Source organism: Schistocerca gregaria, chromosome 4, assembly GCF_023897955.1.
Source record: "Schistocerca gregaria isolate iqSchGreg1 chromosome 4, iqSchGreg1.2, whole genome shotgun sequence".
Taxonomy (NCBI): domain Eukaryota; kingdom Metazoa; phylum Arthropoda; class Insecta; order Orthoptera; family Acrididae; genus Schistocerca; species Schistocerca gregaria.
Genome location: NC_064923.1, coordinates 393,927,989 through 394,072,167, shown reverse-complemented (window position 1 = coordinate 394,072,167; position 144,179 = coordinate 393,927,989). Strand labels below are relative to the sequence as shown.

The 144,179-nt window shown below is 41.5% G+C and overlaps 1 protein-coding gene across 1 annotated transcript; it reads right to left on the bottom strand.

Annotated features, from left to right (window-relative positions):
- Nucleotides 1-26,052: 26,052 nt before the first annotated feature.
- Nucleotides 26,053-102,941, bottom strand: LOC126267741 (uncharacterized). The gene is made up of 4 exons (XM_049973043.1): nt 102,858-102,941; nt 75,047-75,234; nt 66,470-66,605; nt 26,053-26,378 (listed from the first exon to the last, which is right to left on the bottom strand). The coding sequence occupies exons 1-4, from the start codon at nt 102,939-102,941 to the stop codon at nt 26,241-26,243; spliced, it is 546 nt and encodes a 181-aa protein (XP_049829000.1). The 3' UTR covers nt 26,053-26,240.
- Nucleotides 102,942-144,179: the final 41,238 nt, after the last annotated feature.

Genomic DNA, 144,179 nt, shown 5'->3' with positions numbered 1-144,179 from the left:
GCGTGACAGTTTCACATTATGAGAAAGTCCTAGTAGAATCGTGTCGTGGCCGGGTAAAATCGAAGAGAGTATGCAACAAATTCTTTTCTGCTTACTATGGTCCAGTACGGGTGCGACACATTGCCCAGAATAGCTCTGTGGAGTTAGAAAGTATGAAATCAAGTGAATCCTTAGGAGCAATCCATGTAAGCCACCTAAAGGCATTCTTAGAATAATGTGTGTAGAAGGAAGAAATTGTAAAAATAGAGTTTGTAAATATTAGAATAGAGCAGAAAGTAATTTACAAATTCACAAAGAAGAAAAGGGAAGCTTAGTGTCAAAGCAATCGTTCAAATAATCTCTTTCAAGAAAGCATTGGAATAAGCAAAGGGTTCATTTGTAGCAAAACATATCTGAGAACGAAGCGGGAATGTCCTGTACAAGAAGCGGAAACAGAACCCAAAAATCAACAAGTGGACACGTTTCCACCGTCATGATAATCAGGCTCATAACTTACACTGCCAAGAAAATGTTTGGTGGATAAACTGGAGCAATGTACGACGCATTAGACATCAGGTGGAATGGTGTGTAACAGCGCCACATGTTAAAGAGATAGATTCATAATAAATTTTCGTTGTGACGATGTCTTCAAAGAGAGGTGTCAGAATGCATTGTGCACCTGAAAATTCCGTGTTCGCAACGGAGGGAAATGTTTGTCGACCTTAATGGTTGACAAATTGTGGGTTTGGTGTTTTGTGGCCATGTCAGTCCGACTTGTTTATTTGTCTGGTTCGTTGTCCCTGTCAGGCTAACATAGAAGGCCAAATTATGTAGATGAAGAGGGCTCATTACAGGTGTAAGATAATATTTTGTGTTGTTTGTAGAGAGGCTCGGCACATTATGAGCGCTGAAGCAGAGGCTATTAAAGGGATGGGACGATCGTCAAATGGAGCTGGAGAATATTTAGAGCTGGAAAATGTTTATTAAGTTGCAAACCGAAAAGCTGTACTGGGTGGAGAAATTTATGTAGGGCTTTGTCACAGTTGTTTTATGAAAAATAAGTGTCCTACCACTAATGATCAGCCAAATACCATCAGATGTACAAAAGGGGAATACAAAAAAGTTGCAGTGGAATAAGAAATAATAATGAAAAACAGAAGATGGCGCCAGCCAACTGAGGACAACGGGTGCAGCAGCGTCCTCAAAATCAGCAGCGGACATTAATAAAAGGTAGTTAGATAACGTATCTTAGTAATTTCAACTAACTATAGCGGTGTGGACAGCAGGACGCATACACTACTTAACTAGTGAAACACGTAGTAACTATACATTTGGATGCTTGCTGTCCAAGCACTAAAAGCCCTAAACCACAGTAACACTAATATGTGTGAAAACCATGCCGCAAAAAAATATTCAGTCGAATATTTTTAAAATTTGTGGCTAAAGCATTTTAAGAACATTGTTTTTTATTATTGTTGCAAAGAATTTTTAATTCAAACGGATTAACCAGAAACAGTATTTAATGTCCAAATGTATTATTGCAAAGAATTTTAACTCAAAATCATAAACCAGAAACAATCTTAATATCAAAATTTACGTAGTTCCTTTTTATTGCAACGAATTTCAATTTTAATTCAAAATTAGAATTTATTTTTCAATTGTAAATGTGATATATGTAAATGTAGAAGAAGATGTTGTAACACGCTCACAAAGTGTAGATTAAGACTCGATGTACAGTTTGTGCAGATAACTGTCGTCCGGATGCTGAGTGTTGACAGGGCGCAGCAGATTCGCCACATGGAGGACTTGTGGATAGGCAACCGCGTGGGCCACTGGCATGCCGTCGCTAACAGGACTACAGGCAAGCATCTGGGCCCAGGTTCAGACGCAAACGGAGATGGAGGAGGCAGCCGAAGAGCAGCCTTCAACAGATCCTGCAGGAACGGCTGACAGGTGTGGCAGCACGGTGCGTCTACGCGCTAAGGGTGAGGAAGCGGACGCCTGTGGGAGGTCGCTGAACCGGCCGAGGAATCGACACTACGGTATGTAGGGGGAGAGACGCACTGATCTCTGTGCTAATCTGCAAGTAACACGGTACCTCAGATGCACAAGTCTTACTTCTCTTCGTGCCACACTACCCAGGGCACCAACCCACTTGCCGTCTGCACCAGCCACATCAGGAGGGATTATCAGTTCATTAATCGTACTGGTTGATATTGGACAGCTTCACAGAAACAACTATAGAACTGCATCCTTTTTAAAAGTAATTTCTGCACTGGCTAGGGTAGTGAAAGAGGCTGAGGAAGCGACGGAATTGAGGCAGATTGGGGCGAGCATGGAGGTCTGCTCAGAGCCTGAAGAGCAGAATTTTTACAGCCAGTCACTGAGTCGTCCTTTGGAGCAGACCAGCGATCGCTGGCTTCCGTTATTAAGGGAGCGTGTGAAAGTTAAAAGGAGGCAGTAAAGAGCCATCTAACAATAATCGCCTACAGTTTATCCATCCTGTCGGAATGTGTCTCCTCTCACCAAACAGACGCACGAGAGGCAATGGTTGAGAATGTTTCCCATGCAGAACGCGGTTGTCTGTTTCCAGGAGTCCCTGTGATGGCTAAGCCCTTTGGGTGGACGTTATTTGTAGCTGTTCGAGAAGCTTCTCCAAAATTTTTGTACGAACAACTCAGGTTTGCCAGTGCTTTCATGTCTAGAAAGAGCGAGAGGAAATCAAGTTGAGCCGCCCGCTGTGGCCGAGGGGTTCTAGGAGCTTCAGTCCGGAACCGCGCTGCTGCTACGGTTGCAGGTTCGAATCTTGCCTCGGGCTTGGATGTGTGTGATGTCCTTAGGTTAGTTAGGTTTAACTAGTTCTAAGTCTATAGGACCGATGACGTTAGATGTTAAGTCCCATAGTGCTCAGAGCCATGTGAACTATTTGAAATCAAGTTGTAACGAAGACTGTTATTGGCTAAGTCAGGTCTCCACATTAATGAAGCGAGGTTTGCTACTATCGAGGCAGAAGATATCGAGGAGCATCTGGTGGGTGTCCAGCAGACACACATCGCTGGAGAGCGTATTATTTGTTTGGGACATTGCTGTAAACGCGTTCAATGATCACTCTCAAACCCATAGTGCTCAGAGCCATGTGAACTATTTGAAATCAAGTTGTAACGAAGACTGTTATTGGCTAAGTCAGGTCTCCACATTAATGAAGCGAGGTTTGCTAATATCGAGGCAGAAGATATCGAGGAGCATCTGGTGGGTGTCCAGCAGACACACATCGCTGGAGAGCGTATTATTTGTTTGGGACATTGCTGTAAACGCGTTCAATGATCACTCTCAAACTTAATCTGGTCGACTGCGGCACTTGAAGCAGAATCATTTTGTTCCTCTGTGATCTGAGGGGAAAATCTGTGCTTCTCCGTGAAGCCTTAGGCTTTCTGAAGCGCTCACTTACGACTACTCACTTGAGTGATTTGTCTGCCCCTGGCAAGTCTGCAAGCAGCTATCTTGACTCGTGGACTCTGTACTTGAGTAACTTCGAATAGCGCATGGTTTGAGGCGCCTTGCCACGGTTCGTGCGGCTTCCACTGATCGGAAGTTCGAGTGATCCCTCGGGCACGGGCGTGTGGGCTGAAGTTAGCGTAAGTTAGTTTCAATTAGATTAAGTAGGGTGTAAGCCCAAGGACCTTTGACCTCAGCAGTTTTGTCCGATAGGAACTTACAACAAATTTCCAAATTTCTAACTTCGAATGTAGGAACTTGCGAACACTGCCACACACCCCCTGTATAATTAAATTCACATTTTCACAACACGCTTCATCTCCACGCTGGCCGCAGGCTTCCGCAAATCAACGCAGCAGACATGCTCTCCATTCGACAACTCTTGGAGATATATACACCACGCCTTAAGGAATAGGGAAACGTAATGATAAACGTATTCAGATCCACTAGATTGTTCTCTGAGCTCTCTGTTGTCAGCGCCAGGGAAGGTGTAGCGGTGGAGGTTTTTACTAACAAAAAATCTGGACAGTATCAACCATTTAAATGTTCCCGTCCGTCTGAGGGAGTTTTGGATTCTGAGGCGAGATGTTTGGACAGAAGAAAGGTGTTTCGCCACTCTTTTAAACGTAGCGTAAGCAGTAGATTTAATTCAATGTTGTAATGGTACAGATTCTGTTTCGCAATTTCCTTGATTCTATGTAATAATTATCTTTATAGCATCCTGCAATTCTTACTTAACTAGAATTTGTCTTTACCTCACTAATTCAAAGTAGGTTATTTAAGAACATTAATCAATTACAATCAGTTAAATAATTTTTGTGTAAAGTCTGAGGTAGGCTAACTACAGCAGGGCTAGCCAGACACATCAAAATAACCACGACCCAACCAGTGTTACACAGCAAATATACAAATTCCAGTATATGCCTAAAATAAAATTATCTCATCTTGACAGGAGAGTAAACCACTAAAAATATAACTACGTCCTCATGGTAATACAGAGTCATACAGGTGTGTTACATCAAGAATTGTCGCATGTGTCTGAGTTGACGGCAGGCTACATACTACCGAATATCATTTCTGCCAATACAGTAACACAGACGAGTGCTACCAGATGGCTGCAGTCTCATAAATAATTATAAATATTGGGTTTTTAACAATGTATATGTACATGTAACAGTATATAAGAGAATACAATGTGAATAATTTATATGAAATGGAAAATATAATAGGTAAAAAAATTTCATCAATTTGTAAGATCGGAAACCTTTTTTTCAAATAAGGCAGTTTAAAATGGTTCAAATGGCTCTGAGCACTATGGGACTCAACTGCTGTGGTCATCAGTCCCCTAGAACTTAGAACTACTTAAACCTAACTAACCTAAGGACATCACACACATCCATGCCCGAGGCAGGATTCGAACCTGCGACCGTAGCAGTCGCACGGGTCCGGACTGCGCGCCTAGAACCGCGAGACCACCACGGCCGGCTAAGGCAGTTTACAGTAAACATTTGTTAAAGGTTGATTGAACCACGTAAAGTGGGCCTCAATATAAAAAAAAACTATAAACTATAAGAATCGTTCACTTTATAAGACAGAAACAAGTCAGTGTGTATAGGTTTGCGGTACACACTGTCCCAAATGTGCCATCAGCCTTCCTCTTAACTAATACCTCCAGGAATAGGAGGTATCCATCCTTCTCCAGTTCCATTGTGAATGTTATATTCGGATAGCGTAAACTCAGATGTTCCAGGAAATCATCTAGCTTCTCCCTGCCATGAGGTCAAATGACAAAGGTATCATACACACTTGCAAGCCAACAGCGACCACCATCCGACACAGAAGGACAGAGTACTCAAAACTCTAATGAACAGAGTACGTAATCTGTCAGACCCCGACATTTTGGCGATGGAAATAGAACCTTAACAGCCGGTGTTCAGCAAGAATGGATTATCATCTAGAGACATCCAGAAGGCACTTCGACCTACCACTCAACCACAGGATCCAGAAGAAGAACCAGAAGTTACGCAGAGGGTGGCATACTTACCATATTCTGGACCAATCTCTGCTAACATCAGCAAAATTCTCATGAAATATTACATCAAGAGCGTATTTTGCCCACCCACTAAGATTGGGACAGGGTTGGGGAGTATAAAGGATGACCTGGGTTTACAGAAGCCAGACATTTACAACATACCATACGAGTGTGGGATGTCATACATCGCTCAGACCACCAGGATTGTGGACATCAGGTGAAAAGAACACCAGAGCCACACCAGAATCAGACAGGCAACCAAATTAGCCATAGCAGAACGCTATCTAGAGCTCAGTCACTTGATGAACTAAAATGAGACCAAGAATGTCACAGAGACCCATAAATTTGGGACAGTGTCATAAAAGAGTCCACCGAGATCAATATCACGGAGAATCTCATTAACCATGACATTGGATACCAGCTCAGCAAGGCCAGGGATCCGGCTATTGAACTTCTGAAAACACAACGCAAAACACATTGCGGTTTCAACAGAAACAGCGGTGGGGACCGAGAAAATAGCCAGTAGACAGAGCACCAGATACTGCAGATTTGTCGTGACACTCCTGAGATGACGACCACAACCCTAGAGGACGGCTAAATCGGGCGCGGACGTCGCCCGGAAAACCAACGATCAGAGGGAGCCATAGGAGACGCGCTTGGCCGGCACCGACCGTGAACGAAACTTTCGATGCTGTGCGGACCAGTTACGAAACGCCCAGCAAGAAACAGAAGTGGAGGTCAAGGAAACAGTCAGGATATAGAACACCAGACACTACAGATGACGACCGCGACCCCAGAGAGTGGCCAAGCCGGGCGCGGACGGCTGCGGGAACACCAGCGACCAGAGCCATGGGGGCCGCGTCTGGCTGGCGCGGATCGCGGAGGGAAGACCCGATCCGGCGCGGACAGACTAGGGAGCGCCCAGCACCTTATATGCACAAAAACTGGACTCGATCCACCCAAGGATTAGTAAGTCGGGTAGCACCTGAAGAAGACAGCAGGCTACACCTTCGAAATATCGTGCGATAACGACGCGAACATCCGGCAGAAGTCTCGCTTTTCAAATGTCAAAATATCCCTGGGAAAGCCTTAAGAATTACAGGAACATTGCTGAGAAGAGTAGACCAAAGTGAAGAATTCTAAAAAGAGGAAACAGCATTACCGGATCCAAGGCTCTGTAATCGCCAACTGCATACTCATAAACGATTAGTAAGTCGTTTGAGGTTCATCAATGTTGACCACTGGACTCATGGCTTTCGCCATGGTTTATGTGATACTGCTTTTCACTATTACCTGAATTAGTGTTTATCACTTGAGTTTTCACGAGGTATATATATTGTGTTCAGCACAGTCCCTTAATATGACTGTCTCTTGTTCGTACCCGTCAACACTTGTCTCACATCTTTTCTTTTCTAACGCTGATCTTATGGCCTGAATTACACAATGAAATAGCTCTCTATTCTCGTCAACCAGTGTCATGTTATCTTAGACTGGACATACCTGCTTCACTTTCTTTGTATTCTCTATATTCTTGCCCTTGTATAATCGTTACCCTCATTATTTTCGAATGTACTTCGGTTTAAAAATTCATCGTTCCAGGGCTCTAGCTTTGGATTGCCAAGTCGATCAAGGTGTGTGCATTGAGTACTACTACTCTGGAGTGCAAGACGTTGCCCCTTTAAGAATTTATAATGGTTCTACTCTTTTTCTGATCAACCAGGGTCCTTGATTCATCCTTCTTACCTGTACTTACAGCCCGTAGGTCGCCGTCAGATAAAATAATTACCCCATTTTTGTCATCACAACTACGCTCCACTTCTTTTAAATGTATTCTCTCTTTATATCCCATATTGAAGTCTGTTTTCCTGAGTCGCTTTGGTCTTTTCCTTTGCGGTAGACTTAGGCACCCGTGGTCTAGGGGTAGCGTTTTTGATTAGTAGCAAAAACATCCTCGGTCCAAGGCTATAATTTCGAAAAAAAAATCATCAGAAATGACGGGCGAAGTCTTCCGGCATAAGTAGTCACCCTCATTCTGCCTACGGCCTTGCCCAATAGGCTGGAGCAGGGTTGAGCGAACTCTCTTGCTTCTAGGGTGGGAAACTCCCCATAAAATTCGGAATAATCAGCAATGGTCAACTGCATGAGGTTGCAGAAACTAATGAAAATCATTGCGTTAAAGATACATAGCGTGTATCCACAGGGCATGAGGCCTGTAATTGAAAAAGTGTCTTTATCTCTCCATTGGCATAACATTCCGGACTAGTCCTCCACTTGGATCTCCGCAAGGGGACTGCCAATGGGGAAGTGACCATGAGAAAAACATTGAATAACCTGCGAAAGGACACATTTCCACGCGTCAGAAGTTTGAACGTGATAGGAAAGCTAGAAAATCTGAAAAGGGAAATACTAAGGCTCAATCCAGATATAGTGGGTGTCAGTGAAGTGAAACGGAAAGAAGACAATGCTCTCTAGGGTCAGACGAGTATAGGGTAATATCAACAGTAGTGAAAAATGTTATAACGGGAGTAGGATACGTAACGAATAGGAAGGTTGGACGGAAAGTGTGTTACTGTGAACAGTTCAGTGACAGGGTTGTTCACATCAGGATCGACAGCAAACCAACACCGATAACAACAGTTCGGGTATACTAGCCGACGTGCCAAGCAGAAGATGTAGAGACAAAGAAAGTTTATGAGGATACTGAAGCGGTAATTCAATACGTAAAGGGATATGAAAATCTAATAGTCATGGGGGAGTGGGATGGAATTGTACAGGAAGGAGTTGGGAAAAGGACTATGGGAGAACATGGGCCTGGTATTATAAATGAGAGAGGAGAAAGATTAATTGAATTGTGAAGTAAATTTCAGATGGTTGTTGCGAATACAGTGTTCAAGTATCACAAAAGGAGGAGGTATACTTCGAAACGGCCGGTCAGTCTGAGGTTCCGAATCGGATATTGGATTGTGAGGCATACCGGGGGGCAGATATACTTTCACATCACAATTTAGTAATGGTGAAGAGTAGGCTGAAGTTTAACAGTCTAATCAAGAAGAATCGATGTGGAAAGAAGTGGGATACGGAAGTACTAAGGAAAGAAGAGGTACGTTTGAAGTTCTCTCAGGCTATAGATACTGTAATAATGATTAGCGCAGTAGGCAGTTCAGTTGAAGAGGAATGACATATCTAAAAAGGGCAATCTCGAAAGCTGGAGAGAGAATCGACAAAAGAAGCTACTAAGACATAAGGGGTAAAAGAATAAGTACTTCAGTTGATTGACAAAAGAACGAAATGTTCTGGGAAATTCAGGAATACATAAATATAAGTCACTCAAGAATGAAATAGATAGGAAGTGCAAGGAAGCTAAGGCGAAGTGACTGCCTGAAAACTGTGAATAAATCGAAAAAGAAATGTTATCGGAAGGACTGACTCAGCAAATAGAAAATTCAAACAACCGTCGGTGAAATTAAAAGCAAGAGCGATAACATTAAGAGAGGAGTGGGAATTGTACTGTTAGATGCAGAGGAGAGAGCGGGTAGGTGGAAGGCGTACACTGACGACCTCTATGAAAGAGATGATGAAGTAATGAAGAAGAAACAGGAGACGATATGGAAGAGATAGGGGGTCCGGTGTTACAATCAGAATTTACAAGAGCAATGGTAGACTAAAAACCAACTAAGGCAGAAGGCATATATAACATTTCATCGGAATTTTTAAAATTATTGGGGACCATATGAGACTGACGGTATACCATCACACTTTCGCAAAAACAACGTCCACACGATTCCCAAGGCCGCAAGGGTGACAAGTGCGAGGATTACTGCTCAATCAACTTAACAGTTCATGCATCCAAGTTACTGACAAAAATGGTATACGGAAGAACGGAAAATAAAATTGAAGATCTGTGAGGTAACGATCAGTTTGGCGTTAGGAAAGGTAAGGACACCAGAGTGGCAGTTCTGACATTGCTGTTGACAATGCAAACTCAGAAGAAAAATCAAGATACTTTCACAGGATTTATCACCTGGAGATAGCGTTCGAATATGTCAAATTGCGCAACAGGTTCGAAATCATTAGAAACATAGGGGTAAGCAATAGGGAAAGACGGGTAATACACAATATGTGTAATAACAAAGAGGGAACAATAAGAGTGGAAGACCAAGAACGAAGAGCAGGGATTAAAAAGTATGTAAGACAAGGATGTGGTCTTTCTCCCATATAATTCAGTTTATATGCGGAAGGAGCAATGACAGAAACAAAAGAGAGATTCAAGACTGGTTTTAAAATTCAAGGTGAAAGGATATTGATGTTGAGATTCGATGATGACATTACTATCCTCAGTGAAAATGACGAAGAATTACAGAATATCTGTTGAATAGAGTGAGTAGTCTAGTGTGTACAGAATATGGCTTGAGAGTAAGGGGACGAAAGGAATGAGAAGTAGCAGAAATAAGAACAGCGAGAAACTTTTTGCTATAATTGGTGGTCACCAAGAAGATGCAGTTAAGGAATTCTGCTACCTAGACAGCAAAATAACTCATGATAGATGGAGTAGAGAAGACATAAAAAGCAGACTAGCACTGGCAAAAAGTCCTGGCCAAGAGAAGTCTATTAATATTAAACATAGGTCTTAATTTGAGGAGAAAATTTCTGAGAATGTGCGTTTGGAACACAACATAGTACTACGGTGAGACATGGACTTTGGGAAAACCACAGCAGAAGAGACTCGAAGCTTTTGAGTTTTGGTGCTACAAAAGAATGTTTAAAATTGGGTGGACTGATAACGTAAGTACTGAGGAGGTTCTCTGCAAAATAGGCGAGGAAAGGAGTATATGGAAAACACTGAGAAAAAGAAGGGACAGGATAATAGCATATCTGTTAAGATATCAACAAATAATTTCCATTGTAGAAGAAGGAGAGAGGAAGACTGAGATATGGATAGACCCAGCAAACAATTGAGTATGTAGGCTCACGTGCTCCTCTGAGATAACATGGTTGGCACAAGAGAAGAACTCGTGGTGGGCTCTTTCCAAACAGTCAGAAGACTAATGGCAAAAAAAAGCAGTCTGTGCCAACGATTACGATACGTTTTTAAATCAATAATTTTATATAACCCCTTGCTCTGTTTAGTTCTTGGTGTGGATACTTCTCTTACATTAGGATGAGCAAAATCAATGACTTCGAATGGACCCTGACATACTTGGCAAAAATTTTTAATCTCTGCATTGTTCTTTGATGACTTGCAGCAACTTTTAACTAGCACCAAACGAAACTAAGCCAGTCTCTTTTCTTTCTGATTCCTTAATTTACTCTTTCCTGCCTTGGCTTTTATGCGCTGTAATGCCAAACCTCTTACTTCATTTACTGTTGAATTCTGGTATAGTGGAAAGAATAATAACTCAATTTTGTTGTTTCTTAGCTGCTTACCTGTTAGCAGTACTCCTGTTGTCGACTATGGTAATTCATTCATTATCTCTTCGATAATGTTAATGTGACTCTTTGAACAATAAGTTCGGCGCAGCCTCTTTACCTCCCTCATTATACTTCCTGAAGGTTTCAAGGACGGGTAAAATTCCGAAATGTAGATAAGTATTACGTCCAGATTCTCCAATGTCGCTTTCCATCTTTGACAGTGAAATTATGATACGTTACCTAATATTATGTATGTTCGTTTACATACATTGTTCGAATTGTCATTCCTATTCTTGTTTGCTAATGCTCTCCCATATATATAGGGTGAGTAACCTAACATTACCGCTGGATATATTTCGTAAACCACATCAAATACTGACGAATCGATTCCACAGACCGGACGTGAGGAGAGGGGCTAGTGTAACTGATTAATAGAACCATAAAAAAAATGCACGGAAGTATGTTTTTTAACACAAACCTACGTTTTTTAAATGGAACCATGTTAGTTTTGTTAGCACATCTGAACATATAAACAAATACGTAATCAGTGCCGTTTGTATCATTGTAAAATGTTAATTACATCCGGAGATATTGTAACCTAAAGTTGACGCTTGAAACCTCCGACGTTCAGTTGCGTGTGGTAACAAACATGGGCCACGGTCGGCGAGCAGCATCTGCAGGGACAGCTGCAACATACATCGCGTTTCTACAGAATGATCTGCCAACTTTGCTCGAAAATGTCCCACTGGAAACGCGTCGACGTATGTGGTATCAGCATGATGGTGCACCTGCACATTCCGCAATTAACACTTGACTGACCCTTGACAGGATGTTCGACGGGCGTTAAATTGGCCACCCCGTTCTCCTGATCTTACACCTCTGGACTTCTTTCCGTGGGGTACGTTAAAGGAGAATGTGTACCGTGATGTGCCTACAACCCCAGAGGATATGAAACAACGTATTGTGGCAGCCTGTGTCGACATTACACCAGATGTACTGCGACATGTACGACATTCATTACGGCCTAGATTGCAATTGTGTGCAGCAAATGATGGCCACCACATTGAACATCTATTGGCCTGACATGTCGGGACACACTCTATTCCACTCCGTAATTGAAAACGGAAACCACATGTGTACGTGTATCTCACTCCTCATGTTAATGTACATGTGCGTCAGTGAAAAAGACCAATAAAAGGTGTTAGTATGTGGACGTAAGGTGCTGTTCCAGTCTCTTCTGTACCTAAGGTCCATCACCGTTCCCTTTGGATCCCTAGGTAATTCGGTGCTCTCCGACACACACGATGGAACAGCGGAGGAGTGGTACTTAAGCGTCAACTTTAGGTTACAATATCTCCGGATGTAATTAACATTTTACAATGCAACAAACGGCACTGATTACGTATTTGTTTATATGTTCAGATGTGCTAACAAAACTAACGCGGTTCCATTTTAAAAACGTAGGTTTGTGTTAAAAAACATACTTCCGTGCATTTTTTTAATGGTTTGTATTAAACAGTTACACTACCCCCTCACCTCACTTTCGGTCTGTGGAATCGGTTGGTTAGTATTTGATGTGGTTTACGAAATATATCCAGCGGTAACGTTAGGTGACTCACCCTATATATATATATATATATATATATATATTCACGTTATACCTTCGGCAGTGACCTGTTTAAGTCAACAGCAATTTTATTCATAACTCCATTCAGAATAATAGGATAAAGGCCTCCTTTTTGATTGTAGCATTATGTAATTGTAGGCGAGCTAATCGGTCACCCAGTACTGCTAAGAGATGAATTTGTTGCATGGCTGAGAGCTAGGAGGAGCAGCTAGTTGACCATTTCCGGCCAGCCAGGTGCAACTGCGTCGCTAGAAGTGGATAAATCCCGGAGCCGGGAATTTGGACGGCCTTTGTACAGAATATTCTCCAGTAAACGACGGAGTGTCAATAATCTTAAAGAACGCCAAGTTACAGCTCTTTGACATTAGACGATAATTCACATCAAATATTGATGCAAATCTGAATACATTTGCGATTTCAGAAAAATGAAGTGCATCCAGTGATGAAACAACATTCCAATATGTATAAAACAACAGAAGTTAAACTTTCACAGTGAATAAGCATTTACACAATGAATCTCTGTATTAAGAACTTTTAAACGCTTCATGCATTTTCAACAAATCATATCCGAGACGATACAACAGCACTATAGCTATCATCCCTGAAAGCTACGTAATTATATATTATTTATTTATTTACAGTTTATTATATGTCTCTTTCACTATGCAAATGTCTGTCAGAACATCGCATTCTTCACATTTACACAGCAAATGAATGCAGCATGAATAACTCATATTTTGTCACACTTAAGTTTTTAATTAGGGAACACTTCGCTATTTTGTCAGTAACTTTATTTAAATGTTGATTGCAACTGCTATTTAAAAACTGTGCTAATTTAAAAGAGGTTAACTGCCTGTGTTAGTGACACCTTCTTTGTAAAATAATGCCAAAAGGCACTTCTGACAAGCACAACTAAATAATTATTTAAGCTACATTTACGACAATTCGTTGTCATTTATCGTGAGCGCACTTGCGCAACAATGCTAACATATTTTTTTATTAACCAACTATTACTTAATAGTTACTGTACATTTTCTGAATGTAATCGAATGTTTATAACAGTTATTTTATTTAAATATTGTCATATTTTAGATAACTAAAATGTATCTTTAAAATTTATTTGTCTTCTCCCTTGTGTGGCCAGGAAACTTTTCAATTACTTGAGGCAGTATCTGTCCACAGAACAAAATGCCCTTATGTACTAAATAATATTTTCTTAGTTTAATTCCTTCTTGTCCTCCCACTGTTGTTCCAAAAATTGAGTGTTTCGTCAGAATTTTGCTCACTATGCATGCTTTGACTGATCTTTTTGAAGTGGTCCTCATATTCCTTTCTACATTCGTCAGTCCAAACCCAAACCACATTTTTCCTAGTTAATTCTAACGATGTATTCGCTTTTAATGCTTTATCTTTCTCAGACTGCACATAGGCCACAGAAACCCTTTAGTTGTATTGTGTTCATGGTCTCAGGGAAGTCCCAAATAGTGTCCATTTTCTTCAGCTCTAAGTCTTATCTGTGATGCTGCTATGTCCTAAGAATTTAATTTCTTGTTTGCCAGTCGTTAACGTCTCAAAATTTGCTGTAATCCCTTTTTTGTATATGATGATAATACTTTTTCTAGGACTTGGATCTATTGGCTCAAGCTCTTTGTGGGACTTAGTATATTGTCTATATACACAGACACCTTTTTCAACAATTTTTCACCCTGCACTTGGTCTAGCATGCAAATAAAAACTGAATTCGATGTCTTAGGCCAAATGCTAATACCTCGAATTGCTATCCTCTCCCTTGGTATTTAGAAAAAAGGCTTGTACCTTGAGCTTGTTTGTTTTTAGATCATCATAGCAGACTAAATAATTGTATTTTTGATGAGCTTATTTAACCATTTCTTTACTTGTCTTATTTCCTGTCAAATAAACCATAAGTTACTGTTATTGTTTTATGCCTTGTAGCATTTCTGTATTGTTAATCTCTGTTACCATATTGCTAATGCCGGTTACAAAGTTATGTTCATTTCTGATTAATTGATTGATTGATATTGTAGTCATGAAAATAAAGAGGGAATCTTAATTTACCATCCACCTGTGACGTATAAAAATTTTCGGTGTCTACAGTGTCACGTCTTTCAGTGTCACACAAATTTTTATTTTTAAAGGGGATCACTTAAGACTATTTCCATGGGTTTGCCCCTCAAATATCTCCCTCATATCACAAAATTGCCGTCTGATGTAGTACAAACTGAAAAAATAAATTCCTTTTAAAGCACAGTTTCCTATATAATTTATATTCAAAACCTTACACCTGTGTCACAGAACAAATCCTACATCGAGAATACTTAACACAAGTTTAAGGGAAGAAATGCTTCCGATAATTATTACAGTATTTAAAGAACATCAAAATATGAACAGGCTCAAACGAACAAACAGTACATGAGACTATGTTAATATGCAAAAGTGAAATGCCAAAATGAGCACTTCTCAATTGGAAGTGCATCAAAACAATCAGAATGGCTGAAAGAGAGCACAATAACATTAACCATAAACGAATAAGAGCTAATCACATAAAAGAATAGGCAAAAATGAGATGCCAACAAAATGAGAGCTGGCCGAACTCCGTCGGCACTTATATGCTGTTGCGCTCGTGGGGGCACTTCGTGGCCCGTACGCAACACGCGCGCCGGCATCTAGCGGCCCGTAAGCAAGTTGTGCGATTGCTGTCGCAGTTGGACCCTTAATCTATGATGTTACACACCCTAATGCTGGTTTTGGAGGTAATCTGATTATGTTCTTATGAAATTTCAACTAAATCATCTGCTGAAGGTGATACAAATGTTTCACTTACTCGTCCCTTTCATAGAAATTTCTCAATTGAGTCTACAGAATTTACGGAAACAATCTTGCCCACAAATGTTTTTTTTTTTTTTCAAATTTCATCAGAACCCATGGTCCAGAATATAATGGTTTAATGCTTCCTGAGAGTCTTTGTCTACATCAAATGAAATATCATCAGCTTCAATTTCTTCTGCCTAGATTTTCAATATGAAGATATTTCAGACTCATTGTCACTAACATCACATAAATCAATTGAACTACATTCACTGTCTGATGTACAGTCATCTATAATTTGCTTCTTAGTATTCCTTCTTTCTGATGTTAAAGCTACTTTGTCCACTATTTGTTTTAAATTGTTGAAGGGCATTGCGACATTGTGCCTATTAAAACTTGTTGAATGAGCTTGGCTCATTCCTTGAGGTGTCTTAGGTTTAGTCCTTCGTGGGATTCCATGAAGCCTACATAGAATTATTTCCAGTTTCTCCATTTTTTTGCTAGACGGAAGCATGTTTTATTCTGTGATGTACCAAAGAGAAATTTCACTTTTCTTAACTCACCTTAACACAGTCCACAATGAATTTTGAAGGCTGTTATGAAGTAGTCAGTCAATTCATTTTCTTCCCTAGGACTAAATATCCATTTGACTACAGAATTTTTGTAAGAAGTATATATTAGAATTTTCTTCAGTATGACTGTAGAGTGGTTCTTGAAAGATCGAAATCTTTCACTGCATTACTCACTGCTAGTTCAGCTTTCACAACAGCTGCAGCTTCTGTAGGAGTTTCCAAAGAAATTGGTTTTTTAACCGTCTTGGTCCTTGGCATTTATCAAAATCAACAATGCATTTATTGTAAGAGACTTAAGTATCTATTAATGAATTGTACCTTTCACCATGATTACAGTACAATGCCACCAATTGTCTCAAGGTACAATTTTGCTCCAATTTAATAAAAGGTTAACATAACATAAAGTAATAAAATGGTGGCAAAATTCAAAGCATGGTACTTAAGATAAATGTCTATTGTAATTATTTACCATTTAGGTTTAATTTTATTTCTGCATATACAGCTCGAATAATACTGACTCAAAGCAGAAAACTTGCTTTGGTGACAAAAACAACGATATTTGTAGGAAATTGGAAGAGCTGACCCTTACTCCTGTAACAAGAGCTGGCTATACTCATATCACAATAGGAACCCTTTGGTGTGCAAAAGACTTAAGGTGGGGACTAAAATCCAGAGATACAAGAGTCACTGTACTATCGTATTTCTCTGACAATACTGGGCAATCTACTTTCACGTACAGCGTCTGACATGTACAGGAATATACGTAATAGATGTAGGAGTAAGGTCATGAACGCATGGTTGACGACATATGGAGGCTTTAATCTGGCCATGAGTCGTGCACGGATAGCTAAATTGTAAGGCGACCGTTCGTGATAAGCGGGAAATCCGGGTTCACGTCCCGGTCCGGCACAAATTTCCACTGTCGTCATTCCACTCTACAGCTGCTGCTTTTTCTTATTCGGAATTGTGAATTCATGTAATGTATTTCATAACGGCTGTAGTCGCCGCAGAGCCTGTTCCTTTAGAGGTGTATGCATGTCCAAAGGAACTTTGTGTCGTAATCAGAATAACACAGAGCCTGCAATATCACCGTACTTCTTTGTCTACCATCAGTATATTTTACAGGACTGTCAGACAGTTGTAACAGTTGGTGACTACCTTAAATCATTTTGTAAACATACCCAACTGGTCTTCATTATTTACTGTTGATATATCTGTTCAAATGGTAACACATTACTGGGTTTTAAAAAAGACATTTCTTTGCCTGTTTCTTTTACATACCATTACCTCCCTGACAGTGTCTCCCTCTACTCTGTCTCCATTTGTGGATACTGTGATTGGTCTGACATGTACTACCTCTGTGTTTCCAGGACTAGTCAATACACTTTTATTACTTGTGTTAGTCTCCAAGTCAACACACACCTCTTGACAACTTTATGCATCTACAGTTTCCTTACATTTTGATTCACTACTTACTGTTGCAGAGGTTACTAACTGGTTTACCATCGTTTCCTGACAACTATTCTCAGTGCTCTGATTGTGTACCACATTCTGGCTCATCACTCTATCAACCTTCACCCTTTCTGCAGCAGCAGTTTGTTATGTTTGTGCTCATTAGCTGACAACTATGTTCAATTCTCTCATTATATACTACATCATATTTAATCAGTATTCCAGAATTTTCAATCTCAACTGGAGTGGTCTCTGATTCATCGACATTTACCACATGAGATCTATACTCTATGTTCTCAGAGCTTGGCTGGTCACTACCTTCAAGACTATTCCTATTCCCTAACTTCTCAGTAAAATCAATAATATTGCTCTTCATCTCTCCCTGTTCTTTAATATTCTCATTTTGTCTGTTAAAGTCCTCATCCACTACTTCCCTAATCTTTTCATTACACTCTTCAGTCCTATTAATAACAAAAATACTCTCATCTTTCCCATTACAGTCCTCATCTTCTAATTACCTGTCTTCCATATTACACTCTTCAATATCAATAATAACTATATTTTCTTCACTCCAACTAATAATATTACCTTCTCGCACATTATTACTCTCATCTTGATTTTGGTTACTCTGTGTAACCTGCCTTTTACAAGTTAGTACCCTTGTACTTCTTGCTCTAAGCCTCCTAATCAAATTACCTCCGTTCTGTTTCATTTCTTCATTAATCTCTCTATCTTACAGAACACTCTCCAGTAATATCTTTAATTATCATACTAAACCTCTGCCTCCGTCTGGCAATATCTTGCCTTAACTCACCTTCTAGTACCGACATCTTTCCTTTAACTTGTAACATTATTTCACCTTCAGTTAACTTTGCATACATGCCTCGACTTATTAGCCACATTCCATGAGTGTGTGTCCGTGTCTTTGTATGTGTGTGTGTGTGTGTGTGTGTGTGTGTGTGTGTGTTTGTGTTTGTGTCAATTTCTGAGGGACAAAATTGCTGAGGTCATCGGTCCCTAGACTTCCACACTACTTACACTAACTTAAAACTAACTTATGGTAATAACAACACACACACACACCCATGCCCGAGAGAGGACTCGAACCTCCGGCGGGAGGGAACGCGCAATCCGTGAGTGGTGTCTCAAACGGCGCGGTCACTCCGCGTGGCGTTCCATGAGTACGTTCTGAAACCTATGCCAGGACTGAGTGCCTTCCATCTATGATTCAGCAGTGTTACCTATGGTGGCAAGAATATTTTGACTACTATCGTACTCCTTTATCAGAGTCTCTCCAATATTTTTCTAATGCACTGTATTTATTGTGTTGGTTGGAATGTTTTCTGTGTCAACAAACATGTTGACAAGGATGCAGGATAGAAATCAGTGTAAGTTACACATTCTCAGGGTAGTGAACACATTCTTGTAGCTGTTTCTCCCTCGCGATAACTGTACTTAAATTCTAAATTGTGAATAGTTAGCCATATAGGTGGAGGAGAATAATCATATTGTTGTAGCCACTCTCTTGGGTGAATCATTTTACCAACATTTAGGAAAATTTTAAACTTCCTAGCAGGAAGAAAATGCTTGTAACCAAGTCCATCATTCTTGTCTGTACAGGAATTTTCTGTCTCACGAGAAGTTGCTTCCCAACTATCGCGTATCCGGAAAGTATTACATTAGTCAATGACTTTTCCCACTTTCAGTGAGTCTCCTTGTTCATCATAGTGTCCAAAACGAATCTCCCCCATTTCAGGAGTCACCTGGTTGAGTTTCTTTTCAATATGAGAAAGCTGTCCGTGATATTTCTTAACGTATTATTTATGTTGCTAGTTCACTGTCATTTGACCTTGTTTAAAACGTTGGAACGATTTAATTTCCTCACAATCGGTAAAAGGAACTATATGAATATCGTCAGAATTTTAATAAGAATTGATGGACAGTTGTCCCATGCTTAAAGTTCCTCTACTTCTTTTCTAACGAAGCTCAAATGTTTTTTTATCCTTTTCGATTGTAGTTCGAATGTTGATAATTCTTTCATACGTCTATTTTACTCATTTCCTAGTTGTTTCAGCTACGAAATTTCAACTGTCTCTGAGTATTCAAGTCCAAATTCTATTTTCTTTATCTCAGACTTAAAATCTTCACGTGACCTCTTTCAAAATTTGCTTTGATAACTCATTAAAGATAACCAAAATTTGATCTCTATTTTTTTTATTATTCTCTTCTAATGTCCTATCGTTATCCTCTTCTAAGCTCTTAACAGTTATCTCTTCCTGGGTTTTAAAACTGTCTCTCTGACTTCTACCACAGTTTTCTCCAAACCTCTTAGAATTCTCTTCCTGCTTTTGACTACTTTCTTCAACCTCTTATTTAAGCTCATTTGTATTCTCTTCTTGCTTTTTGATGCTTCCGTCCATTTTTATTCAATTCTGACAGTAAGCTTAGCATGTCATCCCTGTTCCCAGTTGTAGGATTACTATTTAAAGAGGAAGGGGTTGCATAAATCTGTGTAAGTTGTGAAGAATCCTTCCCCCCAAGTTCCACGTTCTTACTAAAAGATGGAGAAGCTGTGTCAGTTTTCATTTTTGTCATAATGCAGTTCATTAATCTTCAATTGCTGAGCCAGAGTATTGTAACAGATTACATCTTACAGAATTATTCCCAAGGATAGACTGTCCTACATCATTCTGATGTTCGTCTATAAATGCTGAAAGGCTGTTTCTTTCATCATGCCTTCCTCCCTTGAATTACTAATCTGGGAAGGCCTCTCTTCACTCATCTTTTCAATATATAATAATTCTATGGAAGCAGCTTTCTCAATACCACCAACACCTAATGTGGATCTACTAGTTCTTGACATGGTAACTCAAATGAATAAGAAACAACGAATGAAAATCGCAAATATTCTAACACATTAGTGAATTCTATACCAAATAATTACAGAAACTGCACAAAAATATGCAGCATGCAACACTTCTGCTACTAATAATGCAATAAAATAAGCAAAAAAGTCAAAGTGCATCAATAACCTTTCATTGTGAATGCAGTGTCAGAGAAGAGCTTTTCATCTAACTACAAAAACAAGAACTAGCAGTAAGAGCAGAGAGGTCGACTGTTGAAATTTTCTTCGCTTTTGCATGTTAATTGGAAACTGTGTGAGAAAACCTCTCGGTTGCAAACCGAAAGCAAGTACTTTTGAATTATGATCTAGAATAGACTTAGCCACTCTACTTTCGAACACGGCAGTGTGAATTAATTTCGATGCGTGTGATACCAGTTAATCTAAACTGAAACTGTCCATCTCCAAATGGGACTTAATATAAAGAACGGTTATAGGCTATTTACAATTTGTACAGAAACCAGATGGCAGTTATAAGAGTCGAGGGGCATGAAAGGGAAGCAGTGGTTGGGAAGGGAGTGAGACAGAGTTGTAGCCTATCCCCGATGTTATTCAATCTGTATATTGAGCAAGCAGTAAAGGAAACCAAAGAAAAATTCGGAGTAGGCATTAAAATCCATGGAGAAGAAATAAAAACCTTTGAGGTTCGCCGATGACATTGTAATTCTGTCAGAGACAGCAAAGGACTTGGAAGAGCAGTTGAACGGAATGGACAATGTCTTGAAAGGAGGATATACGATGAACATCAACAAAAGCAAAACGGGGATAATGGAATGTAGTCGAATTAAGTAGGCTGATGCTGAGGGAATTAGATAGGAAATGAGACACTTAAAGTAGTAAAGGAGTTTTGCTATTTGGGGAGCAAAATAACTGATGATGGTCGAAGTAGAGAGGATATAAAATGTAGACCGGCAATGGCAAGGAAAGCGTTTCTGAAGAAGAGAAATTTGTTAACATCGAGTATAGATTTAAGTGTCAGGAAGTCGTTTCTGAAAGTATTCGTATGGAGTGTAGCCATGAATGGAGGTGAAACATGGACGATAAATAGTATCGACAAGAAGAGAATAGAAGCTTTCGAAATGTGGTGCTACAGAAGAATGCTGAAGATTAGATGGGTAGATCACATAACTAATGAGGAGGTATTGAATAGAATAGAGAAGAGGAGTTTGTGGCACAACTTGACAAGAAGAAGGGACAGGTTGGTAGGGCGTGTTCTGAGGCATCAAGGGATCACAAATTTAGCATTGGAGGGCAGTGTGGAGGGTAAAAATCGTAGAGGTAGACTAAGAGATGAATACACTAAGCAGATTCAGAAGGATGTAAGGATGTATGTTGCAGTAAGTACTGGGAGATGAAGAAGCTTGCACAGGGTAGAGTAGCATGAAGAGCTGCATCAAACCAGTCTCAGGACTGAAGACCACAACAACAACAACAACATCGGTAACATCGGTAATGCTCAGAATGGTTTTGTCACGAAACAATCACACGCACTGCTTAACTGTTACTTAATGAAAACTGTGCACTGTTAGAAATGCGTGTGCTGTATTAATATGAAAACTTTGCAAATACAAACTGTTCCAAAAGTCGTCTCAGATGTTCGATTAGGCCCTACCACAGGTTCTTACCTTTTCAATGCATAAGTCAGTTCTACTCAGTCAACATACTGGAAGAATATGAAGTGGCAAACTGATTCAACCTGAAATAAAACACTGTCCGGCAAACTGCCTTATCTTACTTTATTCTAAGCTGCTTTAGTACATTAAACTTCTGTAATCTTTTTTAAAAGTGCAGTTCACCGTCCACCCAATGGTGCAAATTTAACCAGATTTAATTTTCATTTAACAGGAAGGATTAGCTTCAGTGAAATATTTGTAAATGAATAAAAGGATATTTTGTAACTAGATTACATCCTTTTAATGACATGGAAGTGACTCATACTAACATGAACCACAACGTTTCCTCAGCAGCATTGACATACACAATAAAAATTACTTTTACACACAATATTCAAATTACGTAAGATTTACTCTTTGCTTTCCTAATTAAATACACTACTGGCCATTAAAGTTACTACACCACGAAGATGACGTGCTACAGACGCGAAATTTAACCGACAGGGAGAAGATGCTGTGATATGCAAATGTTTAGCTTTTTAGAGCATTCACACAACGTTCGCGCCGGTGGTGACACCTACAACGTTCAGACATGAGGAAAGTTTCCAACCGATTTCTCATACACAAACAGCGGTTGACCGCCGTTGCCTGGTGAAAAGTTGTTGTGATGCCTCGTATAAGAAGGAGAAATGCCTGCCATCACGTTTCCCAATTTGATAAAGGACGGATTGTAGCCTATCGCGATTGCGGTTTATCGTATCGCGACATTGCTGCTCGCGTTGGTCGAGACCCAATGACTGTTAGCAAAATATGGAATAGGTGGGTTCAGGAGGGTAATATGGAACGCCGTGCTGGATCTCAACGGCCTCGTATCACTAGCAGTCGTGATGACAGGCATCTTATCCGCATGGCTGTTCAAAATGGCTCTGAGCACTATGGGACTTAAAATCTGTGGTCATCAGTCCCCTAGAACTTAGAACTACTTAAACCTAACTAACCTAAGGACATCACATACATCCATGCCCGAGGCAGGATTCGAACCTGCGACGGTAGCAGTCGCGCGGTTCCTCACTGGGCGCCTAGAACCGCTAGACCACCGCGGCCGGCTTCCGCATAGCTGTAATGGATCGTACAGCCACGTCTCGATCCCTAAGTCAACATATGGAGACGTTTGCAAGACAGCAACCATCTGCACGATGCACGAACAGTTCGACGACGTTTGCAGCAGCATGCACTATAAGCTCGGAGACCACGGCTGCGGTTACCCTCGACGCTGCATCACATACAGGAGCGCCTGCAATGGTGTACTCAACGACGAACCTGGGTCGACGAATGGCAAAATGTCATTTTTTCGGATGAATGCAGGTTCTGTTTACAGCACCATGATGGTCGCATCCGTGTTTGGCGACATCGCGGTGAACGCACATTGGAAGCGTATATTTACTGGCGTATCACCCAGTGTGATGTATGGGGTGCCATTGGTTACACGACTCGGTCACCTCTTGTTCGTATTGACGGCACTTTGAACAGTGGACGTTATATTTCAGATGTGTTATGACCCGTGGCTCTACGCTTCATTGGATCCCTGCAAAACCCTACATTTCAGGAGGACAATGCACGACGGCATGTTGCAGTTCCTGTACGGGGCTTTCTAGATACAGAAAATTTTCGACTGCTGCCCTGGCCAGCACATTCTCCAGATCTCTCACCAACTGAAAACGTCTGGTCAATGGTGGGCGAGCAACTGGCTCGTCACAATACGCCAGTCACTACTCTTGATGAACTGTGGTATCGTGTTGAAGCTGCATGAACAGCTGTACCTGTACACGCCATCCAAGCTCTGTTTGACTCAATGCCTAGGCACTGCTACGGTCGAAGGTTCGAATCCTGCCTCGAGCATGGATGTGTGTGATGTCCTTAGGTTACTTAGGTTTAAGTAGTTCTAAGTTCTGGGGGACTGATGACCACAGATGTTAAGTCCCATAGTGCTCAGAGCCAATGCCTAGGCGTATCAAGGCCGTTATTACGGCCAGAGGTGGTTGTTTTGGGTACTGATTTCTCAGGATCTATGCACCCAAATTGTGTAAAAATGTAATCACATGTCAGTCAGTTCTAGTATAATATATTTGTCCAGTGAACACCCGTTTATCATCTGCTTTTCTTCTTGGCGTAGCAATTATAATGGCCACTAGTGTAGTTTTAAGTAACAGGTGCGGAGAAAGATAATTCGTATGCTGAACGCATAACTGACAATTCACTCTGAATACTAACACTACATATTATTAAACGCAATTAAATCTTTACTCTTGAAGAATTACTCATCTAGTGCTTGCAGCAAATAACACTTAATGAAAATTATCTTTTTTCTAGCTAGCCGTCTCTTTATAAAATCCTCTTACGAATGCTCACTTAACTTTAATCCGCAATTACACATCAGGTAGCTTCTCAAATTAAATTCATCCTTTGTGCTGTACGCCCGCCATCCAAGCTCCTGAATTCTGGAGGAGGGCGGTTCGAACCCACGTCCGGCCGTCGTGATTTAGGTTTTCCGTGATTTGCATAAATCGCTCTAGGCAATTGCCGGGGTGGTTCTTTCAAAAGGGCACGGCCGATTTCCTTACCAAACCTCGACCTAATCCGACCGTGTGCTCCGCTCTAATGATCCCGATGTCGACGGGACGTTAAACCCAATCTTCCTTCCTTCTTTGAACCTCCTTGCTCTGCCATGACTCAGTACTCTCTCTCTCTCTCTGTAACTGACTCACACACACGCCCAAGTTCTACTCAATAATAAAACTTCTGGTAGTCAAAGAATAAGTAACACTCGTGTGTTCTGGCTTGCAAAAATGATGCTGTTTGCAAAGAAGTCAAAGAACCAGCTATGATTCGCGATAGATACAGCTTTCAGGTTGGCTCCTATACGAACGTCCAGGAGAAACGCCGAGTGGGGCAGTAGCACCAAGCATCGGGCAGTGAGACACAGACTGGGTGGACTTGGTATGGATTTTTACGTTTGTGCCGAAAGCTGGACTACCGAAACTTTTTACTAACGGGCTGCATTAGACCATATCATATCCTTCGACGTTTGTCGGACGTCGCTTATAAAACTGAGGATTATGACCCTTCATGACGGGGACAAAAGCTGAGAGAAGTCATCCATGTCCTCTATATGAAGCCCTACTACAGTACAGAAGCGCACATCGACAGATGCGGGTTCAATGAAACGTGAAGGCCACTCGATGACTACAAAGCTTCGGCGGAATGGACTAGCTTCGAAGCTCATCATAGTGAAGACGATGTAATGAAACGACCAGAACGTAAGGATCCGCCAGCGCCGCCATACAGAGGACCACTGACAAGATCTAGGTCGCTAGTGCTGTCATCGGCTGCAATGGGTACTTCTGAAATGGTGGGTTGCTGTCTCTGCAGGACTAGAAGCAATGTAGCGGCCTTTTACCACGTTAAATATCTACATTTTCGTACTGTGTACTTCTTTACAACTGACCTGTCCATATAATTGAACAAAAATGTCAAACGATGAGAAAATATTGCCGCAAGCTGTGCCGCAGCCAGCCTGGCATAGTATTCAGCATCGGTAGTTGGAGTGCTGAGGTTTACCAGTTCAAATCCGACCACCAGACATTATTTAGTATTTACCATTTCACGAAGTGTATTGAAATATTTTACTTTGCTAATGTATGTATATTCTGAAATTTTTAATGTTGTATGAAAATCGGCGTTCTGGAACTTTCGATGTTGTATAAATAGCTATTTCTCAATCCTGGAAGTAAGTTCAGTTCTCAACGTGCGTTGATGTTCTTAACAAACGTGCTTTCAGTTCTGACTGTACATCTTTGACGATCCTAGTTTCGGATTTGGACTTGAGTGTGGACACAACGTATCGATATTTTTATTAACTTACACCATATTCTTACTAAACGCTTCTGTGGAATACTTTTCTTTTTGGTCAAAGTTGCATTGGGTCAGAAACATTATTTCATAAAACAGTACTGAGAGGCAATTTGCATCGTATTGTAGCATTCGAAACTGCTGGTTAACACATTTAGGCAGATTACTGACTCCAATTGTATGGGCACCTTGTAATTGCAGGCAATGCTTTTCGATAAAAATAATTATTCATAGCCATGTTTAAAACACTTTTTAATTTACCTCCACACATTGTGTTCCAAGATAAGTTAATAATCTAACACAGTTTCATTACTGTAGGACCTATATCACCAAAATCTTTAGACATTTCTCGTTACGAAGACAGCCGTCACTGACTGCTCGGGCCATAACAAAGCAGGCTCGGTTTGGAGGAGCCAGCGCCACTTCACACGGCTGACAGCGACTGCCAGCCACACCTCTCCGCTGGCAGGAGGAGAAGGCACAGCGCCACCACGAATAGACGCAGCGACATCAACGCCATTGCTCCTGAGGAACCCGTGGACTCCTCACGCAGTTCCAATCCCTGAAATAATATTTCGAAACTTGATTGGGTCCACCTTCAAATTCTCACTTAGTAGACAACAAAGCTGGTCATATAGCGAAACAAATGCAGCTGTTTTCACAAGTTAACTCAAAAGCAGAAAAATTTAGTAATAAAAAATACTGAATTTCACAATATTCACACAATGTGAAGAACACAGAAAATGATCTAGATGAAAGGTGAACTCAAAGCTTCGAACAAAACATAGTTGTGTTCACACTTGGGATATGTTTCAACTGAGAAACGCTTATCTGTCAATTTGACACAGTGCAAATGGCGAGTGCCGTGAGGGAGTCTTATTAGTATGCGCAGAGACCCAGACCATTTGGCTATAGTGATGTGTGGTGTTAATGATGATGGCTATGAGCTATGCAAACATTGAGTACTAATCTTCTTGCGAGTGTTTTTCCAAATCTCAACACGCATATCTCTATTACCACTGCGTACCCCTAGTTTTTAAATAATTTCCGAATAAAATGCTCAAGTCTACAACCACAACAGACACACTCCACAAGCCAATGAGCATTGGACGGCGGTGCGTACTCTTTTCTGCTCCTATTTATCACATTTTGTGTCCCACGCGCAAGTGCAACGCGGGGAAAAGATAGCTCACATGCCCTTCTGCGAACTCAAGTCAGCATTATACTCTCCTTATGATCCTTTCGCGACGTAAACTTTGAAGGCAGTGGAATCATTCTACTGTTTGTCAGAAATATCGGTTCTTTAACCTTCCAAAACAGCCATGGGGGTATTTTCCGTCTTTGCAAATAAATGAAAGGCAGTTTGTATTTTGCCATACGCGTTTCACTTATTTTATTTATAAAGCATTTTCAGTGATCGGTAACACACGTTTCTTTCTTTCTACAGGATGTTTCTTCTTTTTGCTGAAGACATTGAAATATCTCGATAATTACTCTTTGTATAAAAAAAATTATAATTCAATTTGTTTGACATCCCTTGATGCCACATTCGACCCGCAACCCCACCCAGTGCGTTGGTGGGGGCGACAGGGGGAGAGCAACTTTGAAATCTTCAATGGGAACCCCCGATTATTATTGCAGATTACGATTCTACGGCAAAATCTAGGTACTTTACTTTTTTTAAGTATTTTCTTCGTTTAACCACAGATGGCACTGTAATTGGAGGAACAGAAACGGGAACACAATCGTAATTTACGACAAGCTACTCAATGGGTCTCGAATATCCAATGACACGTGAGGACGCACCTACACGCTGCGAGGGTAACACAGGCAAGTATTTCGTATTTTCAACGTTTCACTCCTGAGAAATATCGAACAGTGGATTACATGACGCCCCACTATGGCCGCGTAACGAACTACGACGTATCGTAACAGACAGGACACAGCGACCGGAGCTTGTGTGTGGTGCAGACGTAGAGCAGATAGCGGCTCCAAACATTACAATGCTTGCGCAGTGTTTATTGCCTGCACACCTGCCTATCACTTGGAGAATAGACGTGGCAGTGTACGATGACTGTCGCAATCATGAAGAAACTTGGCGAATGTGTTGGTCCCAGATAGGAGAGTAAAGGCTATGGATAAAATCAGACCTTGCACTTCCTTCTCGACTACTCCCCCTCTCCTCTCACCCCTTCATCCCATCTCCCTCTCTATTACACACCCCCACCCTCTGTCTCACCTCTGTCTCACCACCTTGCACTTCCTTCTCGACTACTCCCCCTCTCCTATCACCCCTTCATCCCATCTCCCTCTCTGTTACACACCCCCACCCTCTGTCTCACCACTGTCTTCCTCTCCCCTATACCCTTCTCCCCACCCACCCCTGTTCTATTTAGTTTCTTGCAAACAGGCCAATCAGCGACCTTCTAAGTCGACTGCTCTACAGTAAACACCCATATTTACTCTCTAGGTCACAGCTCAGTACTTTACTTCCATGTCAGGTCCTCCAATCACACTTCTCAACTCCTCTCTAACTTACAACCTCTTTCATTTAAATTATTTGAAATGGACCAACCATACAAGTTCCTTTGGCAAGGATGGATGGACATGACATCATTATCGGCCAACAGTCATGATATTTGTGGAATTTCTGCATGTCATCGGACACATTTGCACCTTCGCTAACAGTAATTTATTTTCCGTACCCTGAGGAGACTAAAATAGTAAAAGTTTATACTAACAGCAGTTTGAGACGATGTTGTTGTCTTATTTTTGATGAGTTTTTGTTTTACATATAGCTATGGTAAGCTGTACGCACATAGGTGTATGTATATTAAGCTTTCTTGCTTCGCAAACTGATGGTAGCTTCATTTTCAGTTTCTGATATTTAGGGAAATACAGCTTTGAAGTTACAGTCATTTCCATAGCTAAATCAGTAATCTATTTCGGATGGTGAAAGTGGTGCCATATTTGAAAGGAAGTCTAGGATATTTGTCAGTAAAATGTAAAACAGTTCGTTTAGTTAGTATATACTACAATTTTGCGTTATTAAGTCACTACATTCCAAGTAAAACATATTGAATTTTGATAATTGTGTTATCTGTGACTTGGAAAACATGTGTGTAACGCAAATAATGTTCAGGCAACGGTCGGTACAGATATCGAACTCCCATCACCTGAAATTTTTAGTAGTTTTCCAAGATCGGTACACACCATCAACTGTAATTTAAGGGAGCAGATGATAATACACAATGTTCTACACTAGAATAACACAATTGGCGCTGCTGACTGGATGATACAGCTTTTTATTAGTTTAATTTTTGGGTCTAGTTGAGGAAATTTTCCTCTGGGATGGCTAACATTTATTCTTATCTACATGATCAACCTAACTGAGTTAGCAACAGATCAATAATGGCTGAAATATTAACAATATTAATAACGAGTTGAATCACAGACCTACAAGTTATAGAACACCCTCCTCTAACTCCACAATAAGAGTAACAGTTTGAAATTGCACAAAAAGTGTAATTAATATCAGTTAGGCCCAAAGTACACTCAGTCGTTTGGTAGCTCTCGTAACTGCAGCTGTGCATCGAGGTACACCATTTCGTTTGTAAGTTGTCACAGCTTTTTATAAGAGGAAACTTATTCTAAAATTCCTCTGTGCACTTTAGCTTATACTCCTATATTTCGTGTGTGTTTGTGTAGTCATCAGGCACTGTTCGCATTTTATTAACCATCTACAGCATCTTTCTGCCGTCTTTATTACCAATGGGACTGGTATGTTCCGATTAAAATTGAGTTGCTGAACTTTCGCTCACATCCCCATGCAGTGCTGGCTTCGGTCATGCAGTTTGTGACTGTAGCCAATGGAGATCACTGTAGGGGACCAGACGTGGGGATCTGAGGATCGTCCAGCACGTCCCACTTGTCCCCCAATCGGTCCACTACTTTGGTCGCCCCGGGTACTGCCCACACCAAGGATGACCGCTCGTCGGTGGTCAAGTGGAAGGTCATTCCACTATAAGCAGTGAAAGATTTTCTGGGGGACCATTTGGTGGGCTACCCTGGTTTGTCTGATGAACAGGTTTCGGGCGCTGTCTGTGGCTGACCAATATCATAAGCCAGGTGCAGTCGCTCGCCCTGTTCCAGAGGGAGCCTCTCGGTCCGCAAGTTTTGAGCACTCACTGAGGGGGGCTCCAATGTTTGGCGCATAATGAGGCCCCTTAGGGATATGGATTTCAAGGAGGGGAAGGAATGCAGTGTGCTCTGTGTGCATACCAGGAGGAATGTGGAATGGATGCTTCCTAGCTTCACGAACAGCATTTGGTGCAGCTCATGATGATACTAACGATGTGTGCCACTTTGGATCGGAAGAGATTCCCTCTGGTTTTGGGTGGTTAGCTGAAGTGCTTAAGAGTACCAGTCTTCAGAATGAGATTTTCACTCTGCAGCGGAGTGTGCGCTGATATGAAACTTCCTGGCAGATTAAAACTTTGTGGCCGACCGAGACTCGAACTCGGGACCTTTGCCTTTCGCGGGCAAGTGCTCTACCATCTGAGCTACCGAAGCACGACTCACGCCCGGTACTCACAGCGCACACTCCGCTGCAGAGTGAACATCTCATTCTGGAAACATGCCCCAGGCTGTAGCTAAGCCATGTCTCCGCTATATCCTTTCTTTCAGGAGTGCTAGTTCTGCAAGGTACGCAGAAGAGCTTCTGCAAAGTTTGGAAAGTAGGAGACGAGATACTGGCAGCAGTAAAGCTGTGAGTACCGGGCGTGAGTCGTGCTTCGGTAGCTCAGATGGTACAGTTCCGCTTGGGGCGCGACAGCGACCGGACGTGTCGGTACTTCCGCGTAGTTGTAGCGCCGCAAGCCGTGTTTATAATAATTCTTGGATTGTGACCTGTGATATTCTCAGTGTTTCTTCACTACCGTCGTATACAAGCTTCTTAATTTACTCACAGCGGTCCCGACCGCTCATAAAGTGCAGTTATGGCTCCCAGTGTACCTCGTAAGAACACCCTGTGTTTTGCATTTGAGAAATCTTCCAGAAATGTGCAACCGAGTTCTCTAGAAATCCATGACTGGATAGTAGATATTATTGGCATCACATTCGATCAGGTCCACACAGCATATTATGACATGGCGGAATACTGTTTCTTTGTGAAGTTTTTAGACCAGATACAACTGAAGAAAATTTTGGTGAACACTGGTGGGAAAGCAGAGTTCCGACATCGTGATCAGTCGGTAAGTACAGTTTCAATAGCTAACGCTGACATTGAGCATAAACAAGTGCGAGTGTTCAATTTGCCACCCGAGGTTGAGAGACATCCGACAGATTAGAAACAAAAAATGGTCGAGCCGTCACAAACTCAATTGTTATAGTGGGGTTCGTTCAGTTGACATGGCCGTTAAAGTCAATATCCCATCCTATATAATGGTTTGTGGTTATAAGGCTCATGTCATTTACGAGGGGCAAGTAGGCACTTGTTTTATCTGTAACACGAGTGGCCATTTACGAGAGGATTGCCCACGGCGAGTTGTCGCACTTCGAAACAATCTGCAACAACGACAGAGATTAACATTGGCTGATGTCCTAACTCAAAATCAGACGCCTTCTGTGACTGACTCCCAACCGAGTGCATCTGTGTCAGAGGACAACGATCTCGGTAACAGCACCTTCCCACCCTTGCCTCAGAAACCCGTGGCCAGTCACCCCTTAGTCACCGGTGTTGCATTATCTGTCGGTAACAAACGACGACGTACTATAAGTGACGCTAGTGGTTCCGGCGACCAGGTAGTAAAAAATCAAACCGATGACTCGGAGCCATGGGCCCCCACACAGGACACGCATGTGTCGGGTGGCTCAGTTACGACCCGCCAAATTCCTATTCATCCGCCCGATGTAGAAACTGTCAATACGAGTGCAGCCGAGTGATTACAGCAATCCGTTCCGATGCCGCTTGCCGACTCGCCGCAGGTGGCCAACACACAAGAGGCGGCAGTCAGTCTACTGCAACTCGTAAACACGGCGCATGAAGCACGCGGTGCAGAGCATGACATAAACAGCCACCACCTCGAAACTGCTTCCAAACAACACGAGGAACCGGACAGCTGTATACAAACAGCCAGTACGGCTCCAAACAAACACAGTGGGCCTACTGAAGCCGCATCTTCGGACTTGCCGTCACCCGTTCCGAAGCAAGGACATTCACATATTGCTTACAGCCATGACTCGCCGATTCCGCCGTCTTCAATGACACTTCGGACGACTTTGCGACGGCAAAATAAAGTTAAACCAAAGGACTCTGTGGCTGGAAGTAACTCAAAAAGTAAAGTCAGCGCGAAAACTGGTACAAAACCTGCGGATGTAGGTTCGAAGTCCGGCGGTGAGATGGACTGGGCTTCCTACGCTTCCCATCACCCACAAGTATCGGACGATCATGAGTCAAGCTTATAAGTTTTTGTCCCTGAACATAAATAGAGTTAGCACAGATTTAAAATTAGCAATGCTACGGCAGTTTATCTATGAGTCCGAAGCTGATATAGTTCTGTTACAGGAAGTCTCCATTTTAAGTTTTCATGTATCAGGATTTGCAACAATCGTAAACACCGTGGCGGACGGGGGTACAGGTACGGCCATTCTATCACGAGACGGAATCCCAGTGAGCAATATCGAAATGTTGGACTCCGGTAGAGGCATAGCTTGCCAAATTTTTGACGTCACCCTCGTCAATATCTATGCTCCATCAGGAACGACCTTAAAATCAGAAAGAGCTAACTTCTTCAAACAAGACATCATATACTTGCTACGCCGCAACCCAACCCAGTTGATAATTAGTGGTGATTTCAACTGTGTGATCCACAGGAAATACCAATCGCCAAACTTTAATTACTGTAGGGAACTACATGATCTGGTGCGTCACCTGCAGCTGAAGAATGCGTGGGAACTCAAATTTCCTACCCTGGTAAGGTACACGTTCCTGACCACCACCGCCTGTAGCCGTCTAGACCGTTTGTACATCTATGAGAACATTTGCCAACATGTTCTGGACGCCGATGTCATTCCGGCTAGCTTCTCCGACCATTGCGCCCTCTGTGTCGCGATAAATCTGGCCAAACAGCATACTAAATGGCATAGGATTCCGTGGAGCCTAAATGTTTCTATTCTCGCCGATGCCTTGCTACAAGAAGTCATCTCCACGACATGGGCGGACTGTCTCAAGCAATGCTGCAGATATCCGAGCAAGATAGCCTGGTGGAATGCTGTGGTCAAACGGAAAATGTGATTATCCTTAAGAAACTACAGTTGGCAACGGGCGCAAGATGTCAAACGCACGATTAATTTTTACCAAACAGTTTTGCGAGAGTTGTATGCGACTACGACACCAACCAACACACAGCTGACGACCATCAAACAAATAAAGGCGAAGCTTATAGGCATAAAGCGAACGCAGCTCGAAGGACTGAAGATCAGATCTAAAGCAAAATCGCTTCACGAGGACGAACTTGCATCGTTGTATCACCTCATAAAACATTGTGCCCATCGCAAGCGAGCTTTTATCGGGGAGCTGGACACAGATGATGGACTCCGTTTGACCCGACAGAGTGCAGTTTACCGGTACTTCACGGATCTGTACTCGCAATGCGATACATATGGTGATGACGGCGGCGATATCGTGAGTGCTCTGCCCACCGTAGTCACGTTTGCGGACAACTCGGCGGTCGTACACGATTTTGCTCCAGACGAAGTCCTTGAACTGATTTCTGGCTCGCCATCGAATAAATCCCCTGGCCCTGATGGTTTGCCACGGGAATTTTATGTGCGCTTCTGGCCCATAATCGGACACGCATTTACAGATGTTCTCAATGAAGTGATGCGAGGGAGTGACGTGCCGGCCGAAATGAAGGAAGGAAGGCCGACTTGTATTGATACCAAAAAGCAAACACCGAAAAACCTTAGATAACTTCCGACCTATTACTTTACTTAATTTTGATTACAAAACCTTCGCCAGAGCACTCAACAGCAGATTGTCTCCGTTAATGAAGCAAGTGATTCACAACCATCAATCATGCATCCCTGGTCGCACTATTATGACGCCCCTTTCGCAATATAGAGATGTAATAGCCATAGCGTCAGTCACTAACGTGAATCTCGCATTGCTGTTTATCGACTTTTGCAAGGCTTTTGATCGCGTCCGCCACGAGTACGTCCTACAGCTAGTGCAGCGTCGCGGTTTCGAGCAACGGGTTATAAATGTCGTGCAACATTTCGTCACGGGCATTACAACCAGAATCAGCGTAAATGGACAGCTTACTCAACCCATCGAGGTCCAAAGAGGAGTACCGCAGGGGAGCCCTCTCTCCATGATGTTATTTGTTTTGTCGCTCGAGCCGCTCTTACTCTCTATTCATGACAAACTTGCAGGCCTTTCGATCGCCGGGACGTCCTTCGTGGTTCGTGCTTACGCCGACGACGTCGGAGTGTTACTGCGCGACGACGGAGATATATCAACCCTCCAGACAGCAGTAGACGAGTACTGTCGTGCTTTCGGTGCTAAAATCAACGCCGGTAAATGCACCTTCTTCAACATTCGAGGATTCGACGCAGTAAATATACCTTGGGCGAAGCGTGTCGAAACCCACACCACTCTGGGGATGATCATAGACAAATGCCCGCTAAAAATGAATGCAAAAAATTGGAAGCAGGTCACCAATAAAATGCAAGGTGCCATCTATGAAAACAATTGGCGGTCCGTTAACATACTCCAACGCATACGACTCCTCAGCAGTTATATATTCAGTAAAGCTTTCTATATGGCCCAACTATTTCCAGTCCCCAAGATGCAGGCCAAACACGTGATGAAACTCTCTAATAGATTTATCTGGCAAGGGCATCTATTCAAAGTGAAATACACCTTGCTGACGTCTTCCAGACAGGCCGGCGGACTAAACATGCCTGACATTAACTGAAAGTGTACTGCTTTATATATTAAACGAATCACCCATTTGTTGGACAAGGAACCTCTCAGCGTAACCAGTTGGCTCTTCCGAACCTTACAACCCACCGATATGCATCCACCCATTGATGTAGGTAAAATACATTACAAATTACGACATGTCAAGCAGTTTTTTCTTGAAGTAAGTTATATTGATGGACATTATTTAACGCTGGATTTACCGACGACGCGCCTGTTATTAAAAAGATGGACATTTCCTATAGTCCGCAATCCCATTGAACTTAAATACCCGAGTGTTCATTGGAAGGCAGTTTGGGACAACGTAAGTTTACCTGTCCACACTGCTGAAGTGGCGTCCACGTGGTATAGAGTGGTAAACGATGTTATACCCACTAACGAAAGGTTGCGTAGAATCGGTTTAAGTGACAGTGATAAATGCGTCCGCTGTGGTTTAGTCGACACCTTACGCCATCGCTTCACTTGTGGCGGTCATCTCACTAACTGTAAATGGGTGCAGCAGAGACTGGGCCTGATTACCCGCAGCAGCCCAGCCAGCCACTGCACCGACATCCTGCTCTGGCCGGACACGAAACATTTTCCCTCCACCAATAACAACACCGTGAAGTGGATGTTAGGACAGTTTGTGACATATATCATCATCCACAATAGTGAAGATAATCTCATTAGTTTCGAGGCTTACATGAGAACAGCACGCTGGAAGATGAAACGTTGCCCAAATTTCAGGAAGATGTTTGTTAACATGTTAGACATGATTTTTGAAAAACAAGGCGTAGGGTAATTCTCGATGCCGGTAAGCACACAAATCACATGCAAGACTATGTAGCGAACAAAATACACGACGAATAAGGGGTTATACCAGATCCTAGGACTACTCCCGACTTCTCATTGGTGTTATAAACTTCATTATGACGTTTTCATTAATTTATGTTCCTGTGCATCTCTTGTTATCCGTTTGTGTGCTCCAAATGACTTTGAGCTTTGGACGGTTATGAATAAAAAAAAGAAAAAAAAAGATTTAAAAAAGCGTGTTCGGTCAGAGGGTTAGCTACCCTCTATAATAAAAAAAAAGATGGTAGAGCACTTGCCCGAGAAAGGCAAAGGTCCCGAGTTCGAGTCTCGGTCGGGCACACAGTTTTAATCTGCCAGGAAGTTTCACATCAGCGCACACTCCGCTGCAGAGTGAAAATCTCATTCTGGAAACATCCCCCAGGCTGTGGCTAAGCCATGCCTCCACTGTATCCTCTCTTTCAGGAGTGCTAGTTCTGCAAGGTTCGCAGAAGAGCTTCTGTAAAGTTTGGAAGGTAGGAGACGAGGTACCGGCAGAAGTGAATCTGTGAGTACCGTGCGTGAGTCGTGCTTCGGTAGCTGAGATAGTAGAGCACTTGCTCGCGAAAGGCAAAGGTCCCGAGTTCGAGTCTCGGTCGGGCACACAATTTTAATCTGCCAGGAAGTTTCAGTACCAGTCTTGCTTGCGAGATGAAGGCAGAACTCCCCATCACCGTTTACAGAGCCGAGTGTAGAGTCTCAATCAGAACCGGAATAAATTAATAATGTGGTCCTTGTACTGATCCCCCATTCGGATGATACAATTTCCTAACATTTCAAAGCAAACGTGAGTCTCGTTTCAAATAGGTACTCCACTCATACAACTCCCATCATGAGTAACTTAAAAGTAGAGCTCCTCGGTGTAACAAAGCAGCTTAAATCACTTAATAAAGACAAGGCCTCCGCTCCAGATTGTATACCAGTCACGTTCCTCCAGAGTATGCTGAAACAATAGCTCCATATTTAGCAGTTATATACAACCGCTCGGTCACAGAAAGATCCATACCTAAAGATTGGAAAATTGCTGAAGTCACCAATACTCAAGAGAGGAAATCGGAGTAATCCACTGAATTACAGGCCCGAATCACTAACGTCAATATGCATTACAATTTTGGAACAAATACTGCGTTCGCACAGAATGAATTACTTCGAAGAAAACAATTTTTTGACAAATAGTCGCCACGGATTCAGAAAATATCGTTCTTGTGGACCACTACTACTTCTTTATTCTCACGAAGTAATAAATGCTATCGACAGGGGATGTCAAACTGATGCTGTACTTAGGATTTTGACAACATTCCTCGCAAGTAACATTTAATCAAATTGCGTGCCTATGGAGTATCGTCTTATCTGTGTGACTGGATTCGTGATTTCCTGTCAGAAATGTCACTTCGTAGTCATTGACGAAAGTCATCGAGTAAAACAAAAGTAAGATCTGCGTTTCCCAAGGAAGAATTATAGGTCCTTTGCTGTTCCTGATCTACATAAATTATTTAGAAGACAATCTGACCAGCTTTTTGAAATTGTTTGCAGATGAGGCTCTCATTTACCATGGTGTAAAGTCATTAGATGAACAAAACCATTCCAAAATGACTTAAATAAGATATGAGTATGGTGCGCAAAGTGTCACTTGACTGTAAATAATGAAAAGTGTGAAGACATACGCATGAGTACTAAAAGAAACCAGCTAAATTTCGGGTACATGAAAACTCGCACAAACATGAAGAATGTTAATTCAACTAAATATTTAAGGATCACAGTCGTCAATAACTTAAATTGGAACGATTACGTAGACAATGTTATGGGAAAAGCAAACCAAAGAATGTGATTTATCGGTAGAATACGTAGAAAATGCAACAGATCTCCGAAAGAAACTGCCTACCATACACTTCTCCATCCTCTCCTGGAGTATTTCTGCGTGGTATGGGATCCTCATCAAATAGGATCGACGGAGGGCATCGGGAAAATCCAAAGAAGGGCAGCTCGTTTTCTACTATCGCGAAACAGAGGAGAGAGTGCCGCGGATACGATACGCGAAATGGGGTGAGAACTTCCCATGGAATATCAAACACCCACTTTCCTCTCGGAACGCGAAAATATTTAATTGGCACCCTCCTAAACGTGAGAAAATTGTCATCATAACAAAATAAGAGAAATCAGAGTTCGCACGAAAATATTTAAATGTTCATTTCGCCTGCACACTTTTCGAGAGTGGAGCGGGAGAAAAATAGCTTCAAGGTGGTTCGATATTCCCTCTACGAGACCCTTAATTGTGAACTGCAGACGAGTGTAACTCCAAATGTACGTGGAGACAGTGTTTGCGCAGCAATAAACGACATAGTGTAACTGAGGCGGAATAAGGGGAACCAGCCTGCATTCGCCGAGGCAGATGGAAAACCGCTTTAAGAACTATCCACAGGTTGGACGGCACACCGGATCCCGACACTGATCCGCCGGGCAGATACTGTGGTACAAGATTTATTAGTGTAGATATAACCGTAAGGAGTGACTCTCAACCGATACACAAAGCTAAGTTAGGAGCACAGGTATCTTATATAATGAAATTAAATGTTCAAATGTGTGTGAATTCCTAAGGGACCAAACTGCTGAGGTCAGCGGTCCCTAGACTTACACACTACTTAAACTATCTTATGCTAAGAACAGCACACACACACCCATGCCTGAGGGAGGACTCGAACCTCCGGCGGGAGGGGCCGCGCATCAGTGATAAGGCGAATAATGAAATTAGGCAACATTATGTTGAACTGAGTAAAAAGCTGCACATTTTGCTCCTGCAAATGACAACTTACCTAACAGTTCTACAATGCTGTAGCACACGATACATAAAGCAGAATATAATATTGTGACCTGTGTGTGTATTGTGTATTGAACTGGGGACCTAGAAACGACGGAGAGGTCGTCCCGCCGAAGCCCTCAGTGGTTCACAACCCCACAACAGGCCACAGCAGACCACCCACACCACCGCCGCTCCACATCGAACCCAGGATTATTGTGCGGTTTGGCCTCCAGTTCCTCCCCCCCCCCCCCCCTCTCTCGGGAACGCCTTATAATACCAGACGAGTGTAACTCCAAATGTACGTGGAGACAGTGTTTGCGCAGCAGTAGCCGACATAGTGTAACTGAGGCGGGATAAGGGGAACCAGCCTGCATTCGCCGAGGCAGATGGAAAACCGCTTTAAGAACTATCCACAGGTTGGACGGCACACCGGACCTCGACACTGATCCGCCGGGCGGATACTGTGGTACAAGATTTATTAGTGTACAAAGGCCTAAGTGTCTTCAGGGCTGCAGGCAATGGCCGGGAGCAAGGGCACATGCCGCGAACGAGTGGTGACGCCTTGTCAGCGAGTCGCGACGTCGTCGCTGCAGGTCTGTGGCATGACTGTGTGCTGGGCTGCCGGCGACGGCAGGCCGAGGAATTCATTGCCCTCCCCTCCACGGTGACCCAATACGACTTCCACCTCAATGCTCTTGAATGCAGTCCGTCGTGTGCTCAGTTGGAGACTGCCAACAACGTCCCGCCGACTAGTCCCTGCTCAGCCACCATGGATCGACTGAGATGCTCAACAGTCGGTCAGGATTGCGCGAGGACGCTCATCACTTGGCCACTGTGAAGATGGCAGCTTACGGATCATCTAAGATGACCCAGTGATGGAGAAGGACTGGTCACCACCAGTCTTCTCATCTATGAAGACTCAATAGGTAGCAACGACAGACCGTGTGTGTAGTATGCATCAGATTGACTGCCTCTCTCTGTTGAAGCCAGCAAGCAAGTAGCAGGCTGGCCATTGTGTTATCTGCTTGTCATGGTTTCACTGAAACTCAACCGATTGTCATTCTCTATGGTTCTAGTAAAGTGGACAGAATGGCAGCACTGTAAAATATGTCCTTGAGCTCTAACAGACTCTCTATTTCATGGGTCATGTAAGCGCCTATGATGTGGTTGTTCTGAGTGTATAAATACATTTGTCCTTACTTATCAGACCTGTCAGCGCTCCTTGCCTTGATATGGTAAATCAGTAATAATTCTAGGTCACTAATCTCGGTTCTGTCTACGTTGGATGTTGTGGTGACATTCGAGTGGTGAAGTTGCATAGTGTTACCACACAGTCCCTTTTTAAGTAACACAGAAGAAGCTGCGTTTCTGTCTGCCCCATCCTGTGATCTGTTCCACTGGCGGTTTGTCTTGTTGAGATACTGATGGGCACATAAGCCCAGCACTAATTTACTTTGTTCTGATCTTGGCTTGGTAAATTTTCAACAACATTTTAAGCCTCCACAGTAAAATTTTTCTGAGGCGCAACACTCCATCGCTGTTTTAAAAAAAAATGTTTTAAGTTTTGCCAATATTTATTTTCTACATTAATTTCACAAATCTAATTTAATAACTGTACATGTTGAAAAACTTTGTTGCTTACAGGAGCTGACTTTTATAGACTGTTTCCCAATCATAAGCTGTTTCCCAATTCTATAATATCATCCTGAAGTTTTAGCTTGCTGAGGCCTTTTTACCGTTGCACTTCATTATCCTAATTTTCCTTTCTTACAAGCCACACTAATTTACAGTTTCCTTATTTTACATTTCTCGGTTTATGCTAGTTAACCACTCGACGGCGAACCACATTTCTAAATCGGTTCTCCTGGTATTCCTGAATGTGTTCCAACATCTACCCCACGGAAATTTTGTCCAGCTGAGTTGCCACCAGTTTGTCTAAGGAATGTAGGAGGGTCGTTCAGCAAGTTAAGAACGTTTTGTTTTGACACGTGATCGTGTCGCCCAACAGCCGCCGCTGAAGGGCCACTGACCTTGGTACTCATCAGCCTCAGTTTGTTGGAAGCAACGATCCAATACAATTGCTTACTGCTTAGCTGTGATACTTTAAAATGCGTGATAAAACTGAATACTCCACCAAGTGTGAGGTGTGCAGTGTTATCCCCTTTTTAAACGCACAAAATGTCGGACCCGTCGAATCTATAGTGAAATAACTGAGGTTTACGGTAATACGATGAACGAAGCGTTGTTCGGAAGTTGTGTATCATGTTTAGCAGCGAACAGAAGAATGTTTACGACGAAGATCACTCAGCCCAAACCTCACTGGTGATATAAAGCAAGGATTGAAACAAAAATCCAAGAAGATAGGTGTTTCACACTGCACTCATTCTTTCAAGATATTTCAAGAAATATGTTGTACAAGATTGTTAGTGCAGACCTGGACTATAAAAAGCGTGTGCCAGGTGGACTCCTCGAATTTTGTCAGATGAACACAAAACCAAATGAATAGAGTTGCATTGACATTCCTCGGCGGCTATGAAAGGAATGGTGACGCAGTTTTGAATCACATTGCTACTGGTGATGAGACTCGGATAAAACATTTCACACCAGAAACAAAGTGAAGATCAATGGAGTGGTATCATGCGAAATCCCCAACAAAAGAGAAAAATCAAAACAAATTTTGAGCATGAGAAATATTGTGGCTACAGTGTTTTGCTCATCCACAACATGTCTAGAGGTGAGACCATAAATACAGCAACCTACTGTCAGACGCTTCAACGACTTTGTAGCGCCATTAAAAAAAAAGCAAAGCGGGATGCTAAGCAGTGGACTCGCCATCCTTCACTTGCTTCAGCTGTTTCACCTGAAAATGTTTCAACTTCAACCATACAGATTGGACTTAGCCCCAAGTCATTATCACAAATTGAAAGATTTTTTGAGGACGTGCAACGGAAGTGATGATGAACCAAAGAAGACGTTATACAGCGGTTCAACAACTTGGCGGCAATTGAGTATGCAATAGACATAGAAAGCTTGTAAAGCGGTACGACAAGTGCCTAACTATGAAAACGGTGATGACATAGGAAAGTAACTTGGGTCTCAAATTGCATTTAAAATACAGTTTCGTTTAATTACACCAAATAAAAGCTTCTGGAAAAAGAAACGTGTTTTACTTTCTGAACGTCCCTCGTACGAGACCAGGATTCGGGGTGTGGCTAAGGTAAGTTAGACTTTGCGTTGGCAGTATTTATAATTGTACTTGAGTACAGTCATACTCGTGAGTGCAGCTGGGAGGCGAAATTTCGTCTCGGCTCAAGCCGTGCCATTCAACAACCTGCCAATGCCACATAACTCGAATTCTATGATCCCCTGAGGTTTTCCTTCCATATAGTAGCTCATAATTACAGATTCCTGTTCAAAGACTGAGTATATCCAATGTGATCCTATCTTTTGAAAATAATCTGTGCCAATATTTCTTTCTGACATTCTGTTTCCTTTGTGTTCCATAGAAGCAGTTGCATCTCACATGTCTGTGGGTCAGTCTGCACTTCTCTGTTGAAGAAATGGTGATATTTAAAGTGTAACGTGGATACTGTGCGTTCATACCTACTACTGGTATTCGAACTAACAAGTATAAATTTGCTCTATCCGTATTTACTACCACATATGCTATGTGGTAAAATGTTGCTAAGTTTTTCTGCTGCACGTCGTAACTCTGCAGGAAATTCTTTTTTTCCTAGTTGTAACCCTATCAAGAACGGCTGTTGTGGCAGTAATACTGAGCTAAATTATACGTTTACCTCGTAGCAGAGTGCTTCCTTTAATGACCCATTCTCAATTCTTGTATCATTGAATCGATCTGCTAAGTGTCTGGCTACTGCTAATTTGCTGTCCAGTAAGGTCAGTCGTTTTTGTATTTCTCCTAAATCATTGTTCACTGTTTTCATTGTATTCGAGTTATATATGGCTAACTCCACAGTTAACTCGTGTACCTTCTTTGTGTTGTTCAGAACGCCTTGCTATAAATTCGACAGTTGAATCGTAATCCTTCCTAATATAGCTCTGGTAGTATCTGCCATGTCTGCACTTGACTAAGCATGTTATTCAACTCCTGAAATTTACATTCTCTGCTTTTCCAAAACTGTTGTTAAGATTTTCCTCCTCCATCTAGCTAGCCTCTTTTTCTATGAGCTCTTTTCCTTTTAACTAACATCTGTGGTACAACGTCAGCAATTTGCATCAGTTGACCTCTCATTTTACCATATGACAACATCAGTTCCTGGTATTCACCATGGACCTCGCTGAGAATTTTCTACGCTGTGCTTCCTTATGTAACTCAATGAATGCTTCCTATAACCTGTGAACTTTGTTTCTTATCTCCCACACGTCAATGATTAACGTCAACGTCAATTGATGACTCGTCAGGAACACATCTAGTTGTCGAGAAAATAACACATCTGCCTCCAGTCGCAGAATGTGAAACGCACCGTTGATTCGGTGCACGAACATCAGGATTATCACGATGCATCCAGTTGTTAATGGTGGTTCGCCACTAACGAAAGGAAGTTATGTCATCACCTCTCTCCTCCAAAAACAATTGTATTCACTAAAACGACTAAGAAATACACATAATTACTATAGAACTACAACAACCCACAGTACAAATTCAGAAAACTCTTGACATGAACAAAATAACTCGTAGACTAACACAACCAAACATGCATATTACTGTTTGTCGTGTGAGCTCAATGCCTAGAGTAAACTATGCATTTTCTGGTTGTCTGCTAGGGTACGCTTTTGAACCTTTCTAGTCATTTGCGCGCCCCCTTAATCCGTCGTCAGAAGTTGTGGTAATGCATCCTCCATTCCTATAAAGAGTTTGACTATTCGCTTGGACAATAGACGTTTTAATCGGAAATTAGACGTAACGTTTATTGGAGAAGTCTTCTTGATGGCATCCTGATACATAGTGAAGAGTTTTTTCAGCTTTCCCTTAGACATGTGTCGGTTGGTTTGTCAGGCCCATTGTCCCACACGATAGTGCAGTAGTTTTGCATGTTGTGCTGAGTGTTCTTGTTGCTACAAAGCTATACAGGGTGTTTCAAAAATGACTGGTATATTTGAAACGGCAATACAAACTAAACGAGCAGCGATAGAAATACACCGTTTGTTGCAATATGCTTGGGACAACAGCACATTTTCAGGCAGACAAACTTTCGAAATTACAATAGTTACAATTGTCAACTACAGATGGCGCTGCGGTCTGGGAAACTCTATAGTACGATATTTTCCACATATCCACCATGCTTAGCAATAATATGGCGTAGTCTCTTAATGAAATTACCCGAAACCTTTGACAACGTGTCTGGCGGAATGGCTTCACGTGCAGATGAGATGTACTGCTTCAGCTGTTCAATTGTTTCTGGATTCTGGCGGTACACCTGGTCTTTCAAGTGTCCCCACAGAAAGAAGTCACAGGGGTTCATGTCTGGCGAATAGGGAGGCCAATCCACGCCGCCTCCTGTATGTTTCGGATAGCCCGAAGCAATCACACGATCATCGAAATATTCATTCAGGAAATTAAAGACGTCGGCCGTGCGATGTGGCGGGGTACCATCTTGCATAAACCACGAGGTGTTCGCAGTGTTGTCTAAGGCAGTTTGTACCGCCACAAATTCATGAAGAATGTCCAGATAGCGTGATGCAGTAATCGTTTCGGATCTGAAAAATGGGCCAATGATTCCTTTGGAAGAAATGGCGGCCCAGACCAGTACTTTTTGAGGATGCAGGGACGATGGGACTGCAACATGGGGCTTTTCGGTTCCCCACATGCGTCAGTTCTATTTATTGACGAAGCCGTCCAGGTAAAAATAAGCTTCGTCAGTAAACCAAATGCTGCCCACATGCATATCGCCGTCATCAATCCTGGGCACTATATCGTTAGCGAATGTCTCTCGTGCAGCAATGGTAGCGGCGCTGAGGGGTTGCCGTGTTTGAATTTTGTATGGATAGAGGTGTAAACTCTGGGGCATGAGACGATACGTGGACGTTGGCGTCATTTGGACCACAGCTGCAACACGGCGAACGGAAACCCGAGGCCGCTGTTGGATCACCTGCTGCACTAGCTGCGCTTTGCCCTTTGTGGTTGCCGTACGCGGTCGCCCTACCTTTCCAGCACGTTCATCCGTCACGTTCCCAGTCCGTTGAAAATTTTCAAACAGATCCTTTATTGTATCGCTTTTCGGTCCTTTGCTTACATTAAACCTCCGTTGAAAACTTCGTCTTGTTGCTATAACACTGTGTTCTAGGCGGTGGAATTCCAACACTAGAAAAATCCTCTGTTCTAAGGAATAAACCATGTTGTCCACAGCACACTTGCACGTTGTGAACAGCACACGCTTACAGCAGAAAGACGACGTACAGAATGGTGCACCCACAGACTGCGTTGTGTTCTATATCTTTCACATCGCTTGCAGCGACATCTGTTGAAAATTGTAACTACTGTAGTTTCGAAAGTTTGTCCGCCTGAAAATGTACTGTTGTCCCAAGCATATTGCAACAAACGGTGTATTTCTATCGCTGCTCGTTTAGTTTTTATTGCCGTTTCAAATATACCGGTCATTTTTGAAACACCCTATATTTTCCGTTGATCGTGACTGGGCCAAATATCTCATGAAATAAGAGTAAACGAGAAAACTACAAAGAATGAAACTTGTCTAACTTGAAGGGGGAAATCAGATGGCGCTATGGTTGGCCCTCTAGATGGCGCTGCCATTGGTCAAACGGATATCAACTGCGTTTTTTTTATGGGAACCTCCATTTTTAATACATATTCGTGTAGTACGTAAAGAAATATGAATGTTTTAGTTGGACCACTTTCTTCGCTTTCTGATAGATGGTGCTGTAATAGTCACGAATATATGGCTCACAATTTTAGACGAACAGTTGGTAACAGGTATGTTTTTTAAATTAAAATACAGAACCTAAGTACGTTTGGACATTTTATTTCGGTTATTCCAATGTGATACATGTACCTTTGTGAACTTATCAATTCTGAGAACGCATGCTGTTACAGTGTGATTACCTGTAAATACCACATTAATGCAATAAATGCTCAAAATAATGTCCGTCAACCTCAATGCATTTGGCAATATGTGTAACGACATTCCTCTCAACAGCGAGTAGTTCGCTTTCCTTAATGTTCAGACATGCAATGACAATGTGCTTATGCATGTTGTCAGGCATTGTCAGTGGACCACGATAACAAATATCCTTCAACTTTCCACACAGAAAGAAATCCACGGACGTGAGATCCGGTGAACGTGTGGGCCATGGGATGGTGGTCTGACGACCAGTCCACCTGTCATGAAATATGCTATTCAATACTGCTTCAACTGCATGCGAGCTATGTGCCGGACATCCATCATATTGGGAGTACATCGCCATTCTGTCATGCAGTGAAACATCTTGTAGTTGCATCGGTTGAACATTATGTAGGAAATCAGTATACAATGCACCTTTTAGATTGCCATCGATAAAATGGGGGCCATTAATCATTCCTCCCATAATGCCGCACCATGCATTAACCCGCTAAAGTCGCTGATGTTCCACTTGTCGCAGCCATCGTGATTTCCCGTTGCCCAATAGTGCATATTATGCCGGTTTACATTACCGCTGTTGGTGAATGATGCTTTGTCGCTAAATAGAACATGTGCAAAAAATCTGTCATCGTCCCATAATTTCTCTTGTGCCCAGTGGCAGAACTGCACACAACGTTCGAAGTCTTCACCATGCAATTCCTGGTGCATAGAAATATGGTATGGGTGCAATCGATGTTGATGTAGCATTCTCAACACCGACATTTTTAAGGTTCCCGATTCTCGGGCAATTTGTCTGCTACTGATGTGCGGATTAGCTGCGACAGCAGCTAAAACACCTTCTTGAGCATCATCATTTGTTGCAGGTCGTGGTTGACGTTCCACATGTGGCTGCACACTTATTGTTTCTTTAAAAAACGTAACTATCCGGCGAAAGGTCTGGACACTTGGATGATGTCGTCCAGGATACCGAGCAACATACATAGCACACACCCGTTGGGCATTTTGATCAAAATAGCCGTACATCAACACGATATCGACCTTTTCTGCAATTGGTAAACGGTCCGTTTTGAGATGGGTAATGCATCGCAAAGCAAATCACATCCGTTCTGGCGGAATGTTACATGATACCATGGACTTATACATTTGTGACTGTTACAGCGTCATCTATCACAGAGCCAAAAAAGTGGTATAACTAAAACATTCATATTTCTTTACATACTACACGAATATGTAATAAAACTGCGGATTCCTATTTTTTAAAAAAACGCAGTTGATACCTGTTTGACCTATGGAAGCGCCATCGAGCAGGCCATCTTGTTTCCCCCTTCGCTCTAGATGAGTTTTGTTCTTTGTAGTTTTTTCTTTTTATTTCGTGAGATATTTGGCCCAGTCACTATCTTTGACCCACCCTATATATATATATATATATATATATATATATATATATATATATATATATATATATATATATATATATATATATATTTGGAAATTTATTAACTGATTCACCAACTGGTCTTAATTTTGGTATCATGACAGCAAATGGGGACTGCATTTTTCCATCATATTCCACCTTAAAAGGTGAGAGACCAGTACGAGTAAGCTGTTCAGACTTATATCTGCAAACTATATATTGCAAATATTACACCACTTTGTATGACTGATGTTAATATAAAAACTCAACGTTTTAGACATTTTCCTATGCTCTTGTTCTGTTCTGTGATTAATCTTTGAATATAAGAGGTCTATACGTAATTTCCAGATACAAACTATATGACAGAACTGTTTCATGAAGACTGACGCAAAATTTGTGTACTGATATGTGACTATGGTATCAGATACCCCAAATTCAAGTATCTAATCGTTAACTGAAACCTTGGCTAGTGTAGTAGCATGCTGATTTACTAAAAGGTCCTACAGTATCAAGTACAATCATCTGAAAAGGTTTAAACTCTTATGGTAGTCTTTGCACAAGGCACCAGTTGCACAGTCCTTTACATACTGCTCAAAATCACATTTTCTTGTTTGCCACCAAAATTTCCCTGGTACATGTCTGTCTGTTGATCAGTGTCCTCCATGAACACACAACACATGGTCATGCACTGCCACACAACTTTGTCCTTGAATTTTGTCAGAAGCATTATCTGTCATCCCCATTTCTTCATTGTGAAGAGAAAGCCCTAATGCATCATGACCTGCAGTTGTAACCTGAATACCTGACAGTCTCTGTCAGCCATTTGTGCTCCCCACTACTTCATTAAACTTTTGCCCAATGCATTTAGCACTGCAACTTTCTTACTTATCGTATCACCACTACTGTGCTGTTTACCCAGTTTTTGCACAACTTCATAATCAAATTTGCTGAATCTGAGTACTGAGCCTCGAGGTGACAGCCAATTCTGATACCAATTTTATGATCTACATTCTTGGGTCACATTGAGATCAGGAGGTAGAGCATAGAGTGACGGTGATTGATAGAGTGTACAAAGGTATAAGTGTCCTCAGAGCTGCAGTCGGTGATCAGACACAAGGGCACATACCACCAAAGAGTGTTGATAGCTTCTCAGCTAGTCATGACCAGAGATCAGTGCCATGACTGTGTGCTGGGCTAGAGGTGGTGTCAGGGCAAGGAACGCACTGCCAATCCATATGTTTAGAAGTGACCTATGGCTCCTATCTCAGAGCTCCCGTAGACAGCACGTCATTTGCTCAGGTGGAGACTGCCAACTGGGGTCCAGATGTCAGTTGTGAATACTAGGCCCTGGTCAATCACCACGGATCGACCAAGACTGCATCAGATCCTCATCAGGCAGCCAGGACGCTGCATGAACATGCCTTGATTGTTTGGTGGGAAGAAGGTAGCTTGCTGATCATTCACAATGACCCAGCAGTGGAGGAGGGTTGGCTACTTACCAGTCTTCACATCCACGATGATTCAGTAGGCAGCAACAACAGACCACAGCTATGGTATGCATCAGGTTGGCTGCCTTTCGCTGTTGAAGTCAGGAAGCAAGTAAGAGGTTGATCATCACTGATCATCTTGTCATGGTTTCACAGAAACTGAAGAGACTATTTCTCTCTCTGGTTCCAGCAACTAGGACAGACTTGCAGCATGGCAGAATGTGGCCTTAAATGTTGAAAGCCTCTCCATTTAAAGGGCGAAGTCTGCACATATGATGCAGTGGTTCTGTGTGTATGAGTGCATTTGTTATCATTTATCTGTCCCATCAGCATTCCTTGCCTTGCCATGGTAATTCGGCAAAAATTCTGGGTCACTCAGCTTGGTTCTTTCATGTGTGAATTTAACGTTATAGTGGCACTCGAGCAGTAAAGTTACATATTGTTACCACACATCCGTTGTTAAGTAGCACAGCAGTGCTTGTGTTTCTTTCTGTCCTGTTCAATATGGACAACGCAAAATATTTTTATGCAGATACCTATTTCTGCTTCGAAGGTTGTTCATGAGACCAACTGAACTAACAAGAACACAGACTAAAAATTTAGATATTTTAAGATTTGTTTTCCACATCAAAGGCAAGAAGTTAAAACATGCAACACACTTTATGTCAGATCATATAAAACCTCAGAATAAATATTAATGCCTTGATTTAGACAGTAAATTTGCATGTTTGCTAAGTCATGAGACTACAAACTTTAAACGCTAAAGTATTATCAAGACGGTTTGTTCAGCAACATATTTCAAGCATACTTTTGTTTGCAGTAAACAGTCTACAACAACCAACTACAAATGTGAAAGAAAGAAATATCTGCTCATAGTCAACCAGCGCTAACATTCAGTGGTAACAGCGAAACCGAAGCAAAGCCCAGTGTTCTGGATCACGATAAAACTGAGACTGAAACTACACATTACTAGCTAGGACTGGGAGATACAGCCTTCATAAAGTCTGGTGGTCATATGCAAGAAATTTTAAAGAAATGTAGCTCATCAAAAAATCAGTACGTTTCCATACTTGGTGGAATGAATTATGTTTACATAAACAAACTAACATGGTGACGTGAAACTTTGAGAGACATGGCGAGTAAAGCGATAAATTAAATAAATATATTGATTAGCAACCCTCATAGAAGTGATCTAGTAGAATTTAGTACGTAAAAATTTAGAATGCTGTATCCACAGAAATATCTGGTGGTCAACTGCAAATGCATTTTTCCTAGGTATTCCGAATCCCCTCTAATTGCTGCGGTTGCCCATTATTTCTTTTCTCTTCATTCTGTGGAGAAGTGAGCATTCAAAATGCATCAGTGTTATTGACAAAACATCTTGGCAAAATAATCTGGTTTTAACGTGCAAAGAAGTTTCACTCCAGCACACATTCTGCTGTAGAGTGAAAACTCTTTCAGGGGTATTGCTCATGTATGCAAGTCATTTTACATATTGTGTTAAATTTTGATTTGTTTCATGTGAAACACAATTAAAAATAAAATGACGTTATTTTCATTAGAAAATTAAAATTCAATATTTATTTGTTGACAAAAAATAAAATTTAAATAGAAGTAAAAAAATCTGAAAAGGAGGTTAAAACCTGAGCCCGCTATTCACTCCCTTACAGGTACCTGTTTAAATTTTGTAAATTGTTAACAGGGTCCGAAAATTATTTCACTTTTAGTAACAAATTATCGTATTGCGAATTGTTTTGCACTTAACAGGGCTTGCAATTTACCTTATTTTAGAGTTCAATTTTTAGAGTTTTTTTAAAAATTGTATCGTACTGTTTTAGTGAACTAATGCCGGGGAACAGACTTTCAAACTATATTTAAAAAGTACATAAAGGTAATCGAACAGGAGCAGTCCAAAAGGTCACCTTGTCAGATAAAAGGTCACATATACGCTGCCAGGCGACAAATCGATACAAGTTGCTGTCGGACCAGAGTTTAAACTCATGCAGAGTTTGAAACAAATCCGACAGTAACTCAAATACACTGTAGTCAATTTCAGATCTACCGACTACAACTGTTATTTCAGGTTTGAAGATCGCCTTATAAGCCGAAAACTGGTTAATGCAATAAATTAATCCTGCAGAACGCAAGCAATACAGGGCTATTCTAAAAGTGGGCCCGTTCTCAAAAATTCGTACGTATTCAAGTACAAACCCAAAATGAACGAGCTTTATACCAATGAAAAGAGGAAGTTTCAAACTTTTCACAGGGCAGCGGCAGGCGGGTTTCAGAAGGAAGCTGTTTACGTCCCGCCTCTACCAACCACTCTGAACGATCTGCTGGAACCGGATCGCTAATGTCGTGCACTCAGTAACAGCAGATACGGTTTCGCGTGTGTGGGACGAGTTTGGCACCACGTCGATGTTTGTCGTGCAGCTAACGGTGGCCACATTGAACATTTATAACATGTATCACTTTTCTAATTATTACCTAATTATTAAAAACTAATTAATTAGAAACTATTACAAAATATTAAATTTATTAAACTGATACCAAACATTATGAAAAGAAATTTTGAAACTTTCTCTTTTCATTGGTATAAAGCTTATTCATTTTGGGTTTGTACTTGAATAAATACGGAGTTCTGACAATGGGTCCATCATTTATAATACGCCTGTAATGTTGTTCTACCAAGAACCGACGAATCAGTTAACATGATACACGTAAAATGTGCCACCACAACACAATTTGTCCTTGTTTTACAATAGACCACTGAGACAAAAACCAAATTAAGCACTACACGTTGGGTTTAACAGTGTTTCCAACTGAAAATTACAGCAAAATACGGCACCATAAATTCAAGAGGAACATCTGCCGCTGCAAATGGAGCCACTGAAGTCGCAAGACATACTTCGGTAAGGAAACAACATGTGTTCGTGACAACATGAGTTCGAAGTTGCATCCTTATGAGCTTGATGTTGTTGATTGCGAAATTCGTTAGTGAATGAGTGTTCTTATTCATGATATATTTTAGCTACCACACAAGAAAGTAGTTATGATTACTAATGAGAGTGGGCATCTGACCCCAAATTGCAAACAGAAGTTTTTCCATCGAGTAATTAACAGATAGAACCTGGTCGTTTGATCAAATTGAAAAAAAATGCTTGAGAAAGGTTTTAAATATGTTCCTTCCCATTTTCCATCAGAAAAACAATGGGATGTTATGAAAGTAGACATAGAATATACTGTAACTAAAGGCAATACTTCAAAACATTTAGTTGTTCATGCTCTAAAGAAAGAAACAAAATTTGAGTGTAACACCCCAGATGCTATTGATTTTGACTCTCTTGTGACCCTTAAAAAGAAATTACCTCAGCATGATATCAATGCATGAAATCAGACAAAAGCAATAGTACTGCACCTTCAAACAAACATGTTAATGCAGACGAAGTTAATGATTTCCTGAGTCCTACACGGTTAAAGGTCCTCCCTAAGGACTCTACTAAATTATCCAAATATAAAATTAAATGTATAACCGATTCAGGCAAAAACAAATTTTCTGATTTTCAATCAAGCTACTAAATAGCATGAAATCATGCATCCTAGAATGTACAGGTTTCCTAAATTACATCAACAATGTGTACCTATGTGTCCAGTTGTATCATTATTCAATGCTCCTTCTTATAAACTTGCCAGTAAGTTGGGCAAAGGCAAAGGTAAAGATAAATTCAAATCAAAACATGAGATTTTAAAATCAGTGGACCTATTAAATAAGATGAAAGATCTACTTGTCTCGCACAGTGATAAATTAGTATCCTTTGATGTCTGCAGTTTATTTTCCAACTTATCAGTAGGGGTATGCGTTGATATTCTCATACAGTTGATGTACAGGTCCAATGTCAATCCTGTGGAACGCAATGATTTGAGACTGGCCACTCGGACATGCCTAGCATAAAATTATTTTCACATTTGAGGGACTCTTTATAAATACTTTGATGCCTTAGCTATGGATTCCCCTCTTAATCCACTTTTGACTGAAATATTCATGGACCATTCTGAACAACACTTTTTGAAAAAAGAATCTTTGAATGCAAACATTAAATACTGATTCAGATAAGAAGCTGATGGGCTGTGTTTGTATACTGGCACTACAAGAAAGCTCAACAGATTTTTTCGGAACTTAAATAGTGAAAGAAATATTCAGTTCACTATGGAAATTGGCAACAAATCCATAAACTTCCTAAATCTCACCACTGATATAAGTGCACACACACACTGTTTCAAATTTTTTTAGAAAAACTACAACTACAGGCACAGTAATTCCTTCATACACACAACACCCAGTAACACACAGACAAACAGCATCCCACTTATTGGTACACCATCTCATATCTGTTTTCATGACCAAACATACACTAAAATTTACTCCATCAACTGAAAGCTTCAGTCCTGTCCTGATTAACTACATCTTGCATGGAAACAAAACTGAAAATTACACACATCCTCTATACTCCATTTGCTACCCCTTCCACTGTCAGCAGGAAGTGGTGTACAATCACAGATTGTATCAAAACCACTGAAATCCTACAATTATAGGATTTCATTCTATATGAAGAACACCACAGCCATGAGTATTTTCAACAGCAATGATAAGACTCAGTTACTAGACAACAGTGGGGTACACAAAATTACCTGTTCTGATAGCAGTAAGTTTTTTATTGATCAGTCATGCAGTCATGGCAACTAGGCTCACTGAACATGAACACATTGTTAAATTAATCATGTCGAACACAAGCCATGTAGTGTTTTTCATTTATTATTGTATTTATCTTTCTCTTCTCTTATGGTTTTTAAATTTCTTTTGTATTGTGCTATTTGAAGGATTGGCAAAGAAAGGGCTAACTCATAAGAGCATATTTTGCTTTACTGTATGTTACATATTTGGCAAAATTCAAAGACAAGGTCAGAAATACAAAAACACTAAGCACTTTTCATAAGAGACAGATCTTTATAGTAGTACATAAGGATCTACTTGTTGCCAGCATGTGGTGCATTCTAAAACATGAAAGATATCTTGATCAGACCAATCGTTGCTAAACTGAGAGTCACCACTTTCTTCTTGTGACTCTTTCATCTGTCTTCCATGTGCTTTGAATATATTACCAGTTTCGTACGTTAGGTGGCAGTCATTCTTCTTCAGTTGCTATATCAACTATGTTTATCATACAGATAAGAAAAACTGTTATCAGTCCCAGGAGAACGTTAGCTCAAGTAGGGCAAAACTCTAAATTAGTAAAAAATGCTATTTTACGTCAGTCAGACACACCAATAACACATATATAATGCAGAACATTATGAATGATAATCTGCTGCGTAAAATGGTGGACCAGCCGGTGTGGCCAAGCGGTTCTAGGCGCTTCAGTCCGGAACCGCGCTGCTGCTACGGTCGCAGGTTCGAATCCTGCCTCGGGCATGGATGTGTGTGATGTACTTAGGTTAGATACGTTTAAGTAGTTCTAAGTTCTAGGGGACTGATGGCCTCAGATGTTAAGTCTCATAGTGGTCAGAGCAATTTGAACCTAAAATGGTGGTTGATGGGGAGAATCATTCTGAAACATTTTTAAAAACCACGTGATGGGAGTTTGATTTTTGTACCCACGTTTTCTAGAACATTATTTGCAATAACACGTGTTTCCCAAATCACATCAAAATATACACTCCTGGAAATGGAAAAAAGAACACATTGACACCGGTGTGTCAGACCCACCATACTTGCTCCGGACACTGCGAGAGGGCTGTACAAGCAATGATCACACGCACGGCACAGCAGACACACCAGGAACCGCGGTGTTGGCCGTCGAATGGCGCTAGCTGCGCAGCATTTCTCCACCGCCGCCGTCAGTGTCAGCCAGTTTGCCGTGGCATACGGAACTCCATCTCAGTCTTTAACACTGGTAGCATGCCGCGACAGCATGGACGTGAACCGTATGTGCAGTTGACGGACTTTGAGCGAGGGCGTATAGTGGGCAAGCGGGAGGCCGGGTGGACGTACCGCCGAATTGCTCAACACGTGCGGCGTGAGGTCTCCACAGTACATCCATGTTGTCGCCAGTGGTCGGCGGAAGGTGCACGTGCCCGTCGACCTGGGACCGGACCGCAGCGACGCACGGATGCACGCCAAGACTGTAGGATCCTACGCAGTGCCGTAGGGGACCGCACCGCCACTTCCCAGCAAATTAGGGACATTGTTGCTCCTGGGGTATCGGCGAGGACCATTCGCAACCGTCTCCATGAAGCTGGGCTACAGTCCCGAACACCGTTAGGCCGTCTTCCGCTCACGCCCCAACATCGTGCAGCCCGCCTCCAGTAGCGTCGCGACAGGCGTGAATGGAGGGACGAATGGAGACGTGTCGTCTTCAGCGATGAGAGTCGCTTCTGCCCTGGTGCCAATGATGGTCGTATGCGTGTTTGGCGCCGTGCAGGTGAGCGCCACAATCAGGACTGCATACGACCGAGGCACACAGGGCCAACACCCGGCATCAGGGTGTGTGGAGCGATCTCCTACACTGGCCGTACACCTCTGGTGATCGTCGAGGGGACACTGAATAGTGCACGGTACATCCAAACCGTCATCGAACCCATCGTTCTACCATTCCTAGACCGGCAAGGGAACTTGCTGTTCCAACAGGACAATGCACGTCCGCATGTATCCCGTGCCACCCAACGTGCTCTAGAAGGTGTAAGTCAACCACCCTGGCCAGCAAGATCTCCGGATCTGTCCCCCATTGAGCATGTTTGGGACTGGAAGAAGCGTCGTCTCACGCGGTCTGCACGTCCAGCACGAACGCTGGTCCAACTGAGGCGCCAGGTGGAAATGGCATGGCAAGCCGTTCCACAGGACTACATCCAGCATCTCTACGATCGTCTCCATGTGAGAATAGCAGCCTGCATTGCTGCGAAAGGTGGATATACACTGTACTAGTGCCGACATTGTGCATGCTCTGTTGCATGTGTCTATGTGCCTGTGGTTCTGTCAGTGTGATCATGTGATATATCTGACCCCAGGAATGTGTCAATAAAGTTTCCCCTTCCTGTGACAATGAATTCACGGTGTTCTTATTTCAATTTCCAGGAGTGTATTTATCGGCCATGTTACACATCCAAACATGGGTACACCCCATACAAATACTTTCAGAAAAGACTTCCTGACACTTAAATCTATGCTCAATGTTAAAAAACGTCTCTTCTTCGAAATGCTTTTCTTGCCTTACCCAGTCTTTATTTTATGTACTCTCTACTTCGACCATCATCAGTTATTTTGCTCCCCAAATAGCAAATTTATCTGCTACTTTAAGTGTCTCATTTCCTAATCTAATCCCATCAGCATCACCTGATTTAATTCAACTACATTCCATTATCCTCGTTTTGCTTTTGTTGGTGTACATCTTATATCCTTCTTTCGAGACACTGTCCATTCCGTTCAGCTGCTCATCCAAGTCCTTTGCTGTCTCCGACAGAATTACAATGTCATGGGCAATCCTCAAAGTTTTTATTTCTTCTCCTTGTAGTTTAATTCCTACTCCGAACTTTCCTTTTGTTTCCTTTATTGCTTGCTCAATATACAATTGAATAACATCAGAGATAGGCTACAACCCTGTCTCACTCCCTTCCCAACCACTGCTTCCCTTTCATGCCCTTCGACTCTGATAACTGCCAGTTGGTTTCTCTACAAATTGTAAATAGCCTTTCGCTCTCTGTCTTTCACCCGTGCCACCTTCAGAATTTGAAAGAGAGTATTCCAGTCAACATTGTCAAAAGCTTTCTCTAAGTCTACAAATGCTAGAAACATAGGTTTGTCTTTCCTTAGCCTATCTCCTACGATAAGTCGTAGGGTCAATACTGCCTCACGTGTTCCAACATTTCTACGGATCCGAACTGATCTTCCCCAAGACCGATTTCTACCAGTTTTTCCATTCGTCTGAAAAAAATTCGTGCCAGATTTTTGCAGCAGTGGCTTACTAAGCTGATAGTTCGGTAATTTTCGCACCTGTCAACAGGCGGCCGGTGTGGCCGAGCAGTTCTAGGCGCTTCAGTCTGCAACCGCGCGCCCACTACAGTCGCATGTTCGAATCCTGCCTCGGGCATGGATGTGTGTGATGTCCTTAGGTTCGTTAGGTTTAAGTAGTTCTAAGTTCTAGGGGACTGATGACCTCAGATGTTAAGTCCCATAGTGCTCAGAGCCATTTGAACCATTTTGAACACCTGTCAACGCCTGCTTTCTTTGAGATTGGAATTGTTATATTCTTCTTGAAGACTGAGGGTATTTCGCCTGTCTCGTACATCTTGCTCACTAGATGGTAGAGTTTTGTCAGGACTGGCTCTCCCAAGGCTGTCAGCAGTTCTAATGGAATTTTGTCTACTCCCGGTGCCTTGTTTCGACTCAGGTCTTTCAGTGCTCTGTCAAACTCTTCACGCAGTATCGTATCTCCCATTTCATCTTCATCTACATCCATTTCCATAATATTGTCCTCAAGTACCTCGCATATGTATAGACACTCTATGTACTCCTTCCACCTTTCTGCTTTCGCTTCTTTGCTTAGAACTGAGTTTCCATCTGAGCTCTTGATATTCATACAAGTGGCTCTCTTTCCTCCAAAGGTCTGTTTAATTTTCCTGTAGGCAGTGTCTATCTTACCCCTAGTGAGATAAGCCTCTACATCCTTAGATTTGTCCTCTAGCCATGTCTGCTTAGCCATTTCGCACTTCCTGTCGATCTCATTTTTGAGACGTTTGTATTCCTTTTTGCCTGCTTCATTTACTTCATTTTTTTTTCTCCTTTCATAAATTAAACTCAATATTTATTCTGTTACCCAAGAATTTCTACTAGCCCTCGTCTTTTTACCTACTTGATCCTCTGCTGCCTTCACTACATCATCCCTCACAGCTATCCATTCTTCTTCTACTGCATTCCTTTTCCCTGTTCCTGTGAGTCGTTACCAAATGACCTCCTGAAACTCTCTGCAACCTCTGGTTCTTTCAGTTTATCCAGGTCCCATCTTCTTAAAATGCCACCTTTTTGCAGTTTCTTCAGTTTTATTCTGCTGTTTATAACCAATAAATTGTAGTCAATGTCCGCATTTGCCCATGGACATGTCTTACAATATAAAACCTGGTTCCTAAGCCTCTGTCTTACCATTACATAATCTATCTGAAACCTTCCAGTGTCTGCAGACCTCTTCCATGTATACAACCTTCTTTCATGATTCTTCAACCGAGTGTTAGTTATAATTAAGTTATGCTTGTGCAAAATTCGCCAGGCGGCTTCCTCTTTCATTCCTTAGCCCCATTCCATTTTCACATATTACTTTTCCTACTATAAAATTACAGTCCCCTGTAATTGTATCTTTTATCTCATCTACGGAGCTAGTTGGTATATAAACTTGTACTTCAGTGGTAGGTGCGGGCTTCGTGTTTATCTTGGCTACAATAATGCGTTCACAATGCTGTTCAAAGTAGCTGACCGATGCTCCTACTTTTTCATTCATTATTAAACCTACTCCTGCATTATCCCTATTTGATTTTGTATTTATAACCCTGTATTCATCTGACCAGAAGTCTTGTTCCTCTTGCCATCGAACTTCATTAATTCCAACTAAATCTACCTTTAACTGATCCATTTCCCTATTTAAATTTTCTAACCTCCTTGCCCGATTAATGGCTCTCACATTCCACGTTCCGATCCGTAGAACATCAGTTTTATTTCTCCCGATAACGACATCCTCCTGAGTAGTCCCCGCCCGGAGATTCGAAGGGGGGACTATTTCACCTCCGGAATATTTTACCGAAGAGGAGGCCGTCACCATGAAACCATGCAGTAAAGCTGCATGCTCTCGGGAAAAATTACGGCTGAAGTTTCCCCTTGCTTTGAGCCGTTCGCAGTACCAGCACAGTAAGGCCATTTTGGTTAGTGTTGCAAAGCCTGATTAGTCAATCATCCAGACTGTTGCCCCTGCAACTACTGAAAAGGCTGCTGCCCCTCTTCAGGAACCACATGTTCGTCTGGCCTCTCAACAGATACCCTTCCGTTGTGGTTGCACCTACGGTACGGCTATCTGTATCGTAGAGGCGCACAAGCCTCCCCACCAACGGCAAGGTCCATCGGTGATGGGGAGGGACTTTTGCCTTACTTGCATAAGAATGTTTTTACAGTGACGCAGTACAAAAATCACTTTATCCCTCCCATCCCGCCCCTTGCGGCCTGCCACGCCAGGCCACCTTCCAAGCCTTGCAGGTGCATGAACGTTACCTGGCAAGCCACCCTTCTTCCGGCAGAATAGGCAACACAGCAATTACCTGGAGCCTGACAAACAGCTGTGGCTGTCCAACTCCTAACCCCTATTACTCTTCTTAGTCTTCCTGGTGCATGAAAACCCAACTACTTTTGGCGATGGAGCAAATAGGAGGGTCTTTCAACAAGTAATGGAACACTTTTTTTCTGAAGGATGTTGGTTTGAATCAGAATTCAAATACACTATATTACTCTCTGCTACAAAATCCTGTTTTTATATGTAATAACCGTTCAATCAGACAGCCTTTCGCCACCGTATAGGAAGGCCCTGTATGCCCTCATGGTACCGCTCTACTGGTCGACCTCGAATTAATGTCTCTTTGCAGCAGTAACCTCCCCATTATCCAAGTACTGTCTCCGAGAAGTGCGTTCTTCATTGGGTCAAAGAGATGGAAGTCGGAAGATATGAGATCCTGGCTGTAGGGTAGATGAGGAAGAACATTCCAATGAAGTTTTGTGAGCTTCTCTCGGATAAAGACGTCGTCATGGAGCAGGTTTAAATTTTTTGTGGCGATGAACACGCTGACTTCGTTTTTTCAATTTCCTGAGGGTAGTTCAATATACTTTAGTTGATCGGTTCACCATGAGAGACGACAACAAATAGAGTAGCCAACGGAAGCGTCCAGTTGTTAAGCGGGGTGTTTCATTGTGACCCATCGATCATCTCGAATGAGAGTGTCCGCACGTTCCAACGACGCTGCAGGAGTCACAGCTGTGGGAAGCTGGCCAGCGCACGGGAGATCGGACAGCTTTGCGTGATCTTGTTTAGATGATGACAAACTTCTCGCCCAACACCTCACCTTCCTTTTGTTCACTACCAGTTCTCCGTAGACACTGTGCAAGAGCCTATGGATATCTGCGACGCTGTGGTGTTCCACCAAAAGAAATTCTCTGACGCTCTCTGCTTGAAACGCGTCTCCGTTACAGACGGCAATTAAAAGGCTACGTATAGCGCTGCGGAACTTCGTGAAATTATGGAGGCTGAAGCAGGAATATCCCACAATGTACACACCAAATTCGGCATTTTTTCAAGCGAAACTGGACGAGAAAATCATGTGTTGCAATAGTTACCGAACGCACCTCGTGTGTCTGACACCGTGCACATTTTCCGCAGTTTGCATCACTTCTAGACAAGAAGATGTGATGCCCTATCCATCCTCGTAATAGGAATCTCTCTGACTGTCCTCTTCCAAACAAACGAAATAGAAAAGTGTTGGGCCTAGAGAGGCGTTGAGAAATGTGACCGGACAGGTTTCTATGGAAGTAAAATACTGAGCTGTGAGTGAGAGAGCTGAATATGTATGTTTACTGTAGCGCGGTTGGCTTAGAAGCTCTCTATTTGGCTTATTTCTAAGAATTTAAGTAGAAAATTGAGGGGGGAGGAGGGAAGGGAGAAGGAGAATGGTGAAATGGCGGGAAGGCACCCATATCCTGATGGGAAATGAGGAGAGAATGGGAGGATCGGATGGAAGGAGAGGATGAAGAGGAATCGAAGAAGTTCAAGACTAAATTTTATTCAAAGTCGCCATTACTCTCCTACCTACTCAATGCCGCATTTTTTTCCAACAATCGATGACCTTCGTTGCAGAAGTCTGCATTAATGCTGTTCAGGAATCGTTCCACCACAAAAATCACCTTGTCGTCATTGTGGGAATGCCTGCCATGCAGATGTTTCTTCATTTCAGGAAAGAGGAGGCAGGCGCTAGAGAACCTCCCATACGACTGTCACGAGAGCTCAGTGACATGCATCTGTGACGATTTGTCTCTTACGACCACAATCTGGCAGCAGCACACCCTGGCAGGCCCAAAACAGGGACACTTCTACAACATTCAGCGCTGGGTTGGTTTAAGTGGTTTAAGTGTATGGTAACATTGACACAGTGGTTAGTTGGCACGATGCTTCAATTATGGAAAAACAAATCTGATTGACGAAGAACAAAGAGCCAATCCATCCCTCTGTGAAGACCGTGAATCACAAGAGAAGTACAGGCCCTGTGGCTCGAACACCAGAACATCGCAATTGAGGCGACGATGAAAAAAGTGTCAGTCAACGATGGATTAGTTTTCAAGGAGGTGGTTCATGCTCCTCGACAACACCTCAGGTTGTTCTGCACAGGACAGTGTCCACATACGTACTACTTCTATTGGGTATCACTTTTTGTTCGTTTTAATGTGTCTTTTTCCTGAAAACGACCAATAGGAGATCGAAACCAGTTACGGCAGTGTGAAATGCTCATGTGTTTGTACCCTATAAAACGCAAACAATGAAAGATCACTCTCAATCACTTAGCCCTCAAGAAGAATATGAAGGACCACAGAATAACAGGTTTTGCATAGTTCAGTAAAATTTTGAAGCCTTCCCCTGGTAATGCATGAGCTGAGCAAAGTAGATCAGAAGGCCCCAGCCTGGCGGAATACTAATAAGCAAAGACTACAAATGTTGCATGCAATATGGCCACCAAACAGTGTTCATTGTTACGAACTGTAAGAGCTGAGTGTCCAAGGCGCCAATAATTTCTACGCAAAAGGGAGTAAGAAAGCTTAAGTCAGGTACAAGAACAACTAGATAGTACACTGATTGCCGAAAATACATCTGCCATTTCCCCTGAAAGATGAGTTGAGATATCTGTCGGCTCCAACCAGGGCGACCAGAGCAGCTGACCAAACAAGAAAAGCAGACCAAGTGATATCATTGCTTCCTCACAGTAGCAAAGCACATGGGCCAGTCTGAGTAAATATTATTCCTGTTCCAATGGAGAGATGTACCCAGTATGCCCCCATCCAGCCTGGAATTTGTATCTGTGATGGCCTATAAATGCTCATCTAGCCATCCACAATCTTTGATGGAGCAGCGATTCCCACCTGGAAGACGTAATGACCGTGAGCTGCAGCGCCACCACCTGTGCCTAGACTGATGGGAAACTGTGGGCGCCATCAAGGAGTCGGCTTTCTGGCGGCCTAACCTGTGAGTACAGGGGCAGACCATCATCTGTCATTGTGGAGGATACAGATGTCGCCACATGCTTTCTGTATGTGTGGGTAGCCTTCGATGCTACCTGCCATTCTCCTCTCGGCTGGCCACAGCGTGACTCCTTACGACTTCACACACTTTTAGGGAGCTTGTGGTACCTCTCCTGCCCGCACTTAAGATACTATCATGCGTGCCCTGATCACCCACTATCTGGAGCTGGTAGCAGCTGTGGTTGGAGTGAACGATGCCGCCTGCACAGCGTGGCCTCTTGCCCTGTGACATCTCAGACAGCAGACGCCACTGCTCCTGCTACTGCCGTGGGTCGAGACTGTATCCTGCACACTGGTGTCGGCGCATTCCTGCCGTGGAGCACGGCACTCGTGTTCCGCGGTCTGGGAATCAAGACAACTCTGTGTCTCTGTGTGATAAATATTTATTTCATTAATGATGTGCCACTGCCGTTTTGGGCGTTTGCCAGGGTATCACACACTGAGTCACTGTTCACTCATGTACAGGGGTGATCGTCCATCTAGATCTTGGTCCATCTAGATCTTGACCTCCATCATCCAACATAGCATCTGACCCCTGGGCATTACTGTATGCTATTTTTTTCTGTCAAAATTAACTCATATGTTCTATTCTCCAGTAATACAAAACCGTGACTTCTTCTTTTCGTTGATACAGAAATCATTATCTGGTAGCCATCTTCATGTGACTTTCGAGATGACTGTTGTCTGAACAGCCAGAATGCAGATTTCTATAACCAAGGTGTCGTACTGAATTGTAAACATGGATAGAAGGACAAACACTATTACCAGGTTTCATAGTCCCAGAAAGACTTTTTTTTCATGGCTCCTCTTGTATAATGAGATATTCCCATCGACAACCAGACACATACACAGAAGCAACCGTAAATTTTCAGAAAACTTCAGCTCGCTGGTACATAAATTGTTTCCGCAATCATAATGAAAGCCTTGGAGCAGACTGTAATCATCCGGCAACAGACTGGATTAATTACAATCTTATTAATGCTGAGCTTGAAAAGACATCGTGTGAAATAATTCAGAATAGTTTCTCTGAAAATTTATCTTGAAAATGTAATAATTAAAATTGCAACGGCATGTAAACGGCACATGACAAACGTCAAATTGCCATGATGTGTACTACATGCTTGGTTATTCAAATGATTATTATGAGAGCTGAAACTTTAATAGTATCAACTACTTATTTACAGCTCACACAAAATAGACACGTGTTTCAAAGTTTTACTGACCTTCAAAGTAGTCACCAGCATTGTGTATAACGCGTTGGCAGTGATGTGAAAGTCGTAGGATACTCTTAGCAGTGCCAGTTGTGTTGACAGCTCGAGCGGCGCGGTCTATTGCCCGAAGAATTTGTAGCAATTCTGAAGTGAATGCCGTGAGTTGTTCCCTTCAGTTGAGAAATCGAGTTGAACTTATGAGGGCTTAAGTCAATGGAGTGCAGTAGGTGGTATAACACTTAGCAGCCTCATCAGTCAAACAAATCAGTAACAGCTTGCACTGTACGTGCACTGTACGATCAACTTACAGACAGAAGTGATCACACTTTCTGCACGACCTGACCATCATTTTGCAGGACAATGCTCAAGCACGTACAGTCCAAGCTGTTACTGATTTGTCTGACTGATGGGGCTGCTATGTAGGATATCAGCTGCCTTGTGCAACACGCACCTAGGGACAGAGAGTTTTTTCTCTTGACCGAGCAGGCTCGTACAACCACGTCACGTACATTAAGTCGGAAACCCTAGTATTACAACAAAGTAGGTAGGAGTAACGCCATCTACATTCTGTGTATAAGAAAGGGATACGCAGTAGATTTCTCATTCAGAAATCGCATTTGAATGGGGGTACTTTGTTATCGTATCGTGTTATACCTACTGTGAGAAGGAGAGGCGTCTGCCACCACGTATCGGGTTTGACAGAAGCGGAATCGTGATTGCCATGCAAATACGGATCGATGGCTTCAGGACAGCCACACTCAAAGCCATGTAGGATATCAGCTGCCTTGCGCAACAAGCACCTAGGGACAGAGAGTTTATTCTCTGGACCGAGCAGGCTCGAACAACCACGTCACGTACAGTAAGTTGGAAAAGGGGCCTGTTTGCAGTGAGTCAAAACTCGATACTGGCACTGCGACCCCAAGTGGTGCCACCATAGAAAACACTGGACGCAGGAGTAACACCAAGTCGTCTATTTAGGTGAGTCGGGAGTGTTCGTAAATGGAGGCTCCGAGGAGAAAGAATGTGGTCAGGCAGCATCCGTCAGCGTCATAAGCTTCTAACATCTTGAGTCGATGGTATGTGGAGCCACTGGACATTCCTAGACTTGTAAAACTAACGTAGACTGTCATAAGTAAGCGTTGACTACGATAGGTTTCCTTGTAGCTTTGTTCAGTTAAGGTCGTACCTGCGTTACCTGTATGTTAGGTGTGTTACATACCGGTCGGGCGTTACTTCATAATGATCGCTTTCTTTATGAATGCGATCAGTGTCTTATTAGATTCCCCTAAAAACCAGAAGTGGTGAACCGTCTAGAAACCGAAAGAATATGTAAAGGGCCAGGAAACCTACAGAATATTTTTGTTGTACATACGTACCTGTGGTGTCACCGCCAGACACCACACTTGCTAGGTGGTAGCCTTTAAATCGGCCGCGGTCCGTTAGTATACGTCAGACCCGCGTGTCGCCACTATCAGTGATTGCAGACCGAGCGCCGCCACACGGCAAGTCTAGTCTAGAGAGACTCCCTAGCACTCGCCCCAGTTGTACAGCCGACTTTGCTAGCTACGGTTCACTGTCTACATACGCTCTCATTCGCAGAGACGACAGTTTAGCATAGCTTTCAGCTACGTCATATTCAGTAACTATGAATGTATTCTGAACAGATAATATTGTGAATCATGACCCGTCAAGAGCGACGTTCATCATTAATGGATTAAAGTTAAGTATCAAACAAATTACGTCCGCTTTCTGAATTCTAATTCCTTGCCATGTTCCAGACCTCACGACAGTATAGTCCTTCCCTCCTCACGCCAGCCTGCGTGAGCTAAAACGCGTGCCTTTCGGCATCAACTAGTAACACGGTGTTGGCTCTTCTACCAACACAACAGTATAAACTTGAAACTGTCAGTATTTAATTCATGTTTTATTCAGCATTGTTGATTTGTAACATGAATAAGAGGGGTGTTGTTGCAAAAATAAAGAAAACTATACCTATTTATCATATACCGCTAGAAAACGCAATTTCTTCAACAATAAGGTAAAATAAAAAAAAACACAAAACAAAAATATCTCACTCACAGCTTCACTACTTCGTCTAACTTACAGAAAACACGTTTCTGTTATTCAAAAATACCTTTTGCCTGTATCAGTAGTAATGGGAAACCATTGACTTTGATCATGATGAAATACATTTTACTGAAATGAAAAGAACGACAATAATTGTATACATATATTTTTGATGCTCGTGCATGTAACCTGTGCTTGCATCAAAAGTATTTGCTTGGTTACATAAATGCGCAGAAGTTACGTTATCAAATAAGTTTAATTACTGATAAAATGCTATTTATATTTTGTAAGGATACAAACTATACAGTGGTCTAACACTGACTTGATGTACGTTTCTAATTATATGCAAAACAACCAAACAAACAAAAAGCAAAGGGAAGTCGTCGGCTCCCAGTTTCTATCTTACACAAACATTTATATGCCCAACCCTACCAACGCTGCCAGTGCTACAGGTAATCCTACCATTTACAGTGTCGTTTATGTAGTGTACCAAAACTACCAAACAGTGGTTTTGGTAGACCGCAACTCTAGGTACACCATATCACGACCACCTCTGGTTTGTCAAGTTGGTAATTTGTTCAAATGGTTCAAATGGCTCTGATCACTGTGCGACTTACTTCGGAGGTCATCAGTCTCTAGAACTTAAAACTAATTAAACTTAACTAACCTAAGGACATCACACATATCCATGCCCGAGGCAGGATTCGAACCTGCGACCGTAGCGGTCGCTCGGTTCCAGACTGTAGCGCCTAGAACCACACGGCCACTCCGGCCGGCTTGGTAATTTGTACAGCAGCCACTACATTCCTGACGTTATAATGCTGATGGCTGTGCCCTGTCTGCGAGGACTCCGTTACGTAATCTTTCGACAACATAATGCAAACCGCGTGTTCCCCAACCTGTCCTCACCTACGCTGATACAGGTAGTGTTCGACTGTAGCTGTGGCCAGCATGTTAAAAACTTGTGGTCATAAAATATTGAGGAAGTGGCGCGCCACCACTCGCCACCACTATGGTTGATGATCTCTGGTGTAATGTGAAGCAGCCTGGAGTGACTTAACATTATTTATCGTCCGGACTACGTTCGACTCGATACACGGACGCGTTAGAACCACTGCCGTTGCCAAAGGGGACAGGTTTGCACCCTGTATATCCCAAATTGTCTACAAATTTAATGATGCATTTCCTACCATCTTGTCATTTCCCATTCTTGCTGATGTTGCAGTTTTAATGATCATGAATGTACACGATTAAACGCGAAAATCTATCTCTCTGCTTATAAGAAAAGAATAGTGAAGCAACCAACAATACTGACGATGGCTAGAATACGAAGTAACGGAGGGATAGGAGTAACGTCAGGCTAGTGTTGTGAAGCTTGTAACTGGATAATAATTGCGACGCACCTGTTTCCACACCTGGTTCCCCTTCACTGCACGGTTCCCGCTCTGGACACTGTTCCCATACACTGTACTGTTTCCGAGGTAAGGTTTCCAGTATTCGTAGATCCTCGCGTCTGCGATGTTTTCCAGTAGCCATTCCCTGCAACAAAAGCAAAATGTTTGTGTCTGTTATTTTAAACTTTAAGAGAGTGTGTTGGTAAATGTTAGTGGATCTTGAGTCATGTGTACTACCAGGTCTCATTAAACACACTTAAACGTGTTTCATAATTCGTCGAATGCTTTGAGGCGATTCTTTCATGTCTTCTTTTTTTCGACTCATGGAAGGCATCAATAATAGAGAACAGTGGAAGAGAGCATTGTAGCGGATCCCCCATGCTATTCAACCTATGCACAGAGCACGCAGTAAAGAATACCAAGGAGAAATTTGGAAAGAGAATTAAAGTACACGGAGAAGTAATAAATACTTAAGTTAAGCTTATCCTGTATGGATACTGTAGAACATATGACAGTGTGTTACAGAAGACTGCAGAGTGTCACTTATAAAACAACTGTTTTTTTCTATAAATTAGTTTTCGACTCTTTTCAAGCACAGTAAGGTATCCATTTTTGTAGCGTGATGCTAGGTACTGGCGTTGCTACAAGACGACAAAAAAACGCTTTAATATATCGCCAGGAGTGTTATAAGGCAACATTATCGACATAACATTCCATATAGATTTCATTCATGGTGATACATTAAGGGGTTTACTATCTTCTTGCAAGGAACTAAAAATAAATATGTAACTTCTATATGCCGCATCTGAAGATGAATCTGAACAGGCTTCGAAAATAATTACTCAAAATAAACAAATATTTCATATGTGGTTGATAGAAGAAAAACATTTTCTTGTCGCAAAGCAACTAAGGACAATATGTACACACATTTTAAGAACTTAATCACGTCTTGTCAAGCAGTTCCACTTGGTCTCCAGTATCACTTCAAGAAGATTCATCTCAATCTGTATAAAACTGTTGAAACCGTCTGATTTAATAACCATTGTAAATGTAATGATCTTACGCCAAAGTGCATTACAGTACAAACTTTTCAACGAGTGTGGTGTCACTGTCCAATGCCCCCAACTCCGCACAGTCGTTGAACTTCCTTATGTCAGTGTCAACATCTTTTTTTGTTCCAGTTTCATAAACCCAATGTCGGGCGACAGTTTCTGTACTTCACCAGGGATGTCGTTGCAATATAATTCTAAATTACACCGTAGGAAATACTGCAACCAATGACAAGTGTTTCTGAAACGATTCTATTGTACCATTATTAGTTTCTAGTGTGACCCCACCGTCAGATGCTAACGTTGAACTTATTTGCAAGTTTTATATTTGTGTCCTAAATTTTAACAAAGCTTTCGTGAGTGCATAGTTCACAAGAGGTTTTACGTTTCCGTCCTAAAATACAACAAAGTTTTTGCGATTATTATTATTATTTATTATTTTTGTTTTATGGCCTTCACTGGACCACTCTAATCAAAAGGAGTACACAGTTTGTTGTTATTCAATAATACAACATAGTTCAATAATAATTCAATAAGACAACTCAACTGTGCAGTGGTTATAAGGGATTATTATAATTTATTATTATATGAAGAGAGTTTTGCTCTTCTGTCTGCCCAATACTTCTTCATTCTTTCACGTATTTTCTTTCTTTCTTCCTCTGCGATCACTCTTCCCGTAGCCCTTTTATGGATCTTCGTTTATATCCCGATTTGTCAGTCCTCTAGTTTTCTCTGTATTGTTTTTTAAGCATCTACTGTAATTTGGAGTTCTCTTATACCTTTCTTAATATCTGTGATCGATTTAATGTTGCTCTTATTTTTTCACAATTTTTCTCTTATTCCCTTACTAATTCTGTTTTCTGAGATTCTCAGCACATTATTCAAGAATAAGATACGCTTCTTCCTAATTGTGCTCATTACTTATTCTATTTTCTTGTAAACTGTTTTACTTGAAGCTGTTCTCGAAAACCCATTTACTCGATATTGTTTAATTATACATTTCCTAATTATTTTTCTATATTTAGTATTTTGTCAGTTTCTGCTTCACGGATTGTTTTGAAGATGGTTTCATCTGCGTAAATTATTTCTGGTTATGTTACTGTTTTATGACATTTGAACTTTGCACCTCTGAGTAGGCTTCTTTTTGTTGTATGTGATTTTGATGATAGAATTTGTTTTTTTTTTTTAGTTTTTATTCTATTTTTCCATGATGGTTTCTCGCTAAGTTCCAATTTCACCTAAATATTTAAATTCACCAACAATTTTGATTTATTGTTCTCCTATTATAATTTTGTTTGCAAATGGTGGGTCGGTTCGCATAACCCCTTATTTTTCAAGTGATATTCCGATGCCAATTTCCTGTACTATTTCCTGTAGTGATCTGACTTCTTGCCTGGTTTCTCGAACATCGTCGGCTAGGAGACCAAGCTCATCAGCAAAACCCAAGCAGTTTCAACTTATATTATTTTTAACACTTCCAGATCTTATGTTCTTTGGGCTATCCTTGTACCATTCTCTCATTATGTATTCCTGGGCACAGTTGAACAGTAATGGAGATAATCAGTCACCTTGTCTTAAGCCTGTTTCTACAAGGAATGGCTCAGACATTTCTCCTCTAAACTTAACATTCGATTTGATGTTGATCAGAGTAAGTCCTATTAATTTAATTACTTATGGATTGAGTCCCTATGCCCTTAAAATTTTTAATACTGAAGGTCTATGGGGGCAGTTAAAAGCCTTCTCGAAATCTAAAAATGTTATTGCGAGAGATTTGTTCTGTTTCATGCAGTATGCCACAATCAGTTTGAAATTAATGATCTGCTGCACACAGCTTCTCCAAGATCTGAAACCTCGCTGGTATTCTCCTAACTCCTCTTCTAGCTGCTCCTTGATTTTTCCAAATAGGATGTTGGATAAAATCTTGTATGTGCAGTCTAGGAGACAGATTCCTCTGTAGTTGTCTGGATTACTCTTATCCCCCCCTCTTCTGTAGTGGGTGTATGATGGCCATGGTACAGTGTTCAGGGATTGTTCTTTTATCCAATCTTTTATTAGAGCCTTGTGTGAGAAGGTGTTGACTGTGTCACATGAATATTTCCACGTTTCAACAAAAACCTGACCTTCTCAATGTTCCTTAAAGTTTTTTTGTCCTCTGAGGGCTCTTTTCGTTTCTTGGAAAGTTGGGGGGAATAATTTTTTGGTTCGGTTTTGATTGGGTTCTTTACGTCGATTTGTAAGAGTTTTTTGGGTTCTTCCAATTCAAAAGTTTATTAAATGCTTTTGCCGCGATTTCAGTATTTTCTTTGTTACTGTGTGCTATTCTTCCATCTTTATCGTTCATTAGTAGTGTAGAGGGCTCATGCCGTTCTAGTTCTTTCCCAAAGATTTTGTAGTAGTTTCCAGAATTAGTCTTGTGGTAATTATGTTCTACAGGGTTTATCATGACTTTATAGAATCCTCTCTTAATTCTCCTAATGTTCTGTGTAAATTTTTTCTCTTAATTTTTGAGATAGATATCATTTTCTTCTGTTTTGTCTGTTTGAAACTTTAACCATACTCGGTGTCTTTCTTCATGGAAATTGTCACATTCTGGCATCCACGATGTATGCTTTCTTCGTCGGTACAAGGGAGCTAAATTCTGAGCTTCTTTTTTAAGACAAGCTAGCAAGTCTTCTACATCATCTGCTATTTTAATGGTTTGTGTTATCTACTGGCATTTGTCTTTCAAATGGCTGATGTTGGTCATACCTTCTTCTTGTTTTATTATTTTCTTCGTTATTTTCCTTTAATGGAGTGAATTTGATTTTAATTTTAAGTACATAGTAGTCTGAGCCTGTGTCTACTCCTCTCAACACTTTAACATTGTATATTTCCATAAGAAAACTTTTGTCTATACAGACATGGTTTAACAGCCACTCCCCTGCCTCCAGTCTGGGTGTTTCCATGTTTTAAGTTTACTTGGCTTCCTTTCGAAGTAAGCTGTTAACTTTGAGTTTCTATCTGGTATCATCTTCATGATTGTTCAAAATATTTTGAAGTAAGGTGTCAGGAAGACAATCTAAAATACAGTGTTTGAAACGCTAATATCCGAGAATGTTGTCAGCTTCTACTTAACCCTACCATATTTTCCCCGGGAAAATACAGGGACCCCTCAAAAAATGTGATAAACTAATCAGCAGTTTCTTAAATATTGTAACATGTGTGGGCCTCAGTATGTAAAACCCGACTCTACTTAAATTTCTTGTAGAAATTACAGGAAAGTATCAAGTCAACCCTCCATTATTGTAATTAATGTGAAAGCTCTGTGGTTTTATATTAAACTTCTTAACTATGTTTTTTTTTTCTTCAACAAAAGGTGGACGTTACGGATATGAAAGTAGCTAGGATGATTGCAGTTACTAGTAGATGGGAGCAATGGCAGGAGGGTGTCCACAATGAGGAAATAAAAGAAAAACTGTGAATGAACTCTATAGATGTAGCAGTCAGGGCGAACAGGCTTAGATGGTGGGGTCATGTTACATGCATGGGAGAAGCAAGGTTACCCAAGAGACTCATGGGTTCAGCAGTAGAGGGTAGGAGGAGTCGGGGCAGACCAAGGAGAAGGTACCTGGATTCGGTTAAGAATGATTTTAAAGTAATAGGTTTAACATCAGAAGAGGCACCAATGCTAGCACTGAATAGGGGATCATGGAGGAATTTTATAAGAGGGCTATGCTCCAGACTGAACGTTGAAAGGCATAATCAGTCTTAAATGATGATGATGATGATGATGATGAACGAAAGGTTATTTTTATTTTATGTTGCAACAAAAGGTGCATTTGGGTGTCAACAAAACGGCAATGTTCACACAAATGACAACACATCAGATGCCAACAAGACTATTTAAACTTTGTAGTCTGTCTTCTCTGCCCACAGAAACCTCTAAAATGTTATAAGAAGAAGTAGGATAAGAGTCGATCCAGCACACCTCATTGCAAAAAATTATTTGCTTTTTCAATTAGAGAGATAGTGTCAAGAATATTCAGAACATATTTGTGTACCAGCTAAAATTCCGGCGATGCGGGAGACAAGCCAAAATATGGACTGTCCCGTTTTCTTTACGAGACGAATTCCAGCTGGCAGGTGTGCTTCTACGGTTCACTGACAACAGAGAAACAGGCGACAACGAAATTAAATTATTCTGCATTGTCGTTCTTCCATAGCACAGTCACGTCAAGTAATCCTAGTTGGTCAGTTCATCGCTCCGTGTTTAAAGGATGATTACTTTGGGCGCCGGTTGATCATTAAAAATTCACACCATTCAGAACACCTATTGTCAACTGATCTCTGTTTGGGATTGTTGCCCCCCCCCCTTGCGACCACAAAGTTGTGACACTGTAATTGCCTGACGAAGTGTTGTCTTGCCTATGTGGGCAGATGATTCACTGATTAAAAACAGTAATTGCACCTACGCTGAAATAAATTTTGCAGTACGAGTAATGATCAAAACATTTTTATTAATGTTGTGTATGTCAGTTTCTTTCCACCTACTATGATGTACCACTACAGTATTAATTTAATTTCACATTCTTTGCCACGAATAAGTACTGCATTTGAAAATAACCGTTTCTCTACTGTGTATGTATGAATCTGTAATACTTGCGTGTCAAAATTTATACTACTGCAGCTGATCGGTATGCGTCGTGCATGCCTGTGTCTTCAGTGCTGGTATACACACAATAAAATATTCGCCGTCTCATATCCTTTAACGACACAGTGGCCGCACCACTTACCATTCTGCCCCTGAGGTAAGCGGCAATGTGGTTTATAGTCGAATTAACATACGTCAATTCAAATTAGGCACAGCTTAAAGTATTACTGTCTTTATATGGGTTTTTGTTTCTTACCCAGCAGGAGAACTGCTCTTTTAAGATACTGTTTACATTTGCTGACATTTTTGGATTTGGCTGTTAGTTTCGTTACAGGTCATCTGATCGCTAGAATCGCCTTGACCAAAGAAGACAAAATAAATATTCCAGAATTCGAATCAAGAACAGCTGCCAACATGAGTAACATAGAAGTAGATATCCGTGGAGAAGAGAAGCATCTTAAATCATTTAATAAATGCAAGTCTTCCGGTCCAGACTGTAAACCAATCAGGTTCCTTTCAGAACATGCTGATGCAATAGCTCCATACTTAACCATCATATGCAGCCTCTCGCTCGACGAAAGATCCATACCCAGAGACTGGAAAGTTGCACAGATCCCACCAATATTCAAGAAAAGCAATAGAAGTAGTCAACTAAATTACATGCCCATGTCATTAACGTCGATATGCAGCAGGATTCTGGAACATAATTTGTGTTCGAACATTCTGAATTACCTCGGGGAGAACGGTCTATTGACACCCTGTCAACACGGATTTAGAAAATATCATTCTTGTGAAACACAACTAGCTCTTTATTCAGACAAAGTGTTGAGTGCTATTGAAAAGGGATTTCAAATTTATTCCGTATTTCCGGATTTCCAAAAGGCTTTTGAGACCGTACCCCCACATGCGGTTTGTAATCAAACTGCGTGCTTATGGAATATCGCCTCAGTTATGCGACTGGATTCGTGATTTCCTGTCAGAGAGGTCACAGTTCACAGTAACTGGCGGAAAATCATCGAGTAAAACATCAGTAAGACCTGGCGTTCCCCAACAATCTGAGCAGCCGCCTTAGGTTGTTTGCAGGTGATGCTGTCGTTTATCGTCCAGTTGAGTCATCAGAAGATTTAACAAATTACAAAACTATTTAGAAAACACATCCGTATGGTACGAAAATTGCCAATGGACCATAAATAATGAAAAGTGTGAAGTCATCCACATGAGTGCTAAAAGGAATCCGTTAATCTTCGATTACACGATAAATCAGTCCTTAGGCAGTAAATTCAACTAAATACCTAGAAATTACAATTACGAACAACTTAAATTGAAAAGAACACATAGAAATTGTTGTGGGGAAGGCTAACCAAAATTGCGTTTTAATGACACGGCACTTAGAAATTGTAACGGATCTACTAAAAAGACTACCTACACTAAGCTTGTTCGTCTTCTTTTAGAATACTGCTGCGCGATGTGGGATCCTTACCAGATAGGACTGACGGGGCACATCGAAAAAATTCAAAGAAGGGCAGCACATTTTGTATTAACGCGAAATAGGAGAGATAGTGTCACTGAAATGATTCAGGATTTGCCGGTAGCTGTGGAGGAGCGGTTCTAGGCGCTTCAGTCCGGAACGGTGTTGCTGCTACGGTTGCAGCTTCGAATCCTGCCTCGGTCATGGATGTGTGTGACGTCCTTATGTTAGTTAGGATTAAGTAGTTCTAAGTCTAGGGGACTGATGACCTCAGATGTTAGGTCCCTTAGTGCCTAGAGCCATTTGAACCATTTGATACAGGATTTGGGGTGGATATCATTAAAACAAAGGCGTTTTTCGTTGCGGTGGAATCTTCTCACGACATTTTCATCGCCAACTATCTCCTCCAAATGTGAAAATATTTTCACGGCGCGAACCTACATCGGGAGAAACGATCGCTATAATAAAATAAGGGAAATCAGAGCTCGCGCGAAAATAGAGAATTATTGCGAAGATGGTTCGATAAATCCTCTGCCAAGCACTTACATGTAATTTGCAGAGTAGCCATGTAGATGTAGAAGTGCCTCTGGTAATCATACGGTTCGCAAGGTTTTGTAGTTGCCTGTCACCGGTAACATGAATTTCAACCTGTTATCATCATGACCACCATGGAATAAAGAAGGAAGAATCGCTTAGGCTTTTCCTCAAGGCTACGGGAATCTTTCTGAACTTCGGTGTACAGAAGTGCTTCATTTTTCCAGTCATGTAAAGAAGAGCTGCTGCATACTATATATTAATATAAATATGGAGCTTTTGGGTCCTGTCAGGATACTCGACATGGTTCTGAATAAAATAAACAATTTTCAATCTGAAACTTCCTGGCGAATTACAAATGTGTGCCGCACCGAGACTCGAACTGGGGACCTTTGCCTTTCACGGAGAAGTGCTCTACCAACTGAGCTACCCAAGCACGACTCACGCTCCGTCCTCACAGCTTTACTTCTGCCAGTACCTCGTTTCCTACCTTTCAAACTTTACAGAAGCTCTCCTGCGAACCTTGCAGAACTAGCACTCCTGAAAGAAAGGATATTGCGGAGACATGGCTTAGCCACAGCCTGGGGGATGTTTCTAGAATGAAATTTTCACTCTACAGCGGAGTGTGCGCTGATATGAAACTTTCTGGCAGATTAAAACTGTGTGCCGGACCGAGACTCGAGTCACTTTGTCATCACCAACACAGTGCAGAACGTCAGAGCTGAGAGAACTGAGAATGGAACACAAGGGAAAACTGAAAGTTGCCTACACATCTTCACTTCAGGTAAATATACGTATTTTACTTGGACAGATAGCTGCAGAGTTAAACTAAATGTTTGTGGGTGGTTGTGGTTCAGGTGTTAGAGTGGCAAGGTACAAGAGCGCCGCCCAGGCTGCGTCTTCACCTGTAGTAACCCACGAAGGTGTACATGCTGGCGCCAGTCGGCACTCCGCAGGTGGGGTCCATGACGCGCTCGGGCGGCTCCGTCACCCTCGCTGCCGGCACCTTGCCTTTGACCACTGCCATCAGCACGAAGCCCAGCAGCGGGTAATTTGCTATGACTGCACCGCCTTCGTCGCCCCTACAAACTCCCTGCAAATGTGGACAGTTCATTAGTACGCCATGCCGTTTCGTGTCTTCTCGTACAACGGGGCTCGTCAAGTCCCCATACCCCACTTAACGTTGTACAGCTGAGAAAATAAACAGCTACACTAAGTGATCAAAAGTATCCGGATACCTGGCTGAAAATGACTTAAAAGTGCGTGGCGCCCTCCAACGGTAATGCTTGAATTCAGTATGGTGCTGGCCTTTATGACAGCTTCCACTCTAGCAGGCATACGTTCAATTAGGTGTTGGAAGGTTTCTTGGGGAATGGCAGCCCATTCTTCACGGAGTGCTGCACTGGTGTGCTCGGTGAGGCCTGGCACGAAGTCGGAACTCCAAAACATCCCAAAGCTGTTCTCTAGAATTCAGCTCAGGACTCTGCCAGTCCATTACAGGGATGTTATTTTCGTGTAACTACTCCGCTACAGGCCATGTATTATGAACAGGTGCTCGATCGTGTTAAAAGATGCAGTCGCCATGCCCGAATCGCTCTTCAACAGTAAGAAGAAAGAAAGTGCTTAAAACATCGATGTAGGCCTGTGCTGTGATAGTGTCACGCAAAACAACAAGGGGTGCAAGCCCCATCCATGAAAAACACGATCCCACCATAACACCACCGCCTCCGAATTTTACTGCTGGCACTACACACTCTGGCAGATGACATTCACCGGGCATTCGCCATAACCACACTGTGCCGTCGGATCGCGACTTTGGTACCGTGATTTGTCACTCCACACAACGTTTTTCCACTGTTCAATCGTCCACTGTTTACGCTCGTTACACCAAGCGGGGCGTCGTTTGGCGTTTACCGGCGTGATGTGTGGCTTATGAGCAGCAATTCGACCATGAAATCCAAGTTTTCTCACCTCCTGCCTAACTGTCATAGCACTTGCACTGGATCCTGATGCAGTTTGGAATTCCTGTGTGTTGGTCTGGGTAGATGTCTGCCTATTACACATTACGACCCTTTTCAACTTTAGGCGGTCTCTTGTCAGTGAACAGTAAGCTTTTGTGCTGTACGTGTCCCGTCACGTTTCCAGTTCACAATCACATCGGAAACAGTGGACCTAGGGATGTTTAGGAGTGTTTAAATCTCGCGTACAGACGTGTGATGCAAGTGACACCCAATCACCTGACCACGTTCGAAGTCCGTGAGTTCCGCGGAGCGCCCCATTCTACTCTCTCGCGATGTCTATTGGCTACTGATGTCGCTGATATGGAATACCTGGCAGGAGGTGGCAGCACAATGCACCTAATATGAAAAACGTTGGTTTTTGGGGGTGTTCGGATACTTTTGATCAGATAGTGTATTTTACTGTTATCCTTGGACGTGTTGCAAACATGTTTGACACTTCCGTGTGAAGACAAGGGACTCGTTGATCATGTGTGGCTACAGAGGGACTTTGTTGTTCAGATTGTAAGGTTTTTCATGTTATGAACCATTGTAAATAGTTCACCTTTACTGTACTGGGGCGAAGATGCATGAGCATGAGTAGTGGATAAGATTCTTGACTCTGTGTTTAATGTAATCTATGGTATGCCTGCTCGCCAGTCAGTTGCTCAGCGCTAGGACGTTTTTATTAGAGGCATAGTAGCGAGTTTTAGACAGCAAAATCTGATATCTGTTAATCTGGGAGAAATTACCTCGAATACTTCATTATACATATTAAACCTTTGCTTGACTAGTATGGATAGAGAACGTCCTTTGAGGAATCTTTCAATGTAACCAATGCATCCACAAGAAATTGTTTAATATTTCAGGACATCCATTGAAGATGCCTTGTATCTCACCTACACTCTTCTGAGTAAACAAGATAAATAAAAAATGTAATGTGTAACAAGCAAAAGACGTTTATTTTTTAAACTCCTGTAACTTAATGAAATGTTTGTTTGTCACAACTACTAATTGAAGAAAATCATTGACTTTTAGATAGCCAATAATATTCGTGATCAGTGTTAATTTGATCTCTTTGTTTTCATTATGTCATAAATAACTCAGTTGGTTTAAATGTCTGTGATTTTTGTAATGAGTGAATTTCGTAATTGCTAGAGTTCTCTCATGTTGTACAGTCTGTTTTGACGGTAATCAGAGATTAATTTTTCAAGAACGCTTTTCGTTAATGTAAAACCGTCCTCCATTATTCTCACTAAGTTTAAAATATTACGTCATTTGTGCATTTCCTTCAATATTCAGTGTAAATTAACCTGCATACTGTGTACAACACCTGAAAATTCTGACTACGTATTGTTCGCTCACAAGATCTATCCTGAAAGAAAAGTAACTTACTTCTCGCTCGGCATGCTGTATTATGTCTGATGAACTGAAGTTCACAAAAACAAATTGAAATTAACAAATGCACTCGCTACTAAATTTTTCTTTGCTTGTCAGAAGTAATCTATAGCTAAATGTTACCTAACTTTCATAACGTACTTCTGTGTTGAGTTTCAGTTAAACAATTCTCAATTAGTATTTTCATCATTTCTAATTTGGCATTTCACTAAGATTAAAATTTTGTTTCGCGACACTGTTCACAAGCACAATGCAGGGCCAAAGACTGGTCAGTATCGGTCATCAATTGAAAACGATATCTTCAGATAACGTTACACGAGGAGAAAGTTTTCTGAAAAAGGATATTCAGTGTTTCATTCATAGATAAATTACATAGAAAGCTTGCAAGATGTGAGAAGATAGATGAACAATTTCCGGATCGCTGGACTGGATGTGATTCAGCGACATTTTGAGTCCTATAGCATTGGTAACTATGATACCCGAATTCTTCCACACTAGACAACTCATTATGAGGAATAGTCAAATACCATGTGACTCAACTCCGCTAGAAAACTGCTAAAGAATTCCGCGAAAGTGTTAATGAAACTTTCCACGCATAATTCCTGAGAAGCTCTGCAAAATGTCAAGGAAGGCATTGAGACGCATAGTTCTCTATGCAAGGCACGATGGTGGATATTTAAGCAACTAACGCAGCTGGAAGCTTGAGAAAATTTTATTAGTTTATCGCACCATAAAACCACCCATTGATTTCTCTTGTTCACTATGTGGAGTCATTTACAAAAGGTTTTCAAAATAATGGGAACGTCTGTGTTCCACAACATCTGTTATAGTGAAGGTTGCTGGACTGAAATGTTGTAAACAATGAATTACATTTTCGTCGACGCAACTGGGTAGACATACCGTATGTAAAACGGAAGGTGTCTGAAAGACAACGGGTCAGTACTACTTCAGTGCCGTTCACTGAGGTTACTCTATTTCACGTTAGTACTGTGTTATGAAGATGATAGGTCTGTCTGGGCGCAAGTCTTGGAAGCAATAAGTACCCATACTAAAAGGATAAGAGATTAAGAAAAACTTGGACTAGAGTAAAAAATAAAATACTTTCCTAACAATTCTTACGTGCAGTTACACAACCTCACACGCACACACACACACACACACACACACACACACACACACACACACACACATACGCGCGCGTGCACACGCACCACACACACGTGGTAAAGTATCGTGACTGTTCCACTGCACATTTTCCCACGTAGGTGATCGCAAATGAGAAGAGGTAATAATACGTAATATATACTAAAGTGTTATAATGTGACATAATTAACTTGTAACCAATAGTTAATGAATATATATACTGCTTTCTGTTTCATGTCCAGTGCACGAGGAACACAACTTCCCGATGCGAGTGTCTTCACAGTAACCGCCGCGTTTGCTGACGCTGGTTACCGTCACAGCATTAACGACAGCCAGCAATTGCTAGATGCTAACAATCAGTGCTGCAGGCCTCTGAATTCAATGTACTCTAGTAAAGAGAAACAGGTTTGTATTGCAATCTCAAGAAATATTGCAATGAGAATATTGTAACACATTATATACCGAGTTCAAGTTCTTTCACTTCCTTGTTAGTAAATCCTGAGGGAAAATATTCTGTTTATTGCTTCAAAGAAGCCAGTTATACCTGTGAACAAATGAATAAAGGAAATATACTTCTATTATTAATTACAACCCCATTTACTAAAAAATAAAAATATTTATTAACAATTACTGGCATAGTGGGAAAATTTTATAATTATTCAATTACTGAAAAATCGGAAAACTGTTTAGTTCTGGAAGCTTTCAAAAGATATTGGAGTAAGTGGGCAGATGTAAATGACCATTGTTTCGTATACTACCACGATGTAGAACTCTGACCACTAAACATAGAACTTCAGGGTGCCTGTATATTCCTGCTGTCTGCATCATCTGGCATATTATAGTTAGGCACTATACGTCTCTACGTAATTTCTGATTATGAAACTTACATCAATTGTAGTAATGGTGCCCGAAGCATAAATCTATTATCTAAGCACCATATCACGGTTAACGTCCTCAGAAGTTGTCCATATAAGGTACGAATTTTACAATTTCTCAAGTGAATTTGTTCATGCGAATGGTTATAGAGAATTTAGTGCTCCAGAAATATCCCGTGTTCTTTGGACCTTTACTGTACATATCCTGCAAGAAACCAACAGTAATTTGCAATATTATTTCCGAAAGCCTTTGTCATCACTTTGTTTGTGTATTTCCGTTGTTGAAATAGATTACGTTTAGTAGCCGGAAGTAAAGAAAGCCTTCCTTATGTCTCGATACTTAATCTTCTGTTTAGAGAAATACGTGGTCTCATTTGCAGTATGCTGGTAGGCAATGTGCCAATTCCAATATCAACTAGTGTATGTAAAAATGAATTTCGCTTTAAACTTTTTTAATGTCAGTTTACTCGCATATTTAATTTGTTCCTGTTTAGGACATTCATAACTATATCACCATTACAGGCATATGTAATGATGTTCACCTTTCTTTGAGAGCTTTGGACGACAATAGAATTCATGACTGTCATTGTCTGGACCACGCTAGAGTTTTGAAATAATACAGTAGCACAACTGTTATAGCTCTTGCACTACTTTTGAAACAGTTTATTTTATTCTTCCCCAAAGATCTGGAACATCTAATGTAATAAGCTCATTTGGGCGCAGAAACGGAAGGTATTTTCCCTTGGCGGCCATGCAGTACACTGCGCAACATAGTTAAATGGTCACTTTTCTGCAACCCAGTATTCGCCTCCCACTGCAACGCAGAAATTTGAAGTGTGGCTCAAAGGTGGCACTAACGTCCTGTGCAAATAGTGCGTCACCCTCGGGCTCACTAATTCTTCAAACAGAGTGTCGACACATGCGAGAAAAGGACAGAGTTCAGAAGTTCATGTGATGTGTAAGGTGGGTCAGCGATATCACACTGCCGCCAAACTTTGCCATAATTCTGCCAGCGTGGAAACTATGACTTGTCATACAATGGAAAAGTCGTCATACCTTCTCTAACCCACATTCACGCCTCCTCTCGACGCCTCTGCGATGGAGGTCAGAACAGCGACCCCCACCGTTGAAATCACGCGGTTTTCTTACGAATGGCCGAGGAAAATGTTTCAGACACATTGCCGCTCAAAATCGACTGGAAAAGGCCTCAGGAGGTGTAATAATGGGCGTCAATCGAAGGACCTCTTCCCCTGGGGCCTTAATTCCCACACATTTCGCGGTCGAAAACGACGGTTACCAGTGTGATGAGGAACAGGACGGCGTTCTTGACAACATTCGATACTGCTGACATCCGCCAGACGATTCTACTCTTCTTTAATGACGTCTTTAGAGTGTAGCACGACCGCAGTTTTTGCTCTGACATACATAGTGGAAATTGTAGGGTTCGTTCAAAACCATTCGACGATTTCGGAGCGTGGACGGAAGCAGCGTAGAGTGTTCATATTTTTTAGGTCCTCCTGTTTTGCGCCTTCCTGTGGCGTAATCACGTGGAGTTTCATAACCTCACAGGAAATATGAGAACAAAAAGTCTGCATTGTAAAGTAAATTTTTTAAAATAATCTTATCGAAACATTCCAATCCGTGTAATTTGTTTCATTTGACACTGTTTGCAATGTGAAACTGGAGGTTCTACCTGCACTCATGCTCATAAATTAAGGATAATGCTGATACATGGTGAAACAACGCTCTGGTGGGCGGTTTGAGGGGTTTAAATCACCTCGGGGTATGACCATGCGGTGCATTTGACCTGCGGTCGTCGCACGGTGGAAGTCCACATACGCAGAGTTGTGTTGGTGCATGTCAGAGTACGGTGCAGCGAGTAAGTGTGCAGACGTTATCGGACGTGCTAATGGTGACTGTGTGTTGAAACTGCCTCAAAGAATACATATTGATGACCTTATCAGGGGTGGAATTCTAGGGCGACTGGAGGCTGGTCAAACACAGCAGGTCGTAGCACGGGCTCTCCGTGTGCCACAAAGTGTGATCTCAAGATTATGGCAACGATTCCAGCAGACAGGAAACGTGTCCAGGCGCTACAGTGCAGGACGTCCTCAGTGTACAACACTACAAGAAGTCCGTTACCTCACCATCAGTGCCCGTAGACGGCCACGGAGTACCGAAGGTAGCCACTGGAACAGTTGTCTCCAGACACACAGTCTATAGACGACTGAACAGACGCGGTTTATTCGCCCGGAGACCTGCAAGGTGCATTCGACTGACCCCTGGTCACAGGAGAGCTCGTAAAGCCTGCTGTCAAGAAGACAATACATTGTCATTAGAACAGTGGTTCCAGGTTATGTTCACAGACGATTCCAGGTATAGTCTGAACAGTGACTCTCGCTGGGTTTTCATCTGGCGTGAACCAGGAACCAGATACCAACCCCTTAATGTCCTTGAAAGAGACCTGTATGGAGGTCGTGGTTTGATGGTGTGGGGTGGGATTACGATTGGTGCACGTTTACCCCTGCATGTCCTTCACAGAGGAACTGTAAAATGTCAGGTGTATCGGGACGTCATTTTCCACCAGTATGTCCGCCTTTTCAGGGGTGCAGTGGGTCCCACCTTCCTCATGATGGATGATAACGCACTGCTCCACCGAGGTAACATCGTGGAGGAGTACCTTGAAACAGAAGGTATCAGGTGAATGGAGTGGCCCGCCTGTTATCCATACCTAAACCCCGTCGAGCACGTCTGGGATGCTCTCAGTCGACGTATCGCTGTAGTCTTCAAACCCCTACGACACTTGAGGAGCTCCGACAGGCACTGGTGCAAGAATGGGAGGCTGTACCCCAGCAGCTGCTCGACCACCTGATTCAGAGTATGCCAACCCGTTGTGCGGCCTGTGTACGTGTGCATGGTTATCATATCCCATACTGATGTCGGGATACATGCGCAGGAAACAGTGGCGTTTTGTAGGGCTGTTTTCTCAACTTATCACCAATACCGTGGACTTACAGATCTGTGTCGTGTGTGTTCCCTATGTGCCTATGCTATTAGCGCCAGTTTTGTATAGTGCTACGTTGTGTGGCACCAACTTCTGCAATTATCCTTAATTTATGAGCATGAATGTAGTTGAAGAAACTATCGCAGAATCTTCGTACTGGAAAGGTTTCAGACCTCTTTGTAGTAACTCACTAAGCCCACATGCTGGCCCATCATTGACATTTTCAAAGGAAAAGAGTCTTTCAAGAGGTTTCTTCCGCTCAACATACCTCCGTAGAATGGCAAACTGACTTCTGCAGGTCAGTAACTGTTGTTTCGTCTGGCTGCGCAGAAATAAAAGTGGCAGCATTAATGCCTCTGATCAGTTCTTCAGTGTAAATTCTTCAATGAAAACTTCATAAATACTCTCCAAGAGTTCGTTTTGTATAATGTGTGGCGTATTTTTGCAGACGAATGTCTACAGCTGTTTAAGCGGTGATCTAACATATTCTCAAGATTTTCTGGAAGAGATAACAAATGTAAGAGATTCTCACTGCGAGCGCTTAGTGCTAACTCATGAGTTCCACAAAATGTTGGAAGTCTAGTGCACTATTTAATATGTGATCATTCTTCACAACTAATTCATTATGTTACTGAATTAACATTTTCTAATCTGAGCCAATATGAGTAGCAGTGTTAATGGTGTCAAACATTTTGTGTTTGCGAGCAGTGTCTACTATCCTCATGCTTCTTAATTATTTCACTTAAATGCCTTAGATCCTTTGGGCTGACCGTTGTCCACAATCATTCACCGCCAAATAACACACAACAGAAGTAATATAACTTGTGTTTCTCTTGACTCACTGTTAGACACGACTTTTTGCAGAACCATGTACAGCAGAAAGTTCTTTCTGTTGAGCTGAAACAGCATGATATCTTTTGATTGGTGAGCGCCTAATCGCTTGATTTCTAGCTTCTGTTCCATACTTAATAATTTAAAGAGCGTTTTTGGCAAACTACCTACTTTATTCATTTTAAAATTTCTGTAAGAGCACCCCAGTTTCAATCACACAGCTCCAGAATATTGAACGCTACTGAGAGATACCCCATTTGCTTTGCTTGCAACATTTCCCATTGATGAATAGCATAAGGTGGGGGGGGGGGGGGGGGCAGTATGCAGTAATACAACGACTACAGTTAGGTGCATATAGTGATGCGAGGGAAAATTCGGATAATGAGCCCAACTCAGCTGGGCGCAAAAATTGTGTAGATGTGCGAACTGATGAGCCAGGAGAGTAGTAACGTGACAGAGACAGCAGGGGTCGCTGGATGCGCGGAAAGGTAATCCACTGGCCACGCCTGTGGTGGCTTTAGCCTATGGTATGGCGAGGGGCAGGTGGAGAAAGGGAAACAGCTTGGTCATGCATGTCACTACGACTGCAGTTTTCGGAACTGAGGGTGTGGTGGAAGTATGAGCGATCTGATACTGACCTTCAGTATTGGATAAATAGGGTGGGGAAAGGAAAACAAGTCCGTCGCTGTGGAAGAATGTGCTTAGGGGAGAAAGAGGGAGAGGAGTAGGGGCAAGACTGCCCCAGCTACTGGCAGCTCAGGCAACAGAGTAGTGGCAACTATGCCTAATAAACTTCGCTCTCTATCATTCGTGCTACACCACACTATAACACTAAAAATACACAAAATAAAATTATATCGCAAAGTTTATGGTGGCGTGGGGCAACTCTAACCCTTAAGAATCATCTCTTGCAACCATTTAGTAGCCCAATGTAGAAACTAATATATTTGACAGGTAGAAGGGAATATCTACGGTTTCATTCAAGTGACATGAGAGATTTGTATCTGTTTAAATATGGTTTAGAATGTGCATATTTCTTACGAATGACACATTTCCACCAGTTACAAAGCCTTTCCAAAGACTTTTGAATTTTTAAGTGTTCACACTATGTTAACTTCTTGCAACCAACTTTTTCTTTTGATATCTGGGTTCAAATACACTCCTGGAAATTGAAATAAGAACACCGTGAATTCATTGTCCCAGGAAGGGGAAACTTTATTGACACATTCCTGGGGTCAGATACATCACATGATCACACTGACAGAACCACAGCCACATAGACACAGGCAACAGAGCATGCACAATGTCGGCACTAGTACAGTGTATATCCACCTTTCGCAGCAATGCAGGCTCCTATTCTCCCATGGAGACGATCGTAGAGATGCTGGATGTAGTCTTGTGGAACGGCTTGCCATGCCATTTCCACCTGGCGCCGCAGTTGGACCAGCGTTCGTGCTGGACGTGCAGACCGCGTGAGACGACGCTTCATCCAGTCCCAAACATGCTCAATGGGGGACAGATCCGGAGATCTTGCTGGCCAGGGTAATTGACTTACACCTTCTAGAGCACGTTGGGTGGCACGGGATACATGCGGACGTGCATTGTCCTGTTGGAACAGCAAGTTCCCTTGCCGGTCTAGGAATGGTAGAACGGTGGGTTCGATGACGGTTTGGATGTACCGTGCACTATTCAGTGTCCCCTCGACGATCACCAGAGGTGTACGGCCAGTGTAGGAGATCGCTCCCCACACCATGATGCCGGGTGTTGGCCCTGTGTGCCTCGGTCGTATGCAGTCCTGATTGTGGCGCTCACCTGCACGGCGCCAAACACGCATACGACCATCATTGGCAATAAGGCAGAAGCGACTCTCATCGCTGAAGACGACACGTCTCCATTCGTCCCTCCATTCACGCCTGTCGCGACACCGCTGGAGGCGGGCTGCACGATGTTGGGGCGTGAGCGGAAGACGGCCTAACGGTGTTCGGGACCGTAGCCCAGCTTCATGGAGACGGTTGCGAATGGTCCTCGCCGATACCCCAGGAGCAACAGTGTCCCTAATTTGCTGGGAAGTGGCGGTGCAGTCCCCTACGGCACTGCGTAGGATCCTACGGTCTTGGCGTGCATCCGTGCGTCGCTGCGGTCAGGTCCCAGGTCGACGGGCACGTGCACCTTTCGCCGACCACTGGCGACAACATCGATGTACTGTGGAGACCTCACGCCCCACGTGTTGAGCAATTCGGCGGTACGTCCACCCGGCATCCCGCATGCCCACTATACGCCCTCGCTCAAAGTCCGTCAACTGCACATACGGTTCACGTCCACGCTGTCGCGGCATGCTACCAGTGTTAAAGACTGCGATGGAGCTCCGTATGCCACGGCAAACTGGCTGACACTGACGGCGGCGGTTCACAAATGCTGCGCAGCTAGCGCCATTCGACGGCCAACACCGCGGTTCCTGGTGTGTCCGCTGTGCCGTGCGTGTGATCATTGCTTGTACAGCCCTCTCGCAGTGTCCGGAGCAAGTATGGTGGGTCTGACACACCGGTGTCAATGTGTTCTTTTTTCCATTTCCAGGAGTGTATATTGGTACCATGATTTGTACTTGTATTATTTATGATTTTTCTTTGTAGTATGAGTTTCGTTATTGATATGTATGTCCTAAGTAAGTGATATATATGTCTGACAATAATAATAATCTTATGATGCTTAACAGACAAATGGATGTGTGGCTGGTATAATGTTATAGGATGGTAAAATTAAGGAATGAATGAGTTTTTCTGTTTTCTGCAAAGGTGTTGCACTCTGTCATGCAATTACTACAACACCAGAATTAAAGTCATGTGATTCGATATATTTACACAATAAGGTTAGCTATACTACTATATAAAGACAGGTCATTGTTTAATGTTGTTAATAAAAATCTCAGAAAGTTCTTGAGAGATTTGTAACAAATTTTTACACACACACACACACACACACACACACACACACACACACATATATATATATATATATATATATATATATATATATATATATATATATATATATATATATATACGAGGGTCGGTCAAAAAGTAATGCCTCCCATTTTTTTCTACTTAAAAAAATTAAGTTAAGTGAAAAATATGAATTTGGCGCCATTCCTCAAACCTTCTTCTGCAATCCACTGCAGTAGTAACTTTCTGTGTCAACAGGTGGCAGCACAGCAGAAGTTTGTAAGATGGCCGACATCGATGTTCGTTTGAGACAGCGTTGTGTGATTGAATTCTTGAATGCAGAAGGTGAAACGCCCATACGCTTTCATGAAAGACTGAAGAAGGTGTATGGTGTTGTGACAGTGGATGTCAGCACTGTTAGACGATGGGTTCGTCGTTGTAAGGAAGCTGAAGGGCAAACACCGTTGACTGACGAAAAGCGGAGCGGCAGGCCGGTGAGTGCAGTGACTCCACACAACATTCAGCAAGTTGATGACATCATTCGTGGTGACCGTCGGGTGACTGCAGATGAAGTGTGTCGCATTATTTCTCTTAGTAAAGGCAGTGTGATCACGATTATTAAACAATTGGGGTACTCAAAAGTTTGTGCACGGTGGGTTCCAAGAATGTTAACCGATCAGAATAAAGAGGCAAGGAAAACAATAGCCTCCCAACACTTGCAGCGCTTCCGTTTGGAGGGAGATGAGTTTCTGAAAAAAATTGTGACCGGGGACGAAACATGGGTGCATTTTTGTGAACCCGAATCAAAGAGGCAGTCAATGGAGTGGCGTCACTCAAGCTCGCCGAGGAAGAAAAAATTCAAAACTGTGCGATCGGCAGGGAAAGTTATGGCAACAGTTTTCTGGGATACAGAGGGTGTGATTCTGGTTGATTTTTTGGAGCAGGGATGCACAATAAATTCTGTTCAATACGTCACAACCCTCAAAAAACTTAAAGCACGTCTTCAGCGAGTTCGCCCAACAAAATCAATGGCAGATGTTCTTCTTTTGCATGACAATGCAAGACCACACACCAGTCGTCACACCTCTGACGAGATTGTCAAAATTGGATGGGAAGTTTTGCCTCATCCCCCATACAGCCCTGACCTGGCACCATCAGACTTCCATCTGTTCGGGCCACTAAAAGAAGCTCATCGTGGGATTCATTTTGATGATGAGGAGGCCGTCAAAACATCCGTGCGTCAATGGCTCAGGAAGCAGAGCTGTGATTTTTACCGTGCTGGGATACATGCCCTTGTTCAAAGATGGACCAAAACTGTAGAGATGGGCGGAGATTACATTGAAAAATGACAAAATGATCCTCAATGTTGTGGTTTTCAACCTATGTAATTGCATTTAAATTTCCTGACAATTAAACGTAGAAAAAAAAAAGGAGGCATTACTTTTTGACTGACCCTCGTATATATTTGTGTGTGTGTTAAGGCGATAGGTTATATGGAAAAAAATATCGAAAAAACTTCACAAATTTACTTCAGTTGCTTACACCATAGTCCAATAAACAAACGTTCAGATGAACATGGGCTACACATGTTTAATATATGTATGGAATGTAGATGTATGTATCAAATCTACCCCATTCCATAAAGACAAGTCATTGCTTAACATTGTCACCAAAAACCCATGCAGTTACTGGCTGACTTTCTTTAAATATTACATGATACTCTAAGAAATGTTTGTATGGACTTTCGCTACATATTTTTCTAAAGTATATGGTATATAAATATCTATGTACTGCATGAATGGGAAACATTACTAAAAATGACAAAAGTTCTTCACTGATTCACTTCATATTTTTACCTATACTCTGATAAACTTAGGACAGCCATAGGCCACAATTTTGCTAAGTTCACATGGTATGTATGTACATATAATACATCAGGAGTAAATATTTTTAGGAAATATCTTGAAAACTGCTGTACCAATTTATTTCAAATGTACATATGATACTCTGATAAACGTTCTGGCAGACATAGCCTATATAAGGTTTTAGTATATATGTTGAACAAATATGTGTGTAATACATAAGGAGAGAAGGTTATTGATAAAAATCTAAATAAGCTGTTGGCCAATTTACTTCAAAGTTTTACAGGATACTCTATTAAACATTGAGAATGACATAGGACATCCATTCTTTATATATATATATATATATATATATATATATATATATATATAGAGAGAGAGAGAGAGAGAGAGAGAGAGAGAGAGAGAGAGAGAGAGAGAGAGAGGATGTAGGCTGCAGTACGTACTGGGAGATGAAGAAGCTTGAACAGGATAGAGTAGCATGGAGAGCTGCATCAAACCAGTCTCAGGACTGAAGACCACACCAACAACACACACACACACAAATATATATTGTGTGATTTTTTTTTCTTCCATTTACAAATTCTAAAGATTGGTATTGATCGATGAAACGATTCTAACAAAAGCGGGCTAATGAAATTATGTCTCAAAATGCATCGTTTCCACGCTATAGACCATTTATTAAAACGTACATTGTTACAGAGATTGTACTCTAATACATTTGTACCACGCAGCCAGTCAATAGGTGTTGAAAATAGTTTCCTAGCACCATAACACATTTGTGTTTGCACCATAGCATGTTCTGTCTCACATATTCACATCGGTCAGCTTGCATCTGAACAGTGTCGAAGACAGCATTAATACACTGTTCCAGTGTCTCCACTTCTGGAATGGGCTCTGCTTACAGGACACTTTTGAGATGGCGTCATAACCAGAAATCACATGGGTTGAGATTTGGCAAACGAGCAGGCCATGAAACTGGTCACCCTCATCTGATCCATTTACCAGAGAAGACATGATTGAGATACATCCAGACATTAACACAGAAGTAGTCTGGAGTACCATGATGTAGCAGCCCCATAACCCTTCAAATCATCAGTGGCACTTCTTCCAATGGGGCAGGCGAATGCATCAGCAGAAAACGCCGATAGTCCAGGCAGTTAGGCGACATGGAAGAAAGACTGGTCCCAAAATACGGTCGCCTATTATCGCAGCCCACACATTCCATCTGCAACAACGCTTATGATTCGCTGTCACCATACCATGTGGGTTCTGCACACTATTCTGCAGTTGACTGTTGCGAAAGTTGAAGATACTACTCGTCGTGGCCTCATTTATGAATAGGATGAATGATACAAATCCCAGAATTGTGGTTGCCTGGTGAAGAAACCAAGGATAAAACTGCTCATTATGTGGAAAGTTTGTCGCCAGCAAGACCTGCAACGCCGTAAGTTATAAGTGTAGTAACTGTTGTCATGGAGAATGTCCCACGCGGTCATCTAGCTTACCCTGTACTGGTGAGCTAACTGCCTCGTACTGAAACACCAGTCGCCTTCCACAGTGTTAATCATATATTCCTCCAACTCTGGTGTCTGAACATATCAGACACGTCCTTCACGATTTCCTGCTTCCTGAAACTACCCTGTCTCAAAGAAACGGCGAAACACTGCTGCAAACATTGAATGCTGTGGTTGTTGTCCGCAGGGGTCTCCTGATGTAACCTTGCTGCCCGCTGCCTATTGCCATTTGCCTTTCCATAAGTAAACACCACGTTGGCAAGCTGTTGATACAAACACAGATCCATTGCGTACAACGCTCTGTCGCTTTCACCACAGGTAAGTTATCAAGAGAAGTGAATTTGTCACAACGTTACCAATTACTAAGGCAGGAGAGTGCGCTAGGACATGATGTATGACGAACAGAACCACCCTCTACGAGGAAACCATGCATACTGTGACTGTGGCTGCATGCTACAGTGCCTATTAGACCACAGACTCTGTAACAAAGTAATATTGAATAAATGGTCTGTAGCATGGAACTCATGCATTTCCGAACATAAGATCATTGAACCTATATTTCCATATCCTCTCATTGATCAATCCCAACAGTTTGTGCACAGTAGAAGATATGCAAGTATTTTGATATGTTATTCTACAAGTACGACTAAGAAAAAAGTTCACATAAACAAAGCTCCGCAAATGTTTAGTTTTGGAGTCACGATTAACAAAATGTTTTGCCTGAAATTTAACAACTTCGCTAATATGAAGCCATCGCGAAATTGTACAAGGTTAAAGTAAAGCACGTTTTCCATTTATTTTGTTGATATTGATCTGGTGAATCTAATAAAACATATCTCAGGCGTGTATCTGCAGTAGTTTTCCAGAACATCCACAGAAGCAAAGATTATTATCCAAACGAGTTAGTTTCCTGTATTGTTCAGTGAAAGAACATAATAACAACAGTGTATTTAAGTGAGACCACATAGTAACTCTTGTATGTTGTACATTATTTATAAAATAAGGATGCCTTTAAAATTTAAGACAACGAAATACTCTGATATGGTGTTTATTTATGGCAAATGTGATGATAACGCTACGGCTGCAGTTAACGAATATCACATACGTTATCCAACTCGGAGGAAGCCGAATGTACGAACCATTAGGAGAGTATTTCGAATGTTACGGGAGACAGGCTCTCTACCTAGCGTTCATAATCACTAAGAGTGCTCGATACTTGGAGACGATGATGAGGACAATATGGATGGTGTACAACGTAGCCTGGGTACCAGTACACTACGTATCTCTTAACGATTACGCATTTCACAATTTAAGGTATGGCGTACAGTAAAGTATAATAATCTGTATCCTTACCATAAACAAAAAGTGCATCATCTACATTTGGAAAATACTACCCTTCGCTTGGAGTTGCGCAACTGGTTAAATACTAATCTGCAGTTACGCAAATACATTTTATTTACTGTTGAGGCACAGTTTACTCGAGATGGTGTAAACAATTTACGTAATGAGTACGTATGGTCTGAAGCAAACCCACATTCAACAGTGCAACGCAATTTCCAGTAGCGATTTAGCATAAATATGAGGTGTGGAACAATCAATGCACACTTTATTGGACCATTCATTTTCCCAGGACTTCTAACTGGCGAGACGTACCTACAATTCCTTCAAGAAGAAATGTCCCGCTTGCTCGAAGATGTTCCACTTGTTACGCGATTGTAAATGTATATTCAACATGACGGCGCGCCTCCACATTTCGCCAACACCGCTGCTACATATTTAAATAAACATTTTCCCCAGAAATGGATTAGTCGAGGTGCTACATGTCTGTGGCCAATCAGATCGCCCAATTTAACACCAATGGATTGTTGGGTATGGGGATGGATGAAAGACATAGTTTATGAGGACAAAGTCGCTAGGCATTACTTGGTCGCATTATGAATGCAACATACGAAATTAACAACAACCCTGGGCTACTGAAACGAGCAACAAAATCTGTCTCAACATATATATTGGCAACGACATCTTGGTAGATGATTGTTGCAGTGTCTGTGTGTTTATGGGTTGCATTTTTTCATGTGACTTGTCAAGCCAATGGCAGCACGGCATCTCTTGCCGCAATTGTCACAAGTGTATCTGGCTGCTGAGGCAGGAGCAGTGGTAGCATTGCAGAGTTCGCAAAAATTACAGCATCATCAGCATACAGGAGTTCATGAGCGACTAAATATCCTACAAGTGCAGCTAAATTTATTGAACTCGGTGGAAACACTTTTGAACATTTATTGTGGACGTATTGTGAAAATGTATGTACACTGTACAACTTCCTTGGGCTAAGTAGTTAATAAATTAAAAATTTTACGAAATTATGTCTTTCGTTCTCTGGATGTTCTGCAGATACACATCTGGGACATGTTTTATTAGATTCACCAGTTTTGACAGCTTGATATTAGCGAAGTCGCTAAATTTCGGACAAAATCTTTGATTAGCGATAACTCCATAACTAAAACATTTGTGGACCTATGTTTATATGAACTTTTTTCTTTAGTTTTACTTGTAGTACCTGCATATCTTCGTAAATCTCCCTCTCTCTCTACAGTAATTTTCTTCTACTGTGCATGAGAGAGAGAGAGAGAGAGAGAGAGAGAGAGAGAGAGAGAGAGAGAGAGGAGAAACATTGTTCACAAAAATCTCGAAAAGAGCTTCATCTATTTACTTGAGATTTTTGTTATTATGGCACTGCATATGCTCCCTATTGTAAAAAATATGTTACAAATCAATGTAAATGATACTATCCATTCTTATTTGATATCCTTTTCAAAAGTGTAGCTTACTGTCTATTTTGAGCGTAGTGCATAATAAAAACGAGCTGGAATGTTCTGGCTGTATGTGTTAGGCTGCCATTCAGTAATCAATTTTGACTAAAGATTAAGATGTAAATACGCTTCTATGAATCAATAGCGCAATTTGCAAAGTGACATGACAATTTCTGGAGTAAATTTTCTTTTGTACATTACAAGTATTTGATAACCTTAAGGTTTTGACACACAGTTTTATTACACACACACTCACTCACACAAACATACACATACATTTAGCAAGATGTATGACACAAGAATCTGCCTGACAGTCCTGAAGAGCATACTGTTTAACTCTTACGAAAGAAGAGTTTAGTAGCAATTGTCTCTCTAAACAAAATAGGCCCAAACCGAGAATGCCTTTAGCACAATAAATCATAAATGTTTTAAATACTAGACGACGCAAAACGTCATTTGAAACTTTCTTTGGATTTGATGTAGTAGTAGTAGTAGTAGTAGTAGTAGTAGTAGCAGTAGTAGCTTTATTCATCTGTAGATCTCTTTTTACAAGGATATCGGACACGTAAAAGTATTTACAAATTTAGATCAATTTAAAATAAGCTAATTTGTACACACATACATTTACAGACTTCTAGTTAGAGACAATCATTAGATTTACTCCTGGTATACAATACTTTTTTTACAAATAACTTATTAAATAATGTAATCCCACATTGTTCACTCATATCTCACTATCAGTCACTGCACACACTATACACACATTGTTTCATTTCATTTCACACACACACACACACACACACACACACACACACACACACACACACACACACACACACATACACACAGTGGTGATCTCTGGGCCATTTTCTGCACCGCAACTTCCCATCTACTATCCTGAAAAACTGAGTCAGCGTCGCTCCATAATGAGTGAGTTGTTGAGCTCAGAAGGAGGAAGAGGTGTTAGTATTGTGTTATGCATAGCTTGGGGGTAAGTATTTCTAGAAATGAAAAAAACTAAGTGAAGGTGTTATGTGGAATATTGAATATTTTATAATCATTATTATTATTATTATTATTATTATTATTTATTTGTAAAACATTTTTATCAAACCCCTACTCTGCTTTAGCTAAATAATCCTGTAATGTATAAAATGTATTGTATAACAGGTACTTTTTAGCTGCCTTTTTAAATAAGTGTATTTTGGCAATTTCTTTAATCTCTTTTGGTAATTTATTGTACAGTTTTATTCCTTGGTAGAAGATACTGTTTTGAGCTTTATTTTTATTTTTTATTGGTAAATGAAAGGTGAGTGCAGTTGATGTCCAACTGTAATTTCTATTAAAAGTGGACGTGCTCATGTGGCGAGGGCCACTCTGGAACACATTCCACATTTTGATTAAATCAGTTCAAATCAAATAAAAGTTGATGCAATCAGCAAAATATACAATCATTGTAGTGCCAATAAACGGAAAGACGAAGCTCCTTGCATGTGTTGTTCTGGAGGTAAAGTCTCTTTGCCACAGGAAAAAGTACCTCAAGTTTTGCTGAAGAAATTAATGTTAGAATCTCACCCACTATCAAAACATTTCCTTAATATTGTGAGGTAGTTTAGTAATGTGCTTAAAATGACTTCTTTATATGTGAAACAAATTGTAGAAGAGAATTACATGCCAATTCTTAACATTCAAGGGCACATTTACCAAGTAAAAGGAAGTTTACTACCCAAACTAAATGAAAACCGGCAATTTCTACAAATTTATTTTGTTTCAAAAGCTGATCAGGTATCACTTCAGTCAAATATTGTCCCAAATTTGAAAAGAGAATTAACAAAAACTTTGTAGAAAATGTTGCAAGCAAACAACAATTTAATTAGAAGTTTTAAATTAATGTCGAAAATATGCCACCATCTTCAAAGGATGGTTTGAGATTAATTACTCAGTTTGACTGAATACCTCCAAACTAGCATAAAGGTCGTTATGATGCTCCAGTTGCAAACGAAGTTTCTTTACTATTGCTAGACGAAGATAAAGTTCCAAGATATGCAGGTTTAGAGTTTCAGGGTAATTAAATGAGCCAAATATCAGACCTTCATCGTTCATACTATTCTCTAGAATAACCTCTCCTGTTTCCTAGAGGTGAAGATGTGTCTTATCTTACAATTCAACAGTCAAATCTAAGCAATCATCAAACTAAAACCGAATCTTGCATCCAATTTTATGATTTCAGGCCCTTTATTAGAACTCTCCGCATTATTTTAAAACTCGTTCAGTCACTTTTGTGGTGATATGATGGCCAAAATGATTATAACTGATTTAATTACAGTAGCACAATCAAACACAGTTATGTGCTGATGAATGTATACATCTCTGAGATACAGTTACTCAAGTGGCAAATATTGAAGATACTAATGTTGGCAAATGTTTTATACTACCATTTTCTTTCACTGATTCACCATAACACAAGCACGAAAAAACACATGATGCCATGATCTAGGTATGCTAGTGTGGACGTCCAGACTCGTTGATGACTTTCATAGGCCACCCCGAGTGGAAATAGAATGAAAATGAACTATTTAAAGGCAGAAATCGTCAGGTAGACATGACATAGTGTCTCCAGGTTTTCACCTTAAACTGAATCAATTTAAGCAGCAGCAAATATCTGGTAAAGTCAGTTGCTCTACATATCATGTAGAATGCCAGGAACAAAGATTTTCAAAAACTCAGTTACAGATATGATTGGACACATAAGGCCTACCAGATGAAATCGATCTCATTGTTCCTGCTGAAATTTCCAAATAAAAATGATGATCCTTTATTATTCGCCACTGTTTTTAAATATATGATTCGTGGCTCTTGTGGTGATCTCGATGAATCTTCACTTTGCTTGAGAGGTGGCAGGTGTTCCAAAAAGTAACGTCGCTCATTTATATCAGAGACAAAAATCGGTGATGATGGATACCCAGCTTATCGATGGAGAAGTCTCAAAGATGGAGATCATGCCGCTACATTAAATGTGAATCGATGCTGCTAACAGCTGGACTTTTCCATACAGTCCATATTTACTAAGATGTTTCAGCGTGCATATCAATTTAGAACTCTGAAATTCCATCCAGTTTGTCAAAGACATTCGTAAACAGATAAACAACGATCCTGATTCAGCAACATTTTCTGTATAAAAAGATGTGGATGAGATAAACAATTACGTTAAGGGTCCTTATATATGTACCTCTGAAGGAACTTGGCACTTTTTTTACTTTATAATTCATAAACGATTTCCTACGTTGATACACTTAACTGTTTATCTCCCAAATCACCAACGTGTTTGTTTTACTGATGTAAACATTAATGATGATGTTCAGAACCCATGACAAACTACTCTCGTATTTTTTCTACCTTTTTCAAAGAAACGAGTTTGCTAAGAATCCATGGTATCCTTAGGTTCCTAGCGATTATACTTGGCGCTCGGAAAAAAACAAGGTTTAGATGTTGAAGGATTTTCTGGAATCAAAAACTGAACATTTCCATTTATGCATCCTCTTACATCGTGTTCAGTGGACCTACCTCATCTAACACTGTGAAAACTATTGAAGGCACTGTCTATCCAACACTCCAAGCAGCTTGTACTGCATTACATCTTCTGAGAATGGTGAACACTGGAGTTACACTCCAGCAGATGCTATAATGTCACAGACTCCAACAAATATGAGAGATTTATCATCCATCTGCCTTATGGGAGTCGTTTGAAACACATTCAGTGAGGATTTCCTTTATTAAGCTACATGTCACAGTAATGATGATAGTATTAATTATTCGCAAGATATATTTGATAATGCTCTTATTGAAACTGAAGACAAAGTTGTACGAATTGACAAAAAGTAATTACGTGTTCTCTGGAGTACCAATTCCAGAACATTACGACCAACATAATGGAAACTCATATGACATCTCATTCAGAAATTCATACAATTTTATCAAGCTTCGAGAGTACATCAGTACCAATTTTCCCAAGATAGTGCCAGGTCAGTGCAAAGCATATATATGTATCACTCATAATGTATACAGTCTACGAAAAGTATTTTTATCTGGTCCTGGAGATACTGGTAAAACTTGTTTGCTTAATCTATTGCTGGGATATGTTCGATCGATAAGCTGTGAAGATATCGATGTAGCATCATTGGGAATCGCTACTACCTTTCTAATTGACGGTAAACATGTCGTTTCACTTTCAGATTACATTTAAATGTGTACTGCAGCCAAGAGCTTGTATGTTCAAATAGGAAAAAATACTCCTATTGGTAAAGTTTTTCAGGATGCGAAATTAATTATTTGGAATGAATCCACACTGATACATCGAGTGCATGTTGAAGCTATCGAATGAACTTTTAGTGATTTTAGATCATGTGATGAATTGATGTGTCACTTAAATTTTGTATTTTCTGGTGATATTTGGCAGACTTCGCCAGTTATACCTAACAAGGCTGTCTTTAATCATTATCTATATGGGCATCTGTTATTAATGTGCATTTAAGAACTAACATGAGGGTACAGCTTGAAAGTTGTGATATTCAGTTTCCATTGCAATTACCTAGTGCTGAGAATGGAACAAGTGAATAAAAGATCTCTAATCAGAAGTATGATAAAGGGTATGTTGCTTTCTGTTATTTATCAGCCTGAAACTGGGGCAGTGTGATGAACAAAAGTTTGCTGGGTCAAGGCAAGATGTTGTATAATAACTCAATCAGAAAGTAGGTCGACAGTGTTTCCCCCATTCCTGTCTGACCAGAACTAAATTTGTATATTGACAAGGAGGCCATAAGCCTAAAGATAGTAGATATAACGTGTTATCTGATCATAATATGTTTAAAAGAACTCTCACTCTGTGACTTAACAATAAATGTAGATCATTACATTGCTTTCAAGACATATATAACTTAATTGCTAGCCAGCGAGGAACAATGAAATTTGTAAACTACATAATATGCCACTGTATGGTTTTCTACTAGTTTGGTATTTGGCGTCTGAAATATATTATTAAGAATTTCATCACGAGCAAATAGTCTCCAGTAGTGATATGTTTCAAATATGTATTTTCTTTGTCAGAGTTTCTGATTAGTGACCCGGCAATATGCATAACAGTACATGTTTGAGGAGCCATTGCAGGCTAGATGTTTTGTATTATAAATTGTATTAAAGGTTTACTCAATTTTCGATGTTTTTCATAATTGTTGAATAGGTAATGGACATAAGAGAAAATGTTTTGAAGCCATCATAGGCTGAGTGTTTTATATAATTAATTGCATTGAATGCTTACTTCTTCTTCGATGATTTACATTGAACATACTGTGTTTTTTATTGAGATACACTAGCAGTCACCCTTGTTATGAGTATCTGATTCTTATGTCTTAGGATAATTTAGAGTTTTTACATAATGAGTATCAACTAGTATTGGATATAAATGTGATTAATTGCTGAAGATGATTTCATTTATAGAATTTTTGTAATGTTATGAATATTTGTGCCAATGGCCACTGGGTAATGGTATTCTTTTGTGTGATCTTGGCAAGTCAACTATTTCAAATGTTGTACCTTGAACCTTGTCAAGAATAACAAAAAAAATAATGGATTGGTGTAGCGTGGAGATTAGGGTTTCCTCCTAGTCGTACCAATTGAAAAAAAAATGTCGTGGACTGTCGTCCCATCAGAAAGACAGCCCTCAGTCCATTTTCTTCGAAGATACCAGAGAGTGATGAAATGGAACTTGTCCCGACCAGCGAGAGTGTTTTTACTCTGCAGAAATAAATCAGTTGTGTAACAAGCAGGAAAGAATGGACGAAGCGGTGTTTATTTATTTATTTTGTTTCGTGTGTGCTGTGTTTATCTGCATCCTTTCCCTTGTGCGACCTGGGCTCTATGAATGAAAAATTACGTGAAGCAGCAGAAAGCTTTAGTCAGAGGTTGTAGCAGTGCACGAGTAGAATGGTTCTGTGGTAGGGTAGTACCAACCCCTAAACGCGAACAAGTTTGGCAAAGAAAGTGTGCAAGTCAGGTCAGAGAGGACTCGAAGGCACGAGTATTGGCTCTGTTAGGTTGGCGAACCACCCCCTCCACCACCTTTTGAATGAGCTCCTGGGGAGCGGCGCGGGACAGACGTGGAGATGTAGCCCTCGACTTTTGGTAATATTAACAAAGGTATTCGAATGTTTAAAATCTGTTCGTTACTAAAGTCCAGATGTTGAAATCAGGTGTGAGATTACCATGAAACCCCCATAAGGAAGTTTATTTTGGTAATTTTGTCATATTTCAGGAAGAAATTTGCGTTTGTGCCTTCGTCAGGCCACGCACCATGGGCCTTAAGCTCATGGTAGTATTATTGCTCTATGCATAACAGAAGTTAACTCATTTAATGTATTTTAATGTGGTGTTTCTTCCACAGTAATATTTTGGGCGATTTTTTTTATTTCTCATATGTTTTCTTTGTGTACTTGGTTTCCAGCCACGTGATCGGTTGGAGCAACCGCCACATTGGTAAAGTGCAGGTTCAGTCTGAAAGTGTACAGTAGACGAGTGAGTAATTATACGGTAGTGCATGAGTGTAAGATAGGGAAGGAATAATTTTGTGTGTCGGTATTTTTGCATTTCTGTTGGTTCCCGCAACTTGGCCACGTGTGTGTAATAGTATCAGTGTGATAATTAGTTATTGTATCTTGTGTCCCCCCCTCCATAACTATTTGATTTGCTTGCAATGTTGTGCGTTACAGAAAATATACGGGTTAAACTCTTGTATTCAGATTATTATGGGAAAAAGACCTGCACAATTTTCCCGCCATATGATAGTAAATGTTCGTCCCCCGCCCCCAGCTCAGAAACGTGGTGTAGTTTCGGAATGCAGGATTAGACCAAATTGGCAGTGATAGTCAAATGCACTACTTGTTACTCCTCCTCAGCGCACGTTAGAATGAAAGCGGAAATATTTAGGCTGATACTCTTCCACCCTGACCGAGTTTCGCTTGTGGTGTGTTTGCTGAACTTGTTCTGCGTGACCTGTAGAAATAAAACGTAATATCAATAGAAAGCATGGATTTAAGCATAATTGTGTGTCGGCATAAAATTACACTGAAGACAGGCCTGCGCTCCCCTCCCCCGTTTCGTAATTACGTAGCGAAAGTGAATCATGTTAATTTGAGAGACGAAGTGTGATGATGTATATTCCAAAAGATAGCGGCTAGTTGTCGAAATGCCATAGGTATTAGATAAATATCAGTGAATCTATATCCTCGACCGATTATTTCGTCCCTTCATCATAAAGAATAGGTGAAACCTAAAATTAGTCACTGCCTCAGTCGCATGCTGGATCGACAAATGAAAGTAAATAAAAGCTCTATGCTGCCTATTAAGCCCAGCATAGGTGCCTTCTGTAGTGGGTCTAAAGATTACGTCATCCGTTGCTGTCAAATTTTTACCGGTTGGCTAAACCCACCCGCTAGAAATTATTAATACCCCAGCAATAACTCGCTGGGGCCTGTAATTTTGTGGACCTCACGAATTTATTAAACAAGTACTAGGGAGGGTAACTTGCAGGAGCGGGAGGACATGATAAGCGACGAATATCTTCCTGCCAGGTCGAGTTATACCTACACCACCGGTACTAAAGGTTGCGTTGCACTGTTTACAAAAACTGAGGCAATGTTTGCCATGTAAGTTGAGTAAAGTATTGACGTAGTTTCTCGTCAACAGCATATTCCATGATGCAGTAAGCACATGTTATTGACGGACACTTACAAGGTCACGTGGGTATTTGTTCTTGGGGATAGATCAGGCAACGCTTCTTTTAGAAATGAATGGGGTACATCCCGTTTACGAGGGAAAAAATTTAAATGTCTTTCAAAATTGCAGTTGAGCTATCCGCTTCATTGTTGAACATGGTTATATTGATAGGGTCATTGTCTATCGCTTCAAAAGAGGGTCATCTTATTGCTTTTCCTGTTGTGTTTATTATGTCGTTTTTCACTGTAAAAGTTTGTGTATTAGATGTTAGCTCTGCGGGCTCTTGCATGGTCACGTGTCTGCCACGCACATTAATAGACGGTCAGAGAAATTTGTTCAAATGACGCTTATCAACGTCTTGTCGAAGTCACTTGAACAGGAAAATGTTTTCTCTTTCGACATAGATGGAGGAAGATGTATTTCCACTGATGAGCATTCTGTAGGAAACGAAAACCTTCGGACAACAACCGGAAGAAAATAGAATTGTCTCTGTTTAATGAACCAATACAGTACTAATCGATGCGGGATTACTTTGGAGAATGTACTGAAAACCTGAAAATGTGAACCTAATTCCAACAGTTGACGATCTGTAGCTGTTATGATCAGTGATTCTGTAACAACTGAAATTCGGAGGTATGAACTGATCCATAAATCGGCGTTAAGTCGACTTAAATGTCTCTATAAACAAGATACACATTTCCGTCCTTGACACTGAAATAATCCTGGATGTATAGAATTTGTGTTAATGATTCTCGGCTCAGTTACCTTGACATTCCAAACTTTAAAAAAACTGAAGAACCCCTACATTGGCGAAGTTCTAAGAAGCTCGAAATTTAGCGCGTACTTCAATGCGGAACGTTGTCTCGAAATCTAGCAGAAAACCCTAAGACGATTCTGGTCGTATGTAAAGTACACAGTAGCAAGACACAATCAATACTTTCACTGCGCAATAACAATGCTGATGTTATTGATAACAGTGCCACTAAAGCATAGTTACTAGACACGATTTTATGAAATGCCTTCACCAAAGAAGAGGAACTAAATATTCCAGATTTCGAATAAAAAATAACAGCTAACGTGATTCATTTAGAAGTAGATATCCTCACTGTAGAGAGGCAGTTTTGATTCACTTGTAAAGCCTCCGGTACATATCTTGCAACAGTCTGGTACCTGTAAGAGTATGCTGATACAATAGCTTCATAGTTAGCAGTCATATACAGCCCTAAGCTCATCGAAAGATCCTTACCTAAAAACACAAGTCATACCAGTACCAAAAAATGCAAATAGGGGTAATCCGATGAATTACAGACACATATCACTAACGTCGATTTTCGGTAGGATTTTGGAAAATAAACTGTGTTCCAATATTATGAACTACCTTGAAGAAAACGATTTATTGACAAACAGTAAACACGAATTCATAAAATATCGTTTTTGTGAAACACGACTAGCTCTTTATTCTCGCGAGGTAATGAGTGCTATCTACAAGAGATGTAAAATTGATTCTATGTTTTTAGATTTCCAGGAAACTTTTGACACTGTTCCTCACAAACGACTCCTAATCAAATTGCACGCCTATCAATTGTAAAACTGGATTCGTGATTTCCTGTCAGAAAGGTCATATTTAGTAGTAGTCTAAGAAAAATCATCGAGTAAAGCAGAATTAATATCCGGCGGTCCACAAGCAAGTGTTATAGGCCCTCTGCTCTCCCTGATGTACATAAATGATTTAGAAGACAATCTGAGAAACCCTCTTAGATTGTTTTCAGAAGATGCTGTCATTTACCGTCATCTGAAGTCATCAGATGATCAAACGCAATTGCAAGATGATTAAAAGAAGATACAAGTATGATGCGAAAAGTGGCAATTGACTCTAGACAATGAATAATATGAAGTCATTGACATAAGTGCATAAATCACACAAATCTTAAAGCTGTGAATTCGCCTAAATACTTAGGGATTAAAGTTATTAATAACTGAAACTGGAAAGATTACGTAGGTAGTGTTGTTGGGAAATCAAACCAAACAGTGAGATTTATTGGCGCAGCACTTAGAAATTGCAACAAGTCTACTAAAGAGGCTGCTTACACTACGCTTGTCTGCCCTCTTCTGGAGTATTCCTGTACGACGCGGAATCTACCATAAGATAGAACCGACGGAGGACATAGAAAAAGTTGAATAAAGGGTAGGTCGTTTTGTATTATCGCGTAATGGGGGAGAGACTACCACGAATATGATACACGAACTGGGGTGGGAGTCAAAAAAACAAAGGAATTTTTCGTTGCGGCAGCATCTTCTCATGAAATTCCAATCAGAAGCTTTCTCCTCAAAGTGCGAAAAGATTTTGTTGGCACCTACCTACATAGGGACAAATGAATAACATCACAAAGCAAGAGACATCAGATCTCGCACTGCAAGATCTAGGTGTTCGTTTTCCCCAGCGGCGTTCAGGAGTGGAGTGGCAAAGAAATAGCGTTATAGTGGTTATATGAACCTCCTGCCAACCACTTAACTGTGAACTGTAGAGTAATCATGTAGAAGTAGATGTAGATGTATATATAGAGCTCGCCTACCTGGTACATGCCTCCATTGCTGCACATGATGTGTCGCTGGAGCTGCAAGTATGTGACCGGGCACATGACGCTGGAGCCGATCATGATGAAGTAACTTCGTAGAACTTTGTCTGTTATGTTCTTTCCCCCGAAGCCCCAACCGATTACCCTAACTGGTTCCATGTACTCGAACTTTAATCTGAAATTTCACAATGTGCCTTGAATAAAATGCGGTAATCACTTCTGCAACTCCAAACAAGTATTTTTCAGTACAAACAATTTCACTGGACAAAATATTCGTCATTCCCTTAAAAGAGCACACTAGTCGATTTGGAGAGTTGTAGATGATGCAGAACGGGTAATGGGCGGTTGTGTGTATGGAATCACTGCAGCAAGAAGTGTCGCGTGGAGACGTGACAGAGTGGCAGAAGAAGCTATAGTGTTTCAAAGTGTCCACAACCACATCATAAATGAAGCTGCTCGATTTGTTGGTGTATCAACGAGGTCTGTCCTACATGTCTACAATGAATGGTGTACCACTTACATTCGTGTAAAGCGTCATACGAACAGCTGTCGCAAAAGATCGTCACCGATATAAAGAGGAGTGTTACGAATTGTCAGAGACAATCGGTTTTAAGCTGAATAGGAACTGCCGTTTCGGTGAATACAGGATCATCTCAAGCAGGTTCCGAGCGAAGAGTGCGAAGAATCCAGCTTGCAGTGAATATCTGGTATCGAGTACATAGCAAAAGATCATTTCTCGCAGCAGAACACAAAGTTAAACATCTTCAATGGGTCAATGGGCCTAACAACACAGAATGAGGACACTAATTGACTGAATGTCGTTTAACGAGGCGCATTTTTGCCCCTTTTCAAAAGATGCAAGGAGTTGAGTGCCCAGAGACGTTTAATTCGCGTTGTGTGGAGGGTTTGCTTCAGACCACAAGTGGTTCTGTGATGTTTTGGAGGTGTTTCAACGTACCATGACTTGGTTCCACTAATTTAGGTTGACGTGAATACGTTTATCTCAACGTTCTCTTTGACTATCGTTGCCCTTTCTTCTACATCTTCATTATGAATATGATGTGGCACTTCTGTATTCCAATATAAGAAAAGTCGAATTCTCAGGCCTGTACATTTCCGAACTTGCGAATCATATTGCAACCCGACTGGCCCACTTTATCACGCTATCTTAAGGTCACAGATAACGTCTGGAACTACCTTGGAGTAGCTTCAGCTCGATATGGCATAGGTAAACAAACTTGTAGTCTCTCTTCCTCACTGAACTGAGATTATTAATCTAGGCTAAAAGCAGAATTACATGGTACTGGTGAGATAAATAAATGACGTGTGACTAGGGCCTCCCATCGGGTAGACCGTTCGCCGGGTGCAAGTCTTTCCATGTGACGCCACTTCGGCGACTTGCGCGTCGATGAGGATGAAATGATGATGATTAGGACAACACAACACCCAGTCCCTGAGGGGAGAAAATCTCCGACCCAGCCGGGAATCGAACCTGGGCCCTTAGGATTGACATTCTGTTGCGCTGACAACTCAGCTACAGGGGGCGGACTTTGGTGAGATTTCTCCTGTGGATGACTAATTTTTTGTCCAGTGTACATGCAATCTAAGTCTACAGAATTACTCTATACAAAACTTTGTACAAACTGCAAAATCAGGAGTGACTAATGAAACTGAACAGAAATTTATACCGAGAAACCAGGTGGATGACAATGTCTGTACCATAGCTATACGTGATAACTATGTATGACAAGTCAGTACAGTGTGAGGTGCACACTCACTGCCATTACAGCTTCTCATTCGACTTTCAAGAAACTATCAAATGTTCACTGCCACAATTACTCCTTTCCCGGATGCCAGCTAAGCTGTTGCTCCTTGCCACATTGTTCAGGGTGCGTCCGTGCCTCACCTCGCTTCTCCCTGGCATGGCCCAGCAACGGTGTAGCTAGTCCACTGACTCTTACCGACTTATTTAAGCCATACCTTCACAGCTCGCCCCTCTGCTTGCTGTGATCCTCGCCAGGGGATGGGGTCAAACTGGTTTGTGTTTCGTGACGCGATCATCGCCATATGCACTGAAACTTAAGCTGTGATTGGCTGCTTCAATGTCACTCCAGCAGTGACACGTTTCACTATGGTAGCACTGTGTTAGTTATGCGAACAGCTGCCATGGCACAGGTATAAGGTACTTTGTTCCTTGGCACAATAGCAATATGACGCTATCCCATCGGTTGGAGGTATCTTACGAGTCGACATATGGGCCCTGACGAGTTGATCCCAAAACAGTAATAACAAAGTGATTCCTTGTGTCTCTTCGCCTTATACGTCGAAGTCGAAATCGTTCTCCGCGATGGAACTTCGATCTAGCCGCGAAAAAAAAGCCGGAAACAAATAGTAACCATCTTAGTTAGCAAGACAGTTTTACTATTATTTCTGTTTTACTGTATTCAATAATGGAGCGTTAATGCCACTTCAGTTCCAAATTAGCTGTGCTCCTCACTTATTAAATAGTACTGTGTAAGGAACACTACATTTCTTGCTTTACTACAGACAGCGCACGTTAGTGGGAGATAGTTTGTTCCCAAAACATTTTAAGGTTTCATCTGTATTGCTCACGGTTAGCTACCTGTAACAATACTTGCAAGATTGTACTGTTATTTCCTTTTCCAATTTATAACACAGTTTTAAGCCCCAAGGAAAGCTACACACATTAGTTAGTTTTCTTTATTAACAGTATATTTACTTAGTCACATTGCCTAATTAGGATGGCTACCTTCTTTTATTTATATGACTACAGTTTTACTTTACAACCACAATAACTTTGGTTCGATTCCCGTCAGATTAATTACTGCTTCCTGTCAATAAGTACTTTTCCTGATAACGAAACGAAGTCCGATTCCTTAACATTAGTATACTATCACGGTCAACGTAAATTTTAGTAGTAGAAGTAACATTACTGGCAGCTTGCCCTTGCGGGAATAACCAATAAAGTTTTACTCTTCTTTTCCCGTAACAGTAGTGGTAGGACACGGTAGTGTTATATGAGTGTTGGTAACAGCCGCACCCCCGCACCTGTCAATTCCTCGCTATACTCTGAAGCCTGCGGTACGAGTCTTTGGCAGCAGAATAATTGACATTGCACGTGTTTACATTTCTCAACTTGGGTCGCTAACTAGACCGTTTTGCGCAAGTTTTGGAAGACTCGTTACTCCCTAGACTTCGCTTTGTTAAATCCGACGTCATTGAGCAAGGAACCGCCTGTTTGTTCCACTGGTCTCCGCGTCATTACCACTGCGAGTGATCGTAAATAGTATTATACCTACACAAAGTAGGACAGAAAAGTTTCCTTTTGTATTTTGTGATTAACGGGCTATTTAACCAACTTTGCACACACGAGTTCTGTTTACGTTGCTCTGCTGCACTAACGGTTGTTTGACGAGCTTTGGACACAAGTATTCTGTTTACGTTTCCTCTGCTGCCTTACATTAATTGTTTCCCTTTGAATAAACAGTTGCGTAAGGCAACTATTCGCATGTGTGTGATGTTGTTTCCAATAAATATTTGATTTCAAATAAAATAATTCCGTTTTGACAATATTATGAATCCCACAGGATTTATTTGAAAATTACTTCACTAACCTGCATCCTAAATTATAATGATTCAAGCAGCAGTTATTTAATACATACATGGGCTTTAGAGCGCCGGTGTACAACCGACCACTACGACAGAAGCGAGATTAGCTAACAGTATAGGTTGTCCACTTCCCACAACAAGGTCGCGCCCACACCAATAACGGACCTCAAAAACCGCCAATGTAGTCCTATCATCTGCAACTTTATCGAGCGAAGTGTGTGTATCGCACACCCATCTCTAACCGCTCTTGGTCAACTGTGGTAAGCAGGCATGAGGATGAGAGTGCCCAAGCGCTTTCCATTCCTTTGCTTTGCTGGTGATTGCTTAAACACCCACAGTCGCTTGGAGCTTTCTTTCATTGGCTGATTATGATATTTACAGTCCTGAGCAATGTTCTACCCGTTAGTGGCGAGGTAATGTAAAAGAAGACAGAATTGTAACCATGGCCTGTCAAACCTCAGTTTGTTTGTGCATTTATGCAATGTTTTATGTATGTGTTTCTCATATTTTGTACATGATGGGTGCGCGTGCGTGTTTAGTAGGGCATATTTGGACTGAATTTTGCATTTATCCGGCTGTGAGTAAAAGGCATGTTCTTATAGAAAGTAAGCTGTCCCCTGGACAGCGAAAATGAAAAAAATGAAAATGAAAATAAATCGAAAGGAAATGATACAATGTAATAACTTGCGAAATATTTCCCCAAAACCGGATACCTTGATGTGTACTCTCACAAAATTCAGATAATGAGGCACTCGTGAAATTATGAAAGAGTTGAAGAAAAAACACTAAATTTACCGCCTCTGAGCGCTACGCCCGCAATCCAGAGGCGCAGTGGAAATACGCTTATGTACGACTCATAAGTTGTAGAACTAGAAAGTCATAAGACAGTAGAGATTGTGAAAAATACCCAATTGAGACTCAAATACAAACAAGACCTCTAGTATGAGGGCTCTTTTCGTTATTTTTACATTTGGTAAATGGGTATTTGAGCCGTGTTTGTTTTTTTCCGTAATTTTAACACAAGTGGCGTATTTTCCATCATTTCAACTTCCGTTTTTTCCCGATAAAGTCTAAATTTTCTCGTCATTTCTACATAGGTCAAGTCGTGTAGTTTCAGAATCTTGAACTTTTACGTTGAAGAATCGTTTTTGTGCTGTCTCTGCCCCCCCCCCCCCCCACTCTCCCTCTCTCTCTCTCTCTCTCTCTCTCTCACTCATTCACTCACACTCACACACACGCACATACACACACACACACACACACACACACACACACACACACACACACAAAGTAGAAACATCAATTTGACCATCCTCTTTAACATATTTTAGAATATTATCTATTGCAAACAACAGGTTTTTATAATCTGACTAAACATTTGGGATAACATCATTACAGGGCCACTTTTAACTGCTGTATCTGCATTAATATAATTAAAATAGCACTAAATTGCAATTTCTGCGCTAATATGATACAATATCAATAATATATACTTCACGTAACAATCAACATGTTTGTCGCAGTGAAACGGAAACAGTTCGGTACAGTAAATAGATTCATACTCATCATATAATTCAAAAGAAACGAGTCGTTCGTATTCTTAAAGCACTCGTTCTTGAACAACTATATTACTCATACATTCACTTTTTAGAAAGCATTTAGGACCCAACCAAAGCCAATGTCTTTATCTGCGAGGCTAAACCCCCTTGTGAAATTAATACAGGACAACCTTAATCTTTCTTTAGATATATAACATTAACTTCTTTTTTAGTTCCACTGCATGATACGTTATCTATAGGTACTGACATTTTATACACACAGATTTTCGGCTAGGCACATACACACATCTAAAAAAGGTTTGCATCACCTCGGTTCCGAGACTTCCGGAACCTATACAGAAAACCACACATTGCATGTTGTACCACCATACAGCGAGACCCTCAGAGGTGGTTGTCCAGTTTTCTGTACACACCGGTACCTCTAATACCCAGCAAGACATCCTGTTTTATTGCTGCATGCCTGTATTCGTAGTGGCATACTATCCACAAGTTCATCAAGGCACTGTTGGTCCAGATTGTCCCACTGCTCAACGGAGATTCGCCTTAGATCCCTCAGAGTAGTTGCTGGGTCATGTAGTCAATAAATAGCCCTTTTCAATCTAGCCCAGGCATGTTCGATAGGGTTCATGACTGGAGAATTTCCTGGCCATTCTAGTCTAGCGATGTCGTTATCCTGAAGGGAGTCATTCACAAGACGTGCACGATGGGGGCACGAATTGTCGTCCATGAAGAGGAATGCCTTGCCAATGTGCTGTCGATATGGTTGCACTATTGGTTGGAGGATGGCATTCACGTATCGTACAATCGTTACGGCGCCTTGCATGAGCACCAGCAGCGTACGTCGGACCCACATAATGCCACCCCAAAACAGCAGGGAACGTCCACCTTGCTGCACTCTGTGGACAGGGTGTCTAAACTAATGCGTTCAGACTGACTGGGTTGCCTCGAGACACGTCTCCGACGATTGTCTGGTTGAAGGCATATGTGACACTCATCGGTGAGGAGAACGTGATGCTAAACCTGAGCGATCCATTCGGCATGTTGTTGGGCCAATCTGTACCGCGCTGCATGGTGTCGTGGTTCAAAATATGGACCTCGCCAAGGAAGTCGGGAATAAAGTTGCGCATCCTGCAGTCTGTTGCGCACAGTTTCAGCCGTCACGACGTCCTGTGGCTGAACGAAAAGCATTACTCAACATGGTGGCTGTCAGGGTTCCTCCGTGCCATAATCCGTAGGTAGAGGTCATCTACTGCCCTTGGGCGGCCAGAGCGAGGCATGTCAACGACAGTTCCTGTTTCTCTTATCTCATCCATGTCCAAACAACATCGCTTTGGTTAGCTCCGAGACGTCTGGACACTTCCCTTGTTGAGAGCCCTTCCTGGCACAAAGTAACAATGCGGAACCGATCGAAACGCGGTATTGACCGTCTAGGCACTGTTGAACTACAGACGAACACGAGCCGTGTACCTCCTTCCTGTTGGATTGATTGGAACTGATCGGCTGTCGGATACCCTCCATCTAATAGGCGCTGCTCATACATGGTTGTTTACGTCTTTGGGTGGGTTTAGTGACATCTCTGAATAGCCAAATGGACTGTGTCTGTGATATAGTACCCATAGTCAACGTCTATCTTCAAGAGTTCCGGGAATCGGAGTGATGTAAAACTTTTCTTTATGTGTGTATGAACAAAAATTATGTATCACGTTTTTTCTAAGTCAACTGTGTTCGTCTTATTATTCACTCTTCCACGATAAATCACGCACACAGTACCACTATTGAGAAAATCACGCTCACAGCACTGATTGTCAGGACAGCAGATACATTTCGCAATCCATATGATAAACCAGCACTGTGGCTCTAGATATGGTGTTGACACATCTGGTGCACAATATTAGATGACGGTGTCCGTTTTCCAATACCGATAGTCTTTCAGCGTGCGTTGCACTATCACCCAAGCCTAGATGCTTCTAGTTCTGTAGTACAGAAGCAGAAGAATCCCTCCTATATTTAATTGCAACATGTAACTGATATGCAAAATATAAATTTAGTTAACAGAATTACTATGTCTCGCATATCATATTTAAGTTTCCTGTGCAAAAATAGGGAGGTACTGAACAATGACGATAAGCACGATAACGATGATGTCTCTGATATTACAGACACCGCAATAATCTGCTTACACTAAGTCTCGACCTTATGTAACACACCACCTTGCTGAGTCAACAAGTTCTGATACGCAAAAAGTGGTTATTTAGTATTAGTCAGCAAGTCCCTTTCCCGACACTAGCATCGTATTTTGGTTTCCTACATTTGCAATGAATATTATCTTAGAGAAATACAAGCTTCGAGATATACATAATCAAGGAGGCACAGTCTCGAATGTGCGTGTTGTATCTTTGCATTTTAAAAGCACAGGAAACAGATATGTGTATTCAGGGAAGGCACATATTTCCTAAATCTCTGTGCTCCAGCTGACCACGATTTTGGAGTACAAAGTTATTTAATTACCGCACTTAAAAGCGTGCATGCTAATCCAAACAGGCACGTTTCACATGACGAAACAATAGTTAGGGGTCGCCAGTAACCCTCGCGATAAGACAGACAAGGTAACGTAGGCCAAATACCTGAAATACACTGTTGGAAAAAAATGGCAATACCAAAAAAGTAATCTATTTAGTGTATTGAAATTTCTGTAATACATTTGTATATGCAACACATTTAAGAGATCAACGTTGCAATAATTTCCTAATAAAACCTTTTCGTGAACTGGCCAATACTGTCACACCATCAGAACAAAATCCAGCGAGATGAATCCACTGCAGATTGAACATTTTGATGACTTTTTTCGCGTCCACAAAAATATCTTCACCATTATTGGCTCCTCCTAATGGCTGCACTGCTAATAATTACTCCGTTATGGTGAAATCCACATGAAACAGTTACCAATGCTTTCCCAAACTGGAAATTAATTTTACTTTTTGTCTTTCCGCAGTTGCTATGTAAGCTGACGTTGAGCAATGTGTTTCATAGAAAAGTAGCTTCTCTTATCATATTCTTTCACAGCAACTAGTGATTCACTACACAACAGGCAAACAGGTTACGTTTCTACATGGTAAAGAAAAAATGGTCATCTGTCCTTTTCTCCTGGAACTGGCAACGTTTAGAGTTTACTTTTCTCATCTTAATGCAAGACATTTGGGGAATAGATTCCGTAGCGACGCACAGAAATTCTTGTACGAAATTAACAAACAGATAAATTGTTTGTTCACGAAGTTATCGCCCTGCTGCCGTTGTTCGTATCGGCACATTTCGCTATCAGTCGATAATTTTCGTGCCATTGTCGCCTGTTACCAGCGTTTGAGATCTATAATTGTGTAGCAGTAAAATAGGCAGTAAGCAATACATAACGTTTCTATGTTAGTGACAATGATGCAGGGGCAAAAATACCTCTCCTCCCGCCGCTCAATCTGCTCTCCGCACTCATTGGAGCACTTGGTCAAATTTCGCGCTCGGATTGGAAACGTGTTTCTCTTTGTTGCTCAGATCCGGCGGTAGCGAAATGCAAAACTTTGGTGCGGCATGCACCGTTGTGCAAAGCACCAGTGGCGGGTGCATCAGACACGGGAGCATCAGCTGCGTCTGCTGCAGCGCCTACCCCCCGACCATCGCATATCCACTAGCGTCCATGGGTGGTTCAGTTGGAAGAACAGCAACGATCTCCCAGCCCCCAGGTTGGTGGTGGTGAAGGCTCCAGTACACGCAACAGCAGCATCGCTGGTCACCATCGCCACAATCAGTGTGTTCCCACTGGCGCTCACTGCCGCCACCTCATCCTACACTGATCGCCGGCAACAAAGGGTATGTCTGCCTCGGTACATACCCTTACCGACCCCATCATCAGCAGGATGGACCTCATTACCCTATAGTAGCAGTAGTACTACAGGTAATAGAGATGAATCTGTGGATAGCGGCACATCCCTCTCCTATCCTTTTAGTGAAGGACATCAGGTCAGTTACACCTTACTGCAGTTAGAATACTCGGTGACTGCTACCGCCTTTGAGGAGCGAATCTCTTTCTCATGGACCGAGAATCCGGTAGGAGGGTACCGCGACCCTGTCGGGTTTCTAAGGTCAAGTCTTCCTGTCGTGGGAACAGAGCTCCTCAAGGTAGTCACTGCTCCACAGTATCCCGCAATTACATGCATTGTGGTACTCTGCGATGAACTATCACATCCCACCAAAGTTGCCTATGGCATTGAAGAGACATTATCTTTGGGAGAAAGTGGTGTGATAACGCGGAGCCGGCCGCTGGTGGCCTAGCGGTTCTAGGAGCTTCAGTATGGAACCGCGCGACCGCTACGGTCGCAGGTTCGAATCCTGCCACGGGAATGGATGTGTGTGATGTCCTTAGGTTAGTTAGGTTTAAGCAGTTCTAAGTTCTAGGGGACTGATAACCACAGATGTTAAGTCCCATAGTGCTCAGAGCCATTTGAACCATTTGATAACGCGGAGCCCGTCAAATGCCGAGTGGTTTCGTGAATCCACCTTGAGTGCTATAGTGGCCCATGTTCTAACATGGAAGAGGAAGGGTCAGCTAAAGCACACAGTCAGATACCACACCTGGACATCCACACACATGTTTATGATCCAGTAGATGGAGGATGTAGCTACATCAAGCTCCCTAAGGTTACAGATAATAAGCGTGGATGCATTTAAGTCGAAAATAGAAAGGCTCAGGCTTGTTTTGCATGGTCAATCCTGGCTTGCGAGATATTACAATCGCAGAGATCATCCTGAGCGTCCCAGTACATACCATGTAGGTGATAACACTCGTGTGTATTGTAACTTTGATGGCATCGAGTTCCCTGTCAAAATCCACGACGTACATAATTTTGAGGTGCAGAACACTGGAATAACAGTTAATGTTTGTGTCCTGGAGAAAAAAAGCAACTCAGATGAGCAGGATAAGCATATTATCGCTGGCCCCCTTCGTTTCTCAAAATTTGCTGGTAAGCGTGAGATGCATGTAAACATGATGCTCTTCTTTGAAGGTGGTAATTATCATTATGTTTGGATCAAAGGCGTGTCCCGACACCTTTCTGTCCAACTCAGTAAACATGACGATAAACAGTATTTGCTTAAGGTGCCTCAATATCTTTTCTCCAGACAAGTTATTAGCAGGGAATGTAGTAGACTGCACTTCCAAGGACCCAGTATGTGTTACTATAATTCATAAATCCTAAAAGTAGTCACCACCAGGAACGACGCCTGTTTGTAGTGTACGCCAACTTTACAGGCCTCCTCTTCCAGTGACATAGTGTGAAGGTGATCCCACGACCTCACATACTATCTCTACAGAAAAGCACGTACCATATGTGGCAGCGTACCAAATTGTATCATCTTATGCTTTAAGCCTTACCAGCTACAAATCTTATGTCGGGGATAATCCTGCAGTTTGGCTGCTCACTGAGATCGAAAAACTTTCATGGGAGGTTGACAAGCTTTACAGCGACAACGTTTCCATGACCAAATTGAAGGAGAATGAAGACTTGTACAATAACTCGATTGACTATCACATTTGTGGGCTGCCGTTAGACAGAAAAGTGGAAACTCCCTATAGGGACCACTTGTTACAGGGAAGTTCTGTGATGCAGCTCGCAATACGTGCAATTTGGCATACCAGTTACCCAAGGCACATACCCGTTTTCTTCCATAATTTAAGTGGCAATGACCCTCACTTTCTAGTTGAGCACCTGGCTGATTTCGGCGTGGAGAAAGGTCAGGTCATTGCCCTACCTGAGAGCATTTAGAAACACATTTCACCCTCCAGGCGAATGACACCAAGAATTACGCTCCGCTTCCTTGACACGCTACGTTTTATGCAGGTGCCACTCCAGAAAACCGTTGAAACTCTAACTCGGAGGACAAAAGGGGTGGGGGGACGCATATCACTTGAGCTGCATTTCACGATGAGGAAAAGTTTCAACTTGTAGCTGGGAAGGGGGTTTTCCGTACAAATATGAAAAAAGTAAGGCAAAACTCAAAGAAATCACGCCACTCAACACAACTGCATTCGCCAGTAACCTCGCAGGCGATGCTATAACAGATGCAGAGTATAAGAATGCCATGAATGCCTGATGGAAATTCAACATCCCCACCTTAGAGTATGGATGGCTTTACATGTACACAGACATGTGCTTACTTGTGGACGTTTCCAAGGAATTCCGGAGTCTGTGCATGACCACATATTCTCTGGATCCCATCTTTTGTTATATGGCACCTGGGTTGTCTTTGGACGCAATGATCAAGAAAACGAAGTTCACTATCAAATTATTGACCAATACTGACATGCTCCTTTTCTCTGAGTAAAGGATTCGTAGGGGACTTTGCCAATGTGTCGATAGGCATGTGAAGGCAAATAACCCACAGAAAGGTGACAGGTTCAAAGCATCCCTTCTTTCGAGTTAAATAATGTATTTGAATGTAAATAAGATTTATAGGCACGCCATTCAGCAATCACTGCCGACTGGTGAGTTTCCATGGGTGCCTGAAGACAAATGCAAGGTATCAGGTGGAAAAATCATGGGAGGTATGGCAGCTGATTCTGATGTAGGCTGTGTGGTGAAAAGAGAACGTGCACACCCGATTAGTTTGCATGACGCACAAGCCGATTTGGTGCTATGCCCAGAGCAACTAGTTCCGTGAGGAGGCTCTGCACCAAGACTGATGACAATGCTGGGGAACAAGCGGAGATAAATTATTCTTCATTGTAATCTCCAGCAATGGCTGAGCTTGTGGATGGAGAAGGTTAGAATCATCCAGGCTATCTCCTTCAAGAAGTCCCCCTGGTTGAAGGAGTAAATTGGTGTGAATACGAGACAGAGAGTTTCAACAACGCGTGACTTTGAGAAAGATTATTGTAAAATAGTGACTAATTCAATTTTTCAGCAAAACAATGGAGAAATCGAAGAAACGACTTGAGATTTTGATTCGAACGGTGCAAGAAAAAGCATTGACAGACCAAATTTTAAGCGGGTCACCATCTTATAAGAACTTTGTTGCTGCACAGACTGCAGTAGAGTTGACGAATTGTGGGATGTGGCTACTAAACCTATCTCAACTCCACATGTACTACTTCCATTATGACTAAGCGAAAATTCATTTTACAGATCCTAAATTACTTTATATGAATACATCTACAGGGTGAAGAAATGTGATCAGTATGAAATAATGAGGTAACACGGTAATGAATTCAACACGCCCTTACACAAAGCCGATAATCCTTATGGTAATGTTCCTCAGAACAAGAAAGTTATCAGCCTTATGAAAGACGAGGCAAATGGATTGCCGATTGTGGAGTTTGTAGGTCTGTGATGAAAACTGTATGCATATCGAATATTGCTAGGTGCCACCCAGAGGAGGTTGTGCCTTACTTTTAGCGAGAGAAGGGCTGGCGGGCTCTGAGTGAGAGGGAGGGAACGAGAGACAAGAGAGGGAGAGAGAAAGAAACCGAGAGAGAGAGAGTTTCAACAGTGGTAGTCTACCCTTTTATCATAGTATAAGTAATGTTGTATGTTTGTGCGTGTGTGTGTGTGTGTGTGTGTGTGTGTGTGTCGTGTAAATATTTGTTTATGTGTACTATGTACATGTGAACATACACACATCATGTGTAGAAAAAAGATAAAAGGAAAACATAATGTATATATGTATGCACACCATGTGTGTGAAAAAGTTAAAAAATGCTTAAGAAGTTATAGAAGCATAGAAAAGATACTTATTAAAAAGGCATAAACAGAAAAAATACTTGTAAAATATATATATATATATATATATATATATATATATATATATATATATATATATATTTGCTCATACGCAATGTATGTGGACCCTATATACTCTACTAGTATTTTTATCTGTTTATGCTGTTTTAATAAATCTAAATTTATATATATATATCTTTATCTTGTAAATAGAATAGATGCAATAGTTTTTAAGTTTTCACCTGCCACTAGCCATCCAAGACATGCTAGGTTTTAAGTGTACATATCTATGTAGTTCTCAGTGCATGAGAGTTATTATTGTAAAGACCTTTTCTATTGAGGTTGTGGAAATTATTTTGTAAGTGTACAGAGTCCATCAGCATTATTGTAAAAGCTATGCTTCTTGGGCTGTGGAATTTAATTGTAGTAGTACAAAATGTATCTCCTCATTAGTTTTTATCATAGACTTACACATCTAGAAAAATTATAAACCTTCTCATCCTGTGCTACTGTAATATATATTCTCAGTCAGTAGCAAGTTGAAAGCACCTTTGCTTTGGAATATCAGAGTCAAATTGTACCTCAAAAACTATATTGTACCTCATGAACTAAACTGTGCCTCAAAAACTGAACTGTAATCTCAGGAACTAAATTGTATCTGTGTGTACAGAATAAACGAAAAAAATCGTTACTGTACATCATTGTTGTTATTTACAAAAAATCCTATCCAATATTGCATTATGTATGTATATATAAATGCTGTACAGGACACAAACGACATTAGATTTGTACCTCAAAAACTATATTATACCTCATGAACTAAACTGTGCCTCAAGAACTGAACCGTAATCTCAAGAGCTGAATTGTATCTGTGTGTGATGAATAAACGAAAAACATCGTTACTGCATGTCTTTGTTGTTGTTAACAAAAATCCTATCCCATATTGCAATATGTATGTATATATAAATGCTGCCCAGGAAACAAACGACATTAGTTTTTCTGAAGAAGAGTGATATGTAGACTGACTGCATGGAATTACACCTATTGTACAGCACGAATTGGATTATTGGAGCAGGAGACACTTGACTGCATCCACTTCCAAAGACATTTAGCAAATATGTCTAAAATTATATCTTCTGTGCTTGAAGAAACCCACAGACATAATATATGAACGAAACTGTATACTATCGAAGTAGGAACAGGGTGAAGAGAAATCATATATGTATTATGAGGTAAAAATTCATTTATTTCTCATCCAACTTAAAAGTAATTTTATATTTTCGTAAGCCAACACAACACTATTTCCACACATCTTCTTATTCTTCTTCTTGAGTCAATAGAGGGGCGGAACACCTGTAGAATTCCAAGTCTTGAAGAGCACCAAATTTGAAAATCTTCTCCTTCCCCTTCAAGTAGATAATGGTATCTGTGTGGTCGAATAATCGAAGCGACGTCACCATATCTTTATAGTGTATGCCAAGATCATCTCAGTGATTTCTATAGTAGAAATGTGTTATCCACGTTGCATTCTGCCGTGTTTTAGTTCACTTAATGTCCTTGAAAGACCTCGGTGATGCAATGTTTGCTGAGAATGCCTCTATTATTCCTGCAACCTCTGTGCACGCTACGAATGCAATATCTTCAAATATGAACTGTCTTCGCTCACCATAATGGAAACCCTGAGCGTCTGGAACAATGTTCACACTTTGAGAGGCCATTGTGGAATTTCTAGGTATAGTGCAGCACCTGTTCATTTATACAGCTCGTTGTACAACTGGCGAGTGGGCAGCAGTTGACCGCACAGTCACGTAGAACTAGAGCATACACAGCAGTGTGCTCTGGGAAATTTGGTGAAGATCCAAATACATTCCCTACATTTATAGAACCAGACTTACTCATCTAGTTCTGTTTCAAATAGCCTATATGATGATCGGTGGTAGCTCCTTGAATTTCCATGGCCTGAATAAACACCCTCATCCTTCTTCAGCACTTTCATAGTGAGCAGCAGAAAACTTCACATACATGTCATATGCTAAACCTCATGCATTTTCATCCCACTGCATGTGTAAATTTTCATAGGGGTAGAACTCTGAATTAAGGTAGACTCTGGCATTAGTTAACTTGTAGCTGTCGAGCACAGTGAGATCGTTTGCTATATTCCCTGTTCTGACAGTATGAAACGCAAGTGTGATGAATCTAGTTATCTCTAGCTGCGAAGAGGTTTTAGTAGCCGATGTTTCTCTGCTTGCATTAGGTAGGACCTGGTACTCGAAAACCTCTTAAGAGCTGAATGTTTGTGATAGATATGTACCGGAATTCAGGACTTTCAAAAGTTTCAACTCTCCTTGTCAGAAACGCAGATGTGAGGCATTTTCCATATTATCTTGCTGATTGTGATCGTGTTCTTCTCTGGAGCCCCCTGAATGTGTGAGTTACTGCCCGTTGCACTTCGTTCCAGAATGAGTTCCTGTTTAGCATTCATAATAATCTGCTTCATTATTTCAAACTAACCCATAAGCATTTTTAGAGGTATGAATGTAGTAAACCGTTTGTATCTGCAGGTGTTCTATCCACCGGACGGTCTATGACCCATCCCGCATTTTCTAAAACATTCGAATCCGTGGGTGATGCAGAGACGTATGTTTTAAGGGTTGATTTTATGCCAAGATTGCTTCTACGATCAATCTCACACCCACTGAGTCCATAGCATATCCTTTCAAATAGGAATGCTAAAGCGCTATGTGTAAACTTCAATCCCACTGTAGCGCTGCCAACAGTTTTCTTGAATGATCCCTCAAAATATATGAAATTCTTGCATGGAAGCGTCAGCGCGTCTTGGTGCTGGTTGACAATCTTAATTTCATCATTCTTGCTAAATGTGGTTGATGCGTAATGTTTATGTATATTCCTGACGTGTAATTCCCTCTTCATACTCTGCTGGGCTGGTTATACTGAATGAGGACGTCTTTGCGAGGTTTCAAGCCAACTGATTTAAGAAACTCGTAGTTCGCACGAGTTATCACTTTGCGGTTCGGCAGCAAGGGGACGTGCTGTGGATTGCATACACTGATTTTATACCATACGCCCATCTTGCCTTAGATGAATTCATACAGTGATTTCGTCACCACGAAGGTCGACAAATTGATTATTCTGTTCCACAATAAGCAAATCCAAACAATCCAATGTCTGAACTGTCACAGGAAGGTATATTGCATTGGTGGGTGTCTCTAAAATCTTATACCCTATCGCAACTGAGGTGAAGAATCCGTAAATAGCATGAATCAGACTCTCGTTGAGATAAGAGTTCGTTGCAGTGTTGCACTCGACTCGGATTGTCTGGCAGGCAGTATGTCAACAGTATGATAAGACTTATAGAATTCACTAGGATCCTTCTTCAAAAACTTTTTGTGAAACCCAGTAAGCGCCCTATTGAACGTTTCTGGTTAAAATCAATCTCTGCATTCACAGTCCTTATTTCAGACTTAAGTGTATTGATGGTTGCCTGTAGCTCAATACCTGTTCCAGACTGTTTTAAGACTTCGTTTAAATCGTCGATATCGTATCCACCAGGTTCTATTCCCACAATGTCTTTATCGCCATTAATATCCAGATGCAGTTTGTTGTTAGCGTCAGTGATATTTGGGATGCTGTTGTACGTCTCCAGGCAAGTTAATGCAATACTCCATTCACCACTGTTTAAATCAGTTGATGGGAAGTAATTTGCACGTAATACAAATGACAGTTCTTTTAAAGTCTAAATGCATGACATTGCATCTGAACCTGAACTGATTAACGAATGTTTAAAGCTCTTCCTTATACATTCCTGCTTTTCTTTTTAAACGTCAAGAGAAATGATGCATAGATGTCAGCAGAGGTGTGTTTGAAGTCCTGATAGCGCCAAATATTGTAGAATACAAGTTTTCTGCGAGTGAATATTCGTTGTAACTCTTCTGACTGTTGCAGGTCACCAAATGAGGCGAAATTCATAATTCACAGTGCTACATTCACTAATTTTCCTCTTAGTCTTCGCTAACGTATCCCGCGTAAACGCACCACGAGATCTAGGAATGTTTTTTTTTTTTTAACTTAAGAAGATCAGTATTTATGAGTGGCCAATCTGATAGCACTGCTAATGGGCTTTTTTTTTATCTACGAGTAGACCAAGGCCTTTCCTGTACGTTTTCAAAGTATAGTCCTTTTCCGATGGCTGCGGCTTCCATCATATGGTTGTGTCTTCTTGCTTCTTCTAACTGTACTTGGGAGTATTGTGCCTTTTTGACTATCCAAGGGATAGTTGAAGCACCACCGGTGACGAACCCTACCGCCGAGAGCGCGGAGAGGGCTGGGATGAGGAATGGAAGAAAACCACCAGAATTATCGGGTGATGGTAGAAGTCGAGGTGGTTTAACCGATCCTCTTCTTCCCATACCCTTCCGCTTCAGAATATTTTCAGCTGGATACATCGCTGTCAGGACGCATTTCTTCAAACATCTCTGCTTCCCACCATCCTCGTCCTCCTCCTTCAGTGCACAACATGCAGCACTCACATCTCGCTTGAAGTTCGTCACACCTAAACGCAGCTTAATTTTTCCTCGCTTGGTTTTATCAACTGCAAATGCTGCAAAGCGTTGACCTATTCCAATACCCTGCACATCACCCTAGCCATATCAATTAAAATTCTGTCTGCAGTGTGATGACTTGGGAGGTAATACTCTATGGTCATCTGCTGTTTTATATAGCGCTCTGCACGACATATTTCGTCCCAGTCCAACACATAATAGGCACTTTAACACACTTCGATGCATTTTTGAATTCTATCTTCACATGCAAGCCCCAGTCATGATGTGTTTCCACATTTAGATATTTCATTCCACTGGGAGTTAGATTGTATGTAGAACTGAAAAGCAGGGGTACACTTGTTACCTTCTTATCCACAGCATCTGCACTCTGTTCCTGCGCTAGCACAGGGATGTTCTGCTGAAATGGGCTGTACGGTGGTGATGAGTATTGTCCTCCATCTTGCTTTTGTGTAGGACCACCACCACCATTCAAGACAATAGGAGCAGACCATGTGTCCTCATCACAATCGATGAGTGCGACAGACAACAACAGCTTTGTGTCCTGCTCCAGCAAGTGGGCTATGTGCACTACAGGATCCCACATGGTCGCTACAGGTTTGGACATGGTGCACGTTGTTGGTGCCACAGGTCCAGAGGTTAGCACAGGTCTTGACAAGACGGCAGCTGAAGTTGTTGCAGGTCTGGACACAGCAGAGGTCGACATCTTGGTGCTCGCTCCTGCAGGCCTCGACATGTTGAAAGCTACTGCTGAATAAAGAGGAGGAGGAAGCGTTACATGCAGACCAAGACAGGAAAATAACCAATAATAATTATAATGTTGACTACAGACAAAGATGTGATATGCGATACTTACTTTTCTGTATCTTCCTGTTCTGCAGGGCTGTACTGGATCTTGACTGGTGCTGCCTCTGCTGCTGGCTGACTGAATGAGACTGAGACCACAGAGCTGCTGGACCTGCCCTGAATCCTCTCTGATGATGTCACCAGATACTGCCATCCTATTGGGCAAAGCCAATCATGTGACCGGATTCAGGATTCCTATTGGTTCCTGCCCTTTTTTCTGGACCATCATCTTGGATTACGTCATGGAAGGGAATTGGGGGAGGACTGACAGCGCACTCTGGTGGCAGTGTTGTGAACTAGGCCAGCCGGTCTCCAAATCTCAGGGTGAACACCTCTGGCTCACTGTAGAATAGGGTGAAATTAACATGGGGTGTTAGGCAATTTCGAAAGAGGTTGGCAGTTCCAGCACAAACATCTATCTGTGTGAGTACTGAAAGCATCTTCACATCATCCCACATTGAAAATTTTTCACCACACATTCACCCATTATCTTTTCTGTCTACTCGTTGTGCAGGAGGCTATGGACACAGTCCTCAGCTGTGTGCTTGCATGTAGTGCACTAATTAAATTCATTCTTGCTCACCACCAGCATTTTCTCAATTGTAGACACAGATGCTTGCACTTGAGTGGGTGAGCTTCTTGCCTCTTCAGCTTCAGAAGACTGACTGGACTTTTATCAAATAATCTATAGTTACAGCACATACATTTATCAGCATGAGCTGCAAAGTGTAACTTAACCCCAATCTGCTGTATCTTCATTCTTTGATGAAGCGTATTCGTCTTCTTCATACATTCATCAAATATCATTGTTTTCCAAACATTTTGCAAATGGCAATGGACACAATCATCAGTTGCATGGTTAGAGCTAATATACCCATTGAAGTCCTCCTTCTCCAGCCCAGACATCTAATCCATTGATCACATAGCACACACAGTAAATAATTATTTCCGTCCTCCCAGTCCAGAACGTAGACACAGACTGAGAAAATTTCCCGCCCTTTTCCCCAGACCACCATGTTAGATTACATCATGTTAGGGGAGAGAGGGAGGGCAGACAGTGCCCTCTGGTGGAGGTGTTGTGAACTAGGTCAGCTGGACTCTGGACTTTGTGGTGAAGACACTGGATGGAGCTACTGTCTATAACAACTGAAACTGTAAAAAATAAACAGTGCATAAAAAATAAAGACTTACGTCCATCCTATCCAGCAGCCCAGCACAGACTAAGTCCTTTTTCTGCAAATATCTGGATGGGGAGGGGAGGTGGAGGGTAGGAAGGTTGAGGGGAGTGGAGGGGGTGGGGTTAGGTTAGAGATGATAGCCCAATTGACCTATATTCCCGTCATGACCTCACTGCGACATTGCATCTATGGCCGCCATCTTGGATCCGCCATCTTCAATAAATTTGGCAACAATTCAGAGTGGGGTATCACTGTCTTTGTCCCATAACTGCCATTGTTACATCTACATCTTTGTGCATTTCAATGCCTTTACGACCTAGTTAGTCGCACGCCACATTGCTATCAATTTTTCTGGAAATTCTTGCAATCCAACCATTTACATCACGGAGACGACTTTTCCTATCATCCAACAGAGCTATCATCAGTCTTGACTCCATTCACCTTTAAATAAGCACTCCAAAAATTTTGCACAAGAGCAGATCTCACTCGAGTTCACACACGTAGGTCTAGCGTATGACACTGTGCCATCTGACTAAGGCTCCCGGACCCTGCCTCTGTTGGCGTTTTTTGCAAGTGACACTGATTGCACACAAGGCCACTCAACCCCAACGTCTGTACATTGTTTTATGAACTGAACAACATGAAAACTCGTAAAGCCCAGTCTATTACATTTTCAACAATAAACTTATTAGGGACTTAAACTAATTAACAAATATTTTACAGGGTGGCCTGCTCGAAAGAGGTCCCACAATCACATGTAGCAATTCAGCTGAAAATGTGCCCTGTAATTTGTGACGTTTGACGTGGTAACATTGCACTCTGCAACATTGTTTTAGCTACAGTGGGTTCCACGCGTCGGTGTAGCTGGATCTCAGTGTCCAGTGCCTAGTGACAGTGAATCGTATTTCTGCCTAAGAGCGCGTGTTTCTATGAAACAGTATTGGATTACTGGTTCCACTAAGACATGTCAGCTAATGTTTGTTGAACGGTTTGTGACCAGCATAAACAATATGGAGAGCAAGGAAACGATGTTGGATATCTGCGGTGGGGGAGCGGGGGGAGGGAGGGGAGGGGGGGGGGGCGCCTTTATCGAGAGAAAAACTGGCTGACGTGGAACAATGATTGCTGGCGTCTCCTGCAATGTCTGCTCGAAGTTTACCTCGGGAATGTCACGATGCACATGTCAAGTCTGTAAAGAACGCTGGCATGTATCCATACAAGTTTACATATTTATTTATTTATTTATTTACTTATGCATTTATTTTACCTGGCAATATTAGGGCCTTCAGGCCCTCTCTTACACCTAACCAGGCATACTCTAATTGAACGAATTTCAGTTTGCACAGAACATTAAGGACATATAACGGGTTATACAGTATTAATGTTAAAGAAGAAAAAATAGAGATTATAACAGTAGTACAATGATAATAATAACAATCAAAAAAATAATTATAACAATGAATAATAATAATAATAATAATGACTATGTGTATGAAAGTAAACATATTTTTCTTTTATGAATATCAGTTCTATTGCTAGTTGGAAATTTTATCGTTATGTTCTTGCAGCTTGTGAGTTATTCTCATCGAGCAGAGACATAAGACGATAGAATGGGGTGAAAGAGATATAGAAGAGGTAGCTAGGTTAGAGGAAGAGAAATATAATGGTAAAATTCGTAGCTATGATGGAGAGGAGAAAGAAAGAGATGAGGGGGGCACAACAATGGTGGCTATACCGTCCCTAATATGTAAGTTTTGAGTTCCCTCTTGAATGTTGAGTGGTTCTGGGTAAGAAGCAGATCAAAGGGGAGCGCGTTCCATAGTCGTATGGCTGAGATGGAGAATGACACGGAGAAAGATTTTGTGTTATGTAAAGGCACAGCCAAGATGCTAGACGTATCCGATCTGGTATTGCGGTTGTGGAATGATGATAGGTGTTCAATGTGAGAAGGTAAGTATTGGGGGCACTAGTGGCTAAAAAATCGATGAAGTAAGCACATTGTGTAGAGATCGCGCGCCTTATGTGGGCGTATCCGACCTAGCTGGGAGTATGAAGGACTGATATAATCATATAACCGTATATTGCACACGTATCTAACGCAAGCATTCATCACTACCTCGAGGAATCTCGTATTTTCACTATTTGTGCCGTGTTGAACTACATCAGAGTAGTAAAGATTACGCAAGACTAGTGTTTGGACTAATTTTTGTTTAACATGGGTTGGAAATATTTTTCTAAATTTTTGTATTGGAAGTAGGGAGGAGCGCGATTTCCGGCAAGCTGTGACTGTTTGTTCTTCCCAGTTTAGGTGTTCATCCAAGATTATTCCAAGGTCTTTTACTGTTTTTTGGTATTGTAGTTGGGTACCACTGAGGAGTATTTGAGGGACTGTTTCGCGAAGGTACCGGCTGATTAACTTTGGATGAGATATAAGAATGACCTGGGATTTCTTGGGGTTTAGTATCAGACCTAGGTTCTGTGCCCATCGAGAAACAGAGCGTTCATACTCGCTACAGCGTCAGCAATGTTCTTGGGGCTTGCACTGGTGTACAGTTGGATGTCGTCGGCATATAGATGGTAGCTGCAGGAGTGAATCACTGAAGAAATATCATTAATGTACAGCGAGAAGAGTAATGGACCAAGGACGGAGCCTTGGGGAACTCCAGAGCGCACGTTTTTCCATGATGAATTCTCCGACCCACAAATGACTTATTGACTTCTGTTTTTGAGGTAGCTGTAGAACCAGTGTATTGCGCTGTTTGGGAAATTCAGCGGTTTCATTTTAATTAGTAATAAATCAAAGTCAACTGTATCAAAAGCCTTGCTAAAGTCAAACAGTGTTAGGATGGTAGCTTCACGACTGTCCATAGCATGTTTAATGACATCAGTCACTTTGATTAGTGCAGTTGCTGTTCTATGGTGCTTTCGAATGCCTGACTGATATTTATCATGGGTGTTATGAGTTTTGAGGTAATCCGTCAGCTGTTCATGGACGATGTATTCTAGGGCTTTAGATATTGCAGGTAGTATGCTGATCGGCCTGTAGTCACCTGGCGACTTAGGGTTGTCAGTCTTGGGTATACGTTGAATTAAACTTTGCTTCCACTCAGTAGGATATGTACTACTGACAAGAGACAGGTTGAAGATGTCTGTGATAACTGGAAAAATAGTGTCTACGACGTTCTTAATCATGCCAATGCTCACTCTATCATTTCCTACTGCCTCGGAAGAGATTCTCATAATTGTCTTGTGTACTGTGCCTGTAGTGACATGTTTTAGGAAAAACTTGTCTCTCGAGACATTGACATCTTGGGGCTGGTAATTTGTCGCTGCGTGGCAGTTTACAGCTGTTGAGAAGAAATCGTTTAATTCTTCTGCAGATGCTTGATAAACAGCGTCAGATCTTCGCATCCCTATACCGAAATTGTGCAGCTTTTTCCACAGTGCAGCAGGTTTCGATATGCCGCATACGACAGAGCGGGTAATCTGATTTTGGCATTCCTCACGCTTTGCTTGGTTCTGTTCCTGAGTTTCCTATAAGCTTCGTAAGCCTCGGGAGTTGGGTGACGTTTAAAGAAAGGCCATATGTGCAGCATCACGTTTATTCATTAACTGGCGTAATTCAGTGGTGAGCCACGGGGGGGGGGGGGGGGGGGGGGAGCTCTCTTTACCTTGACAGTGCGTTGAGGAGCATGTTTGTCATACAGTGCAATAATTTTGCGACATAATTCGCAAATTTTTCCGTCTAAAGTCGATTCACTACTTATATCAAGCCAAGGGATGTCTGAGCAATCCTATTGAACAGCGTCATAGTTTTTTAGGTTTCTGTAGGTTACCAGGTGAGATTTTTCTTTGATAGTATTGCTTTGAGTAATTTAAGAATATCACGTCATGAGCAGAGAGTCCCGGAGCGGATGTCTGATTGGCGCGAATTATTTTATCTGGTCGCTTTGCTGCTATTATATCTATGAGTGTATGGCTGTGTGGCGTGTGATGGGTTGGGTCCAGCGGTGTTAAACTCATATCATTGGAATGGAACAGTCTCCTTAGTTGCAGTTACAAAGGCAAACGCATTACACACTGCCGTTGCTTTCAGCAGTTTATTGTTCAGAGGACAAGAATATTGCAGCACAAAGTAATGAGACATGGTTCCATTTCTGTGCCTATGTGAATTCTCAGAGTACATGGTTGCGGTGTGATAAAAATCGATATACATTGATGAATCAACCTCTGCATTCACAAAAAATTGGCGTCTTCTGTGCAACATCATAGCGTCGCATCATCGGACCAATTCTTTTCGAGTCTACTGTGACAAGTGCAGTTTGCATAGTAGTGTTTCGGGAATTTGTGAACCAGTTGGACGTGAAGAACTTACCATCCGCTGGTACCAACAGGATGGCGCCACACGCCACAGGTCTCGAGTGATCGTGTCTCAGGTCGAAACATTTTTCCTCGCCAGAGTGATTTCTAAAGGACTTTGACCACCAAGGTCACCAGATTTGATACCATCTGATTTAATACCACCTCTGGGGTGGCCTAAAAGGCAAGGAACAAACCTCACAACCTGGAAGAATTACGAACATCATCCGTGAAATCCACGTAGTGACAACAGAGGTCTGGCAGTAACATGCGAGAATCAGCACTGTCGTGTTCAACTGCGTTTACAAGTCGAGGGCTGTCGCTTTCAGCGAGTTTTGTGATTCACCTTTATTTCCCCATGAAGAAGGTACGACATGCTCATTTCATTTTATTTCGTGATTTTCATCCAACGCCTTTAAGGGTAATTTAAGGAAATGTTTGTTAGTGGAGCCCCTTTCGAGTGGGAAACCCTTTATTTAGCACATGGACATTTTGACATGAGGTACACCTAGTATTTCAGTGTCATGGCTTCCAAAGGTTCGAGCATATAGACCGTATGAAAAACTTCTCGCAACCCAGTCACATATTTTGAAAAATTTTGTGTTCCAAGCCAGGTTACATTAGAACTTAGTATTAGCAGGATACATTTTGTTTAGCATCAACGTTTAAATTATCGTATGACTATTCGGAGATGATCTGATCCCACTGAATCTGTTTTAACGTGCCAATTACAAAGTTCCGTAAAATAGAGGTGCTAAGCATTATGTCTGTTGCAGAACTTCCACAGGGAGGTGAACATACCAAAGTAAGAGTCCGTCATTGGTCACGTCAAACGTAACAATATATGATAGTTTAGCTATAACATGAAGTGTTGACCTCACGTGTCAGCCTGCCACATTTACAGTCTTATATAAATTTTATATCAAACTTACTTAAATTATCTCGTCATTTAGAATTCAATTATTATACTGATTCATATTTTGTCATTAATTACATTTCGACTTTAGCAAGCATACAAATATTTCTGCGCTGCTTCTATTGTAACTAATCGATATTTGAACACAAAAGATAAAACAATTGTCATTTTGTAATTGCAGGATAATTTTTGTAAGGACCTACATTAGCATTCTGTTCGAATCTGTGAGACAAACTTACAGGATTGCTAGAAACATTTTCCAACTAATAATCTTCGTAATAGAAGCAACTTTATAAAAACATATTAGCGAACATGTGTCACGAATTTCAGTAGTAAAAGCTACAATCCATGTAAAACTTTACGCTGCAATGGGAAAGGAACGGATTAATGGGTCACTGAATGAGACAGGCTGTGTACACTAGCAAGATTTTTATTGTAATCTATAAATTTTCTGTTTGTAATAATGATTGAAATAGTAGGCAGTAATTGTTACAAATATGCACTGAAGCGCCGAAGAAAATGGTAGACGTATACGTCCTCAAATCCATAGAAAAGTAAACAGGCAGAATACAGCGCTTCTGTCGGCAATGACTATATAAGACAGCAAGTGTCTGACGCAGTTGTTAGATCGGTTACTGCTGGTACAATGTCAGTTTATCAATATTTAAGTGAGTTTGAACGCGATGTTTTAGTCGGCGCAAGAGCGATGGGAGAGCATCTCCGGGGTAGCGATAAAGTGGGGATTTTCCCGTATGACCATTTCACGAATGTACCGTAAATACCAGGAATTCTGTAAAACTCCAAATCTCCGACATAGCTGCGGCCGCAAAAAGATTCTGCAAGACTGCTAAAGAGAATCATTCAATGTGATAGAACTGCCACCCTTCCGCAAATTGCTGCAGATTTCAGTGCTGGGCCATCAACAAGTCTCAGCGTACGAACCATTCAACGAAATATCATCGATATAGACGAGTCTCGTTTCAAAATATATCGAGCGGATTCACGTGTAAGGGTGTGGCGGCAACCTCATGAGTCCGTGGACTATGAATGTCAGCAGGGGACTGTTCAAGCTGGTAGAGACTCTGTAATGGTGTGGGGAGTGTACAGTTGGAGTGATATAGGACCCATGATACGTGTAGACACGACTATGAAAGGCGACACGTACGTAAGCATCCTGTGTGATCACCTACATCCATTCATGTCCTTGTGCATTCCGACGGACTTGGACAATTCCAGCAGGACAATGCAACACCCCACACGTCCAGAATTGCTACAGAGTGGCTCCAGGAACATTCTTCTAAGTTTAAAAACTTTCGCTGGCCACCAAACTCCCCAAATATGAACACTATTGAGCATATTTGTGATGGGTTGCAACGTGCTGTTCAGAAGAGATCTCCACCCCCTCGTATTCTTACGGATTTATGGAAAGCCCTGCAGGATTCATAGTGTCAATTCCCTCCAGCACTACTTCACACTTTGGTCGAGTCCATGCCACGTCGTGTTATAGTACTTGTTCGTGGGGCCCTACACGATATTAGGCAGGTGCACCAGTTTCTTAGGCTCTTCAGTATATATACTATACAGAATGGACAGCTATGAGGGTGTCAGTTTTCCGACGGTTTTTGTGAGCCAGATTTGTTACAGTATTACAAAATAAACATGTAATTTTGAATAAAAGCATAATGTAAAACTGAATTTTTAGCAATTGCTCATAGTACTACCAAAACAATAACTGCAATTTCAAGAACTCATCAAGTTCCAGGGAATACCAAATTTTGTTGCAGCAGATAACTTGCTTTTTTTTCAGGTACTGCAGCGTCGGAGATCGCTGAGAAATGAAGCTGGGTATTTGCTAACCCACTGTTGCACCCTAGTATATTTCACTCTATAAACAGTAGGCGTTACAAGACCCTAACCGTCAGGGACTGCTCTGCAGACGAGTGTCACATCTCGTCTTTGTTGACGACAGTCGGTTTCAAACCAGACAAAGTTTCACATTCAGTGAGTTACCGACCATATGAACCAGTTCCCGAGCGAACAACACGAAGGAAATTGCGTGCAATGGACATTTGGATTCGGTGAACTGGCGAAAGCCACAAGGTTCTGGGTGTTAGGGTGCCCGACGTCTGGGTGTTAGACAGGAAAGGTATTCTACCTACGGTCTAATGGAAAGACGAAGGTGTCCAAATCTACAATGAGTAAAACAATTTCTGCTCATTTCTGAAAGTGGGGGTTGTACACATAATGCAGTATATGTCGTAAGATAGAAACACCGCATAACTTACAGCGATATGACGTAATGCTGTCCGAGTTAGTCGTAATAACTCGATCAGTCAGAAGAGAGTTCTGATTGTTGTTGTTAAGATCCTCAGTCCTAAGACTGACGTGATGCAGCTCTCCATACTACTCTATCCTGTGCAAGCTTCTTCATCTCCAAATAACTACTGCAATCTGTATCATTCTGAATCTGCTTACTGTAGTCATCTCTTGGTCTCCCTCTATGATTTTTAGCCCCCAAACTTCCCTCTCATACTACAATGATGATCCCCTAATGTCTCAGATGGCGTTCTATCAAACGATTCCTTCTTTTAGTCAGGTTGTGACACAAATTTCTTTTCTGCCGAGTTCTGTTCTGTGCCTGTTCATTAGTTACATCATCTACCCCTCTAATCTTCAACATTCGTCTGTAGCACTACATTTCAAATGCTTCTATTCTCTTCTTGTCTAAACCGTTTATCGTCTATGTTTCACTTCCAGATGTGGCTACACTCAAGATAAATACCTTCAGAAAGGAATCCCTAACACTTAAATCTATATTCGACGTCACCAGATTTCTATTCTTCAAAACTGCTTTTCATGCCATTGCCAGCCTATATTTTATACCCTCTCAACTTCGGCCATCATCAGTTACTTTGCTGCACAAATAACAAAATTCATCTACTACTTTAAGTGTCTCGCTTCCTAATCCGATTCCCTTAGCATCAACGGTTTTAATTATATTACATTTCATTATTCTTGTTTTGCTTCTGTTGATGTTCATCTTACTTCCTCTTTTGAAAACAGTATCCATTCCGTTCAACTGCTCTTCCCAGTCCTTTGCTGCCTGTAACGGTAAGTTTTTGTTTCTTCTCCCTGAACTTTAATTCCTACTCCACATTTTTCTTTCCTTTACTTTACCTTCTACTCAACGTACAGATCTAATAACATCGGGTAAAGGCTATAGCCCTGTCTCAACCCCTTCCCTACCAATGTTTCCCTTTCATGCCACTCGAATCTTATAACTGCCACTTGTTTTCTATACAAGTTGTTAATAGTCTTTCGCTCCTTGTATTCTACCCCTGCTACTTTCAGATTCTAGCAATCAACAATAACAAGGTAATTAATGGATACCATATTTATTTTTGTAAGTCTGTTATTGTAGTCGTTCGTTCCTTCTACAGTATATTACTTTTCGGCAGTTACTTTGATACGAGCCATCTAAAATGAAGGTTGCTTTCATGTTGGCGGACTACAGGCGTATTAAGTGTTGTAGTTTCGCAGTTCCTGCGTTCCTTTTGTATTACAGGATAAAATACCATTATATAACAACATCAGAATGAAGTGATCAGCCAGAACATTACGACTACCTGCCTAATAGCCGGTAAGCCTACCTTTGTTCGAGGCGGGGGTGATGAGCTCTGACGCCAGGTTCAATCACGTCCCAGATGTATTTGATCGGGTGCAGATGTGGCGACTTGGGGGACCACCGCAACAACTGGAACTCGCCACTGTGTTCCTCGAACCACTCCATCACAATCCTCGTCTTGTAACATCGCCACTACTTTGCTGAAAAATACCTCTGCTGTCAGGAAACAAAATCGTCATGAAGGGGTGTACGTGGTTTGCAATCAGTGTACGATACCCCTTGACCGTCAAGGTGCCTTGCACGAGCTCCACAAGACCCGTGGATGCCCATGTGAATGTTCCCCAGAGCATAACGAATCCGTGTCTCGGTCCCGCAGTTCAGGCGTCAAGGAGCTGGTACACTGGAAGACGTCGGATTCGGATCCTCCCATCGATGTGATGAAGAAGGGGTCGGTAGTCATCAGAGCGTGCAACGCTCTGCCACTGCGCCAACGTCCACTGCCGATGGTCACGTGCCCATTTCAGTCGTAGTTGCCGATGTCGTGATGTTAGTAATGGCAATTGCATGAATCGCCTGCTGAGGAGACTAATTAGGAGTGTTCGGTGCATTGTGTGTTCAGACACGCTTGTACTTCGCCCAGGATTAAAGTCTGACGTTAGTTTCGTCCTGTTTTACCAGTCTGCTCAGCGTACGACGTCCGACATCTGTACTGAGGGGTGGCTGCCCAATCCCACGACATCTGTACGCGGTTTCACCTTGATTTCGCCACGTGCTGAAAACATTCACCACAGCACTCCTCAAACATCCGACAAGTCATGTAGTTTCCGAAATGCTCGAGTCAAGCCTCCGAACAATCACAATCTGGCCTCGGTCAAACCCAGATACAGATCGTGCTCTTCGCTCATTGTACACGCGGATGGCATGCTAGTGGTACTACATGCACCAACGGGTGTCTGACTAGCAGTCATTCTTCGTTAGGCAACGCATAGCCTGAATGGTAGTAGGAAGGTGGTCATAATGCTATGGCTGATCATTCTAGAAAGCATGGAGATTTCCGTGACTGTGCCACACTTGATGAGGTTGGAGAAAATCAAACACCTGGCGAACATTTTGAAAGTCAGGCGTTTATTATCATAGTCGATAATGTGCTGTCTGCATTACGTAAACGCATGGAAGCTTACCACCAACTGACTTGTGTATCTGGTATACTTAGGTAATTTAACACTTTAGCAACAGAAAATATCTTGGAATGAACTCCAATTATCTTTAGTTCTTACTCAGAAGATTTGGAAGATAACCTAGCAACGAACTGGTGCAGTTTTGTGAGCTGCTCAATATAGAAATTCTGCTGCTATTGACAGCAGAAAGATGGAGCACCTGGAACGGCATTTTTATAAAGTTTTAAAAGAAAATTCATTAGAATCCCTTTTCCCAAAGCCAGAAACAGTCATACGAATTTATTTGTGTTCGATGATCACCAAGTGCAATGGAGAATGTTCTTCATCAAAACTAAAGCGCATTAACAATCAGTTAAGGAACATCCTAGAACAAGAATGTCGAAATAGCTCCTCTTTAATGTATACAGAAGGTGATATGTCTGGCGACATTGATTTGACTAGTGTTATCACTTAATTTGACTAGTGTTGTCACTTATTAAACCGAAAGAAGTCTTTTGGATAGTGTCCTCTTATTTTATATCCTGAACCTTGAGGCTTGAAGCAAACCGAAAACCTCTTCTTATATTAGCTAGCGGCTCCACTCTGAATTAATCCGCACCGTCCTGATCTTAGCCCCACAGAAAAAGTGTGACACCATTTGGAACAATCGGTGAAACATGGCAACCAACCTCCAGACATTTCTGTAGCTCTACCCGGTCTAATCATCAAAGGGACGTTCCACATCTACAAGGCATACTTGAAGAAACTTGTGGATGATTTTCCTCCCTGAACTGAAACCGGTATCAAGGCTAGAGGCGAGCCTTACACGGTATTAACGTGAAGTCTCCTGGCGGTGTCAGTAATTTTGTGTGGAATTAATGAAGCAAAGTGTTCAGACTATGAATGAAGTTCGGACCAAGTTTTGTTGGTTCACTTCCTTCCGAGAAAGGGCTAAGAAGGTTTCAATTTCATAATCTGCCACACTTTTACCTAGATAATGTGGCCTAGTGTTTTTCACACAGAATATTTCAATTAAACTTTTCAGTTTTGCCAACATGTCTTGACGTTCCCATTAATTAGTACGCTTCACTCAAACGGACAGTACTAAGCAGAAGAAGAAAAAAATGAGTGAATAACTTACAGTGGCATCTGAATCCAGAAGGGTACAGGTCTGACGTAGCGTGTTCTCCTGAAGCCTGGGTCCACAGTTGCAATGCCGATGTCGTGTGTTTCGATTTCGGAGTACATGTATATGTAGACCTTAGTGACGCTGCGGTACTGCGCCGGTGGCTGGAAGTCTCCTCTTTTGAGGAGGCGATTGGTACCCGCCCAGATCTCTGCACAGAGGCGGTATCTAAGAGAGTCGAGAATTTTATGCAATTGTGCATTTATGCGACATTACTAACGAGTTGTGCATTTTATTATGGATGTACTATCCCAAAACAAGAAGCCGAACGAAGTGCACCTTATACAGTGAGGTGAAAAAAATTCATGGGATACCTCCTAATGTTGTGTTGGACCCCCTTTTGTTTGACGTAGAGCAGCAACCCGACGTGGTATGGAGTCAATAAGTCGTTGGAACTCCCCTGCAGGAAGTTTTCAGCTTTTAGACAGACCTCGTATTCAGCCATGCTGCCTCTGCAGCCGTCTACAATTGCGAAAGTGTTGATAGTGCAGAATTTTGTACACGAACTGACTTCTCGATTATGTCGCATAAATATTCGATGCCCGCATCTCGTGGTCGTGCGGTAGCGTTCTCGCTTCCCACGCCCGGGTTCCCGGGTTCGATTCCCGGCGGAGTCAGGGATTTTCTCTGCGTCGTGATGGCTGGGTGTTGTGTGATGTCCTTAGGTTAGTTAGGTTTAAGTAGTTCTAAATTCTAGGGGACTGATGACCATAGATGTTAAGTCCCATAGTGTTCAGAGCCATTTGAAACATTTTTGAAATATATTCGACGGTTCTCATCTCGGGAGATGTGTGTGGCCAAACCAATAGTTCGAACTGTCCGGAATGTTCTTCAAACCAATCGCGAACAACTGTAGCACGGTGACATGGCGCATTGTCATGGGAACATGCAGTTCACGAATGGCTGCAAATGGCCTAAAACTAGACCAGCATAATCACTTCCAGTCAATGATCGGTTCAATTGGACCAGAAGACCCAGTACATTCCGTGCAAGCACAGCCCACATCATTATGGAGCCACCACCAGCTTGCACAGTGCCATGTTGACCACTTGAGTCCATGGCTTCGTGGGGTCTGCGCCACACTCAAACCCTGCCATCATCTCTCACCAACTGAAATCGGTTTTCCTGTCCACTAGGTTCCAGCCTATTTGTTCACGAGCCCAGAAGATGCGCTACAAGCAATGTCGTGCTGTTAGCAAAGGCACTCGCGTCGGTCGTCTGCTGCCATAGCACATTAATGTGAAATTTCAATGCACTATCCTAACTGACATGTTCGTCGTACGTCCCACATTGATTTCTGCGGTTATTTCACTCGGTATTGCTTGTCAGTCAGCACTGACGCCTCTTCGTAAACGCCGCTGCTCTCGGTCGTTACGTGAAGTCCGTCTACCACTGCGTTGTCCGCGGTGAGAGGTAACGCCTGTTAGTTGTTGTTCTCGGCACACAATTCACACTGCAGATCCCAGATACTGATTTGCCTAACGGTTTACGAATTGAATGTCCCGTGCTAACTACCATTCCGCGTTCAAAGCCTTTTAATTCCCGTCGTGCGGCCATAATCACGTCGGAAAGCTTTTCACATCGTCTGAAAACAAATGACAGCTCCGCTATTGCACTGTCCTTTTATACCTTGTGTAAGCGATACTACCGCCGACTGTATATGTGCATATCGGTATCCCATGTCTTTTGTCACCTCAGTGTAATTCTAAAAGTTAAAAACAAAAACGAAGTCAGCTTCTCGGTCATAAATAAGTGAGGCTTTCATTAAAAGAGAAGATCTGCATGTGATATGAGACACTAATTTGGCGAGCTATTTCTATAACTGCCCTGTGGATTTTGATAGTTCATTGCAGTCAGATATACAGCTTCATAATCAATGCTCTCCGTACTAACGATAAAAAATGTTTGGTTTATGGTGACCCATACAATTGTCATAAAAGTTACAGTGGTGAAGTTTAATTTTTTTCACAAAAGTATGAGGGTCTTTCAATAAGTAATACAACACATTTTTTTTTCTGAAACAAGGTTGATTTTATCAGGATTTCAACACAATATGATTCCCCACATTTCTGGTTGCAAAACTATAGTTTTCAACATAATCTCCGTTCAGTGCGACGCCTTACGCCACCTTACTGGGAGGGCCTGTATGTCAGAATGGAACCACTCTACTAATCTATTTTGAAGCGAAGGCCAGGCTGCATGGATAACCTCCCCATCATCCACGTACTGCTTCCCGCAGAGTACATCCTCCAGTGGTCCAGACAGATGGATGTCGGAAGGGACGATATCCGGGCTGAAGGGTGAATAAGGAAAAACAGTCCAATGAAGTCTTGTCAGATCCTCCAGGGTACTCGGACTTTTGTGAAACCTTGCGTCGTCATGGAGAGGGAAAAGTTCGTTTGCTAAAGTCGTTTCTTCAATTCCCTCAGCGTAGCAAAATATACTTCAGAGTTGATCGTGGTACTGTGAGGGAGGACATCAAACAGAATAAGCACTTCGGAGTCTCAGAAGACAACCTCCATTACTTTACGGGCTGAGGGTGCGGCCCTGAACTGCTTCTACAGCGGGGAGGTATGGTGACGCCACTCCATGAACTGCCGTTTGTTTTCCGTTCGAAGTAATGACGTATGTTTCATCGCCTGTGACGAAGTTTGACAAAATTTTCACGATCAGCCTCGTAACCAACAAGCAATTCCTCACAGATGGTCCTTCTTTGTTCCATATAGTCTTGCGTTAGGCGGCGAGGAACCTAGTGTGCAGTCACCTTTGTGTATCCCAACTTGCGAACGAGTATAAGAGCACTATCAACTGAGACGTCATGTTCTGCAACGATGTGTTTTATTGTGATCCGTCGTTCACCTCGAATGAGAGAGTCTGCAGGTTTCAATATTGCAGGAGTCACAGCTGTGTGCGGTCAGCCGGCACGTGGAAGATCAGACAGGTTTGTGCCCCTTGTTGCGATGGTGACAGGCGCCTCGCTAGTGACTATTGTTGCACTTAGCCATAAATCGAAATAATTCGGACTACGCTATAGAAAATAATTTTTATTCGCCCATCCTGCATCTTCGTTAGCTGTTCTAAGAAACAAATGAAGCGAATTTCCGGCCTGAAGTTTGTACCTACCGTCTCCAACAAATTAGGAAATTTATTAAAGGACATCATCTAAACATGAGCTGCACTTGAAAAGTTTATTTGCCAAACTGGTATTCGGGTATATAGTCAGTTGTCAGTCGCGTGTTATACAGTGGAAGAAACAAATTTAAGTACACCAATTTCTACAACATGGCAACTGTTTATACATTACATAGCAGAAATGTAAGTCTCTAAGATCTAAGTCGATTCAAGGACCCGTGAGTAGTCGACATTCCGTCAGAACTACTGATAGGTTTGGGAGAGCCAACCATGACAAATCTCTTCCATCTGGTGTCCAAAATGTACCAGACAGGCGAAATACCCTCAGACTTCAAAAAGAACGTGGTAATTCCAATTCCAAATAAAGCAGTTTTTGACAGGTGTGAAAATTACCAAACTATCAATTTTATAAATCATGGTTGCAAGATATTAATACGAACTCTTTACAGAAGAATGGAAAACTAGTAAAATTAGACCTCACGAAAGATCAGTTAGGATTCCGGGAAAATATAGGAACACGTGAGGAAATACTGACCCTCAGAGAATAGGTTAACGAAGGCAAATACACATTTACGGCATTTGGTAGACTTAGAGTAAGCTTTTGACAACGTTGGCTGCAATAATCTCTTCGAAATTCTGAAGATAGCAGGGAAGAAATACAGGGAGTGAAAGGCTATTTACAACTTGTACAGAAACCAAACGGCCGTGTTAAGAATCGAGGTACACGAAAGGAAAGCAGTGGTTGAGAAGGGGTTGAGCGAGGTTTGTAGCCTACCCTCGATGTTATTTAATCTGTACATTTAACAAGCAGTAAAGGACACGAAAGAAAAATTTGGAATAGCAATTAAAGTTCAGGGAGAAGAAATAAAAATTTTGAGGTTCGCCGATGACGTTGTAGTTCTGTCAGGGTCAGCGAAGTTCTTATAACAGTAGTAGGACGGAATGGACAGTATTCTGAAAATAGGATAGAAGGTATCATCAACAAAAAAGCAAAACAAATATAATGGCAACGGTACGAAAAACATTTTTGAGAAAATAAATCTATGGACATTGAATTTAGATTTAAATGTTAGGAAGTTTTCTGAAGATATTTATTGGGAGTGTAGCCATGTACACATGGACGATAAAGAGTTTAAATAAGAGAATTGAAGCTTTCGAAATGTGGTGCTATAGAAGAATGCTGATGAGTACATGTGTCGATCACATGAGGAAGTAGTGAATAGAACTGGTGAGACAAGAAATTTGTGGCACATCTTCAGCAAAAGAAGCCACTAGGTGATAGGACGTATTCTCAGACATCCAGGGGTCACCAGTTCAGCATTGGAGGCAGCCTGGAGGGTGAAAATCGTAGAGGAAGACCAAGATATGAATACACTATGCAGATTCAGAAGGATGTCGATTGCAGTAGCTACTTGGAGATGAAGAAGCTTGCCCAGGGTAGAGCAGCAAAGAGAGGACCATCAAACCAGTCTTCAGACTAAAGACCACAACAACAACAACCAGTCTGCTTGCATTTTGTATCTCTAAATCAATGACATAGTGTCAGTTAATACGATAAGATTTGAAATACATCCTACCAAACACTACACACATTGTCGTTAATGATATTTCTGTTAAATTTTAACCAGTGATAATTCTTGATCACGTCTAACATCACTGTCATAAGTGTAAAGACGCTAGTGACGGATCAAAGAGTCTATACTACCTGTCTTTGTTATTCCTAAGATCATATTTATAAACATCTCTATCGTGCTTTCATATATATGAAACATCTTAGGGCAATTTAAGGTATAATACACAAAAGGTATAAAAGTGCAAAATCATCCTATGTATGTCCTCAAATTAGACAATTTTATATGCAATCTTATCTGACAATACCATCTTAGAAGAAAAGAATAGCGATAATAATTTTAAGCTTATGCTGGGTAATCAAATTGTCAAGTGCAGATCTGAGTGCAACAGAACACAGCTTACTCCATAAAGAATTCAGTTATAAATTAGCTCAGGAACCAAAATCCAATAATATTGTATGTATGATTGGCTGTATTGAAGGATCACTATAAGCCATAATTCTCATTGTTGAATGGAACAGTATTACCAGCAAAACACCAAAGATTTTTCATAGACTAAAAACAATATCCACGAAGAATTTAGACAATATTAACTACCCATAATTACCTGGCGTTAGAGGCAGATGGAAAAAAATACTGTTGTTCTTGTGAAAAGAGTCATAGATTCCTTCAGTGCAAATGACATGCTTGTTGATAGTACCCCACCAATAAATATGAACTTCGAGTAAAGAAAGCTCTAACCAAGTGCAAATTTCTGCTGACCAACAAATAAAAATAGCAATGTATAGTCATGAAATCCCTGTGTCCGAAATTGTGGCCCCTGCCCAAAATTCACAAACATAATGTTCCTGTCAGAGCGATTGTTAACTGTATAACTAATCCAAGATATATATTCAGTAAAGAGTTTAATATTATCGTTAACACAAATTATACATTTGAGAAAAAGCTTACAGTTAAAAAATCAACAGACCTCATGAACAAGATCAAATACATTCACATTCCAACCAATGGGAGATCCTATTCTCTATGTCACTAATATGTACATGAATAATCTAACAGCTGAAACTACATTCATTATCAAAATGAACTTATCCACATAATTAAAAGATGTCAAACATAAATTGTTGAATTGTTGTAGTTGTTGTTGTTGTTGTGGTCTTCAGTCCTGAGACTGGTTTGATGCAGCTCTCCATGCTACTCTATCCTGTGCAAGCTTCTTCATCTCCAAGTACTTACTGCAACCTACATCCTTCTGAATCTGCTCAGTGTATTCATCTCTTGGTCTCCCTATGCGATTTTTACCCATCACGCTGCCCTCCAATGCTAAATTTGTGATCCATTGATGCCTCAGAACATGTCCTACCAACCAGTACCTTTTTCTTGTCAAGTTGTGCCATAAACTCCTCTTCTCCCCAATTGTATTCAATACCTCCTCATTAGTTATGTGATCTACCCATCTAATCTTCAGCATTCTTCTGTAGCACCACATTTCAAAAGCTTCTATTCTCTGCTTCTCCAAACTATTTATCGTCCATGCTTCACTTCCATACAAGGCTACACTCCATACAAATACTTTCAGAAACAACTTCCTGACACTAAAATCTATACTCTATGTTAACAAATTTCTTTTCTTCAGAAACGCTTACCTTGCCATTGCCAGTCTACATTTTATATCCTCTCTACTTCGACCATCATCAGTCATTTTGCTCCCCAAATAACAAAACTCCTTTACTACCATAAGTGTCTCATTTCCTAATCTAATTCCCTCAGCATCACCCAACTTAATTCGACTACATTCCATTATCCTCGTTTTGCTTTTGTTGGTGTTCATCTTATATCCTCTTTTCAAGACACTGACCATTTCGTTCAACTGCTCTTCCAAGTCCTTTGCTGTCTCTGACACAATTACAATGTCATCGGCGAAACTCAAATTTTTTATTTCTTCTCCATGGATTTTAATACCAACCACGAAATTTTCTTTTGTTTCCTTTACTGCTTGCTCAATATACAGATTGAATAACATCGGGGAGAGGCTACAACCCTTGTCTCACGCCCTTCCCAATCACTGCTTCCCTTTCATGTCCCTCCACTCTTATAATTGCCATCTGGTTTCTGTACCAATTGTAAATAGCCTTTCGCTCCCTGTATTTTACCCCTGCCACCTTTAGAATTTGAAAGAGAGTATTCCAGTCAACATTGTCAAAAGCTTTCTCAAATTGTAAATAGCCTTTCGCTCCCTGTATTTTACCCCTGCCACCTTTAGAATTTGAAAGAGAGTATTCCAGTCAACATTGTCAAAAGCTTTCTCTAAGTCTACAAATGGTAGAAACATAGGTTTGCCTTTCCTTAATCTTTCTTCTAAGATAAGTCGTAAGGTCAGTATTGCCTGTCGTGTTCCAATATTTCTACGGAATCCAAACCGATCTTCCCCAAGGTCGGCTTCTAATAGTTTTTCCATTCGTCTGTAAAGAATTCGCGTTAGTATTTTGCAGCTGTGGTTTATTAAACTGATTGTTCGGTAAGTTTCACATCTGTCAACACCTGTTTTTTTGGGATTGGAATTATTATATTTTTCTTTAAGTCTGAGGGAATTTCGCCTGTTTCATACATCTTGCTCACCAGATGGTAGAGTTTTGTCAGGACTTGCTCTCCCAAGGCTGTCAGTAATTCTAATGGAATGTTGTCTACACTCGGTGCCTTGTTTCGAATTAGGTCATCAGTGCTCTGTCAAACTCTGCACGCAGTATCGTATCTCCCATTTCGTCTTCATCTACATCCTCTTCCATTTCCATAATATTGTCCTCCAGAACACCGCCCCTGTACAGACCCTCTATATACTCCTTTCAACTTTCTGCTTTCCCTTCTTTGCTTAGAACTGGGTTTCCATCTGAGCTCTTGATATTCATGCATGTGGTTCTCTTTTCTCCAAAGGTCTGTTTAATTTTCCTGTAGGCAGTATTTATCTTACCCTTAGTGAGATAAGCCTCTACATTCTTAACTTTGTCCTCTAGCCATCCCTGCTTACCCGTTTTGCACTCTCTGTCGATCTCATTTTTGAGACGTTTGTATTCCTTTTTGCCTTCTTCACTTACTGCATTTTTGTGTTTTATATTTTCATTAATTAAATTCAGTATCCCTTCTGTTACCCAACGATTTCTACTAGCCCTCCTCTTTTTACCTACTTGATCCTCTGCTGCCTTCGCTAATTCATCTCTCAAAGCTACCCATTCTTCATTTCTTTCCTCCATTCCTGTCAATTGTTCCCTTACGCTCTCCCTGAAACTCTGTACAACCTCTGGTTTAATCAGTTTGTCCAGGTCCCATCTCCTTAAATTCCCACCTTTCTGTAGTTTCTTCAGTTTTAATCTACAGTTCATAACTAATAGACTGCGGTCAGAGTGCACATCTGCCCCTGGAAATTTCTTACAATTTAAAATCTGGTTCCAAAATCTCTGTCTTACCATTATATAACCTATCTGACACCTTCTAGTATTTCCAGGATTCTTCCATGTGTACTACCTTCTTTTATCATTCTTGAACCAAGTTTTGGCTATGATTAAGTTATGCTCTGTGCAAAATTCTACCAGATGGCTTCCTCTTTTATTTATTTATCCCAATCCTTATTCACCTACTATATTTCCTTCTCTCCCTTTTCCAACTCTCGAATTCCAGTCACCAATGATTATTAAATTTCTCGTCTCCCTTCAGTACCTGAATAATTTCTTGTATCTCATCACACATTTCATATGTTCTTCATCATCTGCAGAGGTAGTTGGCATATAAACTTGTACTACTGTAGTAGGTGTGGGCTTCGTATCTATCTTGGCCACAATAACGCGTTCACTATGGTGTTTGTAGTTGCTTACCTGCACTCCTATTTTTTAATTCATTATTAAACCTACTCCTACATTACCTGTATTTTATTTTGTATTTATAACCCTGTATTCACCTGACCAAAAGTCTTGTTCCTCCTGCCACCGAACTTCACTAATTCCCACTATATCTAACGTTAACCTATCCATTTCCCTTTCTAAATTTTCTAACCTACCTGCCCGATTAAGGGATCTGACATTCCACGCTCCGATCCGTAAAATGCCAGTTTTCTTTCTCCAGATAACGACGTCCTCTTGAGTAGTCCCCCCCCCCCCCCCCCCCCCCCCGGTGATCTGGATGGGGGACTATTTTCCCTCTGGAATATTTTACCCAAGAGGACGCCATCATCATTTAACCATACAGTAAAGCTGCATGCCCTCGTGAAAAATTACAGCTGTAGTTTCCCCTTGCTTTCAGCCGTTCGCAGTACCAGCACAGCAGGGCCGTTTTGGTTAGTGTTTCAAGGCCAGATCAGTCAATCATCCAGACTGTTGCCATTGCTACTACTGAAAAGGCTGCTGCCCCTCTTCAGGAACCACACGTTTGTCTGGCCTCTCAACAGATAACCCCCGTTGTGGTCGCACCTACGGTACGACCATCTGTATCGCTGAGGCACGCAAGCCTCCCCACCAGCGGCAAGGTCCATGGTTCATGGGGGGGATTGCTTAGTTTTTTTGTTATCTAATGTAAAAGAGTGTAAGAATTATGAGATACTATTAACACAACATCAAACAATTTTGACAGTTGGATACCTATGTTACAATTCCTCAAGCAGTGTATACTAGGAAGAACATATTGGTTTATTCCTTTGATCGCAAATCAAAATTTGCCTGCAAATAAATCTGTGACAAGCATCATATATGTGAAATACAGCCTTTAGAAATTTCTGCGTAAAGGTATAACGTACAGAAGGTACAGAATTGCAAATTAATCCAGCATATCACGTCAAATTAGACAATTGTTGAAATTGTTGAATTAGGTGACCTTATATCTCAGATCTATTTTACCTTAAATGGTCACATACAGGATCAGGAAGAAGGCCTAGCTATGGGTAACTGCCTATTCAGGAACACTCAAGAACATCTTTTTAGATCATACCAACAGCAAGTTTTTCGAAAATAGGAATTGTCTAACCAAAGAAGTCATATATAGTATCGTTGTTATGTAGATGAAATCGCAGTCTTGTTTGAGGGCACTCTTGATGAAGCTAATACATTTTTTGGCGACGATTTAATCAGTTACATCAAAACATCGTCTTCACCACAGAACATGAAGACAAAGGGAGTATTAACTTTTTGGACCTGACAATTAAAAGAGAAGTAGATACCCATCTTTACAACATATTCTGGAAAACTGATACATCTGACCGCATAATTCACAGCAGTTCTGGCCATTCATGAGCCCATATAGAGGCATATTTCCACTCAGCGATAGACAATTTAAATGTAGGAACATTAATGATGAATTACACACACTAGAGAAGACAGAATATGGAAATGTCTATGTCCCAAAACTAGTTACGAAGTTATAGAGAGAAAATAGAAGGAACATACTAAGAAGGGAAAACAGACCATATTAGAAAAGAGTGAGCACATAGGAAAAGATAGGGTAATAATCTTACGATATTGGGGGTCACATTTACAACAAAGTAAGTCTGTTGTTTCGAAGAACAAGGCTGCAAACTGGACTCAGGACAAAGAACAATATAAGGTCATATCTTATACACAATACAGATAGACTGAAAAATATAACGTGTCTGGTGTACATAAAATAACATGAAATGCATGTGATAAATATTATGTAAGGCAAACAGGGAGATACCTCAAAATGAGATTTAGAGAAAACATTAATGTCAGTGAAGCCAATACACAGCATTAACTGCTCATTTAGAGAATACAAGCATTCCGCTAATGACATTAATATAAAGCAGAAAAAGGCAGATTGTCA

Bases quoted from the DNA above. Each gene is read 5' to 3' on its own strand.
- LOC126267741 (XM_049973043.1), bottom strand. From the start codon at position 102,941: ATGATCGGCTCCAGCGTCATGTGCCCGGTCACATACTTGCAGCTCCAG. The intron at 75,235-102,857 runs GTAGGCGAGCTC...CCACATTTGCAG, and splicing joins GCAATGGAGGCATGTACCAG to GGAGTTTGTAGGGGCGACGA. The intron at 66,606-75,046 runs GTGAAGACGCAG...CTTTTGTTGCAG, and splicing joins ACCTTCGTGGGTTACTACAG to GGAATGGCTACTGGAAAACA.